Source organism: Cricetulus griseus, chromosome X (genome assembly GCF_003668045.3).
Source record: "Cricetulus griseus strain 17A/GY chromosome X, alternate assembly CriGri-PICRH-1.0, whole genome shotgun sequence".
NCBI classification, from domain to species: Eukaryota; Metazoa; Chordata; class Mammalia; order Rodentia; family Cricetidae; genus Cricetulus; species Cricetulus griseus.
Genome location: NC_048604.1, coordinates 76087527 through 76204849, shown reverse-complemented (window position 1 = coordinate 76204849; position 117323 = coordinate 76087527). Strand labels below are relative to the sequence as shown.

The 117323-nt window shown below is 40.2% G+C and overlaps 1 protein-coding gene across 2 annotated transcripts; it reads right to left on the bottom strand.

Annotated features, from left to right (window-relative positions):
* Positions 1-7330: 7330 nt before the first annotated feature.
* Positions 7331-83212, bottom strand: Pdk3 (pyruvate dehydrogenase kinase 3). Of its 2 annotated transcripts, none has more exons than XM_027431907.2 (12): positions 82892-83210; positions 62484-62625; positions 57268-57339; positions 52183-52367; positions 50607-50696; positions 38841-38918; positions 30752-30828; positions 28946-29047; positions 28277-28387; positions 24831-24944; positions 22613-22752; positions 7331-17120 (listed from the first exon to the last, which is right to left on the bottom strand). In XM_027431907.2, the coding sequence occupies exons 1-12, from the start codon at positions 82995-82997 to the stop codon at positions 17090-17092; spliced, it is 1248 nt and encodes a 415-aa protein (XP_027287708.1). In that variant the 5' UTR covers positions 82998-83210; the 3' UTR covers positions 7331-17089. The 2 variants fall into 2 exon arrangements, with proteins under 2 accessions (XP_027287708.1, XP_027287707.1); XM_027431906.2 differs by lacking the exon at positions 7331-17120 and adding an exon at positions 20353-20413 and having other exon boundaries at positions 82892-83212.
* Positions 83213-117323: the final 34111 nt, after the last annotated feature.

Genomic DNA, 117323 nt, shown 5'->3' with positions numbered 1-117323 from the left:
TCATGTCACATGTATTCCATTCCCCTCTCTTATTTCTCCTCCCACTTTTATATCTCTTTCCCCCCTGTATGGGCTCCATGTTCAATGAGAGACCATGTTTCAGAAAATAAGGTTGAAAGCAATTGCAGAAAGACACCCAATGACAATCTCTGGTCTCCATATGCACACATACACATAAATACTTACGTAAATTTATATACAGACTGTGTAAGCCCCTTGATGCACATGAATGACCAGGCCTCTCCCTGAGGACCTCCAACTGCCAGGTTCTACCTACAAGAACACTCTAACTGCTCTAATGGCTGGGACCCAGCCCCCTCCCTACAGAGTAAAAAGCCCAGTCTCAGAACTTGAAATCCCAACAATCCCCACCCTGGAAAGTTCTGCCCCCTCCAACACTGACCTGCCTTCTGCTCAGTTCTCTGATGCTTCTCAGCCCAAGCTGAGGCAGCCACTCTCCTGGGGGTTTCCCATCCAATAAATCTCTCATGTGAGGTTTGTTGTGCAGTGTAACTTTGCGGTATTCCTTGGCTCCCAACTACCAGGATATCTTTCCCCTCAGAGGTGTAACACACATTCTGCATATAAAAAAAACATGTGATATTTGTCTTTTTAGAGAACACACACACACACACACACACACACACACACACACACACACACACACACACACACACAATCAAATTCGAAAACCCTAATCATTCAATCAATTAATGGGCTAATGAATTAACTGGACAGTTCTCAAAATAGATATAAATGGCCATTAAATATTAGAAAAGTGTCCAATATTTTCAGCCACAGAGAAATGCAAATTCTAACTTCCTTGACATACCATCTCACTTCTGGAAGAATGGGTTACCGTTCAGAAAACAAAAAACAAATGCTGGAGAGGATGTGGGGAAATGAGAACTTATGTTCACTGTTGGTGGGAATATAAACTATAAACTGGTACAACCACAATGGAAATCAGTATGTTGGTGCCTCAAAAACTGAAAATAGAATGCTTTTCAAGCATAGCTAGACTTTGGCAAGTAGCCAATTCAACCACTTTCCTATTTTTAATCCATTGGAAGCGCATAGACGGATGCAGATATGCTAAATCATGCTTCCAAGTGTCAACACTGAAGGGAGGTGTGGCTGTTAAGAGTTTTGTGCTATTGCCCCAACCAATTCAGGAGCTTTCATTAACTCCATCTGGTGCTGGTTAGCTCTGTGAAATGACTGCAGCTAACATTAGCATATGCTCTAAAATAAAGCAAATGTATATAGTCAATAAGGGGAGAAATTTTAAAATAGGCCATAATACTTAGATTTACCACACAGATCAGATATATTCTTTTTAAAATTCACTCTTGAAAATATACAGATACATTTTTTTAAATTTATTATATAGACAGCTTTCTGCCTGTAGGCCAGAAGAGGGTACCAGATCCCATTATAGATGGTTGTGAGCCACCAAGTGGTTGCTGGGAATCAAACTCAGGACCTCTGGAAGAGCAGCCTGGGCTCTTAACTGCTGAGCCACCTCCCCAGCCCCAATCAGATACATTCCTAACAAGCTGTAATTAAGTAAATTCTTGGTTTCTTCTTGACTTCCAAGATACCTCAGACAAGTTCCTATGGGAGAAACCGTACATTCTATTCTATCACAAAACTCATGTACACCATCAAAAATATTTATATACACGCGTCTTTTGCATTGGCGTCCTCACTGGCTACTTAAGTTGAATATCTGAAAGACAACTGCAAGTATTTAGACAGCTATGGTGACACTTTTCTTTCTTTCTTGTAACTTTTCATTTTTTCTTGTTTCTGTTATATCATGCACCTCTATCCCATTCATTCCCCTGCCTTCATAATTGCCCTCTGCCCTAGCAACCTGTGCCCCCCACCAATAAAATAAAATAAAATTTAAGGAAAAAAGAAAAAAATGAAAGAAAAATATCATCATGGAAGCTGCAGTATGACATAGTGAGGCACGAAGTAAGCCCCTTTGTCCATATAGCTTTACTTGTAAGTGTTCATTGCAAAGAGTCATTGGTCTGGTTTGAGGCCTCTGGTTTCTGCTACACTATCGATGCTGAGCCCTCACTGGGACTCCTCTTGGATATCCTGCCGTTGTCCTGTGTTGTGGAGATCCTGTAACCTTGGGTCTACAGGACTGGCCCCTTCATGTGCTCCAGCAGATCACAGAAAGGGTAGATGTTGGGATGGGCCAACCCATAGCCCTGGTTCTGAGCCTGGGTGGTTGCTAGGTTGGTCAGCCCTCCAGCTGTCCCCCATCCTCACCACCAGGGTGAGCTCTCCAGCATCGCTCTGGCTAGTTCATCCCATGCAGCAAGGAACAAGGAGTGGGACCAGTTCTCCTGCTTTCAGGCGCTCAGAGTCGCCTTATCCACACCTATACCACCAGGGCCAGCTCTACTGTGCTGCTCAGGAGAGGTACAGGACCCACTCTCCTGGTGAGGGGCTGGGTCAGCTCCCCACTTCCCACAGGAGGTGAGGGATGGGGGAAGGGCATCTTTCCCTCACTCATGCCACCCCATGGCAGACAAGGGCGGCCTTGGCTCCTACTCTCAAGCCCTCAGGACCATCTCACCCACACCCCCAGCACAAGATCAGGTCCTTTGTGCTGCCCAGGCATGGTGTAGGGTCTGCTCTCCCTAGTGCTGTAGCCAGTGAGAAGCTGGACCAACTCTGTGCAGGCCTATCCTCTCCGCCTTTGGTTGTAACAGGAGCTACAGACATCAACATAGACTGTGCTGCATCAGGGCCACAGACCCAGACAACAGCCCAGGCCTGGGCATCACCACGGTCCCAGGTGGCAAGCAGGCCACCAACCTCAGCCCACTCCTCACCACCTTCACCTCTTCACATCTGCTTCTCTTCACAGGACATGAACCATTCTGTCTCTCTCTCCCATACCCCACCATATACTTGCTCACTGTAATAGTGTCCGACCACCTGTCTGCAAATCACTAGGTGGACCCATGTTTTCCTCCTTGGAACCCAGGGCAGGGGGGTGGGTCCCACTCAGTCATAATGGCGATGGGCAGGGTTGCGCAGGCTCTCTTTTTTTGTTATTTTTTGTTTTTGTTTTTGTTTTTTTTTTGAGACAGGTTTCTCTTTGTTGACCTTGTTGTCCTTGAACTCATTCTGTAGACCAGGCTGGCCTCAAACTCAAATATCTGCCTTCCTTTTGTCTCCCGAGTGGTGGAATTAAAGGACTGCACCACCACCCAGTGACACTTTTTGAACTATATGACAATTCACATATATAGAAGTACACCCAGGGAACAAATTCATTAAGAAACCACCAAATGCTGGGCGGTGGTGGTGTACGCCTTTGAGTCTAGCACTTGGGAGGCAGAGGCAGCAGGCAGATCTCTGTCTGGTCAACAGAGTGAGTTCCAGGACATCTAGGGCTGTTACACAAAGAAACCCTGTCTCTGAAAAACCAAAAGAGAGAGAAAAAGAAAAGAAAAAAGAAACCACCAAATACCCAGAAGTAGTGGCCTTGAAGTCACAATCTCTCTACTTCTATCAAGAGTTGGTATTGCAAACATACATTGCTATGCCTGCTAACTACTAAATCTTTTTTTCTCATTAGAAACAATAGCAGAGATTTCCTTTGCAACAGTCTTATTTAACAGCTACCAGCGATGATCTTGCTTAAATGTTTCTTGAACTGTGATGTTCACAGACAAGAGTGAATGGGACAGGTGTAAATGGGGATGTTTTAGCCAAGTAAGAAGTTGTCAGTAAATATTTGAGTGGGTTACTGGGTGTTGGGAACACAAAAGCCCCAAGGCATATAATCTTTGTGGTTTGTTAACTTAAGTTCTGTCTCTCCTATCTGTCCTTACCTTCAGTTCTTAATGAGATCTTAAGGAAAAGTTCATGTTTGGAGCAACGCAAGCTTCGGATTCATGCATTCCTGTAATGCCAGCACTTAGAGGCTAGCAGAAGGACTGCCACAAATCTGAGGCCAGTCTGGGGTATAAAGCAAGCACCAGGCCAGCCTGAGGTGCATGGCAAGAACCTGTCTCCAAGCAATATATGAAAAACTATTCTGACTCCACTGAGTAAGATTTAGAATTATCTTACCAACTTACCAATTGTACTAATCTCTTTGGAATACAGCACTCTAACTGTAGAGTGCGAAGATTTCCAATTCTCACTCAGAATGAAGGAAAAATAAAAAAACTAAACTTTAGAAACATTTCCTATTTGAAAGTATTCTTGAGTATGTTGAAAAGAGGAGACTGGCAATATTATCCCACATCTAGGCCCATAAATATCAGAAAGGCTACCATGTACTCCCAAAGCTACTGTTGACATACATGCTTTCCTTGAGGACCTTGAGTAAGCCTAGGCATCTCTGAGAATAGCCCAAAGTCTCTTTGATGGATGAAGTGCACATCCTAGCTCTCATCCTAGTTTTTTTTTTTTTTTTTAATCACACAATGTCTGAAAGGCTCCCTCAACTGAATAACAGGACATTCATTTACCTTTACCAATTGTTTCATTACCAGGTTTAGGAAGAACAGTTTTCATACAGGAAGCTCCATTCCCATTACTGTGCTAAGGTACCAATAATTAGAAAACATGACACTAGCTTATTAAGCTGTTAAAAGAACTGCTGAGGAGTTGGAGAGAGGGCTCAGACCTTAACTGCATTTGGTGCTCTTCCAGAGGACTGGAATTTGGTTCCCAGCAACCACGTCAGGGGGCTCACAGATCCCTGTCACTGCAGCTAAAGGGGATCTGATGCCCTCTTCTGGTCTCCTTGTGAACCTGCACACATGTAACAAGCATTCATAGAGACACATACACATAAATTTAAAAAGCAAATTTTAAAGTAATGTCGAACGCTTCAACATCTAGTACAGTTGTTGAAATCACTAACAAGTTTACTTTTACTGAGGACCAACAGATTCTGCTTGGACAAGATGCAGGGAATAGAAAGTGAGTAATGTCAGCCTACCTTAGACTTCTGTGAACAGAAGGAAGCAGCGAGGCCATGTAGTTTCAGACCCAAGCCGACAACACCTTTTCTTTTTAGCTTTCCAATCACCAGTTAACAGAGCACAAGCAGTGTTGCTGTGCCAGAGAGGTGGGTTTGCTACCAACACTGTAGCTGCTCTCAAAGGCCATGCTCTAACAGGCACTATCTATCAGCGGTCTGCAACATGTGAGCGTCACCCAAGGGTGCTCTTCCAATGAGTGAGTCTGGAGTGAAGACCAGGTCTCAGAGATTCAGACATGGAACCAGGTCAAAAGCCTGTGGGCTACAGTAAATACTTCATCTCAGGGAATGTGTGCCTGGGAAGAGCTGCCTTGTAGACTGTGGGGAGCAAAGATGAGCCTTGTTCTGCTGCAAGATGACAATAGAACCAAACCCAGTACCGTTGAGTTATTTTCTTATACAAAGGGAGACTGTTATGCTGATGATACCATCCGTGCTCAGGGAGGCCAAGGATAGACCAACATGTGGGAATGACAGTTGCCATCAAGCACCTAGGCCAGTGACTGGTAAAAAAAAATAGGTACTTAATGTTGTTTCTGAAAATCCAATAGAGGAAACGGCTGTAGATGGATATTTGTTGCCACTAGCAAAGGGTAGCTACATTTTAAAAATAATGAAAATTCAAAAATGCTTTTCAGTTGCAGTAGCCACATTTTCACTGCTGAGGTAGCCAGTGTCAACCTGCTGACAGCACAGACACAGAACAAGAACACCAAGGCAGAGTTTAAGTGGTGGAGGTTAGTCTACAGGAACTGCTCCAGAGGGCAATCCTGTCTACATAGTGCTTTATGATTTATTCATGTGATCAAAGTGTTAATCTGTGTATTGTTATGAAGTGAACATCTGAAAACATTATCAGCAGATAATCACTTGTGAGCATGCATTATGAAGTCATTTGGGAAGGATTTGGAAATGAAGGACAAGAAAATAAAAACACAACACAGCAGCATAAATCTCGGCAGAAACTTCACGGGGGACACAATCTTGAGCGGAAGACCCTCTTGGGCCTGAATTCAAAACCAGGACAGGAGCAGCTGCTACAAGAGCGCAGTTTCCAAGACATGAATGACGTCTAGTAAAATGGCTGACTCTTGGTAAAGTACAGATGTAAAAATTCAGAAACCGAAACTCACTTCTAAGAGTTTTGCATTCTTAAGGCAAAATGGGTAACATATAAGTAGCTGAATTTTATTTGGTGTTTTGAGACAGGATCCCATCTAGCTCAGGCTGATCTTGAATTCACTATGTAGCTGAGGATGACCTTGAACTCTTTATCCTCTTGCCTTTACCCACCAAGTGTTGGAATTACAGATGTGTGCCACTGTGTCTTGCCTAAGTACTGATTACTAACCACTTAGGTTTCTTTTTAAGGTAAGGGCCTAAGAACCCATGTAGTCCAACTCCATAATTTTATAGGGGAAAAAAACTCACTTAACAGAACCAACTAGTAAGAGATCGTGATTTCTTAACCCCCTTAATAATCAATTGTAACTGTTTTCTATTAATACACAATAGAATGACTATGTGGCTTTTGTATTAAATTTGAAAACAACACCCCTTCACTACTGACTCCTTACTATGACTGACACACTTCTAAGTCAAAGGAAGAATCCATGTTTTTATCTAGGAAACACATAATTGCACCTAAATATATTTGGGGGCAGTGGGATTGCTGCTGCTACATTCCCAAGAGACAGCACGGAAGAAATGGTCCTTTAATTGATATCGTCACGTTATCTTCAGAACACTGTTGAAGAAGCTCCCAAATTTACACTTCTACAATCATTCTTCTGAGCCATAACTCTGGGAAATCTGAGTGGAGACAGTGAAGAGAAAATCTAGGGCTTCATATTTACTCATTGCACATAATTCTGGTGTGGGTGGTTTGCCCAAAACAATCCAGTTTATATCCATTTACACAGTCTACAACCTAATAGTGTTCCTTTTGCTCAAAAGGGTCCTGACTGGACATCATATGGTCCACTTACCCATGCACATGGACCATATTTAGGATGATGCCATGGGAATATATACTGGTGTGCATTTCCTGTGTTTTATACATAGGATGGGTTTCCCTAAAAATGGGATTTCAGTGTTCTTTGCTACAGAGAACCCAACTAATTGATTTTTCACTTTGATCAATCAAAAGAACTTGCCAGTGTCCTTGTGCATCCAGGCAACTTGCAAGGCACATGCTGCTGCTTACGTGTTAAATTTCAGAAACAGCAGGCAAAGTTTATCTCCTCGAGAGTGATGAGAATACAAACCACAGAGAGCTCAGAAACCACCACACTAATGAGCTGTGAAAAACAACTGCCGTTTTATTGTTCTGGTTACCAGGGTACAGAATTGCCCATGAGGCAGGATAGGTCTCGTTATGACAAACAACAGATTGCTCAGCAACTCATGAGGAGCATGGTACAAGCCACACAGGTCTCTGGTTGTGTTTTTCCAACAGTCACAACACACTTCTCTCTGTGGAACACAGAGTGACAAATGACCCCATCTACTCATTCTTCATTCATGACAGCATAACTTATGGGGCCAAGCTTCATTCTGTGAACCACGAGGTTGCTCGGAAACTGTGGACATGTGTGTACATTCATCACTGGGACTACTAGGTCAACAGAGGCACAGAGTGAATCAGGTCAGACTTGAACTTAGGGGTACAGACTGCAACAGACATTTATTACATGTGTAAGTTAATATTTGTCCCTTATCAAACCAGCAATTACTCCATTTAGACAACACTAATAAGTCAAGGAGTTACAAAGAGAACCTGGCAAAACCTTGAACTTTTCACTCACGCCTCTTCTGCCTAGTTGAAGCATCTCCCAGACATTCCAAACTTGTGTTCTAAGGAAGCAGTCCCAATTCAAGCACTTGGGTGGGAACTTGGAACAGCAGATGCTCTGTTTATAACCCTTAAGCAGCAGTAATGACTTCAGATACTGTCAAAGCACAAATTCTGCAGAGATGAGGGTTAGCCATCCATTTTTTCTAAAGGTGTCATTGTCCAGGACTGACTCACGTACAATTCAAGCTCCAATCCTGAGTATAGGTTTAGGAGAGAAGGGCCTATAGCAATAGCAAAGGGGAAACTGTGGAGACAAGAGGACCCAATTCCTGCATCATGCAGTATAACTCACAGTAATTTGTTTCCTCTGTTTCCAATGCTAGGGGTTAAAGCCAGGCCTCCACATATGCCAGGAAAGTGCCCAACCACTGTGCTACATCCCCAGCCCAGTTCCCTGCAAATTTGAAATCACTTACTGCTTTATATTATAGGTAAACTTTGCCTTTGCTGTCCACCTGAGTCGATATACTTATTAGTCTCCAAAACTTTTATTGGTCTAAATCATCTGCCAGATCTAAAAGGAACATTTTGATGTGAAAAGCAACTAAATGACGTTGTGTTTTCCCCCAGGAAGTTATATAAATACCCAATAAGAGAGGGAACAGATACAGGGCCTTTTATGCTGTGCCTTCTATTTTCCTTTTCTCGCTGGATAAACAGCTGGGAAAAGCTGCTTCCTGAAAGGACTTGCCAAGTGAAGCTGCAAGATCCAGCCTGGTCCCTCTTTAGTGGCAGGCAGTCTCAAGCCTTCTCATATCCCTATAGTGACAGGCTTCAGTTGTCAATATGCTCACACATGCTAATTAAACATGTGGGATCATAAGCTCAACATTTAAGTTAAAGGCATGAGCCAGATCTTCCTAAAGGTAATGATTTTTAATTTAAAAAAATTAAGATTTAGGTTTTTCAAAATAGGTTAAATGACAAAAAGAAAATAGAAATTATGTGAAAGGGCTGCTATAATGTAAACAATATCACATTTGGTACCACCCTGACATCGAAAACTTTCTGGATTCAGCATGGCTAAATGCCGACTGCCATTGACGTATCACAGTGAACTTTCACAATTTCTTTGTGGCTATCATGCATCAATATCCAAAACAAAGTTCATACTGAACATTAATGTATTTTTTCTCTCTCTCAAGAATCTGAAGGTAAGATCATTTTAAACATGAGTAGTTTTGCTATAATATGCATTCTGTTGGAACTGCAGAACAGTTAGACCAGCCATACCTGTCAGACTTTGGTATCTTTTTACTGAGCAAACTGCAAGGCCAGCATTGCTTAGTTACCAGACATATGGGATCTTCAACATTTACAAAAGTTATCCAGAGCATTTAAATTAATAGGCCACTTTTAAAGGAAGTCAGAATTACTTAATGGGATGCTCTTTTAAGTGAAAGCTTACTATCGTAAAAGGATCCTGTTCCAAAGGAGTATAGAACCTTCCCTGAAAGCCACTACACAAATGGCCAAACAGAACCAAACTGCAGGGGGTTTCTGTGAAAATCTCAAAGGGTGTTAGACCCATCTCTGTCCTACACAAAGGAAATTTGGGTGTCACTTCTTGCAAAAAGGACAAGTTCAGGTTTCCTGGGTAAGCTTATATTGCTGAGACAATACCTTTGAAACTCTCACTGTGAAATTCAGACACATACCACAATATGAACAAAACAGTTGCAGATCTTCTCAGAGTCTGTTCCCTGAGACAGGCAAGCTGAAAGATAAGCCTTTACTCAAAAAGAAAGAACATCTAAACCCAATTTGATCTAAGTCTTCTCTTTTTTTTTTCTTGTAAGTGAACACTTGCTGCAAAGGCATGCCTGGGTTACATGCTCTCACACTCTCTCCCCTGATTCTTCACGTAAAGCCACAGTTTGCTAAAGAAATAAAAAGATAGTTCTCATCATTTAAACAAACAAGCTGGAATCCGAAGAGAATTCACTGGAAGGAAACTGTAATTCTTCATTTTTGCAAACTATAATAGGAAAAGTTAGAGCAAGCTTAATGGAAGCCTGTAGTGATTAGAACTTTTAAAGAATGCAAGTATAATTTGGTACTTTTGAAAAACAGAATGTGAAAAACAAATCCAAAATACCTCTCTATGTAAATTAAAGCTCAAGCCATGGTATTGAAAATTAAGATGATTTACATAATCTACTATCCTGTGTTTTTTAGTAATTAACCTTCCTGAGGCTGATTCTGTTCTCCTTGCTGTTTGCTTAGCTAAAATGCTTAATAAAATTTTTACAGAATATATTACCCTCTCCATAGATGAATACTATTTTGAACTACAACCTGACAAAAACCTAACGACATTTAATTATGCTTGATTAATCCAAATGTCACTGAGATTTATAGGAGAGACTTTTTCAGGTTAAGTTCATATTCCTCTTTACTGTACACATCCCAGATCTACTCTTCTCAGACTATCTCAGCTCTCTAGTGGTTTCTAAATTTCAGCAAAAACCCCACAGTCCTAACTGGACCATGAGACTCCACAGTTCAGCTTTCTTTCTTTTCACTTCCAAGGGACCTATGGACAGACTCCATCAAAGGCTGATAGCACCATTTTGAATTGGTTGGTGCTGTGCCTGTAGTCACCTTCACTTAGCAAGCATGCAGAGAACTAGGGTCAGTTCTGCAATTTGGGTAGATTTCTGTACAGTGAAATGTACATATGGGATATCTTGACTTCATTAAAATACTCAAAGGACACTGTGAGATGAGAGGTGCTTTCCTTTAACTTTCTAGAACTACCAAATGTATGGAGACTTTCAGTACTGATGCTCCCAGATAATTTTGTGATGGAAAATCAGGCAGTTTAAAGGGTGAGAAACTGGATCTACTATGGACACTATTAAATTGACTCTATCCCCTTCTCCAACCAGTCAAAGCTCTCACTGCTGGCTCACTCAGATCTGTCCCAAGGAGGCAGAGAGCTGGGCAAGGAGAACAAGCCCCCACTGTGGCTCGAATACTCCCTCTTAGGGCAAGTGAATTTTCTGCCAGGAAGCTGTGTGGCATACACCAACTGTCAGCCCATGTTCTGGCCACTTCAAACTCTATCATGGAGATAGGAGGAATTCATGTCCCTACTTCAGAAACAGAAATATGGACATAGAGGTTTCTCCAGACTTCTGTGGCTGGAATACGACCTTCATTGTGGCAAGTGAACATGGCTGGTATCAGCTGTAGACTTCAGAGGGAAGCCTTCTTGGATGCCCTTCATCCACTTCTGAAATGAGCTGATGTGTTAAACAGGGCCCCCTCCTGACCAACAGTGATTTTAACCCTAGTCTCATTATCCAGATACTTCTAAACTTTGAACTAAAACACTATGTGGGACCTAGAGATTGAACTCACGTCATTATCAGTCATGATGTCAAGCACCGTTATAGCTCAGCCCATCTCACTGGTCCTTAAATGGTCATATTTCTGAAGTCCTACAAAGATGTATCAAAATCTATAGCAAGTTTTTTGTTACAAATAATCAAATGGCAGCCCTTATTATTCCATGAGAGTTGATTGTGCAAGCTGTCCCCTGCCCCCGTTGGCCAGGGAGACAATGACTGGAATGGGCTCAGTACCATTATCTATCTACTGAAGCTGTGGTACAAGGACCTCAGTAGGGATCGTGCTGAGTAGAGAGTGAAGAGCCAAGCACAGAAGACCGACTCTCAGACTTCAGACGTATAGATTGGGAAATCATGAACACTTGCTTCTCTGAAGAATACACCTGTCCTTTATGAAATTGAAGTCTTTCACTTTCCCCACAGTAATTGTTTCCAAAGTGAACCAGGAAATTACTCTATCTTGTCCCTATGAGAACAGGGGTTCACGAGGCAGGGATTCCACACTGCTTTCATCACTGTCACATGCCCAGAATCGAGTACAGTTTCCAGCATGTGGTAGGCACAATATATTACTGAAATCGAAGACTGAACCTCATTATCTTCCTTCCCATGACTCCTCTGTCTGCCCCCTTCACTTCCAGTGTCCCTTAGCTGAGGACAGCTGTGTTCAATCATCTATTCCACAGCAGCACAGCCCAAGGCAGAGTGACCTCAGGGAAATGCCCTGCCTCATGCATGGTTTGGTAGATAGTACAATGCTATCGTTTGTGGTCCTTGATGGTTGTATGAGCGCTCTGATGGTGACAAAGTTTGCTGCTGGCTGTCTACTAGAATGTCTGGCTACTGAGGCAAGGAAGTTTCAGAATTATAAGCATTCCAAATAACCTCTTACTCCATGATCTACCTGCAAATACACTTTCCAAAATATTATCCCATGGTCTTCTATGATAGGCCCAGACCTACAAACTGCTTGAATGCGTATTGACAAATAGCATGAATAAGCCATAATGAAGCCTTTGTGCCTCTTTCCTTACATCCTTCCCTCCCTTCTTCAGCCTGTGTTCTTCCTCCAATTCTTCCCCTTCTTCCCTTTTTTCTTCCTTTCCTCTCCTTTCACACAGGTTTTCAGGGAAGCCTTACATTTACTTCTGCCTTCAACTCCTGCAGGCTGGGATTACAAGACTACCTCAGTAGGACCAACAGAGATTTCTATTTCTTAAAGAACCACATTTTAAAATGGCTGACTGAAAAGACAGAAAACATGTCACAGTGAAGCTCTTAGAATGTTCAACACCCTCAGTGAGCTTGTCTACAAACTGCTCATAAAACAAGCTTACACTTCTCTCCATAATTCTGATTATGCCCTAGTATTAAGTATTCTACCATATTTAATTAACAAATTAATCACTGTCAATGGCTGATAACATATCAAGTTCATTAAAATTTCACATGTCCCTCTATTTTCAAACCAGAAGGTACTGATATCTCTAATCAGTGTGGCAGGAACTGGAGTTAAAAGTTATCTTTTCACCCAGAAGAGCAAACAAAAATCCTTCATTGATTAAATCATTAATGGTGCTCTCCTGCTGGTAATATTGGTTCCTTCTGCTTACTAACATATAGATTATGAAGGACATTATCTTTAAAGTCAATGTTTAAGCATCTGGACCACTGGCAAAGACAGCAGAATAAATATATGTTTATGTAAGTGTTCTATCCCCCCTGGACAGCACACATGTCCAAAAACTGAGCGAAAAATGATTTATGATGAAACTAATAAGAGCCACAATCCCACGGCACAGTCCCTGGGAGTGTGCCTGGCAGAGTAAGCAAAAGATACACAAATACATTCTGGAAAAAGATTGATTTCAGAAACCCTGAAAAATTTAGACCAAAAGGCTTAGTCCTCAAAGAAAAAAGGTATCAAAGAGGACTGAAATAATGGGCTAAATTAAAAAAATAAAAATATGAAAGAAGTGAAAGCAATCCATTAGGTTTTTTTTAAAAAAAAAACAAAATCGGTGAAATGGAGGATAAGACTCAAGAGTGGAAAGATCATGGATGAAGGAAGACAAGGAGATGAAAGTCATAAAAAAAAGATAAATGTGGAAAATGGGTAACACAACACTGATAGAGAAACACATTTCTGAAGAACAGAACAGTACAAAATGATAAAAATGTAATAAGGCCCAAAATGTGGCTAGTTAAAGCTGTTTACCAGAAAAAGGCAAGACAACCACCAACCCTGAGCTATACTGAAACAAAGTTACAAAATATCAAGGATAAACAAGCAACCATGCCAAACAAGCAGGTTGTCTACAAAACTGAAAGAAAAATCCACCTGTACTCAAGGACTTCAGAGAACCAGCAGATATAGATAATAAAGTCTCTAAAGAACCTATGGGTGACAGAATGTGATTCAAGATACTGATAGCCAGCCAAGCTATTATTGTAAGCAATGGCAATAGAAAGAATGTGTAAGAGCATCTAATTGAAGCTGTAATTGAATCTACTAAAACACAGAACCATCAGCTTCCAAATGTAGAATCTTTGTACAAAAAGGCTGGCAGCAGGCACTAATCTCATTCAAATATAAACTCTACTCATGACCTACACTAGTCTAAATTTGTCCATTTTACAAGGCAAAAGCGCCTAATCCACTTGTCTCCTCTAACTGTGTCAGAATGGAAACACACCAAAGAAAACCTTTCCTGAGTATAACTGCCTTACATTACAGAAAACTGCTGATTTACAGATCATCCTCGAGGATTAATATGCCCAATAAATTCCTCTAAAGAGATCATATTGTTCAGAGCACTGGCCTAGGAACAGGAAGCCCCAAGCACTGACTTTGGTTCTGCTATTCACTTGGCATGTCTCCTTGGCAAGAAACTTAACTGCTTTGGAATTCACATGACAAATAAAAGCTACTTTGCACAGTCTACCTCATGGATCCCATGGGGTGCTGGATATTAAGTTCTTTGGAATCTCTAAGGAGGACTATAAAACCATGTCACTAGGTAGAAAGAAGCCTTTGTATTATGACACCAAACTAGATATTCCAAGACAGCAATGAATCACATGACTCATGTGGATCCATTTCTAATTCCTGTCACTTCACCACATTTTAAAGACATCTCTTAGCACTACAAAAAGAAATTCAGTATACTGCCCAAAATCATTACCAATTTGAAGTTATGGATATCTGAACAACTTAGAAAGATGTTTCCACACCCACTATTCCAAGTTTCTATTAGTTTTCATCCTTTGACTCAACAAATACATATTAATACAAATACCTACTACATGCCAGGTAGTATTTCAAATAGTACACATGACTCCCAAATACTTAAGAGTATAAACTGGAGGGCATTATGGAGAAAGGGGGAAGAATTCAGCTGAAAATGGGTCAACATTAATTTGTAAATATATAGAAATTCACAGAGTGAGGGGGACATGCTTAAGCACAGAGGACCATGCCCCATCAGTAGAAAAAGATACACAAACATGCCAGTCGAGGGGAAAATAAACATTGAGAATGCAGGATGTTCCTCAAACTCTTCTTGTGGTTGGTTTAGGGCTGAGGTTAAATTACTAATGACAATAAGACAGGAACAGCTGGAATGTACTAGGCTTAGATGGACACGTGTTAAGTCCAAGAATGTTAGTGAAGGCCTGTGGATTAAATCCTTAAGACATTTAAACAAAAGCTGGCTTTTCAAAAAAAAAAAACTTAGTAAGAATATGACAAAGCTTTTCTATGCTATAACTAATCCTTATGTGGTATTTGTTGTGGGAGTGCAGCAATCAGTGGGCAGCCTTCAAACAATAAAAACAGTACTGAAGCAAGTCAACAGATACTGCAATATGACTCTGCAATATGACTCTGTTGTCTCCTTTCTCCTACAGTCAAACTTGCAAGTGTTTAGGAAGATGGCTGGAAATTGACTCAGTAAGATATGGACATACTGTGCTGTTTCTAAGGCAGTCAGGGTCTTTAAATGTAAAGGACCATTATGTTCATAGCCTTTCCTCATAAGAAAATAGTCATACAGCTTAACCTTCAAGACCCTGACTTAGCCCTGTGAGCAGTGAGTCTCTGTCATCACTCTCTCTGAAGTTTATCAACATTCTTTTTGCTTGACTATGTCAGCTCTGTAATGAGGTCTTTATAAAGACCAAAAGGAGTTACCAGGGACTCAAGTAATACAAGGAACTGAAGGAAAATCAGATGCTGTGTGACTCAAAGAAAGTTACAACCGAGCCAACCTCAGCTAAGCTGCAACAAATCTCTGAGGCAAATGCCTTCACTGTGGTGGCAGTGGAGACAACTACAGTAATGGACAAGTTACAATTTTTTAAAAGAGGAAGTCTTGTTATGCAACCCAGGCAATGATCATGATTCTCCTGCCTGAACATCTAGAGCACTGAGATTTCAGGTGTATACTACCATGCCTGGCTACAAAACTAAAACTTCTAAATCTGGATTCAATATTGAAAAATTGGACAGAAACATCTATAAATCCAGTAAATGAAAGCAGTAGTCAGAGAGGATGACATTCACATGAAAAAATATAATGAACAGAGAAACACATACCTAGGAGCTGATTAAGCTAGGTGTTGGTTTGCATCCAGACTCTTAGATAGCTTCTATTATTAAGGATAAATACCATCATTTTTCTTTCCTTACCACAGGTCCTCTGCTAATTCCTACTTCTAACTTTTAGCAAAAGAGATTCTAAAAATCAGATTGAGGACCAGGTAGCAGTGGCACACACCTTTAATCCCAGTACTCAGGAGGCAGAGGCAGGCAGATCTCTACAAGTTTGAGGTCAGCCTGGTATACATAGTGAGTTCCAGGACAGTCAGAGCTGTTACACAGAGAAACCTTGTCTCAAAAAATCAAAAACAAAACTGGATAAAAGTAATGACGATGAAAATTATCAAGATCTATAACATTTTCCAAAATAAACTAGAATGTTTGCCTCTGATATTCTGTTTTACAGCAAGTCAAGTACATCACAAAGGCACTTCTAGTTCCTAAAATGATTACAAGAGGAATTTCATATGGCAAAGAAACAGTAACAGCTTTAACAGAAACACACAACTGCATTTCCCACTCTTTATAAGTCTGATGTTGACTAGAAGGTAGTTTTTCACTTAAAATCTTTCAAACCAAGGTGTTAAGTGAGAAATTCCAAGACAACTTTTAGAGTGCTTTAATCGATGGAACAGAAGTATGCAAATGAACTTTAAAGTAAAAATAATACAAATGAATAGGTTCTAACATGAAAGTACCACACCTCACACTGAGAATACAGTCAGATGGAAGTCAGCAAAAGTCTAAATCAGTGAGTGAAGTGGGAATGCATATAAGGACAGGAAGAACCCTGGAACTGTATTTTCAAGATGTACTCCACTGATGCCTTCCACTCCCAGACTCCCCAGGCCCTAGCTGGAGGTCACAAACCACAACAGTAGATCTGCTGTATTGGAATGAGCAAGCTCAGACTCTTGGGAAGACTTCAGACACTAAACTCCATGACAAGATATACAGTATAGGGTAAGAGCGCTAAGGAGGTTCTGGGCTCTCCTGTGATGGGTGCAAATGATGCCACAGAAAGACGCCATGAAAAATTGCTCAGGTTACAACTTTAGTGGAAGATACAAGTGGATTAACTATAGGAAGGGCTCCATGGAAACACTGAGCCAATATAAAGGAAGCAACATATTCAAGCATTGGGAATAACAATAGTGCCACGGTTAAGAGTTGGTAGAATAAGGGTCTCTGGTTAACTTGCAGAAGAAGATAATCTTTCTTCAGAGACGACCACAGCACTCGATTTTCTACAAAGTTCTATTAGTCTTGATCTTGTCCCTATGAAGAAAAGAATCCATAGAGAGCTCATGAGTATAACCCTTCTCTTTTAACTAAAACTTACTCAGAAAATTTATAGTGATAATTCCAAAACCTTTGCCTTAACTCAGAATTATTTTCTATAGTTACCACAGAAAAAGCAGCAATCTATTACTTACATAAACTTTATAACAGTTCTTTACTCACAATTAAAAGTTTCATTAGAAACTGGGCGTGGTGGTGCATGCCTTTAATCCCAGCATTCAGGAAGCAGAGGTAGGTGGACCTTTGTGAGTTAGAGGGCAGCCTGATCTATATAGTGATTTCCAGGACTGCCAGGGTTATGTAGAGAGATGCTGTCTCAAATAAGTAAGTAAGTAAGTAAATAAATAAATAAATAAATAAAGCAATAAAAAATTTCAATTACAACCATAAAATGGCTGCTAATGCATATGGAATTACTTCTTGGCCTGAGAAAGTCTCAATTTAGAACAGTGGTGAGGGTTTTAAACTTTGAATATACCCCAAACCGCACTGTATACTTCAAAAGAGTAAACTGTATGGTATGTGAACTATATTTCAATAAAACTGCTAGGGTTAGATTAGGGTTAGGGTTAGCTCAAGGTTAGGGGTTAGAGTAAGGGTTAGTTAAAACTAAATAATATCCTTTTCAGACCTCTTTCCATATAGGCACTGATTTTCCCATTCCCTACATGTTTAACCTTTATTTGTAGAGCTTAACGTTTTTTCACTTGCCAAGGTAACTACTTTATTATTTCACTTTTGCTAAAATTTGTTTGAAACATGTTGGAAATTAGGACTGATCCTTAATTAGCACACACTATATTAAGTAATTTACTGTGGGTCTCGCTATGTAACTCTACCAGACCTGGAATTTGCTATATAGATGATGGCTGGCCGCAAAGTCATAGATTCATCTGCCTCTGCCTCTCATAACCTGGGATTATGGCATGAGCCACCATGCCCAGATAAAGTATGGCCTTGAAAACAGCTTTCAGTTAAAATCACCATTCCACACCCCCAAATGATTCTTACGAAAGATGGCTTCTGGTACTACCCAAATTACTCCATGTAGCTGAGTAACAGTTTGAATTAACTGGCTACAAGGATGACCAATATGAAATCTGGCTTACATACAGACTGAAAATGGGATTGCAGTTTGATCTGATACAGTAAACTGATCTGATACAGAAAGAGATACAATCAAGCCTTGTGTAGCTGGTCAAAGCACAACTCCTCCCTGGGAAAAAAATCACCCACTGTGGGAGCAGCAGGGATAACTTTCTTGCTACTATCATATGACGGATGATGAATGACTTAATCCCCTTGAAATTTCATGTTTTGAGATGAGCTGCATGGAGACCCACTATGTGTTTCTTCAGGAAAGATTAAAGAGCAGTACAGATGTGTGTTATCCTTTATACCACATATTAAAAAACATCAGCATAGCCCTTCACAGTTGATGGCTTCTGGTGGGGGTTGGGGTAGAGAAATAAAGAACTCAGTTATCTTTAATGGTTTGGCCACTGGGAGTTTGACCATGCTCCAATGTTTATATGGGCAACACAAATTGGACTTGCTGTATTTTTTTCTTTTTTTTGGGGGGGAAGGGTGAGAGGGTGGACCTGGGAGGAATGGGAAGTGAGTATGATCAAGGTGCATAGTATGAAATGCCCAAATAATCAATAGGTATATTATGTGGGGGGAAAGGAGAGAAAAAAAGAATTTACTGTATGGTATAATACTGCAAAGCTATATAAATTACACTTGCCTACAAATGTTTCTGTTCTGTCATATTAAGGATGTTAAGAGTCAAGGTTTGTATGGTAAGAAGTGTATATAAGGAAAACACATTAGTGAGAAACAATGCTAAAATAAAATGAAACTATCAACAAGAACTTAGGTATCTGGGTATATAGATACATACATGTATGTGTGTGTTGAGAACCTCTATCCAGAAAAGGGGCTTAGAAAAGGTGTAATGAGATCTGTTAAAAGGAACCATAAAGTGGCTGATTGCAGGACAGGGGCATAGAATGTGAAGCTGAGCTTAGGATATCGTGTTAGGCAAGAAAGTAGGACAACTTTCAAAAATTAATGTACTTTTGTCAACAGAAGATAGAAAACCAAGCTCAAAATAACTCTCATTATCCAAAAGTGTGCCAACTTAAGCAACAATGACTGCTGTTGTAATTTAAGAAAAGCATTGAGAGAAAGACGCCATGCAACAGGGTACTAACATAGGGATTTTTTTATTAGGGAAAGGGATCATAAAAAGGGAAAGGGGGCACTGGCCTCCAGAGATAGAAGCAGCAGGAGAGAGCAAAGAGGGGCAGGGGGGGAGAAAAAGAAAGACAGAGGATGATGGGGGTGGGCAGGGCCCTTTTAAAAGGGAACATAATGAATGTGCACAGGTGTCTGCAGCTGAGGGCGTATCCTGTCAGAACCCCAAAGACAGGGCAGTACAGATGCCTAAATACTAACAACTGGGGCATGCAACATCATGAATGGATTTCACAGGGAGCAAAGATGACAAGGGTGAATGTTTACATGTCTCTTTTGTTCTATGATTTAAAAAATATAACACCTCCGGTGATGGTCAGAAAACATGTTCTATGGTAGAGAGAACAATCTGGCTAGAAAGGAGTCTTTCAGTTGGAGAGAGAAATGTAAATGTGTGTCAAGCCATACACTTCAGATTTGTAGACTTTCCTACTATATGTTATACTTCTATAAAAAATAAGTTCTGAATATAATGCATAAAACAATAAAATACTATTAAATCTACAATGCTCAAAAAGACAAAACAAATCTGGGTGGTAGTGGCACACACCTTTAACCCTAGCATTCACAAGGCAAAGGCAGACAAATCTTGAGTTTAAGGCCAGCCTGGTCTACAGAGTGAGTTCTAGGACAGCCCAGGGCTGTTACACAGAGAAACCCTGTCTCTAAAAACAAAAGAAAAAAAGACAAGTCCCAAAACTCCTGTACCATCCTTTAAGGCAGTGGTTCTCAGCCTGTGGGTTGTGATCCCTGGGTGGCAAACCAGACTTCCACAGGGGTCACAAATCAGATATCCTGCATACCAGATATTTGCATCATGATTCATAACAGTAGCAAAATTAGTTATGAAGTAACAATGAAAATAATTTTACCATTAGGGGATCACTAAAACATGAGGAACTGTTTTAAAGGGTCGCAACATTAGGAAGGCTGAGAAGCACTGCTTTAAGGTAACTTTTAAAACTCAACTGCTTACCTTACAAAGTGGGTAAAAGAGAATTGAATTTTCCCTTTAAGTTTAAAGGAAAAAGTTAAATACATATTAGAAAAACTGTATTTTATGGTATGGCCTTTACTAATGAGAAAAAAAATGTACTTTATAGAGGAACATCAGTCAATAGTTACCAAAGAAGGGTTTTTTAAGAGATTATGTCATTTTACAAAGACGAGTAAAATACTGACTTAGGGACAATTTGACTTCCTTTCTTCCTTTCCAATGGGGGGGGGTTATTTCTTTCTCTTGCCTAAATGATCTGGGTAGAAATTCCTATACTATGCTGAATAAAATTGGTAAAAGTGACTGTCCTTACAGGACAAAATGGTCAACTAAGATAAAAAACCAATAGGTAAATGGTTGATAGGTAAGTATATTTTTGTAAAGTGGCTCACTCCAAAAACAAACAACAACAAAATTGAATTACTTTCATGTAACATGAAATTACTTTCTAGTGAAAAAAGGCTGAATTATACTACAGAACAGTGGTTCTCAACCTATGGGTTGTGACCCCTTTGACAAACTTCTATCTCCAAAAAATATTGACATTATGATTCATAACAGTAGCGAAATTACAGTTATGAAGTAGCAATGAATATAATTTTATGGTTGGGGGTCACCATAACATGAGGAACTGTATTAAAGGGTCACAGCATTAGAAAGGTTGAGAACCATTTCAGTAGAGAGATCAGATAGCCATCACCTAAATTATGGTCTACTCTTAGCATCACCAATAATGGATCAACCAGAAGTCATTTATCTAAACATATAATTCTGCAACAGTACTGATGGAGTATTCCAGCAGGGAAAAAAATAAAAAAGCTCCACTGAGAGCCTTTATAACAACTTTGATTTCCATAAAATATGGGAATAAGGAACAAACTAAATGATACTTCAGAGAAGAACTAAACACATCAAGGGGGAGATGTTTTGTTGACACGGTCTTTCAACAGCAACACTTTCGATGTTAAGAACAACTTGAGACTATCCACATATGTCATGTGGTCCTGCAATGGATACCAGTTTGGAAAATTCAGTAAATTCTTAACAAGATGAAAGCTACTGACATGGAAAAGTAGAGATAGTTAAATGAAACAAATGCATGTTGTTCAACAGTATGAAAAGTGATCTCACTTGGAGAAAATGCATATATATGTACGAATAGCATATTATTTAAAATAATATACACAAATCCGTACCCATAGCAATGTTTGAGCTGTGGAAATACAATGATTTTTCCCTTCTTCTTTCATTTAATATTTCCTAGGTTTTTTGTTTTGTTTTATTTGTAACACATAAACTAATAAAAAATTAGTTTAAATTGAAAACTGGAGTCTATCGCACAGTGAAGCATTATTGGAAACCAAAAACTAGATTGTTTTATAAACATATGTAGTGGCACTTTACTAATATAAAATAGTGATAGCTGTTCTATGAGTAACAACTTTTTAATAATTTACTCTAATAAACTACACATAATACAGAACTCACTACCAGCTACTTTTAAGTGAACAGCTTAGTTGTTTGGGCATACTCATACTGTTGCAAAACATTACCATTACCTATACCTAGAACTTTTTCATGACCACAAACAGAAAACTTGTACTCATTAGCAATTCTTTGTTTCACCTCCCCCGAAGTCTTGGTATCCACCCTTCTATTTTCTGACTCTCTGAAATGATTGCTCTAGGCATCTCATAAAAGTCAAACAGCGCTATTTATGCTTTTGAGTATGGTGTGTTCCACATCAAATAATGACTTCAAGATTCATCTACATTGAAGCATGTTTCAGAATTCCCTTCTTTTTAAAGACTAAATAATGCTTCACTGTGTAAATCGACTCCATTTTGATCCACTAAAATTCTGTAAACTTTTTTCTGTCATGCTCTAAGACTAACAGCAAACTGAAAACTTAATTGCTTTAAAACAACATTCACACAAGAATAAGCCCCCGCTCACTGTCAATACCTCCAAAGCACATGGATTCCTAGGACAGTGGGCATTCCATTGACACCATGATTCTAGCTACTCAATTCTTGTTCTCCTCCTCAGCATAAAAATCTTTCTCCAGTCTTTCTTTCTCTAAGGATCACTTTGCTTTTCCAGTGATAAAACCACAGAGAATGTATAGCACAAAATATTGGTCAGTTGTCTGCCTGGTACTTTCTGGAGACAAATCATATATTTTATAATGGGAATCAAAGTGGTTTCTTACTGTTTAGCCTTGTATTTTGATGCATCCCTTGGTTCGCTACTGGGATTGCTCCAGTCATCAGCTTCAGGAGTTGTCTTGTAATGGCGCCATGCAGACTTATTGAAAACGGGCAGCCTCTCAAATGATTCACTTGAAAGGGCCTATTAGAAAAAAGTACATACACCAAAGGTCTAGGATACTATTTTTCTCACGTGAAAAATCACAGAATGTACTCTTTTAAACACCAGTAAACATGTTTGCTTTTGAAATATTAAAATTTATCTTACAGATTTAGTTAGACTGGTCAGGAGAAAGATCCTGAACCCTTTCTAAATGGATGAAATCATTTGCTAACTCCCTCACTCAAAATCAGTATTGAAAACACAGTCAATACTGGTTTGTAATACTCAATAGTTTTTGACAGTATGTGCTTACATCAAGCATTTTTATTCAACAGGCAACTGCTATCCTAAAAAAACCCAGTAGAAATAAAGTCTCATGAACATTTGCCATCAAGTGATTTTAAACATCACATCATTTAGGGGCTGGAAATGTAGCTCAGTAGAAGAGAGCATGTATAGTGTCATGCAGGAGGCTCTGGGCTCCATCCCCAGCACCAGAGTAAGCAAACAAACCCCATGTTGAGATATACTGACATTCAAATAAGGAGTGAAATTGTGATATCATTGCCAGTAATATACTATGCATGGTTAAAAAGAATGAGCCAGTTCTACATGAATCTTTGTGGAAATTTGTGCAAGATATATTCCAAAGAAACAAAAACAAGCTACTGAAATGACTTTCAGATTAGTTTTTAAAAATCTATTTATAAATGCATAACCAACTCTATTATAGCCTTTTGATGTTACTATTTTTTGAGATAGGGTCTCACTATATACCCCTAGCTGGCTTGGAACTTCCTACATGGACCAGGCTAGCCTGCCTCTGCCTTCCAAGTGCTGAGCTTAAAGTTGTATGCTACCTCACCCAGTTTGTTTTACTTTAGTGATAATGGAATGGTACCCAAAGCCTTGCACATGCTAGGAAAGATTTACACCACTGAGCTATATTCCCAACCCCTATAAATATAGAATCAACTCTAGGAGGATCCATACAAACAAAAAAGTACCTCTCACTAAGTGTGGCTTAGTGCCAGCAGTGAAACACTTCATTTCTCATTTTTGAAGTTTTTAAATGTTACTATATGTCTCTACTACCCATCGAAATAATATACCAAAATTCTGGAATTCAGAAATAAAAGTCTAACACCACCAATAAATGAGAAAAACAGTGTTATAGAGAACTTGTTTATTAGATGAGCATTTTAAATGGCCATTATTATGATTTTGTTGATTTAAGAAATAATGTACAATGTAAAAGTTCCCTTAAAGCATTTTTGTATATAATTTGTTTTTGCTGAGTCTCTTCCCATCTACCTTTTCTCTTCCATCCCCAAGTCTGTCCCCTGTGTACCCTTTCATCTCTAGTAGTTTTCTGCTTTTATGTGCCCTTCTACTATCCTCCTACCCATCCTCCAAATCTCTTTTCTGTCATGGACCTCTTTATAGTTTTGTGAACTATACTGATGCTCATTTCCATATATGTATGTATGTAAATTAAAAGCTAACATCTGCATGAGAGCAAGTATTCAGTATTTGTCTTTCTGGGTCTGGGTTACCTCACCTGATATAGAGATCTACGGATCTTTTTATATAAACATATTATCATTATTGAATTCTTTATTTTTATTTTTTTGGATTTTTTTGAGACAGGGTTCCACTGTGTAGCTCTGGACATCCTGGAACTTGTTCTGTAGAGGAGGATGGCCTTGAACTTAGAGATCCTTCTGTCTCTGCCTCCTGAGTGCAAGGATTAAAGGCAAGTGCCACCAACACCCAGCTTCATTACTGAATTCTTGTAACTTGAGAAATTAAAGTAAAATACTAGAAAGCTTCAGATTATTGGATATCAGTCTCCTTTTAAGCTAGGTCTTTCGAGGAACATATAATTTTGAAAAACCACAATTTAGATCTATGGTTGTAAAATCAAAATTTTAAGTTTTATACCTCTATGCTTCCTATTTTGTTATGTCTTGGCATAAAATCAGTCATGAGGATAGCTTGGTTTCACAAATCTGATCTCAAGATAAGAAGATACAGTGGTCTTCTCGACTAGCTATGGGTACTTCCAGCTTTAAAAGTCAAGAGGCCTTTATACTAACAGAAACAAAACACAGTACCTTCAGATAAATAACAGCATCGGTACCCACTCCTTCCATGGAATACAGTTTTAGATCTCCCTGAAAATATCTGGCATACAGTCGAGAAATTGGCAAGCCATAACCAAATCCAGCCTATTAAGAAAAGAAAATTAATAGGATGAGAGTGGCACAAATGCTTCATTAGGGACCACGAATAGAAGATTAAAACAAATCATTGATCTGAATTGAAATCAAACGAATTAGTAACTCAGTCTTTATAATGTTGTGTCTATAATCTATGGCCAAAATTCCCCATTTCTATTTTAAAAAAACCCTCAAGTTTGGGTAACAAAAATTCCCTTTTGATTAACTTTTTAAAAAGCATTTAAAATAAAATTTTACCTGTCTCTCTATATAACTATGGCTGTCCTAGAATTCACTCTGTAGACCAGGCTGGTCTCAAACTCAGAGATCCTCCTGTCTCTGCTACCCAGAGTGCTGGGATTAAAGGCATGCACCACCAATGCCTGGCAAAAATTGAAATTTAACAATAACAAGACTAGGTCACTGAAAAAAATTCTCTTGAGGTTCCTTCCTAAGGGTTTGGAAAAGCTACAGTATGTTGATACAGTGAATGGGTATTTTTAAAAATAAAATGACTACCTTCCTATATTTTGATGTCATCAAATTGGCAGGCAATACTTCTTTTAAACTGAAGATCACAGATCTTGGCAAGAATAAGAACAATGCTACTAAAGGCAGTAACTTTGTGGTTGGCCACAGGTGGGTATGGGGAGATGCTATCTGGTAAGCTTTAGCACTTGGGATTAAACCTGAATCAGGAAGAGGGGCCTTAAGGAAAGAGAGCTATGATCACACAGGCTTCTGACTCTGACAGATCTAAGTTGAAACCTCCATTTCTGTATGACTGAGCAGTTTGTTCAACTTTTTTAAGACTTTTCTCACCATGAAATGAAAAGCTTATCTCTGAGCTGATAAGAATCCCATGGTATAACAAATGCTGCCTCTGTTCAGGATCTATCACACAGTAAAACTCAGTAAGATAGCACAGTTTTGCTGACAAACATGAGGACCTGAATTCAATACTGGATCCACATGGAGATAGAAGCAGTGAATTGACTCTACAGATTTAACTTCTGACCTCCCGAAGTATCAAAGAATTAACAGGCATAGTAGATACTCTCAAAACAGGAAATTTAGACATGTGGAGATCAGGCTGTACCATGTTCTAAGTTGTTTCATACTGTGCAAAACAGTAGCTTTCAGGCTGTGCCTTGTCGTGGACACATCTGCTTTACAAAGTATCATTTGGCTCCATTGCATAATGCAAAGGCAGGATGGTTCCACACCTTACAATGCACACAGACACCATCTCCCATCAGAGTACATCCTCCTGCACCATCAATAGGACACAGACTAGTAACATTTCTAGTGTAAAAAGGTACCACCTATAAATTTATCTAAGTAACCAGGGAACATATGAATACATTGGGTGTATTAAAAATCATTTCAGGTGCTAGGGCTGTAGTTCAGTGGGTAGAGTGCCAGCCTATCACACCGAAGGCCCTGGGTTCAGTTCCACAGCACCACCTAAACTGAGATGGCACACAGGTCTGTCCTCCAAGCAGGAAGATCAAGAGCTCAGGGTCATCCTAGCTTCAGCCAGCTCTCAGCCCACCTGGGTGACATCAGCCTCTGCCTCAAAACCACCATCACTTGTGACAGTGAGACAGCTCAGTGCATCAAAGCACTTGGTGTGCAATCCTGACAACCAAAGTTCAATCCCTGGATCCAGCAAACAGGTAAAGGGAGAGAATTCAACTCCATAAAACTCTCCTGACTTCCACACACACATACAATAAATAAAACTATAAAAGTCTATCTTCAGGGCTATAGCAATGGCTCAGCAGTTATGTGCACTTGCTGCTCTTGCAGAAGACCCTGGTTCATTTCCCAGCACAAATGTGGTTGCTCACAACCATATAACTCCAATTCCAGAGGATCTGATGCCCTCTTCTGATCTTCACTGGTAATAGGCATGCATGTGGTACACATACATACATATATGCAGGCAAAACACTTACAAACATAAAACAATTTAAAATTTGTTCAATTAAAAAACAATGTATAAAGGAAAACACAGATATGTAAAACTAAGCCATTTGGAAAGAGAATTATTTTCTAGTACTACACAGCCATGTACCCACTTTAAAACAGAGGACAGTTTGTTAACTGGGAGAGATGTCAATAGATGCATTTCTTCAAGAGCAGACACAACAATATATCAGAGGTCCAAAGACATCCAGCACAAGCTCTACCATTAATTTGCTTTGACCCTCTTTCCCTCATCTATATAATGGAAGGTGGATAAATAACAGTCTTTATAGTCCTATTCTCCCCACCCCCCAAAAGAACCAAACAAAATACATGACATAAAGAGCTATCCTCAGGATGCTATTTTAAGACCTGGAATAGATAATCCATATTCTTTTAAACAACTGGTAAAGATGCAAAATTTGTACCAGACCCTGGTCAAGCTAATACTGTTCCAAATTGATCTTTTATGAATTTTCTTGAATCCTGTATAAATGACTTCCTCAGTTTTCCACATGCTGAGTTAACAAACTCTGCCTCAAATAACAATGCAAAGTGTTTGATTTTATTCATACAAATAAAATATAATCTTATGTGCTTATCAGTCAGGTAGGACTTTAAAATGAAACTTAATTTATACCCTGAGCCATTTTGCAGACTGATAGATACATTGCTGTGTTTAATGACAAAGGGTTCAATTGTTGTTTGTCAATTAGAAACACTCAGCAGGGGAAGAAAGTGTGGCCCTACCAGGAATAAATGCTGCCATGGTAACCAGAGGCATTTCTCACTGACTGAATAAGGCTGAAGGTTATTTCTAAAGTGCTACAGAGAGACCTCTGAAAATACATACATTACCTATATGTTTTGTGCTTAGATTATGAAAATTTCAATGTTTTCATAATTCCATAAAATAAATATGTTAATTATATAAACAAATTTGACAGTGGTGACCCAAAGGCTCTGGGTGACTTAGGCCTATAAGGTATGCAACACTAAAGTATCTCCTACTAAGCTGTAGCCAAGCACTCTACGTGGTCCCTTTGCTCACCCATGGATAATGTCCACTCTCTGAGGATGGTACATGGTGGTAAGTGACCCTCCAGCAGAAGTCTGGTCACAGAGAAAAGCTTTTTCACAGTGTATTTGGGAGTGAAACACTCATCTTGGAGTGTTTCTTAGACAAATTAAGAAAACACTCTCAGTCCAAAGAACTTGCAAACTAAATAGCTAAAGCAAAAAGGTACCTCTGATCCCACCCATACCAGAAACAACCTCACTCAGGTAAGGCCAGTACAACCGCCTGAAATGGGCAACTCTCTATTCCTACATTAAAGACCTTTCCTTCTGTAGCACTTTGCCATGCTTACCAAGGGAGCAGCTCTTGTAGGCTCCAGGCTGGGTCGAGGAGCAGTGGAATACATGTAGTTAAAAAGACGGTCTATTTTTCGAAGTGGGACTCCACCACCTAAGTCACTTATCTGCAGTGCACAAAATGTTAAAAATAAAAGGGGAGTCAACCTGTGCTTATGGAGGTGATGAGCGTTCATTAAATAAAACACATGCTACAAGGCTCTACTGAATAAGGACTTTGAGCTGCCATGGGGATGCCAAATGGTTCCTTTGGGGATGGTGTAAACAAAGGAGACAGAGTAGTGCAACAAAATCAGACAGGCTTAGTATTGAAGTCCTGCTCATAAACATTCAAGGAAGTAACTTAATCCAAGAATCCGGCACAATATAGTCATGGCTCCATAAATGACGGACGCATCGAGAAATGTGCCATTAGTCAATGTTATCAGGCAAATATCTTAGAAGGTGCTTATACAGAATTACTACAATGTCACCAGATAATAACATCTTATTGGACTACTACTATACATGTGTTCAGTCTATTGCTGAGAAAGCACTGATACATGACTTTATTTACAAATAACATGCTCAAGGAATACCAATTTTCTTTCCTTCCCTCTCATAATATTAAATGCATATTATTAAATCAACTGATGATTGAAGTAAAAATGCAAATAAAAGGTTACCTTAATGGACAAGTCTTCTTTACCAAGAGTAACGAGAGTTTTAACAGCTGGGTAGCCCTCTTTTCTATTTTCATGTAGTTCAACTGTTGCTCTCATCGAGTTCTAAAACAATAAGCTCTTTTTGAAAACCACGTTTCTGACTCACAAAGTACAATTCAACGAAATTAAATGTATTGATTAATTTTGGTGCTTAGTAGAACCCAGAGCCATGTACATGCTATGCACATACTCTACCACTGAGCTAGGCCTCATCTTGAAAAAAAAAAAAACAATTTCAAAAAAGAAAAAGGACAAGATTACTTATATGTGATAATTTTTTGTGAAGCTACTATTAATAAGATTTATGTGGATTTTTTTCTCCTACTGAACTTGACTATCCATGGATTTCTAGCAAAGAAGGTTTTCCTGATATTCTATTTTACATTTAATTGTTAACCCTTCTTTCCTTCTTTTTTTGGCTCTAGGGATTTTTGAGAGAGGGGAGTGGTGAAGACAGGGTCTCACTATGGAGACTAGGCTGGTTTTGAATTCAGAGACAAACCTGTCTTTACCTGTCCAGTGACTGGATTAAAGGCACATGTCACCATGCCTGTTGGCTTTAGGGTTTAAAATTATTCAGCCCAAACCAAAGGAAAGTTTGTATCAAATGAAATGGGGTTGCAGAGGCTGATTTGTGCACTTTTATTTATTTATTTATTTATTTATTTATTTATTTGTTTGTTTGTTTATTTATTTATTTATTTATTTATTTTTCGAGACAGGGTTTCTCTGTGTAGCTTTGGAGCCTGTCCTGGCACTTGCTCTGTAGACCAGATTGGTCTCGAACTCACAGAGATCCACATGCCTCTGCCTCCCGAGTGCTGGGATTAAAGGCTTGCGCCACCAATGCCCAGCTGATTTGTGCACTTTAAATTGTATTTATCAGTTGCTTTTATAAAGTACCTTACCTCTAATGAAGCTAGAAAAACTGAAGGGATTCACACTTCCCATAAAAACTAATCACTGGATTGAAAAAAAGGATAAAATATCCATTAAAAAGAAATTCTGAAAGGTCACAGATGACGAGAAAGCTCTCAACTGAATGTCTACCTTAGTGTTACACCAGTAGCATTCTTGCCCTTATGAACAAAAACAGCACAACTGATTCTTTAGGTGTTCAGTTTAGTATTTTATACATTAAAAGTGATGAATTGTTAGCTCAGATACCCTGTATGCAAAACACTGCTACCATAAATATCACTGGATACTTGGTAACAAAAGCAACAGCTTAGGCCATAGTCTAAAAAAGGTTTTTGTTTTCTTTCCTCTCTAGCTCAGGCTCCACATCTTCCTCTCCTGCCTCTATCAGGTCTTCTGAACTTATTCAAATTATGAAATGGTTACAGGATCTCTCAGGACTGGAATGACTAAGCATTAACACAATTAATGCTTTAGAATCACAGATACACAGAAATGTGTTTTTATTTGGGTACAGTAATCACCAATAAAACCTTTGCCAGGTTTGAAAACCCAAAAAGTATCTCTAATCTCCTAAATGAAAGAAAAACAGTATGGATTTGATGTGAAGTTACAAAAGTACAATTAAGTTTCAAAATCAATATGTACTAATATTCACAAAACTATACTGTACACAGCAATTTTTCATCTCACAATGTATAGATTATAAAGCCCACAGGATATCAGAAATAGACTTTTAAAGTGGTTATGCAAAATCTTTTTCTTATGCTAATCTAATGTATCCATTATGCCCAGAATCAAAGCCATTTAAAATGAAGACTTCTTCCCAAGCTTTAAAATTCCACTTACCTTGAACAGCTCAAATAGCATGTGAAACAGATGAGACGGCACATAAACCACCTGAATAGGTTTGTTTGGTGCTTTGGCTGAAAACAGAGACAAAACCATCAATGAACATGGACCCAAAGTAAGAGAATATAAAAAAAAAAATGATGTTTGTATTCTATTTTCCAAGTACATAAAATGAACCCCCCATAAAAGACTAATAATACAAATTCCCACATTTAATACATAACTGAGCAAAAGCACATGCTTCAAAATCAAGCAAACACACAGTGAACTACACTGCATTCACTGTAGCTTCATGACCTTGGGAAATCAGTCGAGTTCTCTAAACTTTGTTAAGCAAAACTAGAATAGTATCGCTTGTGCCACAGTATTCTGAGCATCACACAAGAACATACAAACATCACTTGGAATTTTTCAAATCAGAAGGACAGATTTGCCATCAATTCCAGGAGTCATTTGTGAGAATATGAACCAACTGAGAAGGGGTGGTAAACTGGACTTAACAGCACTGCCATGGTTTGAATCCCAACTGTTCACTGAAAGGCTCATCTAAAGGCTTGGCTAGCTGCCAGATGATTGGCTTTAGGGAAATGAATGAATGTATCAAGAGGGCTCTGACACAATACTTAATCCACCGATAGATTCATAATTTAATGACAGTTTGGGAGATGGCAGAAAATAGGAGGTGGGACCTGGTTGGAAGTAGGTTCCTGGGGCATGTCTTTGAAGAGGGTATCTTGTCACTGGCCCCTTCTTTGCTCTTTCTTGGCTGCTGTGAAGGAGCAACCTCGCCTTCCACTTTCTCCTGCTGCTATGACAGTTTGCCTTGCCTCAGGCCCAAAGCAATGAGACCAAGGGACATGGATTGAAACCTTTCAAATTGTGAGCCTAAACCAAACTTTTTGATTTGCTTATCCATTATTGCAAAGAAAAAAAAAACCCAAAACACTAACACTGGCCAGGCATGGTGGCGTATACCTTTAATCCCAGCAGTGGGGAGGCAGAGGCAAGTGCACCTCTGTAAATTTGAAGCCAGCCTAGTCTACAAAATGAGTTCCAGGATAGCCAGGGCTACACAGAGAAACCCTGTCTGGAAAAACAGACAAACAAAACCAATATAAATAGGTATATGATGATAAACAGGACATAATATAGACTAGACTATGAGGTTCACATAAGTTTCTACTACAATGAAATCCTTGAATATCTACAGTATTCTCCTTGAAACAGAATCCTTGGAGGAAAATCAAAGAACCTGAACCTCATGCAAAGCACTAAGAACAGTATGTTAGAAATCAGGAAAACATCACCTTTTACAATGTCCACAAGCAACATAAAATATCTTGGGGTAACACTAACCAAAAAAGTGAAAGACCTGTACAATAAGAACTTTGAGACTTTAAAGAAAGAAATTAAAGAAGATACCAGAAAATGGAAAGATCTCCCATGCTCTTGGATAGGTAGAATTAACATAGTAAAAATGGCAATCCTGCCAAAAGCAATCTACAGATTCAATGCAATCCCCATCAAAATCCCAACACAGTTTTTCACAGACATTGAAAGAACAACACTCAACTTTATATGGAAAAATAAAAAACCCAGGATAGCCAAAGCAACTCTTTACAATAAAGGATCTTCTAGAGGCATCACCATCCCCGACTTCAAGCTCTACTATAGAGCCATAGTTCTGAAAACAGCTTGGTATTAGCACAAAAATAGACAGATAGACCAATGGAATCGAATTGAAAACCCTGATATTGACCCACACACTTACAAATACCTTATCTTTGACAAAGGTGCTAAATCTGCACAATGGAAAAAAGATAGCATCTTCAACAAATGGTGCTGGTACAATTGGATTCGGACATGCAGAAAATTGCAGACAGATCCATACCTGTCACCATGCACAAAACTTAAGTGCAAATGGATCAAAGATCTCAGCATAAATCCAGCCACACTGAATCTTCTAGAAGAGAAAGTGGGAATTACCCTTGAACACATTGGCACAGGAGACCGCTTCCTGAACATTACTCCAGTAGCACAGACATTGAGGTCTGCAATTAATAAATGGGACCTGCTGAAACTGAGAAGCTTCTGCAAGGCAAAGGAAACAGTCAGTAGGACAAAACAACCACCCACAGAATGGGAAAAGATCTTCACTGATCCCACATCTGACAGAGGACTGATTTCCAAAATATATAAGGAGCTCAAGAAGCTAGCCACCAAAACACCAAACAATGAAATTAAAAAGTGGGGTGCAGAACTAAATAGAGAATTCTCAACAGAGGAATCTGAAATGGCTGAAAGACACTTAAGAAAGTGCTCAAAATCATTGGCCATCAGAGAAATGCAACTCAAAACAACTCTGAGATACCATCTTACACCGACCAGAATGGCTAAAATCAAAAACACCAATGACAATCTATGCTGGAGAGGATGTGGAGAAAAAGGAACACTCCTCCATTGCTGGTGGGAGTGCGAACTTGTAAGACCACTCTGGAAATCAGTATGGCGGTTGCTCAGAAAAATGGGAATCAGTCTACCTCAAGATCCAGCCATTCCTCTCTTGGGTATATACCCAAATAGTGCATGTTCATACAACAAGGACATATGTTCAACCATGTTCATAGCAGCATTGTTTGTAATAGCCAGAACCTGGAAGCAACCTAGATGCCCCTCAACTGAAGAATGGATTGAGAAAATGTGGTACATTTATACAATGGAGTACTACTCAGCAGAAAAAAGCAATGGAATCTTGAAATTTGTAGGCAAATGGATGGAACTAGAAGAAACCATCCTGAGTGAGGTAACCCAGTAACAAAAAGATGAACATGGTTATGTACTCACTCATATATGAATTTTAGACATAGAGCAAAGGATTACCAGCCTATAATCCTCTTCATCAAAGAAACTAGGAAACATGAAGGACTCTAAGGGATAAATGGTCCCCAGGAATGGCAAGTGGCATGAACTCCTGAGCTAATTGGGAGCATGAGGGTAGGGGGGAGGGAGCTGCTACAATAAGAGCAAGAGAAGAGGAGTAGAGGAGAGGAAATGGAGGGGCAGAAATATTGAGTTGGGAGAAGAATAGAGGAGAGAGAGCAGAATGAGAGACACCATATCAGAGGGAGCCACTATAGGTCCGAGAAGAGATCTGGAACTAGGGAGATCTCCAGAGATCTACAAGGATGACACAATCTGACAATCCAGGCAATGGTGGAGATGATAACCTAAAAGCCCTTCCCCTAAAATGAGATTGATGACTTCTCTTTATGCCATCCTAGAGCCCTCATCCAGTGGCTGATGACATCCACAGATATACACTGAGCTGAAATCGGGAATTTAGTTGAAGAGAGGGAGGAATGAAGAGCGAAGGGGTCTGTACCAGGTTGGAGAAAACCACAGGAACAGTTGGCCTGAACAAGGGAGAGCACATCGACCCCAGATGCTGTCTGGGAGGCCAGTACAAGACTGATCCAGACCCCTGAACATGGATGTCAATAAGGAGGCCTCTGCACTCCAGGGAGCCTCTGGTGGTGGATTAGTATTTTTCCCTGGTGCAAGAAGGGACTTTGAGAGCCCACCCCACATGAAGTGTTACACTCTGACCCTGGACACATGGGGAAGGGCCCAGGCCCAGCACAGGAAGATTTGGTGGACTTTGCAGAGCCCCCGTTGAGGGTCCTACCCTGCCTAGGGAGTGGTGGGTGGATGGGGTGGTGGGTAGGTTGGGGGTGAGGGGAGGGAGAGGGAGAAGGGACTTACATGTGAAACACGCTTGTTCCCTAACTAGAACTAATAAATAAATTTAAAAAACAAGAACAGTATGTTAAAGAGAGATGCTCAGCATGAAGTCCTTCCTCCTCATGACCTGCAATCAGTTAAGACACTGAAATCTGAACTTTCTCAAATATAACAGATGTACCTCATAACTTCACCCTAAGTATTTCCTCTAATAAAGTAATGGACAATAATATAAGTTAGAGATAATCATTTGGTCCTTGGCAATTTATTGTGAGTGTTTCTATTCACCATGAAATTTTATCCCTATGACAATACACAGTGGTCATAAATTCACCCTAAGTATTTCCTCTAATAAAGTAATGGACAATAAGTTAGAGATAATCATTTGGTCCTTGGCAATTTATTATGAGTGTTTCTATTCACCATGAAATTTTATCCCTATGACAATACCTAGTGGTCATAAAATAATTGGTATCAGTAATAGATGAACAAACAGGCTTTGGAAAAGCTGATGTGACCAAGGTAACAGAAGTGCTGCTGAAACTGGACACATGGTGCTGCTGGTTTGTCTCTCATGTATCACCCAAAAGCCCTACGTTAAAGACACAGTTTGCCAGTCTGTGGTGCTAACAGCAGGTATGCGGTGAAGCCTAGTGTGAAGACAGGTCATTGAAGGCATGCCTCCAAAATCAATTTTGGTTGGACTCTAGCTTTTTCCTCCTTCTCTTTGTTTCCAGGCTTCTATAAACTAAGCAACTTTAGCCCATCGCATATTCCTTGCCATAATGCTGGGTCCTGCTATAAGCCCTACAGGCATGTCCAACCCTTTGACACTGCAGTGCCTACAAAGTTGACACCAGAGAACCACACAATTGAGTTGTTCAAACACACACACACACACACACACACACACACACACACACACACACACACACACTTCAAATGTTTTAAATAGTTTGATTTTGTATTGAGCCATACACATAGATAGCTATTCTGGATTGTTGATCAGACACTTGTATCTGTAACAATGGAACCAAGCTATCATGGATAGTAACCTCTGGAACAATTGTTTAAAATAAAGCTTTCCTCCTTTAGGTTGTTACCTCAGATATTTTGTCATGACCAATACAAATGGCCTGAAAGCATTTTTTTTTTTGTCAGGGAATAGGAATCAAACCTAGGGCCTCATGTTCTTGGATAATAACTGCTCTATTAGGGAGCTATGCTTCCAGCTCCCAAACCCTTTGTTATCAGTTACTTAAAATATTATTTAGTAATACATTTAAATGGCTGAAAATCTTCTAAAAACAGAAAGCCAAAGTCCTTTTACCTTTTCCCATCTCGGCCCTCTGTGCTGCTGCTGTGGTATTTTGAAGGATGCTTACATTCTGTTCTGTAATCCTCATTAACTATTCTATCTGTTCCCTTATAGACTGTTAAGAAAGCTAAAATCTGGCAATGTTGGCAATACTTTATTTAAGTACCAATCACTGCAGGACAGCCACAGAAGTGCTATTTCCTTCCCTGTGGATCTAATGACATAACTCATGTGTTACTTGGAGGAAATAATTTCAGTCTTAGAGTGAAATGGATTCTGTCTATATTCTTCCAATTGGTCATCATCACATTACCCTTTTTAGAATGTATCATGTTTAGTCTGTGATGGTTTGAATGAGAAATGTCCCCCAAAAGCTCATACATTTGAATACTTGATCCCTCAGTGGTGATGCTATTTGGGGAGGTTATAGGAGGTGAAACTTTGTTAGAGGAAGTATTTTATTCCTTGCTTGCTTTTATCCTTCTCACTCCCTCCCTGTCCTTCCTATGTGCTAATGAAAATGTGATCAGCTAGCTTTTTCCTCTTGCTGCAAGACATGCCTTCCCCACAATGAAGGAAACTATCCTTCTAAAACCATTAGACCAAATGAAGTCTTTCTTTCTTAAGTTGGTTTTGGTCATGGTACTTGATCACAACAAAAAAGTAACAGTACATACAGTGCATGGATCTCTTCCAGGCTGTGTATTTTTCCTATTGTGTCCAATTACTTTTCTCTTGAGTATCATCACTGTATCACCAAGATCTTCCAGCTTCTTCATTTGCATGGTATCCATGCTATTCTTTAGGAATTTTCAAATCAGATTAAGCTGCTTTTTAAACATGCTACATGGCCATCTCTGGGCTTCCACAATGTCTCATGTATCTTTTCCATCTATGTTATACAACCCATTGACCCAGTTATATAACCTACCTTATTAAAGTGTGCACGGGACACACATCTCTGAATCCTGATAACCCTGTCTCAGTTGAGGGCTTAGCTAGATATCGAATTTGGGGTTTAAAATCATTGTCAGAATTTGGTAAAGAGAGGCATATTCTGAGCAAGTACAGCAGAGAAATTCAACACCAATTAGGTGTTGTTCATAGTACTGGCTTTTGCCAAAGTCAGACACACCATGGTTGTGATTTTGTTTAGGAATTAAGTTTAGAACTTAAAGTAGATAATGTTCCTTTTCCTTTGAACATTGCCCATAGTGAGATGGCTGACTTGGGAGTTTTTAAAACCTGATCAGGATTCCACTGGCTTTAGAATATGCCCTTATTAAGGTAGACTATGACCAGAGAGGCCTTCAAATGCTAAAATGAAGAAGGCTTTACTTTGGAGCAATATTATTCATATAACCTGCCTGGTAAGTTGTTCTGGAACAGCATCCACTCACTTTGCTGTCGGGAGCAGAGCCTAGACCTAGTAAAGCTAGTCCCTGTCATCTCTGCAGGCTTCTTTTCTATGAGCTTTCAGCTAACTAATCTCTCTCCTTTAGTTTCCTTTCTGTTCTAGCTGTTTGCACCACTAACCACTGCTCCCAGAGTCCCTCTCCAGTCCAACTGGAAAAATGGTTGCCATCTCTGCAGCAGCCTACTCCGTTTTGGTTGGTCCTGCCCTGTCCTATCAGTCAGCATACTTCTATCAGGCTATATTCTTCCAGGAGTTGGCACTAGTGTGTTTCCAGGACTCAGTGTCTGTGTCTCTCTCAATTCACACCTCAAAACTTAATTCCTAAAGTGATGGTACTTAGAGGTGGCCCTTTGGGACTTGATTATTCATGAGAGTGGAGTCTCATGAATGGGATTAGTGTTCTAAAAAGACCCCAGAGGTCTTTGGCCCCTTCCTACATGTAAAGGCACAACAAGAAGTCATCTGTAAGTCAGAAAGTAGGCCCTCAGCAGACAACAATCTTGTACTTTCCAGGTTCTAGACCCATGAGAAACAAATGTCTGTTATTTAGTCCATCCAGTCTCTGATGGTTTTGCTTAGCAGCCTGAAGGGACTAATACAGTGGTCCACTTATAACCTCCTTGGCTTCTTTTGCTGTTTTTATGGGATTCTTTTATTGTGGTTGTAATGGGGCCTGAGAAGCAAGCTGAGTACTTAGTCTATCTTGTGGCAAAGTGCATCATTAGTTATATAAACAGCCTGAGAATTCAATTCAACCTTTTCAGTACAAATCTCAAGGAAATGAAAAACATTTTACAGTTTGTTTTCTTCTTTTAAGTTTAAACAATATTCTCTAGGAGTCATCTAAAGGTTTGCTCAATTATGTGTACTTTTCTTTGGGAGTATTACAGTTGACATTTCTTTTCTTCCTTTTAAAACCACGTAAAATGCTTTTGGCTATGATTCTTCTCTTATCCTGGGTCTAGTGGCTATAGTGGATGATTACTAGAGGTTTGTTCGCTTTCTAAAATAAGATGAACAAAATATGAATATTCCCTCTAATAGTACAGTTTGAAAAGTCAGTGGAAAAAAATGGGCTGAGTTTTTCATGCTTCAGACTCAAGACTGTGCAAAACAGACTTTATAATAATAGAGTCTGTTTTGCACAGTCATTGCCTGAAACACCATTAGTTGAAGCAGCACTTAATAAATGTCAACAGAACTCTATACAGACATAAAGAATTTTACTTTCAGATAACTTTCCTGTAAGAATAAAAAGTGGGAACTGGAGTCCAAGTAGAAAGAAACAAATACATAAGAAGAGGGAGCAGTACAAGATTAAAGCCTGAAGTAAGTGGAAAACGCTAATGAACACAAGATACACTGCACATTCCTATCTAAAAGTGACTTATAATAATATTCCCAGTTGACTAAAAGTATAGGAACCATTTTGAAAGAACATAAAGATGGAAACACAGCACCATGTTAGGATCTCTTGGAAAGACAGCTCGGATATAATCAGCAATTTATAAGTCACCTTCTTTGTAATTAACATTTGTAATACTTTTTCTTGTCTATGGCCATCCTGCCCTGACCCTGTCTGATCTCATCTACAATGCTTTGTCTTTTACCATTGAATTCTTCCACTTCCAGCTCTGGAGCTACCAGGTAATACTGTTCACAGAGTAGCTTAGCTGTTTCATATGCATCTGTAAGAAAGAAAAATTTAATTGTTGCATTAATTACACAGAAATAAGCATGTGGGTGTGTATAGATAAAGTCAATTTGTCTAAACTGACTTTAAATGAATCAGATACTATCTTTTAAAGCAGTCTTTTGGCTTCAACACATTACTAAGAGTAAAATATTTCTGTTTCCTAAGTTTTAACAACCATAGCCATATCAAAATCATAAACTAATAACAATAAAGCTAGGTTTATGCCAAGCACACAGCTGTTTAACTTTTAAATGCTGATAAAAGACATTTTTCATCAAAATTTGTAAACTCAGGACTATACTTCTGAACATCACAAAATCTGATTAACTTGTAGCAAAACAATACTTTCTGTAATTTAAAAAACTGACAATAGTCAGTCCTGGAGAGATCTGTGACCTGCTGCTGACCTGGTTCAGCAATTTAAAGTACTTTCTGCTCCTTACAGAGGGTCCCTGTTCAATTACCAGCATCCACACACTGGTTCATAGCCATCCATAATCCAAGTTCCATGGGAATTTGATGCCCTCTATGGCCTCTGTATGTACCAGGCATGTACATGGTACACATACATACACACATGAAGGCAAATCACTCATACACATAAAATAAATCTTGAAAAAACTGTCAACAGCCATGATTTTCTAGGTATTGGCAAATGAAACATCAATAAGAAGTTATTGAGTAAATAGGTTTTCATGAAACATCTGCTGCCTTAAATTGGTTAAAGGTCTAAAGTGCAAGGGTTTGCTTTTCAACAGGGGAAAATAGACATAAGGTAAGAAACTCAAGTTCATTACAAAAAGCTAAAAGGTAAGGAATAAATTAAAGTAAAAGTGCCTGGTGAAGGCAAATGGATGGAACTAGAAGAAACCATCCTGAGTGAGGTAACCCAGTAACAAAAAGACAAACATGGTATGTACTCACTCATATATGAATTTTAGACATAGAGCAAAGGATTACCAGCCTATAATCCTCTTCACCAAAGAAACTAGGAAACATGAAGGACTCTAAGGGATAAATGGTCCCCAGGAATGGAAGTGGCATGAACTCCTGAGCTAACTGGGAGCATGAGGGTAGGGGAAAGGGAGCTGCCACAATAAGAGCAAGAGAAGAGGAGAAGAGGAGAGGAAATGGAGGGGCAGAAATATTGAGTTGGGAGAAGAATAGAGGAGAGAGAGCAGAATGAGAGACACCATATCAGAGGGAGCCACTATAGGTCCGAGAAGAGATCTGGAACTAGGGAGATCTCCAGAGGCCTACAAGGATGACACAATCTGACAATCCAGGCAATGGTGGAGATGATAACCTAAAAGCCCTTCCCCTAAAATGAGACTGATGACTTCTCTTTATGCCATCCTAGAGCCCTCATCCAGTGGCTGATGACATCCACAGATATACACTGAGCTGAAATCGGGAATTTAGTTGAAGAGAGGGAGGAATGAAGAGCGAAGGGGTCTGTGCCAGGTTGGAGAAAACCACAGGAACAGTTGGCCTGAACAAGGGAGAGCACATCGACCCCAGATGCTGTCTGGGAGGCCAGTACAAGGCTGATCCAGACTCCTGAACATGGATGTCAATAAGGAGGCCTCTGCACTCCAGGGAGCCTCTGGTGGTGGATTAGTATTTTTCCCTGGTACAAGAAGGGACTTTGAGAGCCCATCCCACTCGAAGGGTTACACTCTGGCCTTGGACACATGGGGAAGGGCCCAGGACCAGCACAGGAAGATTTGGTAGAATTTGCAGAGCCCCCGTTGAGGGCCCTACCCTGCCTGGGGAGTGGTGAGTGGATGGGGTGGTGGGTAGGTTGGGAGTGGGGGAGGAGGGATAGGGGTGAGGGGAGGGAGAGGGAGAGGGAGAAGAGACTTACATGTGAAACAAGCTTGTTCCCTAACTTGAATAAATAAAAAACAAACAAAAAAGTGCCTGATGAAATAATAATTTATTAACTTCTCTTGAGCTGTAAACCATTTTTAAAAATAAAAGTAAAAACAAAAACAAAAAACAACCCAGGAGAGGATTTGTGTCTTCATTTGCTTTATAATGTTATATAGAACTTAGTCTAGTGCCTATTTAGATGATCAACTGTTATTTCTTGGTTCAGTATCAAAACCCTTCGGGTAACTCACTTTACAAACTTTACTGACACAAAATTCTTATACAATTCACCTATTTACAGTGAACATGCAATTTAGTGGTATTTAGTATTTCTTCCAAGTAGTGTACCCCTTATCATAACTAACATTTTTATCACTGCAAAAGAAGTCCCACACTATTAGTGGTCATTCTTCTCTACCCAGCCCTTTCTACTTCGTCTGATTTACCATTCTGGACATATCAAATAAACTGAATCCTGTAATATGTGGTCGTTTGTGGCTGGTTTCTTTCCTGCAGCATAGTGTTTATATTGGTTAGCTCTGTCAACTCAACATAATCTAGGATTACCTGGAAAAGGAGTCTCAATGGGAGTGCTGGTCTATAGGCATGTCTTGGGGGGAGTTATTTTCATTATGTTAACTGAGGTGGGGGAGACCTGCCCAATGTGAGTAGCACCATTCCCTTGGAAGGGGATTCCAAACTAAGAGTAGAGAAAGCAAGCTAAACATTAGCATGCATGCATACATTAATTTATTGTTCATTGGTGCTGATCGTGGATGTAATGTAACTAATTCTATCAAGCTCCTTCTACTATGAATTCCCTGCCATGATGGAATGTAATCTGAAATTTAGAGCCAAATATATCCTTTCTCCCCTAAGTTGCTCTCATTAGGGCATTTTATTGTAGCAAAAAGAAAGGTTTTCTATGTTCTAATATGAGCCAGTAGTTCATTCCATATATTTACACTTCATAGTATAAAAATAATTTAACTAATAGCCATTGTACAAATATACCACATTTTCTTCATCCATTTATCAGATGATAAACATTAAAGTTGTTTACACTGTTTTGTTATTATGAATAATATTGCTATGAATATTCACGTCTACATTTTTGTGTAAATATGTTTTTGTTTCTCATGTACCTAGGAATAGAAAAGTGATGAACTATACAGTAACTGCAAATAAACACTTGAGAACTGCCATATTATCAGAACAAGACTTTTTAGTTTTTCCTTTACAATTTCCAAAAATCAGATGAGTGCATATACAATATTCTCAGCTACATACCACCTTCCTGAGATGAATAAACACTGTGCATAAAGAATAGACTTGCTTAAGATTCAAGAGGTGAGCAAAGGAAGAAAAGGGAGAGAAATAAGCACTAGAGAATTTAAATGTTAATATTTGACATTACCATCTTAAAATAATACAAAGGTAAGAACAGGGTATGTTCAGACTCTAAGTTCATTTACCTTGCACTGCCACCAAATTAGATTTTTATATTCTAATTATCTAATATTTGTCCCAACATTAAAAATTCACATCTCATTAAACTTTTAGAATTAAGCACCAAAGACAGACATTGGACAAATTATGACAAGATACAATAAAATGAAAACAAAAAGGAGATAGTAGTAAGATCAGAAAATAATTTTAAGAATTAGAAGTGTGAAAATAGACATTAAAGTGGGGGTGAATTTTTACCCCCCCCCAAAAGTTAGAATTTAAACTACAGTGAATTTGCATTTTCCCTAGGACATAACAAACCTCATCAATTACATGTAAAATATTATTTTGAGGGGGAAGAGAGAGAGAGAGAGAGAGAGAGAGAGAGAGAGAGAGAGAGAGAACGAACCAGTTCTTTTGCTTTGGCTGGTCTACTAAACAATGCTACATCTCCACCTAGTGACGTGACAGCACAAAAGCTGACCATGAACTTTTAAGACCCCAAATACTGAAATTTACAATGCTTCACTATCTATGTACAAAGTCAATACACCTCAACTCCTCCAGGTACATAATAATTTTAAATATTGAACTTCCTTTCACTATAAAACACTGACAGAAACCAAACCTATTAAATGTTCCAATTATCCATGGCATTAGCTTTGCTATTACTGTGAGTATGATGTACTGAAAACATGCTAGGCATATACAATGTGTGGAGGACACTGGAGTCCAAATAAAAACAGCCAACTTCAAACTCACTATGGTTCCTAAAATCACACATGAATAAAAATATTTTAGTTTCACTATACACTGCCGTTGATCAATGATACAATTAAGAATTAATTTATTATTCTTGAAAATCTTAAAACACTGCACTATAGATTTTTTCATATACCAGCCAGACAATTTTTTATTAAAAATTTATATCAATATGCATAAATTCTCACAGGATACTAAAATGCTTTGGATAAAATACATAAATATTAAACATCTGATTAAGGGCTGGGGGTGTAGATCTGTAGAGTACTTGTCTAGTTTACGAAAGGCCTTAGGTTTAATATCAAATGCCATAAAAGCAAAAAAATAAAGCATTTGCTAGATAACAAACCTTTGGCTAATGATAAAGTTTTCACTATTCAGTCAATTACACTAACAGAAGGTGTTCCTTTTAGTTAGATTGGAGGTTAGAGTCCCAAAGTGGCAACAAAGGATTAGCAAATTTCAAAAGAGTGTAGATTATTACTAATTAGCCTTTTGTGTAAGGTCTAGTGTAAAGAGTTCAGATTATGAAATATATTCCTGGAAATTCTGAGGCAGTGTCTCTGTTTTGAGGCCTAGGGACAGACATTTTAAAAAATCAGCAAGTAGGCCAGGTATTGTGGTACAAGCCTTTATCCCAGCACTCAGGGTTAGAAGGTAGAAGCAGGTGGATCTCTTGAGTTTGAGGCCAGACTTGTCTACACAGAGTTTCAGGACAGCCAAGTAATTCTGGAGAGACTCTAGATTAAGTGACCACTTGCTTGAAAAGTCAAGGCTATATGACATATTACTGCACTGTCTCTCCCATGACACAAATGATCACGTTGCTACTGGGTGTTTGGCAGCACTAAAACAGGGCATTCTTTGCTTAAGTAAGTAATTCAACATAAAAATTAAAACCATTTTCAAAATCCCAACAACCAAAATTCAGCTACTGGTATGGAAATTTCCTTTACACCTTGAGTTTTTGTAAGCTCTCTTTACAGTTAAGTTCTCTAAATAAAAAGTTAATATTTTAAAATTAGAAATCAAAGTTTATGAAAAGATATTGCCGAACTATTTTTACCTGTACTATATCTCAGCCAGAATTTGCTACTAATCTTGAAAGGGAAGCATGGGAAATTATTATTATTGCCAGTAAACGTAAGCAACAGTCACTGTACTAAGAATGCTTGCAATGGTAATAGAGTATTTCCAGCAGATCCATCTTTAGCCATGAAATCAGTTTTCATAAATATCACATAGAAAACTTTAAAAGCTTATGGAGCTTACTTGATAATAATTCTGTACTCCAAATCTATCATATAACTCTTCCATCAATTATCAGATTTTATACTTAATCCATTGGATCACTCATTTGAAACATAAGGAGCTAGAATTTGAGTAATGAAAATTTTTAAATAAACATGTAATAGACAATAACTTTAAGCCTAACAGAATAAAGAAAAGCCTTATAAATTCAAGTTTAAGATTCCTGCCAGAACAAAGTACACATAAATAGCCATAAACTACTGCAAAGTCCACACGCCATTTTTATTTATCTTTTTTGTGTGTTTCTCTATGTGTATATGTGTATGTTCCTGTGTGAAAGTATCTCAAGGTCAGTCCTTGCCTTCCAGCTTGTCTAAAACAGATGCTTTATGTAGGTTCTAGGAACCTGAACTTAGATCTTCATACTTGCATGGAAAGCACTTTTATCCACTGAGCAATCTCTCCAGCCCTGATTATTTACTATTTTATTTTATGTGAATGGGTGTTTTGCATGTATGTCTTGTGTACTGTGTGCATGCAGTGCCCACAGAGGCCAGAAGAGGGCATCAGATGCCCTGAAACTGGAGCCACAGACTATTGTGATCTGCCATGTGGGTGCTGAGAATCGAACCCAGGTTCTCCAGAAGAGCAGTTGGTGCTTTAAACTGCTGAACCATGTCACCAGCCTCAATATTATTTTATTATTAAGGAAAAAACACCACACTATTATTTCCATGTAGTAATAACGTAAGGGTAATCAAAACAACATAAGCAGGTTTTTTTCAAACTACCTTGCCAAACCAAAGACACCTAAAACCTCCAATTATTGCCTTCCTAACAATGCACCATTTTATCAGTTGTTTTCAGTTGGAGATACTTGGTAACAAAGCACAGCTGTTTCTTTAACTATTTTAAAATTAATCTTGGACTGGAGAGATGGCTGGGCAGTAAAGAGCTCTGGCTGCTCTTCCAGAGGACCCAGGTCCAATTCGCAACACCCACATAGCAGTTCATCGCCATCTGTACTTCCAGTTCCAGGAGTTCCAACACCTTCTTCAGGCCTCTGAGGGCATCAGGCACTCATGTGACATATATGTAGACAAACACCCATACACATAAAATAATAATAAAAATTTTACAAATTCAAAATGAATTTGTTCTGAATCATCCCATATGAGCCAGAGAGTCAGAGCTGGGAGTGATAGAATATACCTGGAATCCCAGTACTTAGAAAATGAGGGGGATCAGTAGTTCAAGATTATCCTTGGCTATACCAAGTTTGCAGCCAGCCTGGGCTACATGAGATCCTATCTTGACAAACCAAAACAAAGAATAAACAAAAATGTATTAGCCCCACCTAATGTATATGCACTTGCTCACTGAGCCACACATGATTTGGGGACCTACTCTGCAAGTAGACTGATGGGTTATTCACACCTTCACCTTCTGCACTTTTTTGACCCTGGCCATCTATGATGTTTACAAAGACCAGACTGAACCATGGGCTCCCTTAGAAAGAAATTTCTAGAACTGATATGCCACTTTTTAAAAACCCCTTTAAGTTACAAAGAAATATAATGCAATATACATTATTAGCCTTCCTACCCTGAATCTATCCTAAGTGGAATTTTCTAGTTTTTCAACACAGTAGATCCTCCAACCCTCATAAACATAGCCAACTGGAGAAGTGCAGACAAAACATATAATATAAAGACAATGAATATCCAGGGCTGTAGTCACAGGTAAAAACAAGATGAACTGAAACAATGAAATCTACCTATTGAAAACTCAAGATGGACATTCAGGATGATCATAAGTCAAGAGTACTGAGGAGTATCAGAATATAGGGAGGCCTAGAGTGCTTGACATTGTCTTAAGTAGGCATCAGTCAAGTTAACTACGGCATGCCCAAAAAAGAAAACAAGGCAAGTAGAGAGGTCTCAACTGGGCAACACCAGTTGCAAGATACCCAGAACACAACCTGGTATTTTTGTTTCCCAATTCCAGTGTCTATAGCTCTGGCTATAAAGTGTTTCATGTCCTGACCATAGGACCTACTCAGTTATTTTAATAAATCTATTTCTGGAGCTAGAGTGAGTCTGTTACTTGCAACCTGAGGAGACCAAATTGAGAGCATAAGATATTATTTCTGAGCTGAATAATACCATGCACTCAGAAGGGCATTTGTATGCTATTATGCTAAGCGATAATAACATAAAAATGATATGACAAAGTTAGCATGGCTGACAAAGCCAATTTTTGTACCAAAGCAAAGATTTAAGTTTGTATCTTTAAAACACTCTCATCACAGGATTTTCCATTTAATTTTCTGGATTCTTACAAAGAAAGCAGGGAAAAGGGTGACCAGAGAAGGCTCCTTCCAAAGGATAATAGGACTTGCTTTACAACACTAATTCTAGCATTCCCTCCTGAGTTTATAATTTACAGATGTATAAAGGTACAAATTAATGTGCTGAATAAGCCACAAGGAGGCATGCTTAAGAGAGTTCTGTATTCAGTTATTGTTACGCTGGATGCACCCCTACGTTTATACCTTTATACAACTGTCTAGTCAAAAATAACAATAGTACTCTTACCTTCTACATAAGTTTTCTGTAGTCTGTCTCAAAAGGCCTAAGTATGTGACCAGTTTTAGTTCATTAAAACTTGTGAATGCTGTAAAACACATGTGTGTACACACTAGCACATGAATCAGATAGGTTCATTTGGGATGGCCATTTAACTATGGAAGCTCTTCACAGCTAAAGAAACAAAAAATGGTCTGGTAGTGCGGGGCTGTAATACCAACCACTTTGGAGGCTCATGCAAAAGGACAAGTTCAAGGCCTGTCTAGGTTACAGAGTTGAGTTTAGAGAAAGCCTGGCAGTTTAACAAGATCCTATCTCAAAATAAAAAAGTGAAAAGAGGATCCGAATATAACTCAGTTCAATCACCGGTATTATAAAAATAAAGTTATATAAACGTAGATACTTGGAAAACACCTTGAGGTGAAGGAAAGCTACCATAAAGTTGATGGTGTGGATGGGGCTGTGCAGCAGTGTGTACTTGGGATGCTTTTTAACTTAGAGAAAGAGGCTATTGAGACATGGAAAGTGCTGAAAGAGTCACAGAGGAACAGAGAATGCAGCAGTCCTCCCTTCTCACCTCCTAAGTGTGGGACAGGATGTGTACGCATGCACATGTGTGTGGTGTGTGTGTGTTGGAGGAAGTGGAATGACAGGAGTATGGGAAATAACAGACACGGCATAGAGCTTCACCAAGAATCTAGACTTTAGCTGTGTTCCCCCTAAATCACACAACAGAATATAGTAAACTGTATTTGTAATACACCAGGCAGAATTTTTTGTTTTTTCGAGACATGGTTTCTCTTTGTAGCTTTGTAGACCAGGCTGGCCTCAAACTCAAGAGATTTACCTGCCTCTGCCTCCCCAGTGCTGAAGATTTTTAAAAATGGCAAAAGAGTGAAGATAAACCTGTGAGTGGGCTATGCCTGGCAATGTAGGCCTATAATCCTAGCTTCTGAGAAGGCCACAACAGAAGGATCACAACAAGTTCAAAGCCTACATGGGTTACAGAGTGAGTTCAAGGCCAGCCTGGTAGACATGGTGAAATCCTATCTCAAAATAAAGTGCTTGCCCACCATGTCTAAAGCCTAGGGTTCAATCTTTAGCACAGCAAAAATAAGCTGTGAGTATTGCAAGAACAAGGAGAAAGGAAAAGAGTGGTGCTGTGAGTAAAATGAACAAAGAAAGTTGGTGCTTTATGCTTTGTGCCTAAATGTTCCCTAAAGGCCATGTGTTAAATGGCCTCCAGCTTGCAGTGCTATTGAAAGATGAGAGAACCTTTGGGGATGGAGGATAAGGGTGAGAAAGTTAGGTCACTGATCTTGAAGGGGATATTGGGACTCTGGCTCCTTTCTCTTTTTGTTTCACAGCTACCATAAAATGAGTAGCTTTGCTCTGGCCAACATTCACTGCCACAGTATTCTACATTGTTACAGGTCCACAATGACAGGGCCAAGCAACAGTGCATTGAAACTTTTTACACTGAACCAACATACATATTTTCTCCTATAAACTGATTTCCTCAGGTACTTTGTCACATCAATAGAGAGCTGACTGACTACATGGGTTTATGTAGGGAGACTATGAGATTTGGGCATAAACTTTCAGGCTTATTTTCTTTCAAATATGTGTTAAGCTATTGTGAATAATCTGCAATTTGTTTCTGGAATAAAATCTGTCACTAAAAACAACGCGTAAGTATCTGGCACATCTTGAAATCTTTATGCACAGGACAGAGATCAACATAACAAGATCCGTAGTTATTACATACTAAATAACAGTAGAGTGCTGACAGTAACTCTCATAAAACTTAAGTTCTTTCAGCCTTAAGAGCCAAGTCTTTGGGAATTCCTTCTTGAATTCTACAAAGCCTTTGATACACTGTAGCATTGCTTGATCTCTTTGTATTATAGAAATTAAGTTTCATAAAACTCCTAACACAAAATTCCACAGGTTCTCAGCTATAACCTCCCTAAAAATTAGTCAGACCTTATTTTGTAAAGAAACAATGATAATAAAAATGAGTGTTATGGGGAAGGGCCTAGGCCTGGCCCAGGATGATGTGGTAGACTTTGGGGAGCCCCTTTTGAGGGCCTTACCCTGCCTGGGGAGTGGAGGGGGGATGGCTAGGGGCAGGTGGGATGTTGGGGGAGAGGGGAGGGAGAGGGAGAAGGGATTGACATCTGAAGCAAGCTTGTTCCTAATTTGAACTAATAAAATAAAATTTAAAAAAATAAAAATAAAAATGAGTGTTTTCCAAACTTTACCATGAAGAATGTCAAACATGTACCAGTGTAAACCACAGTATAATAAACCCCCATGTACTCATCAAAGCCTCAATTATTCTTCACAGAGGCCCAGTCTTTTTTCATTCCCCATCCTGTCTAATTTTGAAGCAAATCCCTTATTTCATACCATGTACAGACATTTAGTATCTCCTGAAACTGTACCTCTAAAGCTATGACTAAAAAATCACACCTAAAAACTAGACTTTGGGACTAGTTAATTCCAGTGTGTAGTATTTTTTATTTGTAATTTCTCAAAAATACTTTTTTTAACTTTTTTTTTTGTGTGTGTGTGTTTTGCTAGCATGTATGTCTGTGTATCTGGTGCCCCCAGAGGTCAGAAGAGGGCATTGAAATGGACAGTTGTGAGCTACTATGTGAGTGCTGGGGAGAGAATTTGGGTCCTTTGCAAAAAGAAAAAACAAAAACAAAAACAAAAACAAAAACAAGTGCTCTTAACAGCTGAGCCATCTCTTCACGGCTCACATTAATTTATTTAACAATTTTAAGTGTCTAAAATTTATCAAGGCAGAGAATATTTATTGTCTATCTCTATAGGCACTCCAAGGTTCTACATACATTATCAAACAAGTAAAAAAGCATTCCCTGCCTTTACATCACTACAGTTCAAGAGACAAGGCACAAGTGAAATAATATGAGATAATATGAGTAAATGTCTTCTGACCAAACAGTGACCTAGGCAGCCCCAGAAAAACATAGTGCACAGGCAGTCCTTAACAGCGGCTGCTGAAAAGCAACCAAGGTCCTTGATGAAAACCAGGAAGAAGTATAGTCAGCTTATCAGCTGAGTGTTAAGTGAGATGAGAAGCAGAGTAGGAAATGCAATCTGGGGAAGGAACGGGTTGGGAACATGAATCTGCACAATGTAACAACTTAAGTACTAGAACCTGGTGGGTAACAGCCAGTTGAGTTTTCCTGATATAGCATTTATTTTAAATGAATGATGTGGAATGATGTAGAACCTGTTGTTCAAACTCAAAGTCCTCAGTTAACCAGGGATTTATGAATATCTAGTCCATTCTACCCTGGGACTATTGGCATAGTGTCCATCTTGCTAAGCCCACTTGCTATACAGCTTCTAACACCAGGAGTATGCAACAGAAAGACATGTAGATTTGGCAAATGTGAACTCAGTCCCATTTTATAAAAAAAAAGGAAATGGATAAAAAATGATGGCAAGTCAAAATTTAGAACTTCCTGAAATGTTTACTGTTTAAGAAAGAACTACAACTACAACCCTGAGCAATGAAGTACAAATTGGTATCTGAACATTAGAAATTATTCATCCTTTCCTAATCTAGAGATATTTCATATTTGGACTAAGTGGCTTAGACCTAACATGGCCTGATGAACCACAGACTACACAGCAACGTAACTCTACAGTTGAGCTACCTCACATAAACCACAATGTTATTTCTGCCATGTTCAGTGACACTGGGTTGGTATCCTTACCTTTCACGACATCAGCTACATTACAGGTGGGATCGATACTCCCTATGTGCTTAGGATGAGCAGGATTAGTGTCACCACCAAACAGAAGTGCTAAATGAACACAGAAAGAGAAAGAAAGGGATTAAAACACAGCAAGCTGGGATGGTTGAGCACAGAAATAAATTTCTGATTGTCAAAAGGATCTTTTAAGAATCATTTCAGTATCCACAATGACTTAGAATAATGCAATACAGTTGATGGGTGAGCAAATACAATAGCCAAAAGCAGGGAAGGATGTACTTTAAGTCCCATCAGTTGCAGTCAGTAGGATCCTAGAGCAGTGACACGTCAGGTGCCTAATCCTTGCTCCCTCAGCTGAAGGAAACTAGATCAAGACACTTCCATGCTTGGTAGGTTATCTCCCTGCTCAAGACTATTGCAGCCATTTATTCCAGTCACTAAATATGCACATGCAATCTGGGCCATTTGTGAAGAGCCTTCATGGGCAACACTGCAAATGCCCTCATCATGGAGGTTCTTTCCCAATTTTGTGTACACAAACAATATTTGTTCAAATATTTGCAGAAAAGTATTCCATTTTACTCTACACAATACTTGCAAGCTTTTATTCTTAAATAAAAACCTAAAGAATCTAAAAAGGCAAAAGGAATCTAAAAAGGAAAAAGGCAACTCAAGCCAAATTTTTATAGATATACTTTATATTAAATCAACACTTGGAAAATTGCTATAATCTCAGTAGATTAGCTGACTGGTATTTAGGTTCCCCCTTTTTTTTCTATAAATCATCACACATTTGTTTTCTAAAAATTAAATAAATACATACTTAAAAGTTCTATAACATTTGTTTATCTAAATAAATCAAATGAGTTTTTTTAAAAACAAAACCAAAAAGTGAGTAAAACAAACAAAACAAGCTTTGTCCATTCTCTGCTTCAGCAAGGATGACTACAAATATATGGATCCTTTTTCCTAGAATTAAAAAAAATCAACCAAGGTGTCAGCACTAGAAATCAGTCAAGAAGTTCTTTATGTTGAAAAGAATTTTAGATTTTTCCCTATCTATCACCATGAGGAACAGACTAAACTTTCAATGTGGCATCGTGGACTGATAATATTGCTTCCTCGGATTTTCCTATCACTCTGGAATAAAGGGACTTACTTATATATCCAACATGCCAATTCATCATTCCCAGTTTTGATGTTTTTAAAACTAAAAAAGAAAATGCATGTATGGATTAAGGAAGAAATACTCCCAGGTACATTAAATCATTGAGAAATTAAAGTGGCTATCATTAAAACCAGCTCCTTCTCTCCACAGAAATGTAGCAAGCAGCAGAGCCCTTGAAAGCCAGGCTGCAGTACTGCCTCTATTTTCTTCCAGGGACAGCTTTGAATCAAATCAAGAATATTCATTAACAGGTTTTTATAATAGAAAGGGTTCACTTAAGAAAAATTGAGCTAGAAATGAAACTTCTACAATCAAAAGTCTAAATTAAAAGTGAAGCAAGGGGAAAACTTTTCAGAAAAATCAATAGGGTTACCTTTTAAAAACAGGACCCAACATAACCCAACTTACTGTGTTGGTTAATAAGCATTCGGAAAGAGATGCGGTTGGTATAAAAACGATCCAGGAAATACTGGATGTTACTGCTAATAAATGGATCAAATCCGAACTTTTCTTTGTACTCAATCACGCCTTGGGCCATTGTGGGAACAACATCGTTGTGTCTGTTTCTGATATTAATCAAAACATGGAGAAAGCTGTGTAGGAAGGAAACAAAATGTGTTAAGTCTATTTCATAGGATGGAACACACTTCCCACCTCTGTCTACTTATCTGCTGGCATCTTTATAACTATAAACATTACTTTTACTAGACAGCAAAGGAAGTAGTCATAAACATTAAAACCTAACCCAAGCTTTGGTTTGAAACTTACTACCAAAATTCTTTCAGAGCTACACAAAGTAGTAAAACGTTCTAATAAAGTTTAAAAATAAGTTCAAATTATTTTTTAGAAATGCACTTACATTTTGGAGTTCTATAAATGTTTTTTTTTTTTGACTAAAGAATTAGAGAACATATCAATGTTTCTCCTGACAACCTGAGGACAATCCGGCCAAAGTCTCTAAGGACTTACAAATGGAGTCCTAAAGCAAGAGTTTCTTCTCTGAATAATGAATGCCAAACTTTTTAATGAGCAAAAATTTGAAACAATCACCTTCCAGCAGTAAAACATGATGAAATGTAGATATGAAAATAGGTGGGCTGTGGTGGTACACACCTTTAATTCTAGCACTTGGGAGGCAGAGGCAGGCTGATCTCTGTGAGTTCGTGGCCAGCCTGGTCTACAGAGCAAGTGCCAGGACAGCTAGGGCTCCAAAGAAAAACCCTCTCTCAAAAAACCAGAAAGAAAGAAAGAAAGAAAGAAAGAAAGAAAGAAAGAAAGAAAGAAAGAAAGAAAGAAAGAAAGAAAGAAAGAAAGGAAAAGAAAAGAAAAGAAAAGAAAAGAAAAGAAAAGAAAAGAAAAGAAAAGAAAAGAAAAGAAAAGCTCAATGAAAATAAACTTACTTGCTAGGAGTAGTGGCACATACCCATAGTTCCACATACTGAGGATGCAGAAGCAGGCGGGCCTTGAGCCAAGGTGTTTAAAACTAGCCTGGACAATACAGGAAGACACTCATCTTGAAATAAAACACACAAATCATTTTCAAGTGTTCTGGCACATTATTGTAAAGATGTACAGGGAAGGGGCTGAAGAGATGGCTCAGTGGTCAAGAGTACACTGGCTGTTCTTCCAGAGGAACCAGTTTGCACATTGTGGTGGCGTGAATAAAAATGGCATACAAAGACTCATGTTCAAATGCTCAGGGAATAGCACTATTAGGATGTGCGGCCTTGTTGGAGTAGGTGTGGCCTACAGGGCTAATCATATACCAATTTCAAGCCTTAAGCCCCAATTAAATGAAAAATGTTAGAGTGAGACTGGGGAGATGGCTTAAGGGTAAAGTGATGAGGATCTATACCCACATAAAAGCCAGGTGTGGCAGCACATCTCAGTAACCCCAGAGTCAGAGAAGTAGAGATCCTAGGAGATCCCTGACAAGCCAGTCTAGTCAAAATATCAAGTCCCCTGTTCAGTGAGAGAGCCTTCTGGAAAAATTAGGTGAGAGCAATCAAGGAAGACACTTGATGCCAACCTTTGATCTCCACATGAAAATGCACACATGTTCATACACATGTATACACATAAGCCATATACAAAAATAATTTTTTAAAAATAAAAATGCTAGTGAAATCACAGAAACAATAAAAGAAGATTAGCTGAATTAAGTATGTAACTTTGAAATAAAGAAAGTTATTCTAAGCTTACTAACAAGGGCAGAAACACAACACAAAGAAACAAAGATGACTGTAGAATTTCAGAAGTGCACATATGAATAAAAGAAGCTCCAAGAGTCCTTATACTTAGTGAAAATGAACATCCTACTGAGAAACTAAGAAAAGGATCTGATATTAGTGGGGAAATCTATGAAAAAGCAAGAACAAATGCCAATCAATTTACCAGCACAAAAGCAAAGTAACCTAAAACAATGTGAAACTGTTCTTTTTTTATTATGATGATAAATAATAACCAGTGTAGGTTGCATGTGGGCGCTAATTGGAACATTTGCTAAGGGCAACTTAACAAAATATATCTAAGTCCAAAGAAGATAATTCCACTTCTAGAATCAATGCTGCGGAAACAACTGAACAAGATGAATAGCTGTTTTTAAAAACTGCTTTCAAACACATACATGCATACACCATACATAAAGAACGAGGGGGTGGAGACATGACAGAAAACAAAAGCTGTTTTTAGAGCACTGTTTGAGCCAGCAAGATGGCTCAGTGAATATATGTCCTTGATGTGTAAGCCTGGTGACCTGAGTTTGGATCCCTGGAAATCATGGAAAGGAAAGGCAAAAACCAACACCCAAGGCTATCCTCTGATCTCCACACACACAACATGACAAACATGTATGCACATGTATCATATACATATACATATGAATAAATATTTTTAAAAACTACAAATGAGTCTATAATTCAATTCTAGTGGAGAAAATTGCATGACCTATCTGTAGAAGAATTAATAATATATGCCAGGCAGTGGTGGCACACACCTTTAATCACAGGACTCAGGAGGCAGAGGTAGGCAGATCTCTGTGAGTTCGAGGCCAGCCTGAGCTACAGAGTGAGTGCCAGGACAGCCAGAAATACACAGGAAAAAAACCTGTCTCAAAAAGCAAATGTGTGTGCGTGTGTCTTGTGTCTGTGTGTGTAAATGCTGGCTACATACTACACAATAGCATTTCAACAACAGACACTGTTCACAACAGTGTTTCCCAAAGATTATGTACCCTGATAAGGCTATAGTCCTCTTAATTTAGTATGAGGATACTGCATAGTGTTCACACAAACAAATTTTCCTCATGAAGCATTTCTCTAAAGGTATCTGTCATTAAGTGATATATGACTATATTGTGAAACTATTAATAATGGCTAAGAACTACTGTAGACATTATTTTTTATAAAAATTGCTGGGTGGTAGTGGCATATGCTTTTATCCCAACACTCAGGGGGCAGAGGCAGGTAGATTTTTCTGTGAGTTCAAGGCCAGTCTGGTCTACAGAAGGAGTTCCTGGACAGCTAGGGCTACACAGAGAAACCCTGTCTCAAAAAACTAAGCAAACAAACAAAAACAAAAGACTTCACACTCATGCAATATGAATGTTTAGGGTATAAGGATAGAAGAAAATGTTAGTTGTGGCTAATATCTTTAATCCTAGAACTCAGGAAGCATAGAAAGGCAGATCTCTGAGTGTAAAAACAGCCTGATCCACACTGTGAGACCCTGTCTCAAAAACAACAACAAAAACCCCCAAAAGCCCAATTTCACAATTATTCACAAAAAATTTCACAATGGATAATTTTTCTTCATATACCTCTTTCCAATGTATAAATTAAGTATCTGTAAAATGAAACAATTCATTATAGTGCAGAAACATCTTTACTTGAAGGGAAGAGGTTTACTTTAATGGATTAATTCTCAGAATACTTCCTTATCCTCCTGGGCTTTTCTATCTCCATCATGACGATCAATGTGATTTACATAGATGATCCCCCAGCTAGTGGTCCCATGTAACTTCTCTCTGAACAGACAGGGCTGTTAGCAGGACACTAGCTCACCTTTCACTTCTTCCTTTACTAATATTGAACTTTTCATATTTCACAGATCCATTAGAGAAAATGCAAATAAACCTATGCTACCTGGCTAGAACCAGCTGTTTTGGCCGTGTGGTACAATGCAAAGAACCAGTATACTAAGGAAAAGGAACCATGACTCATAGGTGCTCTGCTATGCAGTGTCACAACCTGGAGAACATTCTTTTACACTTCTGACCTCCATATTTCCTTGTTTGTGAATTCGTGTTTGAGTGAAACAAATGCTCCAAGGTTGTTTGTGTAGCATAGTGTTTCCCTAGCTCTTTTCATGAACAGTCCAAATCAAGTGTCTGTCTCACAATTATATGGATTAAGTCTGTACTTACAATAAAAGAAAGTTCTCAGCACAACAGACTACCATGAGCATTCATTGTATACACCCAAAACTGGAAGAAATTAGGGTGAAGATACTTAATTTCTCTTGGGAGAAAACCCCCACTCACAGCTATGGTTTGCTGGAGAACAAAAAATGGAAAACAGAAATACTTTCCAGTAACATGAGAATTCAGTAGTTTTTGTGCATAGCAACATCAACAAAATTCAGGTTTTGTATAAATACACACACACACACACACACACACACACACACACACACACACACACTTTTACGCTTCTCCAAAACAAATCACTACAGTTTTCTGAGATCTACTCTTAGTATTCCATTGGAGAGTATGTTTTAAATCGATGGATTAGGTGGATAATTCATGTATACTTCATGTACATATGTAGGCTATTGCATTCTTAAAACTACCACTAGATGGAACATTCACTACAATGCTTATATTAAGCTGGTGTCCAGTTCACCCTGACTAAATATATTAAGAACTATGTCATAAAGTATTAACTGAAGTTTTATTATTCTTTGTATACTGTGCTAATTACTGAAACAAATCCAATAATTTCATTACCCACAAGAAAATTAAAACTTTTGTGTGAATTCTAGTTTTTTGTGTTCTCAGATGTGTGTATAGTATGTGTGGGTGTATGCATGTTAGAATGTGAGGACACAAATTCTCATGCATATACATGTTGAGGCCAGGTTAGTTCAGTTGTCTTCCTTATTCACTCTCTACCTTATCTGTCAAAACAGGGTCTCTCATTTGAACCTAGATTTGCTTATTTGGGTGGTCTAGCTAGAAAGCTAAACTTAAGAGCTTCCCTGGGGATTCCCAAGAACTAGGATTCTAGGCAGGCTGCCATAGCTGACCAGTGTTCATCTAACTACTGCAGATTCAAATGCAGGCCCTCACACTTGTGCAGGTATGTTAAGCACTAACAAGTGAGCCATCTCCCCAGGCCCGAATTAAAATTTTGAGTCCCAAAGCATGAGTTCCATTAACTGAAATATTCTTTTGCCTAGATATTTTTACGTTCAGGTAAATTGCACCATACTTACTTATCTAAAACCCGTGGGTCTTCTGGGCTCTTGTTTTCATATTCTAAAAGTTCAAGAAAGCTCTGCATGTACCTAAAAAAAGAAAAGTCACCATATTAGCTGCCTGTATAACATCCTTTCCCTTTTCATAAAGTACCCCATGTTTCACTCAGCTTTTACCACATTCCCATATACAGCTCAAGTGCTTCAGGCTAATCTGATCCCTCCAAAGCATGTAAGTACCTCCATCTTTTCATGGGAGATCGTTTTCTCTTGTCAGTGATGACTCATCAGTCCCATGGTCCTATGAATTGTGTGCAACCCTGAACACAGGGACTGATTTAGGAATAGGCCTAATGCCTCAAGTCAGGCTGAAAGTCAGACACAGAAGGCTTGCTGGAGGTCTCTGAGAAAGAAACTGTCTTCTCTGCTCTTGTAAGTGTGCCATAGGAACAGGAAATCTGCAACTGTTAAAGGTAGTGTGCCACCTGGAAGGAAGCTCACCTGAAAACAAAGCCAACACTATAAAAACCATAGCTCTGATGGCTTCACCAGTCTTTGATTCAAACTAATGGGAAATGTTCATCCTATGACTGCCCTTTCTAGTTGTATAAGCAAGGTTCAGTTGCATCATCTGCTATTACAAATGAATCCTAACTAATATTCTAAGTATATAGCTTGCTTACTTAATAAGTACATATTTTAATTTATTTATTTTTATTTTATGTGCATTGGTGTTTTGCCTGCAAGTATGTCTGTGTGAGGGTGTCAGATCTTTGAGTACAGACAGATGTGAGTTACCATGTGGGTGCTGGGAATTGAACCTGGGTCCTTTGAAGAACATCCAGATCTCTTAACAATGGAGCCATCTCTCCAGCTCCTCATAATTTTTTTTGAGACAAGATCTCACTATGTAGCCTTGGCTGGCCTAAAACTCAATATGTAGACCAGAATGACTTTGAATTCACAGAAATCCACCTGCTACTGCCTCCTGAATTCAGGGATTAAAGGCATATACCACCACACCTGGCAAAAAGAACTAAAATTTTAAGAAGTGCACTGGTATGATCCTCAAGTGTACACCAAGAATATAAGAAAGCTCCTTCTCAGAATTAAATTAACTTCATCAATATGTATTAGAGAAATACATGTTAGGCCCTCAGAAAAAGATTCTGGATTGATCATGATACTTCTCAATAAGGGCCAATATAAGAAAAATGTGTACAACATTATAATCCTTGATGCTGAATAACATGTGCCACACATAAGCAAAGTTAGGCAGGCCTCTAGTCCTTTCCAAAGGGAGCAATCTCTAAAGAGAAAAGTTATACATGTAAACGAAGCCACCATTATACTAAGATTCACAGAGTGAAAAGAAAGCAGGAAGGCTACGGCATAGCTTAGGAAGCAGTGGCGGAGTCACTGCCCCACATACAGCTCACCTATAAAGAAAGCAGGAAGACTACGGCGTAGTTTAGGGAGCAGTGGCAGAGTCACTGTTCCACATACAGCTCACCTATAAAGCAAATACAGTAACACACAAATATGTGATCCTAAACTACATTCTTAAATCAAGACAGAAAAAAAAAAACAGGAGCACTAGTAAGACAATTAGTAAAACTTAACAAGTGTTTCCTATTAGGAAATATTAATATATCAGTGATAAACAAGAGTTATCCACAGAGACATGTGTTACAAGTATCTGGGGGCAAAGAAGCGCGATGTCAACCTGAATCCAAATGTTTCAGAAAAATCAATGAATGCATGATGTCAATCTAAAAAAGGAACAATCCGAAATACATTATCAAACACTACTGGTATTTCTTTGGAAAGAGCATTACAATGAGAAAGCACATGCTACAGGAAGCAATGGGTATGTTCAAAAGGGCACCTATTTGTAGAGTCCTTCCTTGACTACACTTCTAAAATCCCTCCTATGTCAACATGCTTCTTTTTTCCACTCTCTTTTTCAACTTTTCCTTTTTTTGTAATGGTTCACTGTTAAACAGTATTATTAAGACATAGCAATACACGATTGAAGAAAAAAGTCAAAGGCAAGGGTGCTTTTAAAGAAAAAATGATTACATCAGATCTTTGAAAATAGTAACTGTTGGTTCTAATGATTATTAACAAGGGTAGAATGTATTGGAGATAGAACAGTTGCTGGCAAGATGGCCTTACAGAAGTACTTTCTTTATAAGGCTGCAGTGGCCTCAGTGCAAGCTTGTAGACCCACACTCTTGTGCTAGTCACTAACAGGCAACCATGCAAAGGAAATCCTCCTTAGTAACTCCCTAGTTCTAGCTACTCTATTTTGATCCTGACAACGTTCACATTTCTTTCATGCATGTGTATTTCATATAATACACACATACACATGTACACATATATTAGTATGTCTCTTCCCCTTCAAGGTGGGAAAGAGAACATAAACATGAATTATGAAAGAGAGGGTCCCTAACCCTGCAAACTTACAGAAAGACAGGAGTATCTTTTGTTAGTTAAAGCAGCATGTATTGCTGGCATTTGAGTTATTCGAATGACGTCACTTTATACAGTGTCACCATGATCCTGATCAAAACAATGAGCAAGTGACTGTGGAGCTGGAACTTTTGGTCCAATCCCTAACCTCTGTGGAGGCATGAGGCCTGGAATGAAACTCTATAAAAACTCCTGAATTAGGAGATTCTGAAATCTTTGTGTTGAACACCTGGAGGCGCCAACAGAGCACTCAAAGAGAGCATGGATGTTACAAAGCTACAGCAACATCTTGTCTGATATATATTTCTACCATTTTTGCTGGTTCTGAATTGTAGCTTTTACAATCTACCTGTAAATATAAACAAAGTGCCTTCCTGAATTCTGTGACCCACTTGAGCAAATTATCAAACCTTAGAATAGGGGTGTGGAAACTCAATATATGACACTCAGTCAACAGTATGGTCGTGCCATCTGAGATGTGGTGTCAATCCTGGGGAGCTGAGCCCCTAAACTGTGGGCTCTGTGCTGACTTCCCATACTTAGTATCAGGATTGAACAGAGTTGCTGAAAACCCAGCTGATGTCTGGAGAATCAGAGATTTGGTGAATGTTGGAAAACACTTCCGAGACAGCAATTCACTTTGAAGCTGCTGAAGTAACTGTTACATAAACAATGGAAAATGCTTAATTCCTACCACCTACTGGATCAAAGGACTTAGCCTTGCCCTCTTAGGATCCTCAACATAGTGGTCCCTGACAGTGACTTCCACTTTCTACAGCAATATTTCCAATGATGATTTGGAAGCAATAAAGAAGTCTCATAAACAAATATTTGTTGCTCCTTCCTTCTAAAAAAGCTGTGAGTTCAGAACAGAATGCAACTATGGTATCAAATTCATAGTCATTGTTTCCCTGAACGTTCCTGCAACCTAATGAATTACTCTGCACCTTATCTGGAAAGGGGGTCAGACATGAACCTCTAAGACCATCTAAGACCATGGAGGAAGTCCCCAGTGAATGTGTATCAGATGAAGTCCTGAATGAATGCATGCTGTTGACATAAGTACGGCCATGTCAAGGATGCCAATGCTTCAGACCCATGGAAATGGCAGTGTCACCCCCTGTTCCATGTGTGAATGTTGACAGTGTGTACAGAAAATACCCACTGAAACTTCTTCTCCCAGATATTTACACCCTGAGACTGCTCCCCTACAGAGATCTCCTACCTACAAAAGCTAAACTTGAGTTAAACTCCTTATTCAGCTGTATACATAAATCCTCCTCTTCAATTCAGGGCTGATAATGATGCAACTCCATTAGAATGCCTGGCTTACATGATTCCAGCTTTTTTGTATGTGTCTATCACTTCTTCATTCCCAGTCACTAAGTTAGGTCAATACCTAGGCCATGCAAGGCCATAGCATAAAATAATGCTCAGAAGAACTTCCTATTCTTGACAAATGGCCATTGAATGTCTATTCTCTATCAGAAGCCAGGCCACCACACACTCTGAATTCAAGCGAGTTTCCCTTCTCCTGGGGTTTTCTTATGATGTTCTCCTGCTTCTCTGCACCAGTTAATTCCAGACACACATCAAAGAATAGTACAAGACCACAGCCAGCATTCCCTGCCGCTTTTGTTCTGACAACATTGCTCCTGATTAGCACTATGTATGCCGCCTGGTCCCTACAGTCCTCCAGCTTTCTCCAGACACTTTCACCATGCTTTTCTAGCAGAGTAGACCAAACATGCAAACCCTGTCTAAAAACACACCACCTTTTCTTACAGCCTCCCGCTCAGTAATCTCACCCAAGGAGAAAAGTCAACACAAACTCCACACCCTCTGCTAGAGAATACACACTTTACAATCAGACCTATAACTGATTTAACTTTAAGATCTTTCATAGGGCAGATGCAACAGCACAGCATGGATCTGATGTTTTTCCATGTGAGGTGCCCCTATAAATGATTTGACTATTCAATCATTTCCTTCATGGAAGATCTTTAAAACAAAAACAAAAGAGGCAACATATCTCCCTATCCAAAGGAGACCAAATGGGTTAGGCATGTAGCTCAATTGATGGAGTGCTTGCCTAGCACTCTATATTGCCAAAGCTGTACTTCAATCCCCAATAACTAGACATGGCATGTGATCTTAACACTCAGGAGGCAAGAAGATCAGAAATGCAAGGTCACCTAGGCTACAAATTGAATTGAAGGCCAGTCTGGGATATATGAGACACTGCCTCAAATTTTTAATGAAAGTGGATCCACTGATACCTAACCACTAACAATGGCATTCCTTTATATTATTTTCTAATTTTTTTCAATGAAACAACCATGTCTATAACAAGAGAAAAAAAAAAACGAAAAGTTAAGAAAGTATCTTACGGTTTAAGATATTTTCATTAAACAGTTTTAAAATGAAACCTTTTTTTTTTTTTTTTTGAAACAGGGTTTCTCTGTGTAATAGCTCTGGCTGTCCTGGAACTTGTTTTAGTAGACCAGGCTGGCCTCAAACTCACAGAAATCTGGCCTGCCTCTGCTTCCCAAGTGCTGGGATTATAGGCATGCACCACCATTAACTGGCCAGTTTTAAAATGAATAGTTAAAAGAAAATCTTTTAAATGCAAGGAAAACCCAGCTATCCTAAATGACTCATTCTCAGAAAGACAGTATATAAACCTTTGTGGAAAATGGTTCCAATGCCAAAATGTTTCAAGCATTGTAGGGTGATCACAACATTTATTTACTTACCAACTCTGAACTAATCCCACTGAAGGGCGGTTCAACAAGTTATCCGGCAAAAGATTAACTTCTCTCATTGTGTTCGCCAGTCGTACAGGAAGCTCCTTGCGCAGAAACATATATGAAGTTTTTTCACATGCATTATCTCTTCCTATTAAGAGATGAAAAAGTTCCCTAAGATTAACACAGAGAAACATAAAATGTTCTCGTGTTAACAGAATTATTACTGGTCAGGAAAAGAAAATTAAGTAATGTAACAACATCTAGATAAATTTTTATTCTCTGAAATAGGAACCACTTAATTAGAAGAGAAAAAGAACATTTATTCCAAGAGGTAACTTTGAAAGCCATTTTTTCTTAACACAAATATGTACCTACTGTTACTGGCCACAATATAAAAGTGACCTGGGATATAATTTGAGTTCTTTTCCAAATAAACACTGTGTGGAAATTGCCAAGTACAGAAACAGTACAACATGTAAATCTGCTCCAGCTCATAGTGGTTTTCTGGGAGGCAACATGATCCATTCATTCTGTAAATATTGCTATTGTGTGCAACCATTTGTTAAGAGTTTTCTTCCAATGTTTCTTTAGGAAACACACTGCTCTGTTTCCCCCTCCCCACCAGGAAGCAGAATCTCTGTGATTCCAAACAAGGGGATCGAAGGCACAGGACTATTAAGCCTCAAAGAAATAGCTTACAAAACGGGCTGGAGAGATGGCTCAGAGGTCAAGAGCACTAGCTGCTCTCCCAGAGGTCCTGAGTTTAATTCCCAGCAACCACATGGTGGCTCACCACCATCTGTAATGAGAAATAGCTTATAATGTACTCCTAGGTGGATGATCCCCTATGACAAGTCCAAGAAGGAAAACATATACAGAAGGCAGTGAGATAAGGCAGGCACAGTAGTGAAGTAGCATGTGAACTCACTCCCTTGTGGAATAGCAGAAATTGAGACTAGAATGATGGCTTCTAGTGGTTGGGGACAATAGGGATGGTGTGAGATTTTATCAACAGTTACTAAGCTGAACTTAGAAGAAATAAGTTCTGGTGTAATGCTGTACAATGTGGCTAACAGTTGTGCACCATACATGTCAAACAACTTGAAGGATTTTGAAAGTTTGTCAGGAGAAAAGATCCAATGTTAAAGGAGAGAAATGTGCTTAGCCTGATGTTAACATCATACATACTGAACATTGTATGTACTCCATTAATATGTTTAATATAAATAGATTAGGATATTACATATCAGATAAAGATAAAGTAACAGGAAATACATGGTCAGGGAATCTTCTGGAGCTGGTTGTGCATTCACATAAACCAGGCAGGGTGAGAAAAAAGGCATTGGCACCTAAAAGAGGAAACCTGAGCCCTTTCCCAACTGTCTTGTGGCCAGAGCAGCCCCCTAAACCTGTTACAAACTTACAGCTGGGAATAGGTGTGAAATAAAGGCTATGAGTTTTGGGGACAGAAATACCCTCTGGCCCCAAGTCAGCCATCTTGGGGTTGTGAAACATTGGCTAAGCTTTACCATGCCTTTGAACTTTAGCTGCCCTAATCTGTAAGGCAGGGGTCAGACTTTGTGAAAGCAACATTAATAGCACGTAACCCTGGTCCTCCACCCTGTGACACTTATGAGTCTATCCCATCTCCCTCGAACTTGATGTTCCTCACTCCCTGGAAGCTGTTCTGGAATGAGCCAAGACCAGGCCTGAGGGAGGGAAGCAGTGCTTCCCTCCAAACTTTTCTCTTCCAAACGCTCCTAATTTTTCCCTATATAAAAAAGGCAGCAACTGAGAGACTCATACACAATATTTTCTAATGCTTTCACTCCATATCTGGCTTCTTCCTTTTCTTTCTACAAAATAAAGCTGGAAACAAAAGTACCCACTCTTGAAAGTCATCTGTGGATCTTTTCTTCCTCACCAACCTGGACCCCATTTCCATATTTAAACTAGTTAGAATGAAGATTACTCTTAAATCATTATTTCCTTCATTCTGAGAGAATATATTGAAGGTCTTTGGTAGGTAAATCTTTAATGTATGATTCTTTCACTTTCTCCTTAGCACTCCAATGCATATGTTAGTCTTGAAATATCCACCCCAAATAAGAAGGGAAGGGATATAGTACTTCAGAAATGAGTTTCCAACAAGTACTTTCTAGAGGTGATTCTGTAGTTTTGCTTCAAATATACATTATTCCTATTGATCCATATAATTTTAATTTTAAATGTACTAGTTAATCTCTTTGGAACTATTATCTAAGTTAAAATATAAATCTAGATCTTTATAGGTCAGAAAAATACTCTAGATTCTGGTAAAATACATCAGCAAAAACACTTGTTAAAGCACACAGAAAATGACACTGTGAGCTGACAAAGATGAGCCTTCAATCACACTTCTTCTGAAACCTATCTCTCAACAGCCCAGACTTTACACTCTATGCTGGCCTGCTTGGAAAAGTTGAAACAAGAACCTTGCTATGCCATTTTAGCAAAAACTCTGCCCTTGGTGTCTGGTTTCCTTTGGTATTGATCAAATTCCTCACCACCTATTTTAGGTATCTAAACATTCCAGGCAGTTTTGAGAATGAGTCTAGTTGATCTAGTAAGAATCTCCCCAAGCACTGATCCCTCTTAGTAATTTTCTGCCCACTAACCCTTTGCCCACGCATACATACAGACACTGTTCCTGAGCTATAAATCTCCACTTGTCTGTGGTGCCTTGAAAGCTGAGCCCAATCTCCTTCCTCTACTATAAAACCTCACTGCAGTGGTTACACTGGAATAAAGTTTCCCCTACTACCTGTATTACTTTTCTATTGCTGTGAAAATAAACATCATGACCAAGGCAACTTATAAAAGAAAGCATTTCATTTGGTGCTTATGGTTTAAAGGGTTAGAGTCCATGACCTTCATAGCAGTGAATATGGCAGCAGGCAGGCAGACAGGCATGGCTTTGGGGCAGTATCTGAGAGCTCACATCTGGATCCACAAACTCAAGGCAGAATGAAAGAGCCACTGGGAATAGCATAGGATTTTAAAACTTCAAAGCCTGCCCCAGTGACACACAACTTCCAACCAAGGGCCATTCTCATTCAAACCACCACACCATCTTTAACAAAGATTATTAATAATGTCTTAACAGGGAAAAGAAAGTTCTGGAATGGAGAAGTAAAATACCCCTGATGAGGAAACTGAGAGCATCAGTATGAACCAAAAATTTCAAAAACCTGAGATTTTTTTAGGGGGTGGTAGGTAGTAAAAACTTATTGCTTCAACTCCCCAGTCTACAGCTGTTTAGCAGCAAGAGATTAGAAGCACAGTGGTAGGATGAAGAAAAGGCTGTGATAAGCAAGAGCTAGCCAGTAGGTTCATGTCTCTCCTCTAAAACCCTTGGGACTAGATGGTTACAGAATTGAAAGTTTTCCCACTTTTTAAAAAGTAAAGAGTATATGCTATGCTTATGTGATGTAAAATACAGATATAATATAGCTACAGTGAAACATATGAATATTTACATTTAGTAGAATAAAGTCTATGATTTCAAGTCACTTCAAATCATACTCTGCCAAAGAATAAGATGAGTGGCAAAACTTAAATTCTACTTTCACAAGTTTTGTACCTCATGATTCAGATAAAAGTGTATGGCCCTACAGAACAGCAGTAATACGATCTGGTACTGGAACTAGATTTGGGTCTGCATCTAAGCACTCACAGACTTTTTACTCTTCTATATCTCATTTTAATCACCTATAAAATAGCACCTTCTTCACAGAGGTTTACTGAAGGCTAGTGTTCAACACTTAACACCAATATATTCCTTAATCTTATAGCAGAGTTCATTAAATAGCAATCACTAATGCCTAATAATGATCAAGAAGAACAGCTCAAAGCCATGGTCAGTGACATCAGATTGTCTGCTATATGCTCCGTCAGTTCTCAAAGCATGACTAGACTCTAGACTGGTGTGATCTTCGGCTAATCTGACAACTCCACATTACTTTAAAAAGCATAAACGTGTGTTCAGTGTTCCTACCATTTATTATTTTAAAACTAAAGTCCTGAATGTTATACCAGTCAAATCTGCACTATCTAGAAAACTCAACCTTTAGGCACAATCTAAGAGAACTAGTTTCAGAAAGTATTTGACTCAGGGGAATTGTATTATCAGACTGATACAAACCCGTGGAGAGAAACTTTGTCTTGATGTCCCACACAGCACCTTGCCCCTTATAGCTTCTCAATAACATTTTGGAAGATGTGATCATGCTTTTAGAGGTTAGTGTTCTTAATGCAGAATAGCTTAAAAATCCCAGGTTTTTCTTTCTACATTCTAATTTAGCTTTTGGAACAAGTTCTTTGTACTTAGCTACCTTAATTATAGATCAGTTTAAACAGGAGCATAAATCTTTTTAGTTAGTTCACTAATTAGTGAACCTAAAAATAAATGTCTGATTTTTACGTTTCTGTGGCTTTCCTCATATACATTAGAGGTATTTTATCCTAGATGTTGAATACTTAGCTTAAATCAAGGGGTTCTAACAACCATTTTTGTAATAAATGTATCAAAAACAACAGTTTTTAATCAATGTCCTCTCAAAAGAGTTGTTTTTAAATGTCTTTTCCAGCTATTCTTTCCAAATCTTTGACTCCATTCCTCCCTCCCCCACTTACTTGCCTTCTCTACATTCCTTCTTTTTTTATTTTACATTTCTCTACATGCTTCTTCTTATTTGATATCATCAGTTAAAATTTTTCCTAATAGGGGCTGGAGAGATGGCTCCAAGGTTAAGAGAACTGACTGCTCTTCCAGAGGTCCTGAGTTCAATTCCCAGCAACCACATGGTAGCTCACAACCATCCGTTATGAAATCTGGTGCCCTCTTCTGGTGTGCAGATATACATGGAAGCAGAATGTTGTATATATAATCAATAAAATCTTCAAAAAATTTTCCTAATATCTATTTGGAAGACAACAAAGAGGAAACAGTGAGGCGGCTTGGAAAATTCTGATTCAGCATAAGTCACTAGCTTTAATACATTCACAGTGGTTATTTAACCCTGGCTTCAGGATCCTTTGATTTTCTTGTTTCTGTCAGGTCTCAGTACTGGGGATTTAATACTAGGGTTCTGTATGTACTCTTCCACTCAGCTCCACCCTGTCCCTTTGTTGTGTTGTGTTTTTTTTTTTGTTTTTTTTTTTTTTTAATATTCTGTCCTTTCCTGGAAAGTTGGAGATAACTATTCATGTGCAGAGCCCTATGGTTTGCTTGGCTCTTCACTGCTTTATATTCACCAAGACATGAGAAGTATAGGCACAGAAATTACAATGACTTTAAGTTTAATTTTGGGAGTCATTCTTGTGGAAGAATCAAGACGTAACCAGAAGTATTTGTCTACTTACCTAAGAGCAAGAGTTCACAGACAAGATTTTTTCCATAGTGGCTGGTGTCTTTAGTCCTTTTTGCCATTAATTTACAGGAGATAGAAAAATAATTATTGTTCTGGTTAATGAAGTGGCCTAATAATGTTTCATAATAAAAGGATGAAGACATCTTTCATGATCTGTCTTACTGCAAATAGAAGCAGTGTCCTCTAAAATACAGTGCATTACTTGAAGGCTACTTTCGTTCCCAATTTTCAGCTATAACACTTGGTGTGGTTGAGTAGCGAATGGGGGGGAAAGTGACTGAAAAATGAGAATAAAGGGAAAAAGTACTAGTGAGGCCTGAAAAACCAAAAGAATGATCCTACTCATCTAGCTATGTTGCTTTTTGACAGCATTGTCAAGTAAATGTTGGGAGTTTGGAATGTATTTTTTTCATTAATTGTGTTAAGCTGGATAAATTTTAACAGGACATAATTTAGGGTAGCTTTATGATTTTTCTCTAGCTGTTATTTATAAGACTTTAATCTAAATCAGAACATAGTAACACACACCTGCAATTCAAGCAACAGGGAGGCAGGGGTACCTGAAGTTGTCTTCTGGCCTTCTGACCTCTAAGCCCATGGACACACATGCCCACACAAATACAGAACTATCATATGGCCTAGTAACCCCACTTCTGAATAATAAAGTGGCAATAAGGCAACATGGTGCACCAGGTCAGAGAGTAGGAAGAAGTACAAATACATACAAAACTTACAGAGCTGTGATCAGCTAAACTCTAGTGGTTCCCAATTTTCCTAATGCTGCAACCCTGTAATACAGTTCTTCATGTTGTGGTGACCTCCAACCATAACATTATTTTTGTTGTTACTTCAGAACTGTAATTTTGCTACTGTTATAAATGGTAATGTAAATATGTGGTTTTGATGGTCTTAGGTTAGCCCTGTGAAAAGGTCAATTGAACGCCCCCACCCACCCACAAAAGGGGTAGTGACCCACATGTTGAGAATCACTGACCTAGAGCCATGTAACCATCATTAGGCAGCTAATGCCACCATATACCCACATCAATCTAATTCTGGAAGATTATAGATTTATAGTCCTAACAGTAAACTGATGAGTACAGGATGCCTTGTTGTCATGGAAGCAGGAATAGTTAGGTAAAGGCCACATGATGCCCATTGCTGAAGTTCACTGAGGCAAAATGTTTAGTGAATGACCACAGTGAATAAAGGGAGTTCAAAGTCAGTCATAACAGATAGCACAAAATAACCTGAACGTGCTATCTGTTCCTTGCCAAATGATCAGTTAGCACAGCACAGACCTTGAGCCCACAAACTTGAAATAAAATAACATTAACAGTTAAGAGCTTCCTATCTAGATTTCATTCTTAGCTAGAAGCCAGTTTCATACCGAAAATGTTGTGCCACAAATTTATGATAGACCCATAAACAATGTCTACTGAGTACTTACCATATGCCAGGCCTTGTGTGGCAATTCGAGCTTATCAATAAAGCAACCTAATGACTAAATATTATCATTTCTATTTTGTAGAAAAGAACACTAAGTGTGTTAGGATTAAGCAGTTCTCCCAAGTCCACATGGATGGCAGATACCCCAAATCAAGACCTGGGTGTAAATATACATACTGTTTCTCCTATTACCAAAGACAATTCAACAAACAAACAAGTAATAGTCTGTAGGATCAGAAAAACTATTTCAACTTAAAAAATGGAGGAAACACTAACCTGACAGTTCTGAAATGATAAAGAAACTTCTAGAATTATTCCATTTTCTGACTGTTTATCAGAACAAATTTAGAGAAAACTAAAGTACTTACAGAGACAATGTTTGCTATAAAGAATTACACATGGAGAAATGGCTATTATATTCAACTGAAAAAGCAGAGGTTTTTGGTTTGTTTTTGTTTTTTTTTAAGACAAGGTTTCTGTGTCCTGGAACTCACTAGGTAGACCAAACTCAAAGATCTGCCTGCCTCTGCCTCCAGAGTGCTGGGATTAATGGCGAGTGCTACTACCACCAGCATAAAAGAAAAAAAAGTAGAGATTTAAAAGTTCAATTTCCCTTCATTTTATCCATGGGTTTGCCCCTAAGTTTGCTTAGGTAAGAGATATAAACCATCTAGGCTTCACACAAGACACGGGAGTATCTACTTCATATGATGTTGAAAATCATAGCTAATCCTGTCACTATTGTGTCTGACAGTGTACAAAAGTGTAAGTTCACTTGCCCTCCTAGGGGGAAAATCATTTCATTACTTTGAAAGAAGCCATCAACATGTTATGTCAGTAACTAACTGAGGATTGGGACAATTCCTTCATTACCCAGGACTTCTACCATCTCATGTGTCACACAAAAGGGAGGCTACAGATCAGTGTTTCTCAACCCATGGGCTGCGACTCCTTTGGGGTCAAGCAACCCTTTCACTGGGGTTACCTAAGACCAACAGAAAACACAGATATTTACATTACAATTCATAACAGAAGCAAAATTATAGTTATGAAGTAGCAACAAAAATACTTATATGGTTAGGGGTCACCACAACATGAGAACTGTATTACAGCATTGCAGCATTAGGAAGGTTGGGAACCTATAGATAGATGGTCTTTAAGTACAAGTTTCCACTGAATCTAAAAGGGGAAGACTTAAGTTTGTTTCCTATGGTTTCCAATTATAGCATACACTCAGCTTGCCTACTAATGGAACTTCTGAGACAACCTTGGAAAGTAAAGTCAAAGTAAGTACACACTTCCATGTGTTCTGTGTGTCTTCTCCATCCAGAACATGTCTGATGACACTTTAAATAAAGGAAAATTGGAAGAATACCTCACACATTCCTAGAAAAGAACATTTATTTTAAAACCTTTAGAAATGAGGCAGGGACCGCAGAAAAAATATCATAAAGTCATACAATTCATAATTTTATATAAATACATATATCTGTTCTAACTTCTCGTTTATATATGACCCCTCAAAGGAAGTGACTATCCTTAGCAATTTTTTGTTCACTTATTTTTTGAGACAGGGTTTCTCTATATTGTTTTGGAGGCTGTCCTGAAATTCCCTCTGTAGGCTAGGTTGGCCTCAAACTCACAGAGATCCACCTGCCTCTGCCTCCCGAGTGCTGGGATTAAAGGCGTGCACCATCAATGCCCAGCTAAAATCCTTAGCAATTTTCTAATGCTTTTCAGTTCCTGTTTTATTCCAAACCCCAAACCATCAACTATGCTGACAAGACTCCACAGTAACTTAAGTGGTAACCTTCAGCGCCTATGGGCTCTGTCCCCTTAAGTTAATTTTTAAACTCCTGTGCTTGAGCAAAAAACTCCTGAGCACATTGTAATCACCCATCTGACTCAAAAGAGACCGAGTTAAGTGGCTTAGGCTTATCAATTTATAGGCTCTTCCAAGTTGATTCCCCTGAACAGCTATGACTGAGAACCATGAACCACAGACTAGCATCTAGTCATATACAACTAAATGAATTCCTCAGGCTCAAATGGTGACCGCTACACATTCAAAATTATTCCAGCTACCTATACACTTTAGTCTATCTTCATGTTTGAGCTTTTTTTCCAGCTTCATACAAAACTACCCACAGAAACCTTCAGGTTGCATGCCTCTCTTTTCTCCCCTTTCTCTTTTAGATGACCCCAAACGCAGAGTATAAAAGCTGAACAAATTCATTAAGAAAATCAGCCGTACTTTACAATGTGTATGTTGCTTTTCTTAATGTGTGACAAGTGATGACGATGCACTTGTTGAAGTTTTCGCCCCACTTTCACTCATACCCAATCCAGCACCATCATTCTAAGCTATAAAGAAATGGTAGGATAACTAGGTGAACAGAAACCCAGCTCTATTCCTACTGCACTCTCACCTTCTCAGAATTTAGTTTCCTTATTTGTAAAGTGGTCCCAGCTCTTGCAAGACTCAAATGGTACCACATTTTATACCAAGTTTAGGTAAGTATTCTCTATAAATGCTGGTGGCATCTACGAATCTTTTCCAGTTACCATATAAGTCTACTTTAATTTCCTACTAGAAAGTTTCAGTGAAGCCAAGCTCTGACTTCAAATAGAAAGAAGACTGAGTATACTGGCCAGAGACAGCTACAATGGGTAAACAGCACTAGCCAAAGATGGGTAGTGTCCAAGAAGGATAATTTCTAGAGAATAAGGGATTCAGCCTTCTCCAAGAAGGAGTTACTCCAAAAAAGGTATCTCCTTCAGTACATTATTGACAAGTATATGAACAGTAACAGAATAATGGTCACTTCACTTTCTATTTAACTGGAAGAATCGGGAAAAAATGAACTCAATCAGTATAAAACCAGTAGGGTTATCAAGAAATACCTGCTACCAAATTTAAGGACACATTTCTCTGTTACTAGAGCATATCCAAGAAAAATTCAGCTAGAAGCCTGAGGGTATAGTAGCATACCCCTGTAATCCCTACACTCATACACAAACTCACACATGCTTGTATCTATCAAAATATAACAGTTGTTGGAAAAAGACAGGTATGCCACAAATTTCAAAGGGCTCTATTGTTTTCTGACTAGCACATGAGGCAGTACCAAACTTCATGGTGTGGGTAAATATAGAAGAGTTGATCATTTATTCCCAACAGTGAGACTACTGTATACTAACCTCCAAGCAGAAATAAGAAATAAGACATCACAGGTGTAAAGCAAGTGTTATGGTAGAATCCCAGATCAACTCTAAGAATAAAAATAAAATCATAGCTATCAGAAATAAAGCACCAAAGTGTTCAATTAGAGAGAATATATCAATATTCACCTGAGTAAAATAATTGTTTACTACAATTTTGTCATTCATTATGATACAAGGTACAACCTTAGAGAAAAGATGAACCAATGATCAGGACCAGAGTTCTCATTAGATATGAAGGAGTCTGGCATGGTGGCACACCCACTCAGCACTCAGAATGCAGGGGCAGGAAGATCTCTGTGAGTTCAAGGGCAGCCTGGCCTACAGAGTGAGTTCCAGGACAGCCACAGCTACAGAGAAACCCTATCTCTAACGTGGCCAAATTCAGCTCTGCTAGGAAAAGAAATATAAAGGGAAATTAGCCCTAAAAGCATATAAAAAGATACCTCAATGCTAGTTTCAATGCCAATTTACATGACAAAGATGGAAAGCTTGAGAATAACAGGTGGCCCACCCATAGTCTCATTGGCATATTTTTGATACTGTGCTAGTCATCATGCTCTTTATTGACTACCAACACAAAAACATACAAGGAATAAATTCATGCAAATGATTGAAAACCCAGATTCTAGTTACTTAATGTTGAAACACTTTATGCAGAACAAAAATGCAGGTAATATGCCCAATCAGGCAAAAAAAAAAACAAAACAAAAACCTTGTAGTTCCTATGTTAGGCATTTCAATTAAAATCACAAAACCTCATTTTGGCAACCCTGTAGAGAAACAAGTACACTTAAATTTTACTGACAGTTTTGTAAATTAAACCTATAAGATCTTTCAAAGCCATTCATATGGAAATCCTATTCAGAAACAAGACACTCCATAAGTAAACTACCAGATTATCTAGAAAAGTCTGGGCCACTCAAAAAGTCGAATTCCAGATAAGGAAGGTTGAGTGTTAGCAGGATACAGGACAAACAGCTTTATCTCTTAAATGCAGCTTAAGAGCAATAGTGCTCACTCTTTAAAGAGGAAACTGAATTGACTTAGACCAGGGGCTGTCAAACTTGTTTTAAACAACCAGACAATAAGCACTTTTGACTTTGTAAACCATACAGTCTCAAGCAACAACTCAACTCTGCTGTTGTGGAGGAAACCAAAGACACAGACTGTAAAAAATGAGCATATCTATGCTCCAGTAAAGCTTTATTTAGAAAAAAAGATAGTCAAAACTCAGAGTTAACACAAAGAATAATTTCTAGTGTAAACAATGGGCTTTTGGTGATGATGATGATGGTTTATTAGTTGTAACAATGGATACTGGCAGCTCCTCAAAGTCCAGTATGGGACTTTGAAGGCAGCAAAGGCTGTGTGTTTGGGAGGTACAAGGGCACTCTCTATACTTTCTGTATTTCCAGAATTTTCCTATGACTCTAAAGATACTCTTAACATCTACTAACTAAAAAAGAATGAGAAAAAAACAGGCTCTGATCAAAGAAATTCTTAGACAAATGTATTCCAAAAAATTTTTACCCAACTCTGAGATAGAATTATCACTAAAGCAAAATAATTTAATGCACATACAATATGAAGAAAAATGAAAGTGGTTATATTTTGTAATTGTATGCAGCAGCAAAGGTAAGGTTTCCCAAGTCTTGCCAGCAGTCTGATCAATTTCCCAAAAGCTTAACAGGAGGAAACCACCCAGACATCAACAAAGAACCCTTATTATTCACTGCTAATGAGAGTTCAAAGGAGAGTAACCACTATGATAATCATCATGGAAGCACCTCAAAAAGTGAATAAACATATAACCTAGCTAGTCCACTCCTGGGTATAGCCAAAGAACCCCAAGTCCACAGAAACTCCTGCACACACACATTTACTGCTGTACTGTTAACAATGGCAAAAAAATGGAAACAGCTATCAATAAATGAATGGGTAAATGTACACATACACAAATGAATTTTAATCAGCCATAAAGAAAAATGAGATCATGATATCTGTAGGAAATGTATACAGCTGGAAATTACATTAAGCAAAAAAGTAACGTTTTCCCTGTATGCAGATGCTAGGGGTGTGTGTAAGTCATGAAACTAGAAAGGTGACCAAGAGGAGAAAAGACATCTTAATGGAGGAGAGAGAAAAAAGATGGGGATAGAACACATGTGACATGAAAGATGGAGAAGGGAGATGGGCTAGTGGGATGAAGGTAGTGGGAAGAAGAGCAGCACAACAGGATATATATGAAAATGGTACAATGAAATCTGTTACCTTTTATGATAATAAATAAAAACTAATAAGGCACATGAAATACACTCAAGTTCTGTAAAAGGAACAAAGTCAGAACAACAATTTTAGATACTTTAAGATGTCCCAGAGCCTAATAAATGAGCTCCTATGGAAATCTAGCCCTATCAAATCATAAAGGCCTAAAGGCTAGTTCTTTAAACAATGACCAAGGTGCAACAAGCTAAGTACAATATCCAGACCCTAAACTAAATTCTTCCCTTCCCTTTTCATTCTAAATTGCTGGCTTCTGTCTCTAAACAGGTTGGTCTAATTCTTGGCAATCCCTCAGAGCATCAGACCTTTTGTACTTACATGAAAGATCTGTTTGTGCACTTTTAAAGGAGCAGAATAAACACAGAAAGAAGGATGAGATTGTTTCCCCCTTTCCTAACACAATCTTTGAATAATGTCTTTCAACTTTTCCAGGAGTGAACTCACTGTTCTGCCCACTGGTAATCAAACTCTGAAGAGTAAGATGACTTAAAAACCTGAGACTTTGCAGAGTAGTCATTTGGCACCGAAGTCAACTTCCCAGTGGGTAACACTCTTAAAACACTTTCAAAAACCAAACAGAAGGCACCTGGGCCCTAAAACCTCAAGAACAGTAAGAACAAGGGAACTGGCTGCTGCCTTTCAGCAGCTAACGCCTGTAGGATTCACAGAGCCGGTGTGTTTAGGGTACATATCAAAGCATGCAGTTCTATGAAAAGCTAGAGGAGGTTTGCACAACTGTCTTTCTGGTGCTCTTATTTGGGAGCTCCCATGCTTTCTGTGTAGTGAGGAAACTGAACTGAGGAAGCCAGGAAGTTACAAAGAAGCAAGCATCCACACTCTGGAAAGGGGGGAGTTAACACAAAATAAAGGGAAAGGGAACAAAAATACCTTTATTACAAGTGAAGCTGTGTAAACGTAACTGAGAAATAAACAGAAGTAAGTGTGCAGGGAGGGGACAAAAGTGACTAACGAGAGGACCAGAAATAGAGTAAGACTAAAGATGAAAAACAAGTCCTAATGAAAATGTAAACTGTTTCCTACCAACTCACTCAACATTCAGAAGAATGTATCTTTACTGCATGACAGTCCAAGTTGGCCTTTTTTTGAAATCAGAAGACAAAAAGTCATAAGGCAAAATCACTAAGAGAATTATTGACCATAATATTAATGGTCAATTACTGACCATAATATTAACAGCCATTCAGACAATACATTATTCCAAAATACAGAGACTTTACAAAAAAGAAAAACATGACAAGAGCTATATGAAGCCAGGTATGGTGGCACATGCCTTTAATTCCAGCACTTGGTAGACAGGGGCAGGGGGATCTCTATGAGTTCGAGGCCAGCCTGGTCTAAAAAATGAGTTCCAGGACAGCCAGAACTGTTACACAGAGAAATCCTGTCTCCAACCCCCTCCTCCAAAAGCTATATTAAAAAATAAAACCAATAAATGTTCTTTTGTATAAAAATGTGGTATTACAGTGTTCTTACTAAGAAATTAACATTCTATTTGAAGCCACACTGTCCAACAGAATATGAACTACACATATAATTTGAAATTTCTTCATAGCTACATTAGCATAAATAGATAAGATTATTAATCTTGTTTATCCTGACATGTGTAAAATATTTTAATATACCAATCATTATGAGAGATGTAGAGTATAAGCTCAGTGGTAGAGCACCAGCCTAGTACACACAAAGCTCTAGATTCAATCTTCAGCACCTCAAAAAAGTTAAGAGATATTTTACTGGTTTTATGTTAATTACTTGTTATCTGTTATATATCATACATGTATACCATATCACAATTTACAAGCTATTTCTATCACAAAGAACTGGCCTATAATTAGATTCCATAAAGTTTATACTTGTTAAGGTAAATTCTTATTTCCAAATCATTGTAAACATACTTGAAATTAACTGAGGGCTGCAGAGATAAGTCAGTCAGTAAAACACTTGCCTCACAACTATGAGAATCTGAGTTCCATCCCCAGGAACACACATAAAAATGTCAGGCAGCTGGGCGGTGGTAGCACATACCTTTAATCCCAGGACTTGGGAGGCAGAGGCAGGCCCTGTGAATTTGAGGCCAGTCTGGTCTACAGAGCAAGCCCCAGGACAGGCAGGGCTACACAGAGAAACCCTGTCTTGAAAACAAAACAACAACAAAGAAGTCAGGCATGGTGCCTTAGACTTGTAATTCTCATGCTGGAGGGAGAGAGACGGTCAGATCACTAGCTCTCTGGCATACCTGGTGAATTGCAGGCAAGTGAGAAACCCTATCTCAAAGAACAAAGTTGGTAATTCCTAAGGAAGGAGAGCTAAGGTTGTCCTTTGGCCTCCACGCCATATACATACATGCATCTGAACACCCCCACACAACACAATTTTAAAGTGAACTTAATCAAGTCTGTTTTAAACTTCAATTAAATCAAGTTTCACAGCCACTCTAGCCACATTTCAGCTGCTCAAGAGGTCCATGTGGCTAGCAGGCAGTGACCATAATTGGAGAAAGAAAAATTTAGTCTAAAGATATGAAGTGGGGGCTGGATGACTTGGCAATTAGGAGCACTCGTTGCTCTTGCAAAGGACCGAGGTTCTATTTCCAACACCTACACAGTGGCTCACAGCCATCCTTAACTCCAGTTTCAGAGGATCTGACCCCTTCATTTGACCTCTGAGGGTACCAATCATATTGCATGCCAGCAAAATACTTACACACATAAAATAATCTTTAAAAATTACAGAAATGAAATAACTATAGCAAATGAAATCAAAATTCAAACTGAAGTATTAGTTAAAATAATATGGTAAAATAAAGTAATAAATTATGTGACAGGGAGAAAAATAAAGGCATTAAAAACAAAAGGGAAAAAATCACAGATGCTGACCATTATGGATGACAGATCTATTGATTTGTACCAATAAGTACATTCAGGCTAAAACTACCATATAAATAAAAACAGTTATGACAAAGCAAAACCAACTTTAGAGAAATATTTAAAGGAAAGTAATTCAGAAAAACAAAATAAGAATGCAAACAAGAAGATAGGGAACTAGATCTCAATATCAAATAAGGCTGGAATCCAGACCAAAAAGCATTAAACTAGTAATGCTAAAAGCAACAATTCACCATGAGGACATGACAATTAATAAGCACCAAGGATCACATTAATAACATATGACAAAAAACTAAGACACATATGGAAAAATAGAATCACATTTGAAGACTTTAACTTTTCTCGTTTGATCAACAACAAATCAAGTGAATTTTTAACAAGGTATAAAAAGCCTAAATAACAATATGGTATATATAATTCCGTAACCTGGGAAGAGAAAATAGTCTTCTTTCTGCTGCTCAAGGAACAATCACAAGAAATGACCACACACAGTGACAAACATCAAAAAGTCAGAGAACCTAGAGAACATTCTGGAATCATTCAACAAACTGAAAATAATTGATATACATAATAAACCTACAATGCAAGTTTCAACACTCTCAAGCTAACCTTATTTCATAAAAGAATAAACATCTCCCAGGATACAGAAAAGATGGGGGTAAGGGTCAAATACACATTTCAGCAGCTAAAGCACTGATTAGTCAGCCTTAAGCCTTAAGAACTGAAATAAAGAGGCTGGAGAAATAGCTCAGCAGTTAAGGGCATTGACTGCTCTTCCAGAGGACCTAGGTTCAATTCCCTACATGGTGGTTCACAACAGTCTATAACTGCTGTTCAAGGTGATCTGACTTCCTCTTCTGGCCTCTGTGTGCACTAGGCAAGCAAGGGGTGAACAAGCATACATGCAGGCAAAACGCTTATATACACAAAATTAAAATAAAATTAAGTAACAGAAAAGACCTGAAACAAAAGGCAATGACAAAAAGAAAATAATATTCAACTTGTTTTAAGAAAGAAAATAAAAAGAACAAAACTGATACAAAGATGTCAGTGAGACTTATTAAGGGCTAGGTAAGCACGAACTGGAAGATCAAAGCCATGAAACTAAGAAATAAATTTAACCAAATAAACCAGAAGAGGGTGGAAGCCAGATCTGGTGCCTCATGCCAGTAATTCCAGCACTCAAAAAGTTGAAACAAAGGGATAACTAAGTGTTCAAGGTCTAGCAAAATAAAACCCTATCTAAAATAAAGGTTGGGGGGAGGGTGGATAATAAAAATGAAAATCAAGAAATAAAGGAAAACCATTAAGACACTACTACCAAAGCTGCATGTAGTGGTGCACACCTGTAATCCCAGCACTCAGAAGACCACAGAGGAGAATTGTGAGTTCCAGACTAGCCTGGACTACAATGTAAGACTGTTTCAAAAATAAATGAATAAACAAACAAACATAGCTGGGCATGGTGGCACATATCTTTAATCCTAGTACTCAAAAGGCAAAGGCAGCAGACAAACCTGAGTTTAAGTCAGCCTTGTCTACATAGGGATTTCCAGACCCTGTCTCAATAAATAAATAAGGCACTACCAACCTCCAATCCAATGGTCACACAGACAGCTCTGGTTCAATTAAATGGATCAAAAAAGCAAACTAGAAGTCATTAATCTAGGAAAGAGACTGTGGTGTGGGGATTGATAGGGATGGGAGAAGGTAATAAGAATATGTTATATACATTTATAAACTTGTCAAAAGACAAACTTAAATTTTTTAAAAGCACAAAATAAAAAGTGAGCTCCTAAATGGAAAGAGAAAGAAAGAGGTGTGTGTGTTTATCTCACCTATACAAACTGGCCAAAAATATTGATGAAAATGATTTTCTAGAAAAAAAATCTATCCAAACAGATTCCAGATGATATGGAAAACCTACAGAGACCAATACCATAGATTTCCGTGGAAGGTTAAATAGTAATATACCAAATCTTGAAAGAACAGTTAACTCAAAAGAATAGTGTTACTGGATACAAAGTAAAAACTGGGGCTGGAGATGGCTCAGAGGCTAAGAGCAACGACTGCTCTTCCAGAGGTCCTGACTTCAATTCCCAGCAACCACATGGTGGCTCACAACCATCTACAATGAGATCTGGTGCCTTCTTCTGGTGTGCAGATATATATGGAAGCAGAATGTTGTATACATAATAAATAAATAAAATCTTTTTTAAAAAGTAAAAACTGTCTGAAACAAACCTAACTTTGATAAGAAAACCTAACAGCCTGCATATGCAAACATATACAAATAGCACACGGCTTTCAGTATAATGACCCAAGAATTATCAAACTATCTCTTCTACTTTTATATGTTTACAATCTTCCATAATGAAAAGACAAGATAAAGTTTCTATGTAAACATGGCTTTCCACCTGTTAAAAGTGTGACAACCATGTACAAAAGTACAGGAAAACAGGCACTCTGTCTCAGAAACTTCCAGTAGGTACACAATTCCTATGGGAATTTGCTCACAATTATCAAAACTACAAATGTGCATCCTTCCTGATGTAGCAAGATCACCTTTAGGAATTTGTCTTCTATCTACACCCCAGACATGCGTGAAATTATAATGTACACAATAATTCACTGTAGTTCTTGTCATACCAAAGTCTAGAAACATCCCACAAGCCATCAATTGTGAGCTATCTAATTATACTATGCCCATATGAATTCTTAAAAGTCATAGAAAGGAAAAGAAAGTTTACATGTACATATAAGGTAAGTTCTTTAGTATTAAGTTTAAAAAGCAAGGTACAAATTAAAGTAAAAGGTGCAACTTATACAAAGATTGAAATAGTTAATAGAAGAAAAAAAACCTTTTGCATGTTTTTAAATTTGGAAGCATGTAACTGCCACTGTGAGCTGAAAAAGAACATATAATGATATGTTGTTTGTTTAAATCTTGCACTTGGATATGATACTCCATTTAGAATACTTGTTATTCTTTCAGAATGAATTTTCAGTAAAGATATAATTCAAGAAATTCTTATTTTAAAGGGCCTAAACAAATACTCCACACAGATGAAAGGGGGACAGCAGACCAGCCAGAAGTGCACCTAGTTAGTGGGTTTTAACACTGATGATACTTTAGAATGACCCTGGAGTCTTCTAAAAATACCAGTGCCCTACCTCCCACCCCTACACAACTAACACCAGAAATTCAGAGCATGAGGCCCTGGCCTCAAACCACTGATCCCAATGTTTTTTAAATAGTGAACGTTTATTTCTAGATACTCCCCCCCATAGATTATCCACCATAACACTATCCACTACTGCAACTTTCCTACTCAAATAACATCCTTGCCAAGATGCCTAGTAACATGGGAGATACTAGGTGCTATAGAAATAAATTAACTGCAATTTCAGGCACACTATTCCAATCATCACTTTGAATGTGGGAGTAACCAAGATTCCTTTTGTTCTTTTTACTGAGAATTGAGTTGTCTCAGTTTACCCCAACAAAAGGTTCCTATGTTCACAATAATCTCTATACCCTAAGTTAGAAAAACATGCCTACTTATAGAAATAGCAACATTTTCATTCTAAGCTGTGAAGTCAAGACCTGCCTCAAACCTCTAAAACTCCACAAGTAGGGTGGGGCAAGAAAATGCATTGAGTAAAGGCATTTTCTGCCAAGCCTGACCACCAGAGTTTGATCTCTGGGACCCAACATGGTAGGAAAGAACTAACTCCAAGTTGTCCTCTGAACTCTACAGACACCATGACCCCCACACAAACCCAAATATACACATAAAATGTTTAAGAATAAAATTTACAAGTAGTGTGCGCGCGCGCGAGAGAGAGAGAGGGAGAGGGAGAGAGAGAGAGAGAGAGAGAGAGAGAGAGAGAGAGAGAGTGAGAGATGAGAGAGAGAGAGAGAGATGAGAGATGAGAGAGAGAGAGAGAGAGAGAGAGAGAGAGAGAGAGAAAGGGTTCAACTACTGAAAAGCTTTTGAAAATGAAACTTAAGATGAAAGGCCAACTTCTCTCTCATATCTTCATCATCTACCTTTGGCAGCTTGATTTCTAAAATTTAATTTGGTATCAGCTTAAATCTCTAACTTATACCTCTCTTTCTACCCTGTATGTTCCCCCACAAGTATAGACAACATCACATTCTGGATAGCTGGTCTTCCCAGAAGGTTCTACCAATTTTGCACTTTTTATACACAACTGACACCATCCCATGACATTTTTAAAACAAACGAATTAAACAGAGCTTGACTTTGATAGCCTAAGTCATCTTGATTTTCCTTCGGCAATGCTGAGTTCCATTTTTGTTTTATTTTCAAGTGTTTCACAACTGCATTCGGCCTGCTGGTGTTGGAATGGCATCCTCTGGGAAAACATGATTGATCAGTTAATGGAAGGTGGCGGAATCTATTACCATGTAAGTTAGGCCTCAGGCTTTAGTGGGGCCCTCTCCCTTCCCACCCCAATCCATATAAAGGAAGTACTAGCTCAGCTGCCAACAGGGTGCAAGGGACACCGAGTAAAGGTGCTCACACTTAGGCTGAAGCTGTCCTAGAACTCCTGCTCTGTGGCCAGGAGCCCACAGGCCAGCTCTTGCCCAACATCTAGGGCATTTGCAGCCCACGACTGAGGCTGTCCTAAGGTATCATAATGAAGACGTTCTGGTCCTGCCACTCCAGGCAACCCAACACCTCACGGCAGAAAAGGAACAAAATACCACTGCAGGATTTACTCAACCTCAAGGTGTTTCTAAACACGACTTATCCAAACATTAAAAACTCTAAAAATAAAAACGTTTAAGAGATCTTTCTGAAGTTTTCAGGACAGTGCGGTTTGAGTCAAGTTAAATCTAAGGCAGGGTTGGAAGGCTGAGGAGTTCCAACTGGGATGAGAGTCCTTGGAGGAAGCTGGGCGTGTGGGTGTCAGGCCCTGCCCCTCCACCTCCTGAAACCTGAAACCTCAGCCCCTGGAGAGTCCCAAGCTTGTATCCCCATCACCCCGCCAGGCGGTTCCCACGGACTTTGCCTTGAGGCTGAAGAGCCCAGCAGGCGGGAGGGGGGATGGCGGGTCCCTCACTCCTTTGGGGCCTTGGGGATGGCCGGCCCTAAGGCGTCACACTCACCGAAGTCCAAGAACTGTTTGATAGAGAGCGGAGACGGAGAGAAGCGGGAGTAGCGCTCGATCTGTTTGGGCACCGGCTGCTTGAGCAGCCTAAAGAAGAGCCGCATCCTCACCCCGGCAATGCGCAGGTCCGCTGAGACGTCCCAGACAGCTGCAGGGGCCGCCGACGCCGGGCCGCAACGCGGAGGCGGCGCCGGCGGAGTTTTACCTCCACCTGGGGCTTGGCCTTGGCGCCACCAGAGCAGTCGCCGCCTCAGCACCTAAACAAGCACCAGAGGCAGTTACGCGGCCGTGGCCCGCGGCCCGCGGGTTCTTAAGCCCCGCCTAGAAGAGGCGGGGTCTACCGCCGCACGTACGCGGCGCGCGTGGGATGTGAGGGGAGCGAGGGGCACGCGGATGCACGCGCGCGCCGCTGATTGGCTGCCGCCGCCGCCAAAGCTTTCTTAAAGCCCCGGTAACACGCCCAAACCTCCCGCCGCCCTCGCTCGCTCGTGGGTCTGCTCCTGTTCTTCACGAGCCTGGCTGCTGCCTGTCCCTCCCCGGATCAGGTCTTCCAAGATCAAAAAGTACTTGGAGACCTGAAGGACTCCGGGAGCCCAGGCCCTGAAACACGATCTTTAGCGCTGCCTTCGAACCCCGGAAGGCCCTCCTATGATCAGATGACTGCTCCACTTTAAGTTGTTTGTTTCTTGCAGTCCTATGCTTTTTCAAATTTTTTGCCCCTTAACTACAAGGTTTGTTTCATCCCCTCCAACAATACTAGTACCTTAGCACAGAATTAAATGGAAGCAAATGGTTCTCTTCCCCGCTCCCCACTCCCCCCCCACCCCCAGCTACTGGTCAGAGGCTCCGCTCCCTCTCTGCCCACCGCCCTGTCTGCCCACATTCACTCTGGACCTTTGGACCGATTGTTACGAAAAAGGATTATTACGTCACTGGCTGCAGTTCCCGGCCCTATACCTCTAGTTAACACTTAAGCCAGTAACTGCACAAGATTCTTAGGTAACTAACTCTCTTCATGCCCCTCTCCCTACTACCACCATTGGAGTAATCCATTACAAATAAAGGTCATTAACACTTGATGTCCATGCTTCATAGATCATCTCGCCCCAAAGCGGTTGGATGGGATTAATCATATTTCATTGCCCCCCTCCCGCCTCCACATACACATCCATTGGAAAGGCTCAAATTAGAGCCACTAACGATTCTTTCACAATCCCCCACCACCATAGAACCCTGACACAGTTTTGCCACTATTTGGGGGCAGGTATCTGTCTATGTTTACACTGTGCTGGATTTTCTTTGCATGATAGTGAATTTGAATTCGTGGTTCAGTATATGAAATCTCTATTTCCTAATGTGGCTATATGAAATACTGCTGGCTTTAACCATTACCACCAAACATTGACTTACTTTTTGATAATATGTAAACATCAGCTACAAAGAAAGATAAAAACTTTCTTCTTAATCTGAGTATTAGTGTTATGGTGGAAATTCCACCGAAGCCCCCATCTCCTATCTCCCTGCAAACCCTGTTGTATCTCAGAAAGTCTGCCAAATGATGACCCCTCCCCCAGATATCTCAAGACCACTCCGACAGGGCGTTTAAACTGCCCCCCCCCAAAACCAGTCTCGTGGTTTTTCCGGTCTCTCTTTCCTGTCTCCTCTCTGGGGGCCAGAAGGCTATCTGTGAGCATTGTATCCATTAAATGTGGGCTTTTTCTAATTCGGTTTGATTTGGTCTGATTTGAGTTGCTTCATCAGTGGAGAGGCTTATCCGGGTGCAGGAACTTTTCAATTAGTATAAAGCTTTTATGCCTTCATTTGGTTGTTTATGTACCCACTTCTTTGCTTTATAACATTGTTGCAACTATCTACATTTAAAGAAAAATAGCACATTCGTTCAGAGACATCCTGTGGTCTTCCCATATTTCCAGATTTCCAAGTACAACTATATTTGATACCTGGACTATTCTGTCTTTTCCATTCTCAAAGAAAAGCCTAAAGAGACTTGATGATCTTTCTAAATAGGGCAGTTTTACCAAAAGAGCAGAGCACAGACTGCTGTTGGAGTGCATGGGCAGACAAAAAGAAAGCATGGCCTGTGGTTGTCTACTCACTCTCTTGGGTGCTGCCTACAGATGGAGTTTTACTGGTAGTGGTTATGGATGAAGATCACCAAGAAGGGAAAAGTTGGGTATTGGTGGGGAGAGAGGTTTTCCGCCTATATGACATAGTACTACTGATCTTTCTGAACTTACCCATCAACTTTTTCATAATTTCCTTTTCTGCTGATAAAGGGCTACTTTAAAACTATTTATTCTGATGTTTTTATGTAAAATTAATGTGCCTAATTTTACACTTCTCTAAAAAGTGGCCCAGTCCTAAAAGTTGGGAAAATGTGAAAGAATCCTGTATGATGGGAACTTGTGCTGGTCTGTGGCTCACATGACTCAGCCCTAAACTTGATCCTATCATTAGCATGCTGTGTGACCTAAGACTGGTCTCCTAGCCTTTCTGTGTCTCAGCTACTTTAAAGTCAGGTGGAGATGTATGACTTCTCTCCCTTATATTTGTGACAATTAAATAAAATAAACAACATCTAATACTAATATAAGGCACTTTTGGTCATCTTTTGTACATGATAATGGTTAATCTAGAAACTAAACCAGTTGATTTCAGTGGTGGTTACCATTAGATCTCTTAAGTTTGAATCATCTCAAAAGTTTTTCCAGCTTGTTGTGCACAATAAGGTCTTGCACAGGCTCTCTATGGTTCTTAATGAAATCTCTGGACCATTCACAGAAGCAGCACATGGAAGCTTGTTAAAAATGCAAATTCTTGGACTCCATCACAGTACTACTGAAACCAACACCTTGTAGGTGAGGCTCAAGGACTTGCTCACAAATTCTTTGATACTCCTGTCTTCAACAGATACAGCTCAATCCTCCTCCCCTGAATGTGGGCTAGGTTTTGCAGTAGCTTCTAACAAATAGATTATGGTTAGAAGTGATGAGATTACAAAATTACAAATTACACTCAGTGATTAGGTTACAAAACTACTGGGTCCCTCAAAATACCTGACCAGCATGCCTCAAAACTTCAAGGTCATTAAAAGCAAGGAAAATTGGAGAAAGTGGCACAGCAGAGACAAACTCAAGGAGATGATGACAACTAAATATAATGTACTCTCCTGGATGGAATTATGGGGTAAAAAAAAGTAACTGGTTTAAAAACTAAGGTATCCTGGACTCTGGACCAAATGTGTTTAATAATCATATATCTTGGTTCATGAGTTGTTCATCCTTTTCCCTCCCCTCTTTTTTTTCTCCCATCTCCTCTCCTCATCCTTTCCTCCCTCTCTCATTTTTCCTCCTCCCAGTCCCCTACATTCTCCTCTGCCTCACAGTTTGGAAGTAGATGCTCCTACTGTAAAACCTAGAGATGACATAGCTCTGGCCAGAGGCCTTGATTCGTGCCCCACTGCAATCTCTGAAAAACTCCGTGCCAAAACCCCTTAGCAGAGAGAGATGTCCTTGGACACTTAACACGAGAATTCTTAGATTCTGTTTCCATCTGCTAAGCTGATGATGAGTTGTGATGCAAAAAGAATAAACTCATAAGCAAGCCCCCCCCCCCCAGGATTCTGACCTGTGAGCCACTCTCCACCCTAACTCTACATCTCTCCTACCAAATGCCTTAGATTGCAGTTAATTGCTTAAACCTGAAGGGAGGCCTTCACTGTCTGTGAAGTCCACCCCTTCCCCCTGCTGCATGGTTTCCTTATAAACAATACTTCCCATTCTAACTTTCCCAACACTGTGCTATACCGTTATTAATGCTACCTTCCATACTAGACAGCGTTTTGCACAAGTACCTGCCATTATTTAAAGTCACAAGAAATATTCATCAAATAAAAATGAACAAAACTGGAGCTAGAGAGATGGCTCAGTGGTTAAGAGCACTTCCTTATCTTCCCAAGGGTGAGATGGCCCACCTGTAACTTTAGCTCTAGAAGATCAGATGCCCTCTTGTGGCCTCTGTGGGTACCTGCAGACACATTTTTTATAATCTCTATAAAATTCATTGTCTCTTTCATTCACAACTACGCTCATTCTAGTTCCCTTCTCCATGAATTGTATTTTATGCTTTGGAGACAAAAATCAGCTCATGTTAACTGCAATAATGAGAGATACAGGCCAACTTGAAAAATAATGAGCTTAATTCTGATTCCTAGACACTGTTAGGGTGCCAACATAGAACACACAGTCTTTTGCCAATTGGGTTTTTGTTTTGTTCATGGGTTTTGTTTTGTTTATTTTTCAAGACCAGGTTTCTCTCTGTAACCCTGGCTGTCCTGGAACTCACTGTATAGACCAGGCTGGCCTTGAACTCAGAGATCCACCTGCCTCTGCCTCCTGAATGCTTCAACTAAAGGCATGTGCCACCACACCCGGCTAAAGAAAAGGAATTTTAAAGGTAAAAACTACATCCTTGTATCTTGCTTGGCAGTTGCAAGGGAGGTTTTTTGCAAGCAATCAGATTGACACAAGTTAAGATAAGCAGTTAGCTGAAGGGGCAGGGTTTCTGCGCAAACAAGTGGTTTAACGGAAGCTAAAATAAGTTAGCTGGGGCATCTTGACCTCAGTTAGGATAATTTTCCACAGGGCTTCCCAATCAAGGAGATCAAATTCTATTCAAATGTAAAATGGCCTTAGCAAGAATACAAGATGGAACAAATTCTGTACTCTCTTGCCCTGGCACAACACCTGATAAAAGTTAAGCCAACATGAAAGGAGGAAATATTTTGTAGGGCCTTGAAGCTTCTGAAACAGTCCTCTTCACCTCCATTCCTTCTCTCTATCTTTTCCCCATCTCTGAGTGCAGACAAACAAGCAAGTAGTACCAGTTTACAACCATCTTGAGACTAGCAGGAAGTTGACATAGCAGAATGTTGAGCAGAAACAGGAAGAAAATAGGTCCTCAGTAATGGTATTAAGCTACTAGCAAAGCAACCACCATGCCTTGTCTGAACTTGCAGCTATACCGGCCAGTACATGTCCTTTATGATTCAGACAATCATGAGCAGACTTACATTACTTCAAAAGAGTCCTGACCCTCATGCCAAGAGGTCTCCAGTTGTTGCAAGTCTTCCATTAATGCTTAATATTAGGTTGTAGTTGGGTTTTTTTTTTTTCACTCTTTGGAGGCCCACCACCCAGCTCCCAAATAAATGCATGGAGACTTAGTCTCACCTCTGAATGCCTGGCCTTAGCTTAGCTTAGCTTGTTTCTAGACAACTTTTCTAACTTGAATTATCCCATTTCTCTTTATGTAAGCTGCCCACTGCCTGCTCTTGCTGTGGACCCTGGTTCAACTCTGAACATTCATATGAGGGCTCACAACCACCTGTAACCCCAGTTCCAGGGGCTCCTACACCCTTTTCTAGCCTCTGGAGGTAGGGCACACAAGTGGTACTGTTTTTAAATTTAACTTCTTTATTGGTTCTTTGAGAGTTTCAAATCATGCACCCCAATTCTGCTCACCCCCTGTTCCCCCATATCCTCCCCTCACCCCAGCAGTGTCCACCACCAAAAACAAAACAGTAAGCAAGAAAGCAAACAAAAATAAGAATAAAACAAACAAAAACAAAAAAACAACAACAAATAAACCTCTTTGCTTCTCCTTCTTTCCTGCCTCTCCAACACTTCTTCATGCATCATGGTGGCACTGGGGGCCTTGGTGTGTCATCGCGTGTACCCTTTTGTCCTATCAGCGTTACTAACAAATGTTCATTGCATCGAGTCACTGGTCTGGTTCAAAGCCTCTGGTTGCTGGTACACCATCATCACTGGATCCTCACTGAAACTCCTCTGGGATATCCTGTGGCCACCCTGAGTCGTGGCGATCCTGTGGGGATTGTTCTACAGCACCAGTCCCTTCACATGCTCCAGCAGGTCCTAGATGGGGTAGATGTTAGCTGGGCCAACCCAAGGCCCACCTGTGGGCCTGGATGATAACTGAGTTGGGCAGTATGGGCCTCGGGGGCCACCTGCCTCAGGCAACGGGTAGATTCAGCTCCCTTATGTCCATGCCCTCAGAGTCGGTTCACCCTCACCTGTGCTGAGGGTTGGAGCCATCTCTTTTGAGTGCAGGGTCCAGCTCTCTTGCTATAGTGTCCAGTGAGGGGCAAGACCAGCTTTCCCAGGGCCAGCGAAGGGCAGAGCCAGCTCAGCATGACCCTCTGATTTCATCTAGCATGGTTCCTTCCTATGGTCCCCTGAGGTGGTATGGGCCACGGGCATGAACACAGACCCCAGCTGAATCTGGACATGGCCCTCAGTAGCAGCTTGGGCCTGGACGACATCCTGGCGCTGGGTGGAACCAATGGCCACTCAGGTTGGGATGGTTCTGGCAGCCACATGGCTGTGGGATACCACCAAGGCCTCACGTTTCAGCCCCAACCCTAGGCTGCTATGTGACCATTGGTGGCAATACGAGGACTCAGACTTCAGCACAGACCCTAGTCATGGTAAGCTCACGAACCCAGACATGGTCCTAGGCAGCAGCTGGGTCTGCATGTCACCACTGCCCCAGGTGGGAGTGCAGGCCACTCAGATGGGCACAGGACCAAGTGGGAGTATGGCCCTGAGACACTAACTTGGCCCTTGATCTTGGGTGTCTGCATGGCATTCGATGGTAACAGGAACATCAGACATCAGCACAGACCCTGGCTACAGTGGGACTATGGACCCAGACATGGCTCTCAGCTGCAGCTCTAACCAGGGCATTACCAGGGCATTGAGTAGCAGCACAGGTCACTCAGATCTGCATGCATCCTGGCCCTTGGACACCAACCTGACTCAGTAGCTGATCTGAGCCCTGGGCATCCTCATGGCCCTCGATGACAACAGGAGCCACATACATCAATCCAGACCCTGGCTGCTATAGGGCCATAGACTCAGACATAGCCTTCAGCAGAAGCCTGGACCTGGATGACACCATGGCCCCAGGTGGCAGCATAGGCCACCTAGATCTGTATGGCCCCTGCTGTGGCATGGTCCCCAGATTCCCACTGAGCCACAGGGTCTGGCCCAGATCCCAGACCTCTATGTGGGCCCTAGTGGGAACCTGGGCCACAGACTTCAACACAGACTCCAGCTGCAGCTGGGCAATGAACCCAGACATAGCCCCAGGCAGCATCTTGGCCTGGTCAACATCCTAGCTCCAGGTGGTATCCCCAGCCATTCAAATCAGGATGGTTCCAGCAGTAGCATGGCCCCTGAATACCAATAAGGCCACAGGTTGCAGCCCAGACCCCAGTCTTCATGTGGCCTTTGGTGGCAACATGGTTCCATGGATATCAACATAGACTTCAGCTGAGGTAGGACCATGGACTTAGACACGATCATCGGCAGCAACCTGGGTCTGGCTGTCACCATGGCAGGTGGCGAAGAAGGTCACCCAGATCGGCACAGGTCCAGTGGCAGTGTGATCCCTGGACCCAAACACAGCCCCAAGAGGCAGCCCAGACCAGTGGAATCAGCATGGTAGTAAATGGATACAGGAGCCATGGATATTAACAAAGACCCTGGATACTGTAGGACCAGGAAGCCACACATGGCCCTTGGTAGCAGCCTGGCCCATACATCACCACGGACCCAGATGGCAAACAGACCTCCCCCTCAGTCTACTCTTCACCACCTTCACCTTGGTCCCAGGTGACAAGCAGGCCTCCATATCAGCCCACTCTTCACTGTCTTCATTTCTTCCTTTATGCATCTTTCCACAGCACATGAACCATTCCACTTCCTTTTATCTCCCATTTCTCCGCCACATAATTGCTTATCATAATGATGCCCACCTACCTGGTGCTGCAAGGTGCCTCGTGGGCCCATGGGTGTCTTCCCACCAGCCAGGGCCTCCTGCTTATTGTGGCCCCTGCAGACCCAAGAGTACAGAGGGACTCTGTCTTTGTCTATGGCCAATTCAGGGTTAGGTTGAGCCAGTGGCTCCTGCCACAAGTGGTACTCTTTCATATATAAAAAGCAAAACACTCATGCACAAAAAATAAAAAACAATAAGAGATGGGTTAAATAAATCATGACACATACATTCAACGGACAGTTATCTTGTTACTAAAGATTCATTGTATAGGCTAGAGAGGTGGTTTCACAGTTAAGAATACATACTGATCTTGTAGAGAACTAAAGTTTGGTTCTAAGAACCCATGTTAGGTGGCTCACAAAACTCCAGCTCCAGGGGATTCTACACCCTCTTCTGGCCTCCATGGACACTACAGTCATGTACACAGACTCACATTCATACATATATGAATATATATATTTATATTTAAAATATCTTAACAGTTGTATGAAATCCACAGGGGAACATGAAAAATTCAGCCACTTTAAGGAAGGAAAAGCAAAAAAAACAAAATTATGCATTAATTATCATTTGAGTTCATCTATGAAGAAGACAATAAGTTTTGCATAGAGTAAGGTATAGAAGATACAGACCAAAATGTCATCAACACAAGTCCTTAACTTTTTGAGCCTCTGTTTTCTTATCTATAAATGGGTGCTTCTGTCACCTACTACTCGGACAAGTTGGCATTTCCTACACTGGCAAGCCTAATGATATCTTTATCCATCTAATTTGTTTGTTAAGGTGCTGCCTCCTCTCATATCCTGACCAACACAGCCATTCAAATTGAACTTCACACTGGGGAGAGTTGATACATGCCTTTGATCCCAACACTTGGGAGGCATAAGCAGGCAGATCTCTGAGTATAGTGATTATATAAATTATTCAATTATTAATAAAAACTCAGGAATCAGATATGGGGTTAAAACCTGATTGATCAGAGAAATGGCAGAGAAGCGACCAGTGACCTCTCTCCCTTGATCCTTGATCCAAATACCCACGAATACTTCTAATCTCTTCCCTACTACTTCCTGTATCTCTCTACATGTTCTGGGTCCTCCAAAAGCTCTATGGCTGAATCTGGCCAGCTAGAAGCTAGCTCCGCCCTCTGATTCAAGGTAAACTTTACTGTCAGTCTCAGGAATATCAGAGTGTGGTCAAAATATCCCACAACATTTGAGTTTGAGGCCAACCTTGTCTACAGGGTGAGTTCCAGGACATCCAGGGATATTCAGAGACACACTGTATCGAAAGAAAGAAAGAAAGAAAGAAAGAAAGAAAGAAAGAAAGAAAGAAAGAAAGAGGGAGGGAGGGAGGGAGGGAGGGAGGGTTAGGGAGGCAGCAGGCAGAGGCAGGCAGGCAGGCAGGCAGGCAGGCAGGCAGGCAGGCAGGCAGGCAGGCTACCTTCATTTATTTCAGAAGTAGGCCAGGCACTGGAGAGTTGGCCAGCAGTTAAGAGCACATTCTGCTTTTACAGAGGTCCATGGTTTTGTTCCTAGTCACATATTAGGTGTCTCACAACCCCCTATAACGCCCATTCCAGGGATCCAACACCTTCTTCTGCACACGCGAGCGAGTGCGCGCGCACGCACACACACACATTTTGTTAAGCAGGCCAAGCATGGACCTGTGTAACCCAAGCCCAGGAACATTACTGAATCAATTCTATGCAGCTATGGCCTCATTTCTCAACTAATACAGGCATGGCAAACTGATCCAGGTTTATAAATAAATGCTGATCAACTTTCATAAACATCATAGCCCAATGAAGATACAGACCCACTCATTCTACACACACACAGAGAGATGAGCACACAGAGGTGTTCCTCAAGTGATATATATATATATATATATATATATATATATATATATATATATATAAGCAGCACCCCCCCCCTACCTGTTTCCACCTCCCCAGTGCTGGGATTCCAAGTCTTCATCACCATACCAGGCTCTTTTATGTGGATTCTGGAGGATCAAGCTTGGGCCCTCATGCCTGCAAGGCAAGCTCTTTACTGACTGAGCTATCTTCCCCGACCTCATTCTATAGACAATTCTGAGCTGGACAGTGTGTGTTTTCATTGTAGCATTTCATTCTCCAGAGATCACATCCCAATTTCTCCACCTGATTAGTATCATTTTATTGAGCAATCCTATTGCTTCTGGTAATTTCCCTTCCCACTTCTCAAAGAGAGATAACTTTTCAGTGCCCATTGCCACCACTTCTTCAAAAAGAGACAACTTTTCAGTGTCCCATTGCCACAAGGCTTTGTTCTTTTCTAGCAGTTCTCTGAGCCTCACCTTTCTTATCTGAAAATGGGATATTGGAGTAATGAAGCCATTATGATTTTAGCGTAAGGACTAAAGGGAGTCTCTCCAGCTATCAGTCATATTCCAGTTATTTGGGGGACATTGCTGCTGTTTTACTAGAGTGTAGGCAAACATCTGACCTTGAAGTGTCCCTTTCAGATGTGCCACACTGGCTCTGAGTTTGGGACTATTCCTCCATCTTTCCTCACCTGCAAAGTAAGAAGGTTGGACTTGAGCTGACCTCTGAAAAGGAGACTGTGGGTCTATTAGAGGAGCATTGACTGCAATAATAAATTATTTACTGATGCCAGCATTGTCACTTGAAGCTAGTGTTCCTTAGGCACTCACTAACTTATTCAACAGATCCTAAGGGAAGAGTTAGGACAAGTAATGTCCCAGGGAATAAGAAATCATTTTATTTTATTTGAGGGACTGATTTCCAAACACAAAGGAGAAGAAAATAGTAAGAAGAGGGTGAAATGCCTGCTGCAAAATGCACAAATAAAAGCTCTGTTTGTATTGAAGACGTTATTCAAAGCCGAGCTGGAACTCTGATATTACTCTGCAATTACTCCAGTTCTTTTCGCCAACACAAAGCAGTCTAAAGGATACAGGTCAGGCTTGTATGCTGTTTCTTCTTGCATGTTGGACAGACCATTTCTTCCTTTCCCTCAGAATGGCTTCATGCTTTATAACACTATGTTTTTTGTTGTGTTTTGTCTTGTTTTGGTTTGGTTGTTTGTTTTTTCTTCTAAGCACTTCCCTTATCACTGGTTCCAGTGACAAAGTCACCTCGGTCTTGGGTAAGTTTTGTTTGGCAGCATAACCCAAGCTGTACCTGCTCCAATGCTGACATTACGCCATCCCTAGCATAGAAATTTTACTCTTGTGTATATTTCATAGGCATGGTCAAGAAACTCCATTTCAACCAAGCGCAAGCTGAATTGCAGTAGGAAAAAAAGCAGCACTATTTCCCTTAACCTTTAACCCAGGGTTTACCTGGCAGCCTTCCTGGCTTCTCCCAGGTAGAAGACCTGTTACCTTTATTACACTTCTCTGTGAACATGCCTGCCTAACTACCATCCTATTGTCCTTTGTCTGTGCAGGTGTGGCCATGTACCCAGTGAATAGCTGCTGTGTTTTCACTGTGCAAGAAACAATTGCAGTGAAAATTGTATTAACTCATACTCCCTGGAGATTCAAAGTTTCTCCATTGATACCAAGAGAATGAGAAGAAACAGCAGAGTCTGGACTCTCATGATTGGGATTAGAGCTCATGTACAAAAGACTCTGGACAGGTACTATTTTCCTTTCACCATGAGTGGAGTGGACCCTGCTAGAAGGTTCTGTCTGTGAAAAAGCAGGGCCTCCCAAAACTCCAGATCTGCTGGAACCTTGACCTTGGCCTTGTAACCTGCTGAACTATTCGAAGTGAATTTCTGTTGTTTATAAGATGCAGTCAATGGTATTCTGTCATGGTAGCCCAGATGGAGTGTACTACGTGTGTGTGTGTGTGTGTGTGTGTGTGTGTGTGTGTGTGTGTGTGTGTGTGTGTGTGTGTACATGTTCTTTATGGGGTTAGTGCACATGTGCACACTTCCTCAGCTGTGCTGCTTTTTCTGAAAACACCATTCTCACTAATGTCTGCCAGATGTGCTGAAGACGGTAGCTTTGCTCCTATTGTACTTACTTTTCCCACTGCTGTGACAATGCCTGACAAAATCAACATACGGCAAGAAAGGTTTATTTTGACTCGCAGTCTGAGGCAACAGTTCTCAACCTGGAGGTCAGCTAAGACCATTGGAAAACATAGATATTTACATTATGATTCGTAACAGTAGCAAAATTAAAGTTACAAAGTGGCAACGAAAGTAATTTTGTGTTTGGGGGTCACCCCAACATGAGGAACTGTATTAAAGGGTCACAGCATCAGGAAGGTTGAGAAGCACTGGTCTGAGTGCATATAATCAACCCCATATAGCAGGAATTTAACACATCTGGTCATATTGTTCCCACAGTCAAGAAACAAGGGTAGATGAATGTTATCACCCAGCTTGCTTTCTCTTTTCCATTTTATTTGGTCTTGGACTCTAGGCCGTGGGATGGTGCATCTGCTTGGCCTTCAACAGTACCAGGAGCCATGGATATCAGCACAGACCCTGGCTGCAGTAGGCCTAAGGATGCAGACAAGGTCCCTGGATGTATCCTGGGCCCAGATACCACCATGGCCCCAGGTGGCCGTGCTGTCCACCCCAAACTGTATGGCCTTGGTGGCAGGATGACCCTCAGGTGCCAATATGGCCTCTAGTGTTGGCTCATATCCCAGGCATCAACACAGCCTTCAATGGTAATAGGAGTCACTGACATCGACATAGATAGACCCTGGCTGCAATAGGGCCACAGAGCCAGACATGGCCCCCAGCAGCAGTTAGGCCTGGTCAACACCCTGACCACATGTGGCAGTGCAGGCCCAGACACTACCATAGCCCCAGCCGTGGCACATCCCTTGGTCACCAACATGGCCACAGGTGGAAGCCCAGAGCCAAGGCTTCCATATGGCCTTTGGTGGTAACACGGGCTATGTATATATATCAACACAGACCCTAGCTGCAGTAGGGCCACAGACCCAGACATGTCCCTCAGCAGCAGGGCTTAAGTTGGCAGCACAGGCCACTCAGATCGGCATCACCTTGGCTGCAGGGTGGCCCTTAGACACCAAAATGGCCCCAGGTGGGGGCCCAGACCCTGAGAATCCACCCAATCCTCAGTGGAAACAGGCACCTTGGATATCAACACAGACCCTGGCTGCAGTAGGGCCATGGACCCAGACATAGCCTTGGCCAAAGCTCAAGTCTGGACATGTCCATGGCCCCAGGTGGTAGCCCAGGCCACTCAGATCAAGATGGCCCCTGCCTTGGCATGACCCTTGGGCACCAATGTGCCCTCATATGCCAGCCCAAGCCCCTGGCATCTTCACAGCCTTCAATGGTAACAGAAGGCATGGACATCAAGGCAGGTCACAGCTGTGGCAGAGCCATGGACCCAGATATGGCCCCTGGCAGCATCCCAGGACCAGACATTACCATTGCCCCAGATGGCAATTGGGCCTCCAACACCAGCCTTTTCCTCACCACCTTCTTGTCTACACCTCTCTCTACAGGACATGAACCTCTCTGCCTCTTTCTTCCCCTCCCACACCCCTTCATGCATTTGCTCACCATAATGGCTCCCATGCTGGCCCATAACTTCTTCCCGACCACCCAGGGAAAACTACCCCAGGTGGCCTGTGTGAGTCCATATCTGCTGCTTGGTCCTCTGAGTTTGAATCTTATGGGAATGAGTTCTCATTTTTGAAGAACTAGATTAGTTACCTGGAGCATGGGCTGTTATGAACCAAAGCTATCCTCCATGTTTTGCCTGTTCCTCAGCTACACTATCCCACTTGTCCTTTCACCCCCCAGATGACAACACATGAGATGCTGAACAGATGCCAGCACCATGTTCTTGGAATTGCCAGCCTCCAGAACTGTAGCAGATTAAACTTCCATTGTTTTTAATTTACCTGGATTTGGGTAATTTGTCATAGCAACAGAAAATACACTAAGACAGGAAAGCAGAGTCGCAGAAAGGGAATGAGACCCAATCAAGCAGCTGAAGTAACCTCCCTACATACCTTCATAGCCCCAAGCCCCCTGTCTAAGTCTCCACTCTCTTAAGAAACTGCTACGGGAGTGGACACAAAGTGCCTTAGGCTGGAGAATTTTTATCAAGAAACTGTAGTTGAACCATTTCAGATGATACATTTATAATTTGTTGGGCAATGTTCAGAAAGTGCACTACTCTCAACAAAGGGAGTTCACCATGCAAATAATTTGCACTTTAAAAACTTCATTTAGTTAGCATGACTATTAAAGTACTCTGATCCTCCAAGTGCTACCTGTGGACCACAATGAGCATCCACCTCAAATTAGCATCAACGGGAACAGTCGGCCCTAAGTACACTCTAGTTTCATGTCACAATTGCCATTACACATTTTCCTGGCAGTTTTCACTTCTGACAGCACTGAGTATAGCAACTGGGAATGACTCTTGTTCCAAACAGACACATTCTAGATTTCTGTGGAGGCAGAGACAAATGTGACTTTCACTGCATATACTCCCCTTTCAGTAACCAGCTCTCAGTCCTTTAAACCTTGCTCCCCCAAGAGCTTGCCACTTTATGGGTATTCTGGGCTTTCTCTACCTGGTGAATATTTACCCAGACAAAAAGGTTTCTCAAGGGGAAGGAAAAAACTGAAACATTTTCTACACTTTTCCTATCTATAATTATTAAAGTAAAAACCTTACTCTCAAGGAGAACTCTAGGTAGGTTATTTTGAGTCCTCCAATACAGAGGACTCTACTTTTGGCATTTTAGAGCTTGGAAGGGAGTTGGAAATCAGCTGGCCCTGCTTTGCACTTTGCAGATGATGAAGCAGAAGCCTATGCTGCTGAGTGCACAAGGAATGTACAAGTTAGGGCTGTTGCCAGCCTAGGAAGATCATAAAAAGTATTAACCAAGAGTCTGCCTATCCAGTCAGTAACAATTATACATGTTCTTATCCAGCCAGTAACAATGAACGTGTTTACACAGAATAAACCTGTTCTTCACTGTTGTAAGGTTTTGTGACTGTTTGGCCTGAGCTAACTCAAGTGTATTTGAAACCCTACATGAAAGAAAAGTTCATCAAATAACTGTTGTAAAAAAAAAGAAAGCTTATGCTAAAGAACTACACAATTGAATTACAAAAATGTAAAATAATGGACTAGAAAGATAGTTTGGTAGCTAAGAGCTTTCCATGGGTCCCAGGTTTGACTCCCAGCACCCACTTGGAGGCAATGTAACTCCACTCCCATAGATTCTGCCGCCCCCTTTGGCCTCTGTGGGTACTGCACATACATTGTACACATAATTTGCATTCAGGCAAAATGTCCATACACAAGAATAAATAAATAAAAATGTTAAAAATAAAAATAATATCAGAGGCTAGGTTGGTGGTGCCAGTCTTTAATCCCAGCATTCAGGAGGCAGAGGCAGGTGGGTCTCTGTAAGTTCAAAGCCAGCATGGTCCACTGGATGAGGTCAAGGACAGCCAGGGCTATATACACTCTATCTCCCCCACACCAATAAAAATAGAGATAAAAAATAGGCAGGACATGGTGACACATGCCTTCAATCCCAGCACATGGGAGACACAGGCAGGAGGATATCTGTGAGTTCAAGGCCACCCTGGTCTACAGAGGGAGTTTCAGGACAGCCAGAGGTACGCAGAGTAACCCTGTCTCAAAACAAAACAACAACAGACAGACACCAAGCATCTTTTAAAAATTAATTAATTAATTAATAAACAAATAAATAAAATAAAATTTCCATGGTAGTTGATCTTGGCTGCCAAGTGGCAGAATCACCCAGGAGACTGATCTCTGGGCATGCTTTTTGAGGATTCTCTAGTTTATGTCAATTGAGTTAGGATGACCCACCTTAACTGTAGGTGACTGTATTTCATGGGCTGGGGCTCTGAACTGTGTAAAAAAGAGAAAGACAGATGAGTGTCAGCATTTATTACTCTCTGCTTCCTGACTGTAGCTGCAGTTGTGGCAGAGAAACTCCCGTTCCTGCCATAATAGACCCTATCCCTTGCACTGGAAAGCAAAATGAACCTTTCTTTCCTTCAGTTGTGTTTGTCAGGTATTTTGCCACAGCACAGAGGCAAATAACTAACGCAATGTCTTGATGTTTTAAATCTGTTCCAAAAGCAAAATGCTTAAAGGTCATTTGCCTTTAAATGTAACCATTCTGATTCTTTTTGAGATAGGATCTTGCTATGCAGCCTAGGGTGGCCTGTAATTCCCTATGTAGCCCTGACTCACCACAAACACTCACCTGCCTCACCCTTATGTAGACTGAGATTATAGGCATGCACCACCACATCTGACATTCTTCTGCTGCTTTTGAAATAAACTCTTAAAACAAATTATAAGGATTAATCTAGAATCGACTTCTTAATTACTTAATCCTCATTATATACTTTCAGTTAAATTTGTCACTTAAAAAATAACCCCAGACTTTTCATTGTTCTGGCCTGATCATGCCTTCTAGGAACTCAGAATTAACTGGAAGGCTCCCAGAAATTGTGTGATGAGGCTGACCCAGAGCAACTGCCCTCAATTGCCTCTCATGAATCTTGGGTACTTTTGCTTTGATTAATGAGAAAGGAAATTGGTTTAGAAATTTGATTCCCCAACCAAGAACTTACATTGCAGTTTTTGTTTGTTTTATTTGTGTGTGTGTGTGTGTGTGTGTGTGTGTGTGTGTGTGTGTGTGTGTGTGTGTGTCTATCTGTCTGTCTGTCTGTCTGTCTGTCTATGATGTTTGTGTGACAACTTTTCAGGAGTCAGTTATCTCCTTCTATCTTGTTTTAGAGGGAGGTTCTCTCATATATGAAGCTGTGTATTATAGGTTTGCTGTCATGCAAGCTGCTAGGCCGTTCTCCTATCTCTGTCTCTCTTCTCAAAATGGCTTGCTAATTTCATGTTGACTGAGGGCCTCTGGCTTGCAGTTGTGAGAGGTAAAAAAGCCACCAGAGAAAGATGGAAATGCTAGAAAGAAACACCAGCTACTCTGCAATCTTGCCAAAGGTCAGTCTTGCTGCATGTTTATTACAGGTTTGCTCACTGATGATACATTCTTTTTTCTTTTTGACTGTGTTGACAACATGATCTGTAGGTTCATATTTGAATCCAGCCCAAACTATATATTTATTTTTGTTACTGTATGCATCACACTAACTGCTTATTTTCCTACTGAGGTGTTTATTGCCAGCGTGTTGTATAGCATAACACTAAATAGGTGTGCTTGTTAATGCCTGCTTCCAAGTTCCTCCAGGGAAAATTCTAAACTCAAGGCAACTTGCATTCACTTCATTGTGAAACTCCCTTCAAGATTTGATTCACTGGCCTTTTTGATTATGTTCTTTTCTAAGAGGGCATCAAATATTCCAGAGAACAAACGACAAAGCTGTCAGCATTGTTATCAAGAAAATGGATGAAATTGTTATTGTAGACCACAGATGGTTGAGACTAAGACAGGGTTGAACAATCTTTTTAGTTTTGAAGCTGAGTGAATATGATAATCACTCTCATGTCACATAGTAGGAAGACAGACTAAGTGCTTTTGGGACAGGAAAGGGTATTATCATATGTTAAGGATTAGTTATTTAGAACAGCAGTCTCAGACCCGACAATCTCTTTATAATGCATTTAGTAGCCTCCTCTGCTAGCTTGAAATAAAATGTACAGGGGATACCATATACTTCTGTACATAGCTGTAATAAATTATATAATGTTTAGTAGAAAGGAGAAATGAAAGAAACATCTAATAAAATAACATGCATTTCACAGTGCAAACCTTCAGGCATGGTAATATCAGACAACATAATAAAAGTATTCTGCTGCTTTATCATAGCATCACTGTAAGTGACAGCTAAAGATGCAGACTGACACAGGTGGCCTCAGTGGCAATTCAGATCACAAAAACACGACTGCCCACGTTATTGAGATTTGACATGCAGAACAACTCTTGAAAATTTTTAACCAAAAGGAAATAAAAGCATTGTTAAATTTATGTGATACCTGTGTTGGTGGAATAGTAGGTGCTTACTGTCACCTGTGTGAAAGTTTAGTAGGCTATTCAAAGGTCATTCAGAACACAGGATGATATCCTATTCTAGACCTCACACTTTAAATGCCAAAATCCTTCAATTATTTTTTAATGCCATCATAGACTTCTAAAATTCTCTCAACCTTGAATGGCATCACCTCTCATTTAGAATCTATGATTTAAAGTTAAAAATGAGATTGGAGCCATATGGGGTGAGCCAGGTCTGTAAGTCCAGCAGTCAGGAGATAGAAGCCAGCTTGGGCTACATAGTGAGTCCTTGTCTCTCATTTGTGCGTTTGATATTTTATATGGATACATAAAACCATGTACAGATGACATGAATGTAGAATATGCAAGTATGTGGGGGAACAAACGGAATAATGGAGGAGGAAAGGGAGAAAAAGGGAAGGATAGCAGGTCGTGAGTGGGGGATGTTCAAAATGTATTACCTACTTGCACGAAAATGGCCCTAGGTAACCGAGTAATAAAAGTAAACATCGAAAGATTTTTTTTGGATTTGGTGTTTTTTGAGACAGGGTTTCTCTGTGTGGCCCTAGCTGTCCTGGAACTCGCTCTGTAGACCAGGCTGGCCCCAAACTCAGAAATCTGCCTGCCTCTGTTGGGATTAAAGGTATGTGTCATCACCACCCAACTGCAGCAAAAGTTTTTAAGATTTATTTTACTTTTAACTATGTGTGTGTAGGGATGCCTGTCCATGTGACGGAGTGATGTCAGAGGTCAGAGGATTTAGACTTCCTTGGAGCAGGAATTACAGGAAGTTTTTAAGCCTTCCTGTGAGGGGAGTGGGAACAGAACTTCAGTCCTCTAGGAGTACTGTGAGCTGTCTTTCCAACACCGTATTACAGATAATTTTTTATAAAATCTTAAAACACATCATTAATAAAAGAATCTCTGTGATTCATATTCTTTGCAGTTTAAACTTTTATTCTGTATCTATGAGCATTTGTCTGCATGTGCATCTGTACACCGTGTGACTGTCTGCTGCTTGCAGAGGCCACAAGAGGGCATCAGATCCCCTGAAATTGGAGTTACAAATGGTTGTGAGCTGCCATGTGGGTGCTAGGCATTGTGCCTGGGTCCACTGCAAGAGCAACAAGTGCTCTCAACCAGCTCTCCACTCCCATTCTTTCCATAAAAATATCTTTGATGCTGTTGTCACACCAAAATGGAACTGTCCAATATTCAATTCAGTAAAATTATGGGGACAATAAACAAAATTAAATAGCACTTTTTCTTGCTAATAATTCTTAATATTTTGGACAGTAAATGAATAGATTAACAAAATGGAGCAGGGAGAACAAAACGTTGCCTGTTTCATCAAGAAAAGTAATTTAATGAAAGAAGGTGTCATATGAGGATAGATGCTATCATTACCATTTTGTTTCAACTTTGCATTTATTCTTTTTAGTTTTATTTTTCAAACAGGTTTAATGCTTGGGAACTTTTTTTGTAATGTAAGTTATGGTTATGGGACCTGGAGCTTGTACATGTTAGGCAATTGCTCTATCACTGAACTACCTTTTTCTTACTGCTGTAACGTTGCCTTGATTTCTTACTCATCTGTGATGCATTTCTTACCTTCCAGATCCTAAGCTCCTCACACACAAGTGCTTATTCACCTTCAGTCCTCTGCCCTTCACAGGGCAAACAGGGGGATAAACTTCTCTTCCATAAATAAACATGCAGGCAAAACAGTCATACCTATAATAGAATAAGTAAATTTAAAATATTTTTTAAAGATAGTGATATCTAGTTAGACATAGTCGTTTGTACCTGTAAGTCCCAACACTTGGGAGGCTGAAGCAAACAGATTGCAAAGTCTCAACTATATACTGAGAACTTGCCTAAAACAACAAAAAGATAATGATGTCTAACAGGAATGAATATAGATGACAGTAGAAATATATGCCTTTACATGTTAGAAAATAAAATAAAATTATATGTGTATACATCAATTTATATTGGAATAAACTGCTATTTCATTTCTTTAAAGGGTATATAGTTGCATCTCCACAGTCTTGGGCATTTGAACACTTGGTCCTCAGTTGGTAGCCCTGTCTGGGGTGAGGGGTACACACTTGCTAGAGGAAGGGGGCAGGCTTTGGGGTCAAAAGCCTCATTCCACTTACACCTCCTTCTCTCTGCTTTGTGCTTGCAGTTGAGTGTGTGAGCTCTCAGTTTCCTGCTCTGACCACTATGATTATCGCCTGCAAACATGCTTCCACCCCATGATAGATTTTAACCCTCTGAGACCACAAGCCCAAATAAACTCTTCCTCTTTGCCTTGGTCATGGTGTTTTATCATAACAACAGAAAAGTGACTAATATACTTGCCAAGACCCAGGTATGATCCTAGTACCAGAGCAAATATCTAATATGATAATTTCAAAGATATGGGAAAGCTCCTCAAGATCTAAAAGGATTTTGAAAACTTACATACACTTTGTATCACATGCCTTGTTTATATGGAAGGGCCTAGCAGGCATGTCCAATATTTTTGCTAATGTGATGTAATGTTGACATCTATAAAGTTTATGCTTAAAAATCATAAATCGGCAGGGCATTGGTGACACATGCCTTTAATCCCAGCACTCGGGAGGCAGAGGCAGGCAGATCTCTGTGAGTTCTAGGCCAGCTTGGTCTCCAGAGTGAATGCCAGGATAAACTCCAAAGCTACACAGAAAAACCCTATCTCAAAAAACCAAAAAGAAAAGAAAAGAATCATACAATCGAGTTAGAAAAAATAATTATAATGTTTAAATACACGTATGCAACTTTTTTGCTGGGCTATCCTTGATAGCATGTGCCCCAGGTGCTACAAGCTAGACACACCTGGCTGGAAAGTTAGATCCATTCAGCAAGGGAGGAGAACCAGTTTTAATAAAATGGATAAATGTTGGAGGATATCTTAGCTTGAGGTCTCCTGGAAGTAGGAGCTGCTTACAAAACTTGAGAGTTTATTTGGGAGATTTATGGCAATATTGGCAGGGTAGTGGGTAAGTGAGACAAGGAACAGGAAAGAAAGAAGCCACTTAGGGGAGTGTTTTATTTATTTTGTTTTGTTTTGGTTTGGTTTTGGTTTTGGTTTTTGTTGTTTTTTGATTTTTCAAATCAGGGTTTCTCTGTGTAGCTTTGTAGACCAGGCTGGCCTAGAACTCACAGAGATCCATCTGCCTCTGCCTCCTGAGTGCTGGGATTAAAGGCATGTGCCACCACCTGACCTCCACACCTACCCTTTTCATGGAGGTTCTGGGGTTTGAACTCAAGTCCTTGTGTTCATGTAACAAATATTTTACAAAATGAGCCCTGGTGCTTTTTAAAAACATGGTTTTCATGACTCAATTTCAATTTCAATTTGAAATTGAACTTCCTTCAAGGTGATTGTGAATAGTCCATGCCTGCAATCCTAGCACTCAGGAGACTGGGGTTGGAAGATTGGGAATACAAGGTCAACCTGAACTTCAAAATGAGACCCTGTCTCAAAAAAGCAAACTAAATCAAAAGCTGCCTTTTTACCTATCATCTATTCTTATGTGTATAAGCCCTGTTCTTGTCTCAGTACACACAGAGGCTGGGCCTGTACTATTGGCAACTCAGGCTCCTTTTCAGCTCTCTCCTGGAGGTTGTATGCAGTGAGCAGCAATGCAAGGCCTTTAGTATCCAACGAGGTTTCTTTTGACTTGTTGGCTTCGTTTGCAGTTCTGTTTGTGTATTTGTTGAGGCAGGGTCTCACGTGGCTGAAACTGTCTTTGAACCTGAACTCACTATGTTATAGAAGATGGTCTTGAACTTTTGGTCCTCCTGCTTCCACCTCCTGAATGCTACTATTCTGGCCTGTATCAGTATCTCTTGCTTTAATAGTATCTGTTCTTTGTATGAGGAAAAAAGAAAACATGGCCTGGGCTTCTATTACAGCAGGAGGGCCTGGTACCTTTAAGACATTTCTGCAAACAACCCGGGTCAGTTTTACACTTGTTCAACATGTTCCTTGAGCAAGGGACAAAACACTAACTGCTGTTAGTCACTCTGGAAGGGAAACTCATGGTTTGTGTTCCCAGAGGACTTTGTCTCCTCTTTTTGTCTCCCTCCTATTCTCACCCCACATCTTGTTTTGAGATGAGGTATTTTTTTCCTAAGCAGTTTTCAAAGTCCAAGAGATAATTGCAGAGTTCGTTTCGCACAGTTTACAGCATGAGAATGCTTGGCAGTGGAAACACTAACAGAGCTGCTGCCATCTTAACCATTCTGGGTGGTTTGGTAATAAGAAGGGGAACTGCTGTCTCATGCAGAGCTGGGAGAGCCTGGGCCGGCAGCTCCACACACATCGGTGCCCTCTGTGGTTTGGAGGGAGTTGGAAGGCACACCCTTCTGGGTGCCAGGAGACTTTGACACTGGCTGCTTTCCAGCCTCTCCTCACTGTCCCATTACCTGAAACTAGGGCTTTCCTGTGAATCCTTAATGAGGACTCTGCCTTTTTGTAACAAAACAAAAACAAAAACAAAAACAAAAACAAAAACAAAACAACAGTGATTTTGTAAAAAGTCAACAGGCACTCCAGGTTGGCCTCAATTCCATGCTCTTCCTGTTCCAACCTCTCCAGTGCTGACGTTACGATGGAAGATTTTCAAAGGCACACCTTCCTCCAGGAACATACACATACACCCCAGTGCCAGGGCACCCAGATTGGCAAGTAGACATGGGATGGATTTCAAGTGTCTGTGTACAGGTCACAGCTACATACTGCACACAGGAGCATTCTGGGGAGGTAAATTCTCCAGCTAAACAAAGGGGGAGGGCTGGAGAAAAGGTCAGCTGTAAGCACATCTATTACTCTTCCAGAGGACCTGAGTTCAATTCCCATCGCCCACATCAGATGGCTGACAACCACCTGTAACCCCAGCTCCTGGGGGATCCCACACTACCTTCTGCAGACAAAAATGCCCCACCCTACTACATACACGCACATAACTAAAAATAAAGCTGAAAGGCAGGATGGTCAGATTTGCATAAGTACAGAGGGCTACAGGGATTTCATAGAAAGCCCAGAAGCCTTCTGGGAGGAAGTTAAGACAGAATTCTATTCTGCAATTCAGCTCAGGGATTCAGCTAACTAATAAAGGGCTATAGACAAGGAGAAAAGCCTCAGGTAATGTGAGGATGACCCTTGCTCTGGGTAGGGCTGTTGAGAAAAAACCAGCCCATCTGGGCCTAGCATACAGCAGATAGACACCACACATGCTAACTCAGTTCTCCTAATAGCAAGTCTCCTCCCTTGGGCAGGAGTTGTGTAAGCACATCAGGCAGCAAATCATCTGGCTCCAGCATTACTGCTTGCAGATGTAATGTGGGGATGAGGAAGACACTGCTTTGGAATTACTCAGGACCTGTGGAAACTTGTACCTACACATGGAAGCTTCTTACCATGACACTTTGCCTCGCTTCAATAAACAGGTTCTGAATTTGCTTCACATGACCAAATCTAACTGGTGGAACTCAAATTACACAGCTGCAAGGGAGTCTGGAAAATGTAGTTTTTCTATTTCTGGACGCTACTAAGGGGAGTGGATAGATGCTGGACAGTCATTTCTATCAGGGTGACATTTAGAAATCTATTGGTGACTGTCCATCTGGATAGCACTGTTGAAGGAAAGGGTCTGAAACGAAGATACAGGAGACAGCAGCAATAAATTTGGCTATGATTTAGAAGGGGGCATGTCCCCAATTTCAGCACATCTCCTAAATCATTTTAGGGTTCCTACTCTTAAGTGGGGGGATGTTATAAGAGTCTTAATGGAATCTACCTCTGATTGGCTCCGAACATTACATACTGTTGGCTTTCTCTTAAGTGTTAATCCCTCTGAGACTGTCAATCATCTGGCCACTAGAGTACCTCAGGAAGGCTGCCACGCTGAGATGGGAGGAATACTTATCTCTTTAATGAGATAATATACTGCCCCCCCAGTACAGTCACTTTTAGAGCTTCCTTCATATAGATTGAAGAGCCAGGTTGCTTTACTCAGAAGAGTACATTTCCTTTTCTTTCCTTTCTATTCACGTCTTGTTTTATTTTGTTTATTTGTTTTTACTGTTGTTTTTACATCCTGACCAAAGTTTTCCCATCCTTCCTCTCCTCCCAGTCCCTCGCCCAACCTTACCTCTTCCTCCCCCATATCCACCTTCCTCTGTTTTTCTTCAGAAAAGGGCAGCCCTCCCATGGATATAGACAAAGCACGGTATATCAAGTTGCAGTTAAGACTAGGCACATCCTCCCTTATTAAGACAGGACAAGCCAACCTAGTGACAATAGGGCCCCAAAAGCAGGCAACAGAATCAGAAACAGGCTCTGATCCCATTGTTTGGAGTCCCACAGGAGGACCAAGCTACACAACTGTCACATATATGCAGAGGGCCTAGGTCAGTGTCCACGCAGGCTCCCTGGTTGTTGAGTCAGTCTCTATGAGCTCCTATGAGTCCAGGTCAGTTGATTCTGTGGGTTTTCTTGTGGTGTCCTTGACTCCAGTGGCTCCTACAATGTTTCCTCCCCCTCTTCTGCAGGATTCCCCAAGCTCCACCTAAATGGTACACCAACCCAGCCACAAACCCTTCAACCTAAAACTTGTTCTGCCTCCAAGATATTCTGGGAGATAGCTGGTGCAGAAATTGTGGGAGTGACTAGAAATGACTGACCCAGCTCAAAGCCCATACTATGAAAGGACTCTAACCCCTGAGGGTCAGGATCCAGAGCAGGATAGCCCAGAGATCTAGGATAGACCCAAACATGACTGGCAGAAAAAAAATGTCAAAGAGCTGATTTGTAATGATACCCTGCTATACGCACAGATTGGTGTCTAGCCCATTTGTTATCAGAGAGGCTTCATCCAGTGACTGATGGAAACAGATCTATTCATTTCTTAACCACACTTCCCTTAACTCTTAGTTTCCTCACTTTTCCTCTGAAGCTGCTCCTCCTTTTGACCATGTGGCTGCTTTTCTACCATGTGGCTGCTTACAAATGGGGCTAGGTTTCCTCTCTTCCAAGATAGACAGCTTGCCTGCCCTGTTGTTTTTCTATTTTCTATTAAACTAACAAAATCTTCCTCCTGAGTCTGCTTTTACATTTTTTTATTCATGAAACTGAGATGTGAAAGAGGGAACTCCAACTTCCCCGTTAACATACTGCACCCAATGTGGGGCTCCACCAGTTTCCTGGTAACACCCAAACATTCATGCTCTGGAAGCTTGTTCCTTAAAAGTGGTAGTGTTGAAGTGGTGGGACATTGAGAGGTAAGGGCTGCTGAGAGTGATTAGATGACTGGGGGCCCTCTCCTAGAAGGATCTAATGCTGCTCTTATGGAGTAAGTTACTTAGGGGAAAGTTAGTTTAATTTTAAATAGAAAGAAGGAAAACCTGGACCCCGAGTCACTCTCTGGCTTCCTGTGATCCCTCCCTTCGCTTGTGTTCCCACCATGATACTATCCACTATGCTATGATACAGCCTAGGAGGGTGGTCCTAGAGCCAACCAGAAATTCTTAGACTTCTAAAAGTGTGAGTCATAGCAACTTCTTTGTAAATTATGCAGTAGCAGATAGTTTGTCACACCGACAGAAAACAGACCAATATGCTTTCCCAACTTCGATCTCTCATTTCTTCTCAACCTTGGTACTGCGCTGCTCTCCATTGTATCCATTCATCCAGCCAGTCATCTGTTGATTTATTTTATATTTTAATTGTGCATCTGTTTTTTCCATAACTAACCAATGTCTTTGTATGATGCTAACATGAAAAATAAAAGGTCAAAAGTGTTTTTCTTCCTACCCAATACATTGAGAAATCTGGGACCAGGGCCCAAACTGTTCAATCTTTCCATCTCCCATCCTCTACCGTCTGTTAACACGGGGATGATTTTCTCCTTCCACAGAGAATACCAGCCTAAATTACAGAGGAGGCTAAGAAATTGCTACCCTTGGCTCCCTTCTTTGCCTGTTTTCTCTAAAATAGGTTCTTTTTGTTGGTTATATAAATAGAAGACAGAACCCACCAGTGCTTTGATGGGAAAACGTATCATCGGCTTTGAGCTCTGCTGCTGCAGACCTGCTGGCCAGCATCCACTGGCATGCCTTGGGAGAGGATGGAAACTCTGGTCCATGCATCAGAACTCCCACAAGAACTGTAGGAGAGCAACACTGAGGGGTACTTGGTAATTTCCTGGTAATCAGGAGGTAATACCCCATGTCTCTCTCTTCATTGTTTATTACTCTATCTAACACACATTCGCCCACATTCCCTGTGTCTCAGTGCCCACAGAGGCTCTAATTATATGTGCTAACTTCCCCACAGGTATAGTAGCTGACTATTCCCTCTATTAAGTATTAGCCTCACATCCTGGATACCCTTCCAAAGATTGTGCTCTCTGGAGGAAATTCAGAGACTAATTCGGACAGGTCTGGCATGGTGGCTTTGCAAATCTCTCATGTAATTTACACATCTGAAACCATCCTTATATACAACATTTGCTCAAGGCATGCTATCTGCAGGAGGGATAGGATAATTCCTCAAATATGCTTAACAGGTGCCTTTCCTGACTCACTATTGTTTTAAAACATCTTAATTCGTATTAAGCTAAATGACCCACTATATCCACAATCATCTCAGAGATTGTCATCTCAATCTATGGAAGGACTGAGATATAGTCACAAAAGAGCTGTGCAAGCCTTCTAAGGAAAAATGCATGGGTCACTCAGACATTACAGAGTTACTGAGGCATGGAATTAAACACTCAGCTAATGCTAATGAGAGCAACATCTTCACAAAAACCAAGGAAGAGTTTAATTTGGAACCACTTAAGCACTTAAAAAAATCTCCATACCCCTTGTCATATTGAAGATCAAGCAAATTAAAATTTCTAAAGGTGGGTCCCAGGCATCACTACATCTTCAGGTCCCTCTGGATTTCAACATGCCACTAAGCTTGGGATCACTAGTTTAGAACACTTGGCCCTTGTTCATAACTGTGTAGGTAGGCCCTCTATCCCAACCTCTGCCAGATTTGTAGGGCCAGGGCTAGTATCCTATCACCACATACCCAAAGCTACCCCTCAAGCACCCCAATCTAATCCCACCTTTCCACTGTCTCTCTGTTATTGAAACTACAAACGAGATAGGTTTGACACTCAGGTGAAGCTTAAGATTACCTTCTACCAGAGCACTGAAAGTGGGAGAGTCAAGGCACAGAGAACAGAAAGACCTCAATTCATATTAAATGGTATGCTGTGTCATCTCCACTGGCTCTGCTCCGAGCATGTTAGATGGTACATTCACCAGTTGGATACACATCAACTGATAATCAAATGAAAAAGAAAAAAATCCTAGTAAGCAGGGGACATGAACAGGGCATCTGAACTGCCAAATGTGTTGCTCCTGGAGCTGGGTGCTGGTTACATGGTATGTCCACTTTACAAGGTATGTCCATCCACACTTTTAAAAATAATTTATTTAACTTCATTTTATTTGCATCGGTATGAAGGTGTCAGATCCCCTGAAACCAGAATCACATACAGTTGTGAGCTGCCATGTGGGTGCTGGAATTGAACCTGTGTCCTCTGGAGGATCAGCCAGTGCTTTTAATCTCTGAGCCATCTCTCCAGCCCCCCACCCACACTTTTAGGAAGGATGCACTTTCCCACGTTTTAGTAAAACATTTTTTCCTTTTATTTTACATATGTGTGTTGTCTGCATGTATGTCTGTGTTCCGTGTGCATGCAATGCTCATGGAGGCCAGAAGAAGGCATTGGATCTCCTGGAACTGAAGTTACAGATGGTTGTGAACTGCTCTGTCGGTGCTGGGAATAGAATCTCTGAAAGAGGGTAAGCGTGGTCCAGATGTAATGTATGTAAAGAATAATTTTATTAAAAAAATTTAAAAAGAACCTCTGAAAGAGCAGCAAATACTATTAACCACTAAATCATCTTTCTAGCCCCATTAGTAAAGTTTTTAAAAGAGAGACTTCACATTGACTGTTGTAAAATATTAGTTTAAGATGTATTCCATTCCCCACAGAAACAGCTGGCCTGAACAAGGGGGAGCACATCGACCCCAGATGCTGTCTGGAAGGCCAGTACAGGACTGATCCAGACCCCTGAACATAGATGTCAATGAGGAGGCCTCTACACTGTAGGAGGCCACTGGTAGTGGATTAGTATTTTTCCCTGGTGTAAGAAGGGACTTTGAGAGCCCATCCCACGTGAAGGGATGCACTCTTGCCTGGACACATGGAGAAGGGCCTAGGCCCAGCCCAGGATGATGTGGTGGACTTTGCGGAGCCCCCATTGAGGGCCCTACCCTTCCTGGGGAGTGGAGGGTGAATGGGGTGGGGGGGGTCGGGGGGGGGAGGGGGAGGGAGAGTGGGGATGAGGGGAGGGAGAGGGAGAAGGGATTGACATGTGAAACAAGCTTGTTCCTAATTTGAACTAATAAAAAAATTTTTAAAGATGTATTTCATTCATTTATGCTATGCAGTGTCTGTTTAATGATGCAAGGATGTATTACATTCTTTTATGTTACATTTGTTAAATTCTGTGAAGCTGTGTTACTTTGCCTGTCTGAAACACCTGATAGTCTAATAAAGAGCTGAATGGCCAACAGCTAGGCAGGATTGGAATAGGCAGGGCTGTCAGGCAGAGAGATAAATAAGAGGGGGGAGCAAGAAAAGAAGAAGATGAGGACATCGGGGACAGTCACCCAGACACACAGCCAGCTACAGAGTAAGAAGGAAATAAATGTATATAGAATAAAGAAAGATACAAGCCCAGAAGCAAAAGGTAGATGGGATAATTTATGTTAAGAAAAGCTGGCTAGACACAAGCAAAGTTAAGGCTGGGCATTCATAAGTAAGAATAAGTCTTCCCTTTTATTTATCTGTGAGCTAGATGGTGGGACCTCAAAGAGAGGAGAGTTTTTTAAAAAAACTACAATTGACCCCTATAAAAGGGCCACAGAATGCAATTGCTATTAAAAAAATAAACTCACTGGCCTACTTAACAATGAGTTTGATAACCCTGATATTAACCCACAAACCCATGAATAACTGATTTTTGACAAAGAAGCTAAAGTTATACAATGGAAAAAAAAGAAAGCATCTTCAACAAATGGTGTTGGCATCACTGGACTCGGACATGCAGAGGACTGCAGTTAGATCCGTATCTATCACCATGCACTAAACTTAAGTCCAAATGGATCAAAGACCTCAACATAAATTCAGCCGCACTGAACCTCCTAGAGAGAAAGTAGGTGGCACCCTTGAACAAATTGGTACAGGAGACCGCTTTCTGAACATAACACCAGTAGCACAGACACTGAGATCGACAATTAATAAATGGGACATCCTGAAACTGAGAAGCAAAGGACACAGCCAGCAAGACAAAACGCCAGCCCACAGATTGGGAAAAGATCTTCACCAACCCTACATCTGACAGAGGGCTGATCACCAAAATAATACAGACAAAGAACCCAAGAAGCTAGTCTCCAAAACACCAATCAATGAAATTAAAAGATGGAGTTCAGAACTAAATAGAGAATTCTCAACACAGGAATCCAAAATGGCTGAAAGACACTTGAGAAAGTGTTCAACATCCTTAGCCATCAGGGAAATGCAGCTCAAAACCACTCTGAGATACCATCTTACTCCTGTCAGAATGGCTAAAATCAATAACACCAATGACAGTTTATGCTGGAGAGGATGTGGAGAAAGGGTAACACTCCTCCATTGCTGGTGGGAGTGCAAACTTGTACAATCACTTTGGAAATCAGTGGGGCAGTTTCTCAGGAAAATGGGAATCCATCTTGCACACTCATACAATAAGGACATAAGTTCAACTATGTTCATAGCAGCATTATTTGTAATAGCCAGAACTTGGAAACAACCTAGATGCCCCTCAAGTAGGGACATAAAACATAAAGAAAATGTGGTACATTTACACAATGGAGTACTACTCAGCGGAAAAAAATGGAATCTTGAAATTCGCAGTGAGGTAACCCAATCACAAAAAGATAAACATGGTATGTACTCACTCATTTTTGACTTTTAGACATAGAGCAAAGGATCACTAGTCTACAATCCACACTACCAGAGGAGCTAGGAAACAAGGAGGATCCCAAGAGAAGATTGCATAGTCCCTTGAAGAAGGGGATGGGGACAAGAACCACTGACCAAATTGGAGCCCGGGGGCAGGGAGAGGAAGGAGAGCCTTCACCCAGTTGCTGTTTGAAGCAGAAACAGACACCCACAACTAAGCACTGAACCATACTACTGGAATTCAGTTGTGGAGAGAGAGGAGGGCTGAGCAAAGGAGCCAAGACGGAGCTGGAGAGACCTGCAGAAACAGTGGACCTGACATACTGATAGCACGGAGACCCTTGTCATAAAGCTGGAGAAACAGCATTGGACCTAACCAAGCCCTCTGAATGTGGGTGCCAGCTAGGAGGCCAAGACAGTCTATGGGACCTCTAACAGTGGAGCCAGTCTTTATCCTTAGAGCACAAATGGACTTAGGGAGCAGATTCCCTATGGAGGGATAGTATAGCAGCCCAGATACAGCAAGGAGGGCCTAGACCCTCCCCCAAACAATGACAGACTTTGAAGGTCCTTGGCGGAGGGCCTCACTATTCCTGGGGAGGAGTCAGGGGGTTTGGGTGGGTTGAGGGGAAACATGGGAGGATGGGAGGTTGAGGGAATGGGGGATGGTTATGTAAATATGAGTAGTAATTAAAGAATTTAAATAAAAAATAAAAATCAATGAGTTTGATAATAGCTCCATGTTAGACCATCCAAATGAAAAAGCCTTGGTTAACTACATACAGCTTCGAACATGCAATGGAATACAAAGTATCCTTCACTTTGTATGTTGCTGAAGACTGCTATGATGGGAAGGCTGCTCACAATTTAGTTTCAAATTTTAAAATAGTATAGCACATCATTATGTATTGCATATCCCCAGATACATTGTTTTTAAGTAAATAGATTAATCATTTTATATAGAAAATAAACAGAATGGCAAATTGGACTTCAGGTATTTGCTCATACTTGCTTGCCCATGGCCAATAGGCTGAACATAGAAAAAAAATAGTTTTACTGAGATACAGCATAAGCCATGCCATTCACCTACTTAAAATACACTACTTGCTCTTTTGTTAATATCTTCATATAGTTGAGCAACCATCACCACAATCCAGCTTTAGAGCATTTGTATGATTCCAAAGACAATCTCTATGTTTATTATTAGTCACCCCTCCTCCCAATACTCCAGCCCCTGGTGTTCACTAATTTACTATCCATCTCTGTCTAATCCAGACATTCCTTTAAAAAATTCTTTGACAATTTCATAGTGTATATAACTATGTACTCTTTTTTAAATCAAGACAGGGTTTCTCTGTGTAACAGCGCTGGCTGTCCTGGAACTCCCTCTGTAGACCAGAATGGCCACGAACTCACAGAGATCCTCATGTCTTTGCCTTCCAAGTGTTGGGATTAAGGACATTTGCCACCGTTGTCTGGCTACATATTGTAATCTTTTTTTTTTTTTTTTTTTGGTTTTTCCGAGACAGGGTTTCTCTGTGTAGCTTTGGAGCCTATCCTGGCACTTGCTCTGGAGACCAGGCTGGCCTCAAACTCTGCCACCTGCCTCTGCCTCACGAGTGCTGGGATTAAAGGCATGCACCACCAATGCCCACCTCATATTGTAATCATATTCATTCACACTATCCTTTTCTTATTCCACTCACTCCCCAATGAAATCTTTTCCAAGAAGTGTCCCTCCTACTTTGACATCTTTGGGGCCCATTGAATTTAATTAGGGCTGTTCACCTGAACATGAGTGAGGAACTTTTGACTGGAACATGAGATGTTCATGCCCCAGATGATACAACTACAACACAAGTCCTATACCTAAGGCTCGAGGAACATTGCAGAAGAGGAGACAAAAAGATTCTAAGAGCCAAAAGTCTGCTGTGAGACCTCCTAATTGGTTATCCAGTACCAATATCTCAAACCTGAAAACAAGCAATCTAAACAGACTCAGCAGGTTGTGTTTATATATTTATGCATATATGCATATATAATAGACAATATGTTTTTAAAAAGAGGTCATGAAATTGAAAGGGAGTGGGAAGGACATGGAAAGGGTGGGAGGTAGGAGGGGGAAGGGAAAATTGTGTCATTACATATATATATATATATAATACATATATAATATAATACATATATATATAATACATATATATATATGTATTATAAAAACCATATATATATATGGTTTTTCGAGACAGGGTTTCTCTGTGGCTTTGGAGGCTGTCCTGGAACTAGCTCTTGCAGACCAGGCTGGCCTCGAACTCACAGAGATCTGCCTATCTCTGCCTCCTGAGTGCTGGGATTAAAGGTGTGTGCCACCAATACCCAACTTACATATTTGTTTTTAAAGTAAGTTGTGGGGCTAGAGAGATGGCTCAGCGGTTAAGAGCGCTGAATATTCTTCTAAAGGACCCAGGTTCAAACACCAGCACCCACATGATGGCTCATAACTGTCTATAACTCCAGTTCCAAGTGTTCTAGCCCCCTCTTCTGACTGCATACACATACTATATAGGCATCCATGCAAACAAAACACCCATACACATAGAAACAAATCTTTTTTAAAAAAAGGTGAGCTCATGAATCAAATATTTAAAAAGAAAAGAAAACAACACACTCTCCCCTACCAACCATTAACTGACAGTTGTTCCACAGGGATGGGTGTGGCCTCAGGAGACCCTACCCTTTCTCTTCCAGGACAGAAAATTGATAGGTCCAGTGTTGTGCAGGTCTTATGCAGGTAACCACAGCTGCAGTCAGTTCATGAGAACAATGGCTGTCATCTAGATATTTCTTATAAATACAGTACTGTTTCATGTGTCTGGAGTCTTTCTCTTAGCATAAAGTTTTCAAAGTCATTCACACTGTAGCATTATTAATGTCAAGTGATACCTGCTTGTGTGCATGCAGAACATTTCACTTACCCATGCACCAGTTAAAGGACAGTTGGGTTGCTTCCACTTTGGGGCTATTATAAATAATGCTAGTATAAGTCGTGGGTAGAGATACCGAGGTCTGCTATGTCACAGAGACCCTGGGTGCCTCGGCAGTTTATGGGCCAGGTGGCCTTTCCTGGCCGAAAGCAGAGGCCCCAAGTGGGCTTGCAAAGAGCCGGAATGGGCCGTGGATTTCAGTTGGGCACCAAGTGTGACGTGAGCTTGTAGGTTAAGTTATCGTTATTCAAATAATACCAGCCAAGAGCAAGCCAGAGAGTACCCAGAGGCAGCAAGCTAGGGAGGCCAGAGAGAGAGAGAGAGCTCCCATGTGTCCCCTCACCTTAAGAACCCCCCACCTGTCATCCTGATCATCCCCCTGACCACGCCCTGACAGGCGTAGTTAACAGCCAGCCCTTAGGAGTTGTAGTTGTGGTTTCTCCCTACAATAAATCTCTTATACGACTTATAAATATGTTCTCCCAATTCTGTGTGTTATCCTTCATAACTTAATGAGGTTCTTTGAAGGAGGATTTTTTTAAAAACCTTTTTGTGTATACTACTATAAATTGAACTCAGAGTACTGTGTACACTGGGCAAGTGCTCTTCTACTGAGCTATGCCCCTAGCCCTATATTTTCAAGTTGGATGAAATTCAATTTATCCAGTTGGTTGTACAAAGGCTCTAGGGATTCGGTGAAGGTAAGATCATTTAAGAAGAGAATAGCCTGGAAATGATCCCTAAGAAAGGAATTCTGGCCGGGTGTTGGTGGCGCATGCCTTTAATACCAGCACTCGGGAGGCAGAGGCAGGCGGATCTCTGTAAGTTCGAGGCCAGCCTGGTCTCCAGAGCGAGTGCCAGGACAGCCTCCAAAGACCCACAGAGAAACCCTGTCTCGAAAAACCAAAAAAAAAAAGGAATTCTGAATGAAATATGGATGCAAATGAAGTGGGGACATATATCAGGAATGGGGACAAACAAAGGGCTAGGCAGGGAAGGAATATGGACTGCCTTCATCAGGGTGGACTGGCAAGCTTAGTCAAGTAGACCTGAGCACAAGTAGTTCGAGAGCTGGGTGAGGAGGTACAGCAACAGAAGGGGACATGTGAAACAGAAAAGAAAACCAGGGCATGTGATTTAGCAGGTTACCACTGTGAGCTACTGGGCTAACTAAAAAATGGTGTGCACTGCTTTAGGAGGGGGACAAAAGGCAGCACCGTTTTCTGATTTGCTTAAGTTCTTCCATTGTTTGAGTGGCTTGTGAGCTATTTCTCAGAGGACCTACATCAAAACCCTGCTGGCATTGGCATTAGCATATTAACATTGGGTGATAGGTGGGGGTCGGGTGGGGGAGTCAAACTAATTAATGCCTTGGGGCTTGAAGACAGCTTGAAGAATACTTCAAAAGAGACAATATCAGTG

Bases quoted from the DNA above. Each gene is read 5' to 3' on its own strand.
- Pdk3 (XM_027431906.2), bottom strand. From the start codon at position 82,997: ATGCGGCTCTTCTTTAGGCTGCTCAAGCAGCCGGTGCCCAAACAGATC. The intron at 62,626-82,891 runs GTGAGTGTGACG...ATCTCTTAATAG, and splicing joins CAAACAGTTCTTGGACTTCG to GAAGAGATAATGCATGTGAA. The intron at 24,945-28,276 runs GTAAGCATGGCA...TTTTCTTAATAG, and splicing joins CTACAAGAGCTGCTCCCTTG to GCTGGATTTGGTTATGGCTT.